The sequence below is a fragment of the Corylus avellana genome, chromosome 9 (genome assembly GCF_965113065.1).
Source record: "Corylus avellana chromosome 9, dhCorAvel1.hap1.2, whole genome shotgun sequence".
NCBI lineage: Eukaryota > Viridiplantae > Streptophyta > Magnoliopsida > Fagales > Betulaceae > Corylus > Corylus avellana.
The window spans coordinates 2509129-2652024 of NC_142498.1; the positions used below are offsets into that span (position 1 = coordinate 2509129).

At 35.4% G+C, this 142896-nt stretch overlaps 12 protein-coding genes, 1 non-coding gene and 7 pseudogenes across 29 annotated transcripts in view; 9 read left to right on the forward strand and 11 right to left on the reverse strand.

Moving 5' to 3' along the window:
* LOC132189227 (homeobox protein knotted-1-like 3) overlaps positions 1–1707 on the forward strand; it is a 6724-nt gene extending 5017 nt beyond the window's left edge. Inside the window, exons 5-6 of one of the 2 annotated variants that reach the window (XM_059603851.2) lie at positions 690–826; positions 904–1707. In XM_059603851.2, the coding sequence (XP_059459834.1) occupies positions 690–826; positions 904–940 (174 nt within the window). In that variant the 3' untranslated portion in view covers positions 941–1707. The remainder of the gene's footprint in view (positions 1–689; positions 827–903) is intronic. The other variant, XM_059603852.2, reaches the window with a different exon arrangement.
* Positions 1708–7068: 5361 nt separating this feature from the next.
* Positions 7069–13762, reverse strand: LOC132189228 (UPF0481 protein At3g47200-like). Of its 2 annotated transcripts, none has more exons than XM_088510522.1 (3): positions 13670–13762; positions 9813–11138; positions 7069–7529 (listed from the first exon to the last, which is right to left on the reverse strand). In XM_088510522.1, coding segments are annotated over exons 2-3 (1302 nt in total). In that variant the 5' UTR covers positions 11113–11138; positions 13670–13762; the 3' UTR covers positions 7069–7527. The 2 variants fall into 2 exon arrangements, with proteins under 2 accessions (XP_088366648.1, XP_088366647.1); XM_088510521.1 differs by having other exon boundaries at positions 7069–7526; positions 9815–12608.
* Positions 13763–14036: 274 nt separating this feature from the next.
* LOC132190621 (protein SIEVE ELEMENT OCCLUSION B-like) lies at positions 14037–16985 on the forward strand (annotated as a pseudogene). The gene is made up of 7 exons (XR_015909097.1): positions 14037–14327; positions 14534–14623; positions 14782–15112; positions 15393–15475; positions 15608–15738; positions 15897–16331; positions 16470–16985. The product of XR_015909097.1 is annotated as a protein SIEVE ELEMENT OCCLUSION B-like (transcript).
* Positions 16986–20362: 3377 nt separating this feature from the next.
* Positions 20363–24310, reverse strand: LOC132189578 (UPF0481 protein At3g47200-like; annotated as a pseudogene). Its single transcript, XR_015909150.1, has 2 exons — positions 24252–24310; positions 20363–21723 (listed from the first exon to the last, which is right to left on the reverse strand). The product of XR_015909150.1 is annotated as a UPF0481 protein At3g47200-like (transcript).
* Positions 24311–25371: 1061 nt separating this feature from the next.
* Positions 25372–27749, reverse strand: LOC148583578 (uncharacterized). Its single transcript, XM_088510448.1, has 4 exons — positions 27710–27749; positions 26356–26671; positions 25945–26211; positions 25372–25462 (listed from the first exon to the last, which is right to left on the reverse strand). The coding sequence occupies exons 1-4, from the start codon at positions 27747–27749 to the stop codon at positions 25372–25374; spliced, it is 714 nt and encodes a 237-aa protein (XP_088366574.1).
* A 3274-nt stretch (positions 27750–31023) lies between these two features.
* On the reverse strand, positions 31024–36172 carry LOC132189954 (uncharacterized). 2 transcript variants are annotated; one of them, XM_059604811.2, is made up of 8 exons: positions 35973–36172; positions 33678–33879; positions 33454–33543; positions 32868–33310; positions 32157–32245; positions 31992–32057; positions 31836–31900; positions 31024–31669 (listed from the first exon to the last, which is right to left on the reverse strand). In XM_059604811.2, exons 2-8 carry the CDS (start codon positions 33867–33869, stop codon positions 31235–31237), a joined length of 1380 nt encoding a protein of 459 aa, XP_059460794.1. In that variant the 5' UTR covers positions 33870–33879; positions 35973–36172; the 3' UTR covers positions 31024–31234. The 2 variants fall into 2 exon arrangements, with proteins under 2 accessions (XP_059460794.1, XP_059460795.1); XM_059604812.2 differs by having other exon boundaries at positions 33678–33888.
* A 319-nt stretch (positions 36173–36491) lies between these two features.
* Positions 36492–39357, forward strand: LOC132189579 (protein SIEVE ELEMENT OCCLUSION B-like; annotated as a pseudogene). The gene is made up of 7 exons (XR_015909137.1): positions 36492–36629; positions 36845–36937; positions 37133–37566; positions 37747–37841; positions 37962–38092; positions 38253–38692; positions 38827–39357. The product of XR_015909137.1 is annotated as a protein SIEVE ELEMENT OCCLUSION B-like (transcript).
* A 1185-nt stretch (positions 39358–40542) lies between these two features.
* Positions 40543–41043, reverse strand: LOC132189581 (uncharacterized). Its single transcript, XM_059604323.1, has one exon. It carries the CDS (start codon positions 41041–41043, stop codon positions 40543–40545), a length of 501 nt encoding a protein of 166 aa, XP_059460306.1.
* A 3017-nt stretch (positions 41044–44060) lies between these two features.
* Positions 44061–44799, reverse strand: LOC132190469 (uncharacterized). The gene has a single exon (XM_059605469.2). The coding sequence runs from the start codon at positions 44679–44681 to the stop codon at positions 44307–44309; it is 375 nt and encodes a 124-aa protein (XP_059461452.1). The 5' UTR covers positions 44682–44799; the 3' UTR covers positions 44061–44306.
* Positions 44800–49600: 4801 nt separating this feature from the next.
* LOC132189818 (protein FAR1-RELATED SEQUENCE 6) lies at positions 49601–53418 on the reverse strand. Of its 2 annotated transcripts, none has more exons than XM_059604619.2 (3): positions 53174–53418; positions 52253–52358; positions 49601–52119 (listed from the first exon to the last, which is right to left on the reverse strand). In XM_059604619.2, exons 2-3 carry the CDS (start codon positions 52356–52358, stop codon positions 49724–49726), a joined length of 2502 nt encoding a protein of 833 aa, XP_059460602.1. In that variant the 5' UTR covers positions 53174–53418; the 3' UTR covers positions 49601–49723. The 2 variants fall into 2 exon arrangements, with proteins under 2 accessions (XP_059460602.1, XP_059460601.1); XM_059604618.2 differs by having other exon boundaries at positions 49601–52128.
* Positions 53419–53508: 90 nt separating this feature from the next.
* LOC132189089 (neurochondrin family protein) lies at positions 53509–67270 on the forward strand. Of its 2 annotated transcripts, none has more exons than XM_059603597.1 (20): positions 53509–53657; positions 53744–53930; positions 55261–55423; positions 55897–56033; positions 57395–57498; positions 57647–57742; positions 59009–59102; positions 60185–60305; positions 60420–60619; positions 61511–61602; positions 61674–61729; positions 62922–63011; positions 63177–63276; positions 63487–63591; positions 63685–63757; positions 64721–64884; positions 65155–65209; positions 65606–65711; positions 65856–66338; positions 67181–67270. In XM_059603597.1, the coding sequence occupies exons 1-18, from the start codon at positions 53655–53657 to the stop codon at positions 65659–65661; spliced, it is 1896 nt and encodes a 631-aa protein (XP_059459580.1). In that variant the 5' UTR covers positions 53509–53654; the 3' UTR covers positions 65662–65711; positions 65856–66338; positions 67181–67270. The 2 variants fall into 2 exon arrangements, with proteins under 2 accessions (XP_059459580.1, XP_059459579.1); XM_059603596.1 differs by having other exon boundaries at positions 53510–53657; positions 65852–66338.
* A 70-nt stretch (positions 67271–67340) lies between these two features.
* Positions 67341–71899, forward strand: LOC132189090 (Hyp O-arabinosyltransferase-like protein). 2 transcript variants are annotated; one of them, XM_059603599.2, is made up of 8 exons: positions 67349–67960; positions 68632–68699; positions 68823–69024; positions 69112–69209; positions 69320–69389; positions 70008–70079; positions 70324–70437; positions 71500–71899. In XM_059603599.2, the coding sequence occupies exons 1-8, from the start codon at positions 67541–67543 to the stop codon at positions 71557–71559; spliced, it is 1104 nt and encodes a 367-aa protein (XP_059459582.1). In that variant the 5' UTR covers positions 67349–67540; the 3' UTR covers positions 71560–71899. The 2 variants fall into 2 exon arrangements, with proteins under 2 accessions (XP_059459583.1, XP_059459582.1); XM_059603600.2 differs by lacking the exon at positions 71500–71899 and having other exon boundaries at positions 67341–67960; positions 69973–70079; positions 70324–70440.
* A 1366-nt stretch (positions 71900–73265) lies between these two features.
* On the reverse strand, positions 73266–90772 carry LOC132188988 (uncharacterized). Of its 8 annotated transcripts, none has more exons than XM_059603445.1 (20): positions 90305–90772; positions 89235–89460; positions 88815–89150; positions 88634–88722; positions 88438–88536; positions 85375–86077; positions 84207–85247; positions 83980–84100; positions 80791–82607; positions 79111–79240; positions 78784–78904; positions 78606–78689; positions 77004–77471; positions 76471–76566; positions 75683–75847; positions 75385–75564; positions 75053–75166; positions 74763–74972; positions 74223–74267; positions 73266–73771 (listed from the first exon to the last, which is right to left on the reverse strand). In XM_059603445.1, the coding sequence occupies exons 1-20, from the start codon at positions 90389–90391 to the stop codon at positions 73637–73639; spliced, it is 6267 nt and encodes a 2088-aa protein (XP_059459428.1). In that variant the 5' UTR covers positions 90392–90772; the 3' UTR covers positions 73266–73636. The 8 variants fall into 8 exon arrangements, 7 of the variants coding, with proteins under 7 accessions (XP_059459428.1, XP_059459429.1, XP_088366488.1 ...); XM_059603446.1 differs by having other exon boundaries at positions 84207–84794; positions 84909–85247; positions 88815–89460; XM_088510362.1 differs by having other exon boundaries at positions 74790–74972; positions 84207–85244; positions 88815–89460.
* Positions 90773–93721: 2949 nt separating this feature from the next.
* Positions 93722–93825, reverse strand: LOC132191175 (small nucleolar RNA snoR109). The gene has a single exon (XR_009441205.1). It is a non-coding gene; the product is annotated as a small nucleolar RNA snoR109 (small nucleolar RNA).
* A 221-nt stretch (positions 93826–94046) lies between these two features.
* LOC132189724 (small ribosomal subunit protein uS17) lies at positions 94047–97923 on the reverse strand. Its single transcript, XM_059604502.1, has 6 exons — positions 97814–97923; positions 97666–97706; positions 97205–97305; positions 94671–94815; positions 94493–94582; positions 94047–94400 (listed from the first exon to the last, which is right to left on the reverse strand). Exons 1-6 carry the CDS (start codon positions 97823–97825, stop codon positions 94310–94312), a joined length of 480 nt encoding a protein of 159 aa, XP_059460485.1. The 5' UTR covers positions 97826–97923; the 3' UTR covers positions 94047–94309.
* A 2197-nt stretch (positions 97924–100120) lies between these two features.
* Positions 100121–101133, forward strand: LOC148583579 (F-box protein CPR1-like; annotated as a pseudogene).
* An 8100-nt stretch (positions 101134–109233) lies between these two features.
* Positions 109234–110871, forward strand: LOC132189582 (putative UPF0481 protein At3g02645 pseudogene; annotated as a pseudogene).
* A 6325-nt stretch (positions 110872–117196) lies between these two features.
* LOC132190161 (pre-mRNA-splicing factor cwf19) lies at positions 117197–122505 on the reverse strand. The gene is made up of 9 exons (XM_059605063.2): positions 122330–122505; positions 122124–122190; positions 121475–121678; positions 121202–121369; positions 120832–121110; positions 119843–119910; positions 119178–119535; positions 118559–118771; positions 117197–117759 (listed from the first exon to the last, which is right to left on the reverse strand). The coding sequence occupies exons 3-9, from the start codon at positions 121676–121678 to the stop codon at positions 117424–117426; spliced, it is 1626 nt and encodes a 541-aa protein (XP_059461046.2). The 5' UTR covers positions 122124–122190; positions 122330–122505; the 3' UTR covers positions 117197–117423.
* A 4342-nt stretch (positions 122506–126847) lies between these two features.
* Positions 126848–131107, forward strand: LOC148583580 (uncharacterized; annotated as a pseudogene).
* An 8290-nt stretch (positions 131108–139397) lies between these two features.
* On the forward strand, positions 139398–141029 carry LOC132189587 (putative UPF0481 protein At3g02645 pseudogene; annotated as a pseudogene).
* The last annotated feature ends 1867 nt before the right edge of the window (positions 141030–142896 follow it).

A 142896-nucleotide genomic window follows, 5' to 3' on the forward strand; every position in this document is an offset into this window, starting at 1 on the left:
AACCGTGTATCAGGTAATCCAAAAAAATTCTAAGTGTGGAATCAAACTTAGAATGTCCGAGTATACGGCTCATCCCAAGCCTGCCCTTTAACCATTAGGCTGCATCCCGACGGATAAAAGCCCGTACTTGCATGCCAAGCATAAACTAGAGCCACTAAGAATCCCCCACAATGTCTGGGGTTATACTCATGTCAAAGGCCACAAATTTTCTTTCCTACAAAAATTATTGTAAGGTTAACCCCAAGGGGTTGGCCCAAGTGGTGGAGGCCTTGGTCTTTAGGTATCATCCCTTCAAGGTCCAAGGTTCAACACTTCGTGAGTACAAACAATTCCTTGGGGTCATACCTTCTGGTAAAAAGCCAACGATTTAACCAGTTTCGTGTAGGAAAACTTTCGAGGGTGCGATGCACGAGACCGGAGTTTACTCTGCAGGGGTGAGTCCGAAGGGTTATGCTTTGGAGAGGTTTCCCGACATAAAAAAATAAAAATAAAATAAAATAAAATAAAAAATTATAAGGGTGCATACACATGCAGAAAAAAAACATTACCACGTACAAATTATACAGGCTGAAACTGCCTTTTTCAACAACCCTTCGGCGAGTCAGCTGCTTACAAGTTAATTTTAGTTATGTAAAACCAAATGCAGAAAACATTTCATTGATGAATACCTAAATTCTATGAACTTTCAGGAGGAAGACAAGGCAAGGTTGGTAAATGAGACTGGTTTGCAATTAAAGCAGATAAATAATTGGTTTATTAATCAGAGGAAGAGGAACTGGCACAGCAATCCTTCAACTTCTACAGTCTTGAAGAGCAAACGCAAAAGGTAGTCCAATTAAAGCCTGTCTGCTTGTTTGTTGAAATTTCTCATGAGCTTTGCACCAACCATAATTTGAAAAGAAGTAATGCAGGTGAAAATAGCCGTGATCGTTTCATGTAAATGGAAGAAATTCAAGAACAATTCCTGAAAAGATCTATGTACGTACTTCCTCTCAAGTAATCAATCCAACATACTACACAAAATTGTGACACCATAGGGATTCATGGTATGGCCATGGGCTCAAGTAAAATACCAGTATTCTGCTTCTTCAGAAAGAAAAAAAAAAGGCTGACATAGAGGATGAGGTTGGGATGATGAACCCAGTTTGTAACATTTCACAGATTGGTCAAAGGATTCAGACACCGGTGCATATGACACCGATCTCATTAGCAACTCCAGTATTTAGGAATTATAATACTGCAACTGAATTGGATGCATTGGCGGGATTATGATTTTTGTTTGCCTTCTTCATGCCTGTGAATAAGAAGAGTGAGGGGTTGTGGGTGTACAGTGTAATAATCTGTGCATGGTACCTTACAGTTATACTGTGATTATAGCTTTAATTTGAAAATTTTATTGTAGAGTTAAATTTGTAGCAAGTGTGGCATAATAGTGTTTACAGTCTGATTGTTGATGGACCTAATGCTTTTCCATGCAACTCATGCCATAGCTGGCAAAAAATATGATGTTTGTAGTGTATTTTCCTCCCTTTTTTTTTTTTTTTTTTTCCAATTGATATGTAGAAGTGACTTGATATATCAGTGCAGATGCAGTTGCTGGTACCATGCTCAGCACTCGAGTCAAATTGGGAAATGTTTTGAGTTAATATGTTTGATACAAGTCCAAATGGGTTAGATAGGCAATGATGATAATGGTATGTTGTAATCTGAACTGTTTTGATAGGTTCTTTATGAATCCAAATCATGCATTTTTGGGTATGTATTAGAACTCACTAATACGCATTTGCTAAAGTTGTAATTGTTCTGACAAACAAGTTCAAGGAAATCCATATTTGTTCTTTCTAGTGACCAAGTTAGAACCATGCCCCTGATTAAAGATGTATTTGAGCCGAGCTGAGTATTGGATATTTGGACCTAGCTCGGCTCAATCACAAGGGTGTTCAACCTCGGCTCGGACTCGAGTTGAGTTTTAAAGAGCCTTTCAAACTCGGCTCACCAAACTCCTTGCCAAGGTCAAACAAGTTGAGCCCTTACCGAGTATGTGATTGCCTTGGGTAGGTTTTTTTTTTTTTTTTTTTTGAAAAAATAAAAATTTCATAAAATTAAAATCAAAATCACAATTGAACAAAAATACACAATTTTATAATTGCAAATTATTCTACAATTTCTCAAGTGTTATTCAAAATAAACAAGAACGTAAGAGAAAAATACACTTTAACCCCCTTCCAATATATATATATATATTACAATTCCAAAAATTCTCCGGATCACTTTTTTTTTGGTTTGTCATAAAAGTGGATGACCCGTTTCCCTCGCCTTTTTAAAAGATAGTCTTAGAAACGGGATGTCTCCCTCAAGCATACAAAACACAGAAGCTCCATAACTTAGGGGTTTGAATGATTTTATCCACTACTAATTTAGTCGTCCATATATATATAATATGGCCTGAACAATGAATTTCATAAAACATTGAAAATAAATACAGTAAAAAAGTAACGATATAAAAAAGTTCAAATTAAATACTTGTCTATGTATTCCATCATCAAAATTAAGTGCGTAACTCTGAGGATTATATTGAAATTGCATCCTCCTTTTCTTGTAAATTCCATGCATACCAAAACACCCGCCGCTAAACTCCTTCTACTTCGGCCTCCACAATACCTCCGACTCTGACAACTGCTTCACCTTCCTCGTCATTTTATTCACCATCCAATTTTCTTCTTTCTCTCCACCTTGTTGCCGTTGCCGGAGTAGATTTCTTCCACGTGTGCCATCGTTATTCCGGCGCCATCTTAATTAAGCAAATACCCCGGAAACAGCCGCAAGATGAAGATGTGCTCTTCTAATTCAAAATTTTCAGTAAAGGAGAACAGTTTTTCATGTGGGGTGGCCATGGGAGAGACACAGAAAAAGAGGAGAAGATTGGGAGTACGTACATAATCCAATACGGTTGGAGAAGACGACAAGGGTTCAAGATTCATTATCTATGCTTACATTTGAAAGAGTTTTTTTGCATGGACGTCTTATTTGGTGCATGGATGGCCGGCCCAATTTGTTTTTGGACTTTTGCAGCTGCGCCTTTTCCTTATGCGGATCCTCTCCGGTCCATAATAGACTGGATTATGGACTGGAAAGTATCCAATTTGAAATTTCTTCTTAGATATTTTAGAGCCATAAATAGGACACCTATCCCACTACAAAAAAAAAAAAAAAAAAAATTCAGATTAAAAAATAATAATAATAAATTAATAAAAAAATAAGGGGTGGCTAACCACCCCATCTTGGCCATAGCGGGTGGCCAGACCACCCCATTTTAGCTTGGGGTGGCTCGCCGGCTAGGGGTGGCCGGACCACCCCCAAGGGTCATGGGGTGGTCCGGCCACCCCCTAAACCCAAACTAACAAAAAAAAAAAAAAAAAAAAAATCGATTGGCCCTTGGGGTGGCCAGACCACCCCCAAGGGACCGGTGGTTTGGGGTGGCCCAACCCCAACTGGGGTGGTCCGGTCACCCCCAATGGAGTAGCCAGCTGTCCCTTAATTTTTATAATTTTTTTTTAAAATATATAATATTTTATTTTATTTTTATTAATGGGACATATATCCTATTTATGACCTCAAGATCTTTAATTATTAATTGGATATTCTTTAGTTCAAAATAGATTGGAGAGGATCCTATTCCTTTTATGTGGCACCTTTCAATTGACGGTTAGAAGACAATTAAAGAGATCTATCCCAGGATTTTATGTTATTTTTCATGGATTTGGCTTAGGTACACTTTAAAAACTACCATGAATAGAGATTTCCGGCTGCCTCAAGCGTCAGACAATTTACCTTTTTTTTTTATTTTTATTTTTTTAAAAAAAAAAAGAAAAAAAAAGAAAAGAGATATTAAAGGGGAATTTAAATTTGAAATATTAACACCAAATTTAAAATTAAAGAAAAGAGATATTAAAGGGGAATTTAAATTTGAAATATTAGCACCAAATTTAAGGTATTAGCATAAAATTTGAGGCATTAGCATCAAATTTAGGAAGTTGAAATCCCTTTTGAGTGATGCCATCTCTAAAGGGTTAACCTACCACCCTTAAAAAAATAAGGGGTGGCTAACCACCCCATCTTGGCCATAGGGGGTGGCCAGACCACCCCATTTTAGCTTGGGGTGGCTCGCCGGCTAGGGGTGGCCGGACCACCCCCAAGGGTCATGGGGTGGTCCGGCCACCCCCTAAACCCAAACTAACAAAAAAAAAAAAAAAAAAAAAAAATCGATTGGCCCTTGGGGTGGCCAGACCACCCCCAAGGGACCGGTGGTTTGGGGTGGCCCAACCCCAACTGGGGTGGTCCGGTCACCCCCAATGGAGTAGCCAGCTGTCCCTAAATTTTTATAATTTTTTTTAAATATATAATATTTTATTTTATTTTTATTAATGGGACATATATCCTATTTATGACCTCAAGATCTTTAATTATTAATTGGATATTCTTTAGTTCAAAATAAATTGGAGAGGATCCTATTCCTTTTATGTGGCGCCTTTCAATTGACGGTTAGAAGACAATTAAAGAGATCTATCCCAGGATTTTATGTTATTTTTCATGGATTTGGCTTAGGTACACTTTAAAAACTACCATGAATAGAGATTTCCGGCTGCCTCAAGCGTCAGACAATTTACCCTTTTTTTTAAAAAAAAAAAGAAAAAAAAAGAAAAGAGATATTAAAGGGGAATTTAAATTTGAAATATTAAAGAAAAGAGATATTAAAGGAGAATTTAAATTTGAAATATTAAAGAAAAGAGATATTAAAGGGGAATTTAAATTTGAAATATTAGCACCAAATTTAAAATTACAGAAAAGAGATATTAAAGGGGAATTTAAATTTGAAATATTAGCACCAAATTTAAGGTATTAGCACCAAATTTGAGGCATTAGCATCAAATTTAAGAAGTTGAAATCTCTTTTGAGTGATGCCATCTCTAAAGGGTTAACCTACCACCCTTAAAAAAATAAGGGGTGGCTAACCACCCCATCTTGGCCATAGGGGGTGGCCAGACCACCCCATTTTAGCTTGGGGTGGCTCGCCGGCTAGGGGTGGCCGGACCACCCCCAAGGGTCATGGGGTGGTCCGGCCACCCCCTAAACCCAAACTAACAGGAAAAAAAAAAAAAAAAAAATCGATTGGCCCTTGGGGTGGCCAGACCACCCCCAAGGGACCGGTGGTTTGGGGTGGCCCAACCCCAACTGGGGTGGTCCGGTCACCCCCAATGGAGTAGCCAGCTGTCCCTAAATTTTTATAATTTTTTTTAAATATATAATATTTTATTTTATTTTTATTAATGGGACATATATCCTATTTATGACCTCAAGATCTTTAATTATTAATTGGATATTCTTTAGTTCAAAATAGATTGGAGAGGATCCTATTCCTTTTATGTGGCGCTTTTCAATTGACGGTTAGAAGACAATTAAAGAGATCTATCCCAGGATTTTATGTTATTTTTCATGGATTTGGCTTAGGTACACTTTAAAAACTACCATGAATAGAGATTTCCGGCTGCCTCAAGCGTCAGACAATTTACCCTTTTTTTTTTAAAAAAAAAAAGAAAAAAAAAGAAAAGAGATATTAAAGGGGAATTTAAATTTGAAATATTAGCACCAAATTTAAAATTAAAGAAAAGAGATATTAAAGGGGAATTTAAATTTGAAATATTAGCACCAAATTTAAGGTATTAGCACCAAATTTGAGGCATTAGCATCAAATTTAAGAAGTTGAAATCTCTTTTGAGTGATGCCATCTCTAAAGGGTTAACCTACCACCCTTAAAAAAATAAGGGGTGGCTAACCACCCCATCTTGGCCATAGGGGGTGGCCAGACCACCCCATTTTAGCTTGGGGTGGCTCGCCGGCTAGGGGTGGCTGAACCACCCCCAAGGGTCATGGGTTGGTCCGGCCACCCCCTAAACCCAAACTAACAGAAAAAAAAAAAAAAAAAATCGATTGGCCCTTGGGGTGGCCAGACCACCCCCAAGGGACCGGTGGTTTGGGGTGGCCCAACCCCAACTGGGGTGGTCCGGTCACCCCCAATAAAGTAGCCAGTTGTCCCTTAATTTTTATAATTTTTTTTAAATATATAATATTTTATTTTATTTTTATTAATGGGACATATATCCTATTTATGACCTCAAGATCTTTAATTATTAATTGGATATTCCTTAGTTCAAAATAGATTGGAGATGATCCTATTCCTTTTATGTGGCGCCTTTCAATTGACGGTTAGAAGACAATTAAAGAGATCTATCCCAGGATTTTATGTTATTTTTCATGGATTTGGCTTAGGTACACTTTAAAAACTACCATGAATAGAGATTTCCGGCTGCCTCAAGTGTCAGACAATTTACCCTTTTTTTTTAAAAAAAAAAAGAAAAAAAAGAAAAGAGATATTAAAGGGGAATTTAAATTTGAAATATTAAAGAAAAGAGATATTAAAGGAGAATTTAAATTTGAAATATTTAAGAAAAGAGATATTAAAGGGGAATTTAAATTTGAAATATTAGCACCAAATTTAAAATTAAAGAAAAGAGATATTAAAGGAAAATTTAAATTTGAAATATTAGCACCAAATTTAAGGTATTAACACCAAATTTGAGGCATTAGCATCAAATTTAGGAAGTTGAAATCCCTTTTGAGTGATGCCATCTCTAAAGGGTTAACCTACCACCCTTAAATTTTAGTTTTGAATTCAAAAACAAGTTTTGAGGCATTAAAAACTAAATATTAACTCATAGAAATTTAACTAATAATAATAAAAAAAATAACATTTTTTTTTTTAAATTTTTTTTTTTTTTTTTTTAATATATGTTTGAAACGCACGGCTGCCAAATTGCAGGACTCAACTACCATATATGTGATGTACTTTTTTTAATGGTTAAGATTTAACTTTATTATTTTTTATTTATTATATTTTTTAATGAAATTAAATCTAAATCGTTGAAAGTGTAAGCACCTAATTCAAATCCATGTTTCCTGACCTTTGTTGAGAGGATTCAACTTAAGTGCTAAAAAAACAACAGTACCTCATCTTTAAAAATAATTAACGGTCCATAACAACCATGAAACAATATCTTCAGAGAGGAGGAGGAGGCTACTGCTTCAACGGCGAGCACCACAGCCGAGGCTTCCCCGCGGTGATGTCCAGCACCGGGAGCTGTTTGGCGAAAGCAAAAATAACATCGCCCAAGTGACCAGAGAGCACAGAGGCAGCAAATATGAAGATTTCCGTAAGTTTGTTGCTTTCCCATTTTGGGTTCTCAAAAGAAATGGTTTTGACTTCTCCGATATGGTTTCGTTAATAACAATATTTCAAAAAGAAAACAAAATATATATATTACAACCTGCGGTCCAGCAAGCTTCAGTTATACTCTTCTTCGATCTGGTTTCGTCAAGTTCCATCAATTATCTGTCGCTCGGCTAAACAACTCCTGAATCTGTTTTAGTTCCCAACTCCTGGACTTGCTGTAGGCCCTCTTCCTCCTCCTCCTCTGGCACCCACCAAAACAATGAGATTCTTAGATCCAGCAATGACAACATAACTTTCATTTAACAAGATTAAACACAAAAAATCAAAAGAACAGTGTTAAATATATTGGATAATATATTAGAAGCGGAAGAAAGAGAGAGAAGAGAGAGAGAGAGCGAAAGCACACAATGGACTACATTGTATTGACTCTTCTAATAATAATGAATACAGAGGCCTCTATTTATAGAGAGGCAGGTAACCTAATAGATTAAGGAAATATAAACCTAATATAATAAAGAAAGGTAAACCTAGTAGAATAAGAAAAGGTAAACCTAGTAGACTAATAATACCTAAAGAAGTAAATAACAAGTAATATTCTTAACATCCCCCCTCAAACTCAATGTGTAAACTTGAGTTTGAATAAACGAAAAGGGAAAGAAAAAGGAATTCGTCGAAAAAGCTGCTTGTGCCGAAACAATTGTTGAAGTAATGCCATAAAAGTTGTTAGAGACCAGTAGATTATGCCTGAATTTGAGCAATGCATTTAAGCTGGAGCTTGGTTCACATGGTTGTAATTTTGACTTGAAAACCATATACTAGTAATGAAGTAGCTCGCCTGGTCGGCTGAGAAAAGTAGGTTCGGTTAAAAGGAACTTGTTTGGCCCGTAACCCTTGGACCGTCTCGCCTTGTCGGCTGAACGAAAGTCTGACCCATCTAACTAGTAGATCGTCTCGCCTGGTCAGCTGAGATAAGCAGGGCCGGTTGAAGAGGCTAATCATGCCTGAAACCCTTGGACCGTCTCGCCTTGTCGGCTGAACTAAAGTCTGACCCATCTAACTAGCAGACCGTCTTGCTTGGTCGGCTGAGCTAAGTAAGGAGAAAAATGGCCGGTTGAAGAGGCTAATCATGCCTGAAACCCTTGGACCGTTAAAAGGTCTGATAAAAAAAAAATTCTCACTAGTAATGGATCAATGGCCTAGGAGAAGCTGCAGTGACCGGTGATGGCGGCATTTGACAAGGCATAAGTGGGCCGGTTGAAAGGGGCTTCTTTGGCCCGAAAACCCATGGACCTGAGGAAAGGTGGTCTGACCTGAGAGTGCCTACCGCAAGAAGAATGAACCAGATTGAACTGCGCCAAAGAAAAGGCTATGGAACCGAATTGAACAAGCATGAACCAAGTTGAACCACATAAAACAAACGCCTGAATTTGGATAAGAATCTTGTTTTCTGCCATATAGAGATGCCAAAAGCAAAAATAGACCACAAATTTGAAATTAGGACGAAAAATTGAGTAGAAAACACCTGGTCAACTTTTCAGTGGTCAAAGTCAAAGGTCAATGGTCAACGATAGAAAAGTCAACCCTGTCAAGGTGTTGACGTGGAATAGACGCTGACGTGGCTGATGTATTGACATTGCAGTGGCTGATGACGTGGCAGGTAAGCTGATGTGGCACAAAGGGCTGACGTGGCACTCAGGGATGACGTGGCACTCGGGGGCTGACGTTGCACTTAGGGCTAAGGTGATCGTTGGAGCTTCTGGCGCGTGTGGACACGCGCGATTGAAGGCGGCACGTGGATCTCACGCGCAAATATATAAGTGGCGGTGAGAGCGCGTGGAACACTAGATCTAGATTTTGGTTGCAGTTCTAGAGTCACGGGGAGCAGATCTATCAATCAGTGGCCTGAGAGAAGCAATCGGACCACCGTGGCGGTCGGTGGAGGAATTGTCGAACCTTTGGGCGGCGCGTGAGTGCTCCAATGGGACTGCATAAGGCAGCTCTGTGACAGTTGGCTTTCGGGCTTTCAAGCGGTATAGTGATCCGCTGAAAACTTCGAGGAGAAGATGGAGAACCGTGAGGGATAGAGGGATGGATGAGCCGGATAACACTGGCGGCGCTGGAAAACGTCAAAGACGTTTATTGGAGGCCACAGAAAGGTGGCTCGGATACCATGTTAAATATATTGGATAATATATTAGAAGCGGAAGAAAGAAAGAGAGAGAAGAGAGAGAGAGAGCGAAAGCACACAATGGACTACATTGTATTGACTCTTCTAATAATAATGAATACAGAGGCCTCTATTTATAGAGAGGCAGGTAACCTAATAGATTAAGGAAATATAAACCTAATATAATAAGGAAAGGTAAACCTAGTAGAATAAGAAAAGGTAAACTTAGTAGACTAATAATACCTAAAGAAGTAAATAACAAGTAATATTCTTAACAAACAGAACAGGTCTATTTCCAGAGGAGTTTGAGACACGCATCTTAAGTTTCTAAAGAGAAGACATGAGTTTAAGTCTTACACTTTACTTGGAGGATAGAGCAAACAGCTTGTACGAAAGTGAGAATCAACAAGGTAACAGCAGCTGTGGTAGAAGCGACCAACCAAGGAGTGCGAAGATAATCCCGTCTCAAGGAAGCCAACCAACCATGTGAAGGGTCCTCGTAGAATTCTTTCAACTTGTTACAAATATCATAATAATTGGAGCTCATGGTTGAATATACAATACTTGTTCCTAGACTGTTGATGAAAGTTGCATCATTGTTACCTAGGCCATTAACCATGATCCCCTTTCGACCAAGTAACCCCACATCTTTTTCACTCTGGATAAGAAAATGTAACATGAGAAAATAATCAGTAACATATGAGTCATTTGGATAGTGACATTGCTCGAAAGCCATTAGGTTTCGAGCATAAAGCTCTGTGCAATTGTCCAACGTAAAGCGAGGGATTTTCAACACTCCCTTCTCATAGTGTAGGTCAAGTAAGCATTTGCTTGAGCGATTCACCTCGAACTTCAATCCTACCTCACTCAATTGGGTTGCACCGTACATATGCTCAACTATTTGAGATTTTCTTCTTGGTAGACTTTGGGGATGAGGTAGGTAAAATTTTCTAAGCAAATCAACAAAGTGCATTATTTTCGGCTCAAGATTGGGAGAAAAATTTTGAATGTTGTAAAATTCAAAGTAGCGAAAGGTAAGCTCAGTGAAGGAAGGTAAGTCTCGGCGAGATGCAGATGCAAGCTCAAATAATTTCTCAATAATAAAAAAAGGAAGTTGATTTTCAAGTAACATAAAGTCCAGCACCATCCTAGCAGCCAACCATGGCTTTAATACTTTCCTGTCATCACGTGTCCATGCTGATCCTCCCCGCCAATTTCTGACGAAAAGCTCAACAATGAAGCTTGCATCCATCAAGATCATTTTCAAAAAATCATACCTGCTAAGTGGAATAACCTCTGCATAACATTGACGGACACTTTCTTCAGAATCCTCTATAGTGCATACTAAATTCTCCAAGTTTATCTTGACCCGTTCCATGAATTCCTTGAGATATCGTACTTTGTACTTTTCCATGATTTGCAATTTTTGATTGCCATGGTGAAAAGGCCCTATTGAAATAACCTGAGGAGTGTAGGCTTCTTCATTTAACTTGCGAAGGGGATCTGGAACCTTATAGATACAACATTCAGGTGATGAGAGAGGCTTCAAGCTTTCTACCTCTTTTGTGATGTCATTTACTAAATTTGCACGTTGATATTCATCTTTTATTGAAGCATTTGCTATTTGTTGAATTTCCGCACTTACTGGTTCTCCCATCTATCAAGTTGCCTTCCTTAAATTTCCTAATGACAAAGACAAGAGTCACTAGTAATAAAAATATTGGATGGGTAGTTTCCCATTTCCCATGATTCAAGTGATGCTGTGGAAAAAGAGAAATATAATTTCATAGACATATCAAGAGCAAAATACGGAGCCATGCTCAACCACTATTCTATTCTTACTAATTACAAGGAGAAAACAATACAAAATAGTTTAATTTTAGACTCGATCGTTTCCCACATTATATTGCCAATATTCCAACAACTCCCATTCTTATTACTACCACATTCAACCCTTCTTTAGACACTTCTCAACACAAATGCAACTGCCAAGATAATCAAGCACACAAGTTACAATACTATACAACTTATGAGATACAAATTACAATATTTAATAGGCAACACATACCGATTAAGACCACTTTTCCAAGAAACTCTTAGGTTTCAAAGACTGCCACAATGACAATAGCTCTAATAGCAAGAAATTCGTTGTTGATATTGTGACAACCTAGAAAAATCGCTAGCCATATCTACACTATTACTCCAAAATGACTAGTTAATTTAAAGCTTCTTATAATCACTTACAAATCCTAGTTTTATCTAGTAAGAACCAATGAATGACTTAGAACCATGAGTGTCTTTATAATCCACCCACTTTATGTGGGTTATTCATCTTCTCAATGTGAGACTCGGTTATTATAATCTCTCACCTTAAATCCTTAACGTTCTTATCAGAGCCATGTCATGCAGTGGTTAGTACCACATGGCATTATTCGGTTGCTCTCATACTATTTGTAATAATCCAGAGAAAGCTAGCCACATTTACACCATCACTCTAAAAACACTAGTCAATTTGAAGCTTCATATAATCATTTATAGAACCTAGTTTCACTTGGTAAGAAACTATAACTTAGAACCCCATGAGTGCCTTTCTAATTTAACAAATTTATGTGAGCTATTTATCTTCCCAATATAAGATTGGAATGTTATAGATATGATATTATAGGGAGGTTATTTTTATCATAGATCCTTTCGACATTGAATTCTAAAACATTTACTCCTAATGATATTATATCATGAGCTCACGCGTATCACACTATCCCAACTCAAATGTAATTAGGACACAAAATTTACTGGTTGATTGACTATCACATATTAAAAAAAGCTTTTTGGTAAGTTGATTTTGTGAAAGCCTTTGCATGAAAAATAAAAATGTTAAATAAATAAAAAATTCTAAGAGGTATCTCAATCGGCTAGCTAGGGATCTTGCCTCATGTTGCAGAAGTTATCAGTTCAAATCTCTCATGCCCACTCCCCTTAGGGCCAATTACTTATAAAAAAAATAAAATAAAATAAAAAAGTTGGAAAAGTAATTTTACAAACTGACATATCAGTTAACTCAACAAATCATATGTGCCACACTATCTCATCCTTTCCCCGGTAACAGGTTGAGTTCATAGCTGCTTCAATTATCAACGATGGTGAGGGCTTTCCCTATTGAGAGACACCAAGTACATTATGCTAATTAAAAAACGTTAAGAAAAAAAATTCAGAAACTTATAATGGAGGGGGTCAAATTGAACAAATTATATTCTCGTTTATATGAAATATGTTAAAATTTTGGGAGACCTAGAATTCATTGAGAGGCTACCATAAACTTTAAAAAAAATGTGAGAGAGTCCAACCCAATCCAAAGTCTCAAAAATAAGAGCAAGAGAAGAAGAAGGTTATTGGGATGTTGCAACTAGTTTTAGTAGTTGAGTATAAGCCACTTGTATGGTAATGTAGTTACGTAATTCTAGAAGTCGCTCTTGTATCCCTCTTATATCACTTTATGAATAAGGTGATTTTTAAAATTACCATTAGATCAAAATTCAATAATGATCAATCACAAGCCCAATTGTGATTTTAGAGGCCACATCATTCTTAGAGTGACACTAGAGAAAAACATGAGTGACTTCTACCATTACTCAACGTAATTATGTTTTGGTTAGCAGGGTAGAGTGTTAGTGTAGGAGAAGTCAGGGGGGTCTTTTATCAAACAAGTTGTGTGCGATGCAACTCCTACCCAAAGTGGAGTTTTACTTCATCCAATTCAATCCCAGTTTTACAAATTCCATCGTGCAATCCCATTTCCAGACACAACTCAATCACAGTAACCAATCAAAATGATAAAATATGGGAGCTTTTGGGGACATATTTCAGCTCAGCACCCTCCGGTGATGTGCAATCACCTTATTGTGAATGTAACATGTTTAAATCTTAAAATAAATAAATAAAACCCTAATTGTAAAACAAAATGTAAGGCTGTCAATATATAGCTAGGAATAATTAAAAGAAGAAAAAAAAAGAAGAAGAGCCGAATCTACATCAAATTTTACTAAATTTCAGGTCATTCACCTAAAACAACAACTAGAATGAAAAGCGGCGACGTTTAAGTTAAATCACTGCAAGCATAAACAATAGAGAAGAAGTGTATAAAACAGCGCGAGAGAGAGATTATTGGACCTTTTAATATTGCATTATATTTGGTATAAAGGAGAGAAGGCTTTCACCTTTAGCTTCGAAGTTCTGTAAATGAAGTGTAGCTCACAATGGATAGCTGGCCCTCCGTCTCTCTCCCCCTTTCGTGTGGTTCTTACAAAAAAAAAAATTAATCCAAGAAAGAAGAAAAAACAATGAAAAAAACACGGGAGCAGGCGAAGACGTGTAGGAATGCGTAAACTAATTGTTCACCGCACCATTTGGTTTGATTTGACCTGCGCATTTCCTAGAGTAAAGACTTAAGAACGTTGACGCGCAGACGCCAAAAAAGAAAAAGAAAAGAAAAGAACGTTGACGCGTATTCATCTTGCTTTCCTTTTTTTTAAACCATGTTTGAGGCGGCTATATCGATTAAAGTCGCCGCACAACATACATAAAATATCTTCTCCGTTCTTCCACAAAACCTATAATCAAGAGTTTCTAATTAACCTCTCAAGATTTCCAATAGACAGTACAATGGCCAGCGATGAGATGCTGTCAATTACTGCACAGCAACCCAGTGAGGGTGATCAGCTGAACCTGTTTACGATGTACCACCACGAGATCATGGATCTAATATCTGCAACCCATATTGTTCCCCCTGACGAACATTTTAATGCCGAACCTCTTTTCGTCGTCGTTAAAAACATTCTTAGGCGTTCCACCCAGATTGTCGACAATGTTTTACTGGTATATATTTATGTTTCTACCATCATATATATTCTTAGAAAATTCTCTTTTTTTATTTTTCACTTTTTTTCTTCTACTCCAATTTTATCTTCTAGTCCGAATTAAATAAAGGGATAAAGTTATTGTTAGTTAGTGATGATAATTGATGGGATTAAGTCAGTCTTTGAGGTTTCTGTCACTGATTATTACTTATGACTTGCTTATAGGGCCGGGAACCCCTGGAGAACCTGGAGGAAAAGATGTCCCGAGCCAGCTTAGATCCGCTACTATGCACACTCAAGCAACTTTCCTCTGAGGTAATTACAAATAATAGCATTTTTAATTTTTACCCCAAAAAAAATCTTGCACAATTAATAGCTCTTCTTTAGGATTGAGATGAATGTGATCACTTTTTCTGTATAGTTATTAAATTAGCAATTTTTTTTTCTTCATAATAACAAATGTGTAATTTTAGATGACATGCAAGGCCCCAGGTGTGGAAACTGCACACAAAACAACGATATCAATACTTAACAAACTCTCAACCTATTCATGGGATGCTAAAGCAGTGTTGACACTTGCGGCTTTTGCTTTGGATTATGAGGATTCTTGGCTCTTGCCAAGCCCCACTCATTGCACCAACTTGTTGAGTCAGCGGAAATTGGTGAACTTAACAAAATTATCATTGACATGTTGGACATTATCAACTCCATTTTGTGTGCCTCGGACCTGCTGGTGGGTGTCTATTGGATTATCATTACTGTTGTAGCTTGCACAACTCAGATGTATTGTCTCAAAAGCAACAAGTAAGTTCTTGTCCTTGACATGTACTATAGATGCTGTAATCCTTTGTTTGTGTGGAAATCACTGCCATGTCACAATTATAAGACTTGTTGTAAGGCAGTTGCTTAATTATTGGCTAATTTATAGGTTTGGTATGGACACCGAGTGTCACAATAAAATATTTGATATTGTCTGGTGGGAATTTTAATTTGATGTGGACTCCGAGTGTTAAAATAAAATATTTGATAGATAATAATATTGTCATTTCAATCTAATGCAAATGACCATGGTTGCCTGATTCAGGGACAAGACACAGAAACTACTTCCATCGCCAAGAAAATCAGTGAAACCTACGCCAGGCAAAGGATGCGAAGAATGCGTCAAAGGCAATTAGGTTAGCCACAAGGCTGATTTCATTCATAATTAAGGAAACATGTCCATTAAATCTGTTGCGCACACAATATAATGGCTTTAAAAAATGGGCAACAACGCTGACCCTCGATGCTTGTTCACTGTAGTGAAAATAAAGGGAGACAGGAAACTAAAGGAACTTTTACAAACACCTGACGAAATCACAAAGGTTTTGAAGGCGTTGATTTTCGCCAAGGATGATATGCAGCCTCTTATTGACGGTTCTACCAGCGAAATGGTGAGCTCTACAAATGCATTAAGAATTATCCTTCACACTTTACACTTGCTGCAAACTGAATATTATGGTACTTTGTTTGAATTATATACAATAGACACATTAAGAATAATCTATTTAACAATTCGAATTGAATTTTCACAATTGTGTTACAAAAACAGGTTAGCATCGACGTGCTGAAAAAGAAAGGTGTTTTATTGCTTATTTCTGGCCTGGACATCTCCAGGGATGATATCTCTGTGTTGAAGTCAATTTATGATGGAATAAGAGAGAAGGGGTATAATTACAAAATTGTATGGATCCCTATTGTAGAGCAGTGGACTGATGACCTACAAAAGAAGTTTGATATGTTGCGGTCTAGAATGCCATGGTACATAGTGCAATACTTTTCACCACTAGCAGCCGCAAGCATCAAGTTCATTAAGGAGGAGTGGTACTTCAAGAATGAGCCTATTGTTGTGGTGATGAACCTACAAGGAGATGTAGTTAACGACAATGCATTCCCCCTGATTCGGGAAGGAGGAATGAGTACCTTCCTTGTGATCACTCGGGCTATCATGGCTAGTCTTCACACGCATCCACCTGGACCCTACGCAGTAAAGTCATTTTCACAACTCTAAATTAATATACATACCTATTGTGTGCACATATTCATTCCTGCTTGTAGTTTTTTTTAAAAAATCATAATGTCATTTTACATAAAATTTAAGGTTAGACATATCTTGTGCAATCAGATTGAAGAGTACACTTTCTTCTGTGGAGGCAAGGACAATAGATGGATCGAACAATTCTCCAAGCAAGTGAACGTTTTGGCTGAGGATCCAATCACAGAGAAAGCATACATTTTCATAGAGTTGTCTTGCCTTGGAAAAGGCCCCATACAACAGCGTTTTTGGAAACTTTGTGGCTATGAAACTCAGAAGAAGACTGTTGACCCTGTGAACGAGGAAATCCAAAAGTTATTGAATTCCTTCAAGCATGAAAATAGATGGGCTGTGTTGACTAAATGGTCTACAAGGGTAGTTAGTGATCATGGGCCAACAATTCTAAAGGTCTTGGAGGCGTTTGAAGAGTGGAAAGTGAATGTACCTGAGAAAGGCTTTGAAATTTGCTTCAAAGAGTACCATGACAAGTTTCTTCAAACTGGTCCCCTGCCATCGACATCATGATTGGTAGAAGGATCCCAAAGCATATATGGAATACCTTACTATCCTTGTATCATGAACATTAGCTTTAAATGCTGCTACAAATCCCCACCAAATAAAGGTCAATGATCTTTTTGAACTATTTTATGATAATATTTTATTTTGTTGAATTTAACGGTATTGATTATGCTACATTATTTAAATTTTTAAATAATGTGATAAATACTCATCCCATAGCATCTTGTAAACTATTAGATCTATGAAATAAAATCTTGATCATAAAATGACTAACGTCCATTAATTCAAATCAAGAGGATAACCTATACTAGCAATATTATAGTATTAGTAAGTTTGATTGTGTAATGCTACTAAAAGATATATTTATTATTTACTGCGTTGGTAATTTGATGCCAATTTTAAAGTATCTACATAATCGTTTATGATAATGCGTAAGTAACAGTCTAACACAACGTTCTCAAGAGATAGCTCAATCGGCTGGGACTACGCCTAATAAAGCGTGTTAGGCGTGACTTGCCACCCATCACACGTGGGCCCCCACTAGTTCTATACTCCTTTTGGGCTTAGGAGACTTTTGTCCAAGTTTGATTTGGACTCCTTAACCGGCTTGTAGTAGTAGAAGTTTGAAGACTTACATGCATCGACTTTGTGCATATATATATAAAGGCATGAAGCCTTGTGTTTTATGTGTGCTTAAAAGGAGTGCGGAGGTAGCAAGCCATACAAGTGCAAAACTCAAGCACCAGTGAATCACAAAAGGGAGGGTGTGCCAAAACGTGAGAGAGTGTGTGCAAGGGCAGCAAGCTACATTGTTTTCTTCTTGGGGGTGTTTTTGGAGGAGCCAAAAACAAGTGAATAGAAGAAAATGTGCTACAAAGTAAGAGAAGAAAATAGAGATCAGTCGCCATCTGTTGCAGCAAAAGAAGAGTTTGTATATCTATCTTTTGTATTCTATTTTGAGAATAATCTTTCTTGTGTGATAGTGAGATTTTGGTGTATTAGGGCTTTGAAATCTGAGTAATTTTCTCTCAACTACTTTTGTACTCCATTTTTTTATAGTGAATTTTCTTCAGGTCGTCTCCGCCGGTGGATGTAGGCTAGTTAATCCGAATCACTTAAATCTTCGTATCGTGTGTGATTGCTTATCTTTGTTATTCCGCATTTTTCTTAATTTTCGCATCTCACAGGTTTTGAGAAATATGATTAATTTCCTAACAAAGCAGAGGTCACTAGTTCGAATACCCCTTCTTCCTCTTGTGCGGACATGTCAAAAAAAGAAAAAAAGAAAAAAGAAAAAGTGTAACACAACCCAATTATATATAACCTCTCTGTTCTTCATAGTGGTACAATGTACATGATCTCAAATAATATGAAATCACAACATTTCAAAATAATAAGCCCCATCAAACAATAACACGTCACAAAAAGATAGTCCAACAAAAACGTCCAAACACGACAAGATTGTCCAATAAAAAGTTAAAACCCCCCAATCAAAATATGCGATTTTGATTGAAACATGCAATACTCTACTCGGCTACTACCCTAATTATTCGTAGCAACAAGGAAACATTATCACTATTTTTATGGAAGTTGGAAATACTTTTCAAATCCTATATAGGACTTCATGAATACTTTTGATGGTTGTTTTGACATTGCATGCATTCAAAACTTCCTTCCTTAATTAGTATGGTTTATGGGTACGGCCCGTGGAGGGTTATCGAAGGACAGTTTTTCTTCAAATTGATTAGAAAAAATTCTTTTAATATAGTATATTAAACCGTAAATTTAATGATTTTATAAACAGCAAATTTCATAAAACATTGAAAGCAATTAAATACAAGATGAAATTAAGAACCACTCCGTCCCAACTCGCCTTTATCCATCCCCGGTGGTGGTGGTGCTGCACATCAATGCGCCATGGCATCAGGATATGCATGACTATCAACTTCTCTATGTATTCCATCATGAAAATTAAGCGCGTAACTCTCCGGATCATACTGAAATTGCATCCTCCTTTTCTTCTTCATTCCATGCATACCAAAACACCCCTAAACTCCTTCCACTTTGGCCTCCCCAATACCTCTGACTCCGACAACTGCTTCACCTTCCTCGTCATTTTATTCACCAACCAATTTTCTTCTTTCTCCTCCACACGTTGTTGCCGTTGCCGGAGTATATATCTTCCACGTATGCCATCGTAATTTGGGCGCCATCTCAAGCAAATCCCCTGGAAACAGCCGCAAGACAAGACGAAGATGTGATCTTCTCAGCTTCATAATCTTCAAAGCACTCGAGTTCTTCTAAATCATAATTTTCACTAAAGGAGACCAATTTTTCATGTGGGGTGGCCATGGGAGAGACACAGAAAAAGAGAAGAAGATCGAGAGTACGTAGTGCTTTTATATATGAAGGATTATTATAGAGACATAATCCAATACGGTGAAGACGAGGGTTCAAGATTCATTATATATATACATTTGAAAGAGTTTTTTGTATGTACGTCATTTTGTTTTTGGACTTTTGCAGTGTGCCGTATGGCACCTTTCAATTGACGGTTAAAAGACAATTAAAAAGACCGTTGTCCCCAGGACATCTATTTCTTTTCATGGATTTGGGTTAGGTACACTTTGAAAAACTACCGTATATGTGATGTACTTTTTTTAATGGTTAAGATTTAACTTGATATTTTTTTCTTTTTTCATAAAAAAAATTGAAATTCAGAAATTAAATCTGAATTGTTGAAAAGTGTACAGCACCTAATTCAAATCCATTTTTTATTACCTTATTTGTTGAGAGGATTCAACTCACGTGCTTAAAAAAAACTACAGTACATCTGCACGAAGCAATATCTTCAGAGAGGAGGGGGCTGCCACTTCAACGGCCAGCAGCACAGCCGAGGCTTCCCTGCGGTGATGTCCAGAGAGCACAGAACCAGCAACAATGAAGATTTCCGTAAGTTTGTTGCATTCCCATTTTGGGTTCTCAAAAGAAATGGTTTTTACTTCTTCGATCTGGTTTCGTTCATTACAATATTTCACAAAGAAAACAAAAATTTCTACAACCAGCACGCTTCAGTTATGCTCTTCTTCGATCTGGTTTCGCCAAGTTCCATCAATTATCTGTCGCTTGGCTAAACAACTGCTGAACCTGTTTTAGTTCCCAGCTCCTCCTCCTCTGGCACCCAACAAAACAATGAGATTCTTGGATCCAGCAATGACAACTTAACTTTCATTTAACAAGATTAAACACAAAAAATCAAAAGAACAGAACAGGTCTATTTGCAAATTTGAGAATGTTCATAGGCCAGAAAGATTCCCTCCAAATCATTACGAGAAAGTGATAAGTCAAAAAGAGATGATCCATGGACTCAACCTCATAGGGGCAACAAGAATCCATTTCATGCTGAGAGGGGAAGAAGGGAGAAGATTCCATCCCACCTTCCAGAGGAGTTTGAGACACGCATCTTAAGTTTCTAAAGAGAAGACATGAGTTTAAGACTTACTTTGCTTGGATGATAGAGCAAACAGCTTGTATGAAAGTGAGAATCAACAAGGTAACAGCAGCTATGGTAGAAGGGACCAACCAAGGAGTGCGAAGATAATCCCGTCTCAAGGAAGCCAACCAACCATGTGAAGGGGCCTCGTAGAATTTTTTGAACTTGTTACAAAGATCACAATAATTGGAGCTCATAGTTGAATATACAATACTTGTTCCTAGACTGTTTATGAAAGTTGCATCATTGTTACCTAGGCCATTAACCATGATCCCCTTTCAACCAAGTAACTCCACATCTTTTTCACTCTGATAAGGAAATGTAACAGGAGAAAATAATCTGTAACATATGCGTCATTTGGATAGTGACATTGCTCAAAAGCCATTAGGTTTTGAGCATAAAGCTCTGTGCAATTGTCCAACGTAAAGCGTGGGATTTTCAACACTCCCTTCTCATAGTGTAGGTCAAGTAAGCATTTGCTTGAACGATTCACCTCGAACTTCAATCCTACCTCATTCAATTGGGTTGCACCGTACATATGCTCAACTATTTGAGATTTTCTTCTTGGTAGACTTTGGGGATGAGGTAGGTAAAATTTTCTAAGCAAATCAACAAAGTGCATTATTTTCGGCTCAAGATTGGGAGAAAAATGTTGAATGTTGTAAAATTCAAAGTAGCGAAAGGTAAGCTCAGTGAAGGAAGGTAAGTCTCAGCGAGATGCAAATGCAAGCTTAAATAATTTCTCAATAATAAAGAAAGGAAGTTGATTTTCAAGTAACATAAAGTCCAGCAGCATCCTAGCAGCCAACCATGGCTTTAATACTATCCTGTCATTAGGTGTCCATGCCGATCCTCCCCACCAATTTCTGACAAAAAGCTCAACAATGAAGCTTGCATCCATTAGGATCATTTTCAAAAAATCATACCTGCTAAGTGGAATAACCTCTGCATAACATTGACAGATACTTTCTTCAGAATCCTCTATAGTACATACTAAATTCTCCACGTTTATCTTGACCTGTTCTGTGAATTCCTTGAGATATCTTACTTTCTACTTTTCCATGATATGCAATTTTTCATCGCCATGGTGAAAAGGCCCTATTGAAATAACCTGAGGAGTGTAGGCATCTTCGTTCAACTTGCAAAGGGGATCTGGAACCTTATAGATACAACATTCAGGTGATGAGAGAGGCTTCAAGCTTTCTACCTCTTTTGTGATGTCATTTACCAAATTTGCACGTTGATATTCATCTTTTATTGAAGCATTTGCTATTTGTTGAATTTCCGCACTTACTGGTTCTCCCATCTATCAGGTTGCCTTCCTTAAATTTCCTAATGACAAAGACAAGAGTCACTAGTATTAAAAAAATTGGATGGGTAGTTTCCCATTTCCCATGATTCAAGTGATGATGTGGAAAAAGAGAATTAGAATTGCATAGATATATCAAGAGTAAAATAGGGAGCCATGCTCAACCAGTATTCTATTCCTATTAATTACAAGGAGAAAATAATACAAAATACTTTAATTTTAGACTCTCGTTTCCACATTATATAGCCAATATTCCAACAACTCCCATTCTTATTACTACCACATTCAACCCTTCTTTAGACACTTCCCAACACAAATGCAACTTCCAATATAATCAAGCACACAAGTTACAATGCTATACAACTTATTAGATACAAAGTACAATATTTAATAGGAAACACATACTGATTAAGACCACTTTTCCAAGAAACTCTTAGGTTTCAAAGACTACCACAATGACAATAGCTCTAATAGCAAGAAATTTAGTGTTGATATTGTAACGACCCAGGAAAATCGCCAGCCATATCTACGCTCTTACTCCAAAAAGACTAGTCAATTTGGAATATCTTATAATCACTTACAAAGCCTAATTTTACCTAGTAAGAACCAATGAATGACTTAGCATAAAAAATGCCTTGATAATCTACCTACTTTATATGGGTTATTCATCTTCCCAATGTGAGATTTGGTTGTTATAATCTCCCACCTTAAATCCCTAACATCCTTGTCAAGACCATGTCATGTAGTGTTTAGTACCACATGGCATTATTCGGTTGCTCTCATACCATTTGTAATAATCCAAAGAAAGCTAGCCACATTTGCGCCATCACTCCAAAAACACTAGTCAATTTGAAGCTTCGTATATATAATCATTTATAAAACCCAGTCTCACCTAGTAAGAAACCATAACTTAGAACCCCATGAGTGCCTTTATAATCTAACAAATTTATGTGGGCTATTCATCTTCCTAACATAAAATTGGAGTGTTATAGATATGATATTATAGGGAGGTTATTTTTAGCATAGATCCTTTCGACATTGAGTTCTAAAACATTTACTCCTAATGATATTATATCATGAGCTCACGCGTATCACACTATCCCAACTTAGATGTAGTTAGGACACAAAATTTATTGGTTGATTGACTATCACATATAAAAAAAGCTTTTTGGTAAGTTGATTTTGTGAAAGCCTTTGCATGAAAAATAAAAATGTTAAATAAATAAAAAACTCTAAGGGGTACCTCAATCGGCTAGCTAGGGATCTTGTCTCATGGTGCAGAAATTATAAGTTCAAATCTCCCATTTCCCACTCCCCTTAGGGCCAATTACTTATAAAAAAATAAAATAAAATAAAATAGTTGGAAAAGTAATTTTACAAACTGACATATCAGTTAACTCAACAAATCATATGTGCCACACTATCTCATCCTTTCTCTGGTAACAGGTTGAGTTCATAGCTGCTTCAATTATCAACGATGGTGAGGGCTTTTCCTATTGAGAGAGACCAAGTACATTAGGCTAATTAAAAAATGTTAAGAAAAACAATTGAGAAACTTATAATGGAGGGGGTCGAATTGAACAAATTATATTCTTGTTTATATGAAATATGTTAAAATTTTGGGAGACCTAGAATTTATTGAGAGGCTACCATAAACTTTAAAAAAAATGTGAGAGAGTCCAACCCAATCCAAAGTCTCAAAAATAAGAGCAAGAGAAGATTAAAGTTATTGGGATGTTGCAACTAGTGTTTGTCAGTAGTTGAGTATAAGCCACTTGTATGTTAACGTAGTTAAGTAATTCTAAAAATCACTCTTATGTCCCTCTTTTGTCACTCTATGGATAAGGTGGCTTTTAAAATCACCATTTGATCAAAATTAAATAATGATCAATCATAAGTTCAATGGTGATTTAAGAAGCCACATCATTTTTAGAGTGACATAAGAGACAAACAAGAGTAACTTTTTGAGTAGCATTACTCAAAGTAGTTATCTTTTTGCTAGCATGGTAGAGTGTTAGTGTAGGAGAAGTCAGGGAGGTCTTTTATCAAACAAGTTGTGTGCGGTGCCACTTCCAGCCGAAGTGGAGTTTTACTTCATCCAATTCAATCACAGTTTTACAAATTCCATCGCGCAATCCCATTTCCAGTCACAACCCAATCACAGTAACCAATAAAAATGACAAAATATGGGAGCTTTTGGGGACATATTTCAGTTCAGCAACCTCTGGTGAAGTGCAATCACCTTATTGTGAATGTAATATGTTTAAATCTTAAAATAAATAAAAAAATAAAACCCTAATTGTAAAACAAAATGTAAGGCTGTCAATATATGGCTAGGAATAATTAAAAGAAAAAATAAAGTCGAAATTTTACTAAATTTCAGGTCATTCACTTAAAACAACAACTAGAATGAAAAGCGGCGACGTTTAGGTTAAATCACTGCAAGCATAAACAATAGAGAAGAAAGTGTATAAAACAGCGCGAGAAAGAGAGAGATTATTGGACCTTTAACATTGCATTATAATTGGTATAAAGGAGAGAAGGCTTTCACCTTTAGCTTCTTCTATAAATGAAGTGTAGCTCACAATGGATAGCTCAGCTGGCTCTCCGTTTCTCTCCCCCTTTCGTGTGGTTCTTAGTTTGCATTTATTTATTTTAAAAGAGATGAGTTTGGTCATTTAAAGAATGATGATGAAAGAAAACATGCAGCAAGAAGAAAAAACAATGAAAAAAAGGGCGCAGGTGAAGACGTGTCAACTTTTTTAAAGAAATGCATAAACTAATTGATTTAATTTACGCATGCCCAACTTTAAAAAAATAAAATAAAAAATTACGCAAGGTCAACTTAAAAAAAAAATTACGCATGCCGTAATAAACAATTATTATTATTATTATTATTATTTTTCAGAACTCGAAAGGAGTACGAAGACTCACTTTTTTTTTTTTTTTTTTTTTAATTGATTAAGGAAAGGGTTACAGGAAAGGATCCTTTCCACTCCTGATCCAAAAGGAAGAAAGAGAGGACGATCCTAAAAACGAAAAAGGGGTGGGCTCCCCAACAATAGACCCAAAACAAACTAAAGCAGTGTGGAAATAAATACAAAACGTAAGAAATGGGACAAACAAGTGCCCCGGTCCTCTCAAGGGGCCGCGCAAGGCGGTTTCAGATGCAAAAGGGGCACAGATTAAGGCGAACCTATCTGAACCCCCACTTGTAACCAGCAACAACCACCAAAAGGAGGTTGAAGTGATAAAAGCACTGCTAGAGTCCGTACTAAGGACTGTTGTAAAGAGAGGAACCACCACAAATTCAGTTACAGAAGTCTCCACTAAAGAAATAAACCAATAAAAAGCTAGGAGACAGCAACCCACAAACCTCAAAAACAACAAAAAACGACAATACATAAAAGCAACAGGAAAACAACAACAAAAAGACCAGAAAACAGTAACAATGGCCGGGGAACGGAGAAAGGCGTGCACTGACAGGCGCGTGGCGCTGACGCGCCGGCGCGTGAGATCCACGCGCCAACGCGTGGTGGTCGGATCCGGCCGAAGGAGGTGGCGTTGGGAAGTTGAAAGGCCGAGAAACAAGGTGAGATGACGCGTGTTGGTGGAAAACTGACCGAAGAGGCTAGATCTAGTTTTTCTCAAAACTAGATCTAAAAACCCAATCAGTTTTGAGGAGGCGGGCGGCGCTGTACAGCGGTGAACGGAGGCTGATCGAAGAGGATGAAGGAGGCCGGAGCTCCTGGTCTGGTCGGACTGCACAACAACAAAAACAACAAAAGAAAACACCAAAAACAAGAAATATAGACAGAGAAGAGGGAGGAGAATGGAGAAAAACTCCATATCTCCTCCTCAGAAAAACCTCACTAAGGAGGTGGCTGCTCTCACCAGGGAGATGGAAGAAAAAAAAACGAAGGTTGAAAAAATTTCTAGAGAGAGGTTAGAGCCTCCCTCTCTGGAATTTTTGTACGAAGACTCACATTACAAGCCTAACAAAAAGGCTAAAAACAAAACCTCATAGAGGCCTAAAACAAGCAACCCAAAACGAGCTGCAGAACACCATACTTAGCAACAAAACCTACTGCAGCAAAATCTGCAGAAAACAACCAGTTGCTATAACAACAAACACTAACAACTCAGAAAAAAATGACTAAAAAATCAGAACTGTAAAAATTCCACTGCAGCAGCTTTCCTCAACAAAGCATATCTGCAGGCAGGTTCCATAAGGAACAAAGTACAGGATTTTCCCTGGTTTTAGGAAACTTCCTTCTCCGGTTCTCCCAGTTACTCTACTCCGAACTTCCCACAAGATCTTTACCAAAATCTGCTCCTCAGTTATCGGATGTCCTGCATGCTGAATCTCATTTCGAGTACACCAAATATGATACAGAGCAGACCCCAAAGCCAGACAACAAAGCAAGGACTTTAGAGTTTTGCAAACCCAATTGCTGCATCCCATCTGAACAATATCATCCCATATGAGAGGAGGATTATCTACTCTGCATCTAGCCATACAAAATCTCCAAATTCTATAACAGAAACTACACTCAAAGAATAAATGGTCACGGCTCTCCAAATGGTTTCTGCAAAACCAGCATTTTACAACTCCTTGGTATCCCCATTGCATCAATCTAACCCCTGTAACCAACCTGTCTTTCATGGCAAGCCACAAAATGAAGGCATGCTTAGGAATGGCAAGAGGGAACCAGACAATCTTCCACCACTCAATTTGGTCTTTTTTCTCCCTTAAAGCCTGCCAAGTCTCAGAGCTAACAAAAGCTCCTTTTCTAGATACAGTCCAGATAGGATGATCTCTAGGGCCAAAGCTAACTTCAGAAAGCTTGGATTGGATTTCCACCAAGGCATCAGACCTTGCAGGTCTCAAAAACCAGTCACCATTGCGAATAACAGTAGATAACTTTGCCTCCACACTGCTTTGAGTATCATAAACAGCTCTAACCCATACTTTTCCAATAAAATTCCATCAGAATGCCAAGAGTACATCCAAGATGAATATTTTCCCCATCTCCCACCTCAAACCTCAAGAATCCTTTGGCAATGTCCCTCTAAGAGTACACCATGAACAATTTCGAAGAATGCCAACACTCCAGAAACTCTTTTGTTTCAAAAAGTTATCTTTAATCCAAGACACCCAAAGAAAACTAGACCTAGCAAAAATACTCCAAATGTGCTTAAGCATAGAAGTTTTATTCCAAACTTCAAGTATTTTCAAACCCAAACCACCCTCCTTCTTTGGAAAGCAAACATCAGCCCAAGCCACTTGCCTTAGCAGCTTCAACATCCTTTCCATTCCATAAAAACCTATTGAATTTATGCTCAATCCAAAATGTGGTGGCGGGCCACCCCTTTTTATATATATATATATTTGTTTTTAATTTTTTATTATTTTATTATTTTATTTATTTTTAAAAGTAAAATAATAAAAAAAAAATTTAATGCACCACGTGGCGGGTTGATGGCCTTAGGATCTCTAAGTAGAGATCCTAGCCATCAACTGGATCCTCTCCAATCCATTTTGGACTGGAAATGATTTTTATCTCTCAAACTATCACCCAATTGATAATGTATCTCCAAACTTTCAATTTTGACAATGTTCTAGCTTTCAAACTGCTAAAACATTGTTAATGTCCTCTCAAGGCAAGCAAAAAGATAAAAATGCTCCTATAAATTTCTCAAAAAGACAAAAATACCCTTATAAATTTGAAAAACATTAAATTTTTTTTTAAAGAAAATTTTAATTTAAAAAATTGATTTTTTTATTTTATTTTATTTTTAAAAAAAAAACGATGACGGTGAAGACAAATTCGACGACGACGGTGAAGAAGAAGTGTGATGGCTTCGCCGTAGCGCTCTCATTACAAGTGTCTCTCCCATAAGCATCTACCTGTCTACTATCCATCTATCTATCTAATTTTTCTAGGGTTTGCAAACGATTTGATTTCTTTTCTTCATTTCCTTTAGGGGGGGTTTGGTTTTACCTACGAGAGTAGACGACAGTGGCGGCCAAGGGCAGACCAGCCATCCCGGAATTTATTTATTTTTAAAAAAATTTGTTCCAAAAAAAGATTTTTTTTTTTAAAACAAAAATTTTATTCTTTTAAAACAGAAATTTTTATTTAAAAAAATATAAAATGAAAATGTTCAATTTTTATAAAAAATCGAATTTTTTTTTAATTTTTTTTCTTATAAAAGAGAATTTTTTATTTTTAAATTTGGTCACTACTTGGATTTATTATTATTATTTTTTGTTTTGGTTTTTTTTTTTCTTCTAGAAGTTTTAGTATTTTTTGTTTTTATTTTACTAAGGGTAATTTCATCATTGGGGGAACATTGACAATTTTTGGTAGTTTGGGAGGACATTGTCATAACTGAAAGTTTTGGGGACATTGTCAATTATTTTGTAGTTTGAGGGGAGTATGTGAACTCTCCCCTAATACTTTATATGTTAGGCCCCACTTATTAAAATTTTAAGCGCACATATGAAGAAAAATATTTAAGTATTAATTAAGTGATTAAATTTATATATTCTTATAAACTTAAACTTTTAAAACAAGTAGTAATTTAACATTGAACCTGTCTCTTAATTGGCAGATATGTCATGGAAGACAAGGAGTTAATGGTGAAACTCATAAATTAGCAAGAGAAATTGTGCAACAAATTATAGACAAAATATGGAGCGCTGGCTCTCTCTCTCATTTCCTTCGTAAAAAATGAAATGTTGTAGGTTCCGGGTGTAGCTTGTTTGAAACTTAAAAAGAATATAAAAAAAAAAAAGCGTAGAAACGCTTTTAAGGGTTAAAAAAAGCCATATAATGACAAAAAATGACTTAAATACTCTATTTCTTAAACACAATCTCAAACATGCTCTTAATCATCCAAAATTATAAAATTTGTCTTCCATATATATCAATCAACTGATGCATCCTCTTTGAGAGCATCATCAACCGATAGATCAACTTAAGCCCATGTTAGGTTGATGTTATTAGCTGACAAAGTAGCAAAACTTGTCTACTCTTTGAGTATGCACTACAAAAAAAATAGGATTTTCTGACGTGGCTACAGTACATGTATTGTTGCCACGTCATTAATTTTCTGACGTTGGAATTTTACTACGTCAGAAATTTTTTTTTCTGACGTGTGAATAGTACCACGTCAGAATTTTCTGACGTGTTAGTTTTAACACGTCAGAAAATTCTGACGTGTTAAATACTCCAACGTCAGAAAATTGTTACAAATTTTAAAACATAAAAAAATATATATTTTCTGACGTTGCCACGTTTGCTGCGTCAGAATTTTTCTGACGTGGCGGTGTGCCACGTCAGAATTTTCTGACGTGGTGCACTACCACGTTAGAATTTTTCTGACGTGGCACACCGTCACGTCAGAAAATTATGATACAAGAATTAATTATTTATTGTATATATATAAATAAATAATTATATAATTTTTTTCTGAATTTTCTGACGTGGTGCTTTACCCGTCATAAAATATATTAATTAGATTTTAATCTTTTTATAAAAACTCCTGACGTGCCATGTGTGGTACGTCAGAAAATTCCTGACATGCCAGGTGACATGCTACACATGGCACGTCAGAAATTCCCTCAATACTGTTGCAAAAATATGGGCGGGATTTTAAAAGTTTTTCCTCTTCTTTTTTCCTTCAACTTTTTACTCTTTTTATTCTTTCCCCCATCATTTATTTCTCCCACTCTCTCTCCTCTCTCATTCTCCCTTTAATTAATTCTCCACACTCTAGATCTGCACGTTTTCTCACACACTCTCTCTCTCCTCTCTCAATCTCCTAGCCTGCTTCTCTGCACATGATTGCACGGCAGCTCCCTCTAGATCTAGAGGGAAACAATGAAAGCAGCAAATCGAAGAAGAAAGAAGAAGAAGAAGAAGAAAAAGAAGAGGAGAAGAGAAGCAGAAGACAAAAAAAAAGAAAAAAAGAGAAAGAAGAAGAGATCGATCTCTTCTAGAAGATAAGAAGATTTTTGGGTTTTTGAAGATTTGTTGAGTTTGGCATTTGGGTTTTTGGGTTTTCAGATTGATTTTTTGAAGATTTTTTGGGTTTGAATTTTTGAAAATGGAGATTGAAAAGAAGAGAGAGAGAGTGAGAAAATGGAGATCGAGCTGGCCGGAGAAAAGAAGAGAGAAAGAAAAAATTGAGAAAAGAAGCAAAAAAATTTTCGTTTCTCTGCACCTCTCCTGCAGAGAAACGAAAATCTCTGCACCGGCCACTTGAGTGGGGTGCAGAGAAATTCCTAAAAAAAAAAATAATTGAATTGAAAATTAATTTAAATTAATAAAGAAAAAATCTCTGATTAATTTAAATTAATAAAGATTAAATTAATTTAATCTCTAGACCACTCCTGCAAAAAAAATTTTAAAAAAGAAAAAAATTTATTTTCTGACATGGTACATTCACCACGTCAGAAAATTTTCTGACGTGGTGAATGTACCACGTCAGAAAATTTTCTGACGTGACATTTCTACCACGTCAGAAAATTTTCTGACGTGGCATCTCTACCACGTCAGCAATTTTTTCTAACGTGTGGTATATTAGAATGTCAGAAAATTCTGACGTTCTACCCTCTAACACGTCAGTAAAATTTTTTTGCTGAATCAACACGCGTCAGAAACGACACGTCAGAAAAATTTTCTGACGTGTCAGACACCAAGAAACGTCAAAAAATTTCCGTAAAAAAAAATTTGTTTTATTGTAGTGATGTCGTGCCTACGTAATTAAAAGGACCCAATTCAAAACTTGTGCAGCAGAATCAGCACCAACCATAGGGGGCTTCAAGCGTGTAGCTATGGAAAATGATGAGTTATTCATCCAGTATATATAAAATACCAAAAACAGCGTAGAATTATTTTTGAAAACAGTCAAACGACTCAAACAGACCAAATAGTTTTGAACAATAACGTCCAGTTTCCCTCTTTATAAATGTCCGTAACATGAGATAGCACATTGTAGAGCCTCAATGCAACACAGCAAAGAGGCTTATCAGTTTATTAACAAAACTGATCAAGCATCAATGGTGGACAAGTGGCTTCAACCGCTACATCACAAACTGGCCAAGTTTCACTTTCCATGGGTACACGAGTTGAAACTTTCATTCAGGATTCAAATAAATATGTCCACAATAACAGCTCTGGTGGCAGTTTTTCATATCATATCATGTTTTAGAAGGAGAAAGGAGATGAGCAGTTGGGGAGAGACTTTTGGACACTTTTATGTGTAACAACGGAGAAATTTTAGACGTTAGAAATAAATGAGTTGACCGTGGAACTCTGTTAAGCATTTAAAAAAAACATGTCTCTCACATGTAAGAGGACATGTCAATTATTAGACTATGTTTGAAAAAAATTATTTCAACTCAGTTTAGAGGAAATTTATATCTAAACTATAGTATATAGAGAGGAAAAAAAAAAGTTTATCCTGTAATTACATTCTTATTCGGTCCATTCAAAGATGAACTTCTGACTTTGCCATTGTTGGTTAGGATGTCGATGGCAGGAGACCACTTTGAAGAAACTTGTTATAGTACTCTTTGAAGCAAATTTCGAAGCCTCTCTCACGCACATTCACCTTCCACTCTTCAAAAGCCTCCAAGACCTTCATAATTGTCATCCCATGATCACTGACAACCCTTGTAGACCCTTTGGTCAACACAGCCCATCTACTCTCATTCTTGAAGGAAAGTAACAACTTTTGGATTTCTTGGTTCCCGAAGTCGAATATTTCAGTCTTCTTCCGAGTTTCAGTGTATTTCCAAAACTGTAGTTGTTTGCGGCTTTCTCCAACACAAGACAACTCTATGAAAATATATGCTTCCTTTGTGATCGGATCCTCAGCCACAACGTTTACTTTCTTGGAGAATTGTTCGATCCATTTGTTGTCCTTGCCTCCACAAAAGAAAGTGTACTCTTCGATCTGATTGTACAAAATATGTCTAACCTCAAATTTTATGTAAAGGCACATTATGAATTTTGCTTAAAACAACGTGCATGGATATGTGCAGAATATATGTGCAGAATATATATATATATATATATATATATATATATATATATATATATAGTTGTGAAAATGACTTTACCGCGTAGGGTCCACGTGGCTCTATGACCATCATATGGTTACGCATTCTCATTCGCTTCAGTTTCTCTGCAATGAACAATATCTTGGGTTAGCGTTGTGCCCATGCATTTTGAAGATATTATATTGCACGTGCAACAAATTCAATATGTAGGTTTACCATTTGGGCTTTGTTCTTGGGGTGCCCACCTCTTTTGTTGCCGATTAAATCTGTAACCCGCTTTTTCTTATTTGATTAGAAACAAACAAACAAACAAACAAATTCAATATATAGTATGCATGTTTCCTTAATTATGAATGAAATCGACATATGGCTAACCTATACCTAAACCGCTTAATTCTATTGTCACCATTAGCTTCTCGCAGGTGCCACTGATATTTTTTGCAAAGGGAAGTAGTTCCTGTGTCTTGTCCCTGAATCAAGCAACCATGGTCATTTGCATTAGATTAAAATAACAATTCTATCTATCAAATATTTTATTTTAACACAACGTGTTCATCTACAAAAAGTCTTATAATTGGTGACATGACAGTGATTTTTACACGAAGGATTTCAGCATATGTAGTACATGTTAAACTAATGATTAAGTGATTAAATTTACATCTTCTTATAAGCTTAAGTTTTTGGATAAATGATAATTTAACATGGTATCAGAGCTAAAGGTCTTGGAATCGAATTTTGACTCCGTCAATTCACCCCCAATTTAAATTAAATATTCCATGCTCAAACACGTGAAGGAGAGTATTAAACTAATGATTAAGTAATTAAATTTACGTCTTCCTATAAGCTTAAGCTTTTAAGATAAATGGTAATTTAACAGTACATTATACATGGAGCATTGCTAAAGACACTACAAATTTTAGTTACAACAATATTTTTTTTTCTAATCAAATAAGGGAATTGAAGAAGGGTTATATGTGATCGAACAACAACAAAATGGTGGACACCCCAACAATATCTTTATGTAGAAGAATTATAGTGAAATTTGTAATATCTCCCTCATTTTCCTAGTACGTGTCAAGGACAAAAACTTACTTGTCACTTTTGAGACAACACATTTGAGTTGTGCAAGCTACAACAGTAATGATAATCCAATAGACAAGCTCCGGGGCATGCAATATTGATGCTGCACGTCCCTCCTCTATATCATTATTAAATAGATTCTTCACCTCAAAGATGATCTCCATAATGGCCAACATGTCATTGATCATTTTGGTAAATTCATCAATCGTTTTCTTGTGTTTTTGAAGGTCCGAGAGCTTTAAGGTGGCCGGTTCATGTTTAGGGATCTCCACTGATTCAACGAGTTGGTTCGATGAATGAAGCTCGACAAGAGCCAAAAAGTACTCCTCGTAATCCAAAGCAAAAGCAGCAAGTGTCAGGATAGCTTTAGCATCCCATGAATAGCTTGAGAGTTTGTTAAGTATTGACATCGTTGTTTTGTGTACAATTTCTTCACCTAGAGCCTCGCATGCCATCTGAAATTGCACATTTATTACTATTATGAAAAAAAAAAATGCTAATGTAACTATATATACAATAAAAATGATCTGACATTGTTGAATGAATTATATTGAATATAATTATAAAATCTCACATTTTTCCTTTCCTTTGTAATTACCTCAGAGGAAAGTTGCTTGAGTGTGCATAATAGTGGATCGAAGCTGGCTCTAGACACCTTTTCTTCCAGGTTTTCCAGGGGTTCATTGCCCTATAGCAAGTCATAAGTAATCATCAGTGAAAGAAACCTCAAATACTAACTTAATCCCATCAATCGTCATCAATAACTAAACATAACTTTGAGAAAATCTTTTGAAGAATATGACAGTAGAAACATATATATACCTGTAAAACATTGTCGACAATCTGGGTGGAACGCCTGAGAATGTTTTTAACGACAATGAAAAGAGAGTCGACATCAATTTTTTCGTCAGCAGGAACAATATGGGTTGCAGAAATTAGATCCACGATCTCGTGGAGCTGATTACCCTCACTGGGTTGCTGTGCGGAAATTGGCAGAATCTCATCGCTGGCCATTGTATTGTCTCTGGGAAATCTTGAGTGGTTAATTAGAAACTCTAAAAGGTTTTGTGGAAGAACAGAGAAGCATTCAATGAATACAACAAAAGAAAAAACAAAGAAAAAAAAAGGGGAGCTGGTGAAGACGTATCAACGTTTTTAAAGGAATGAGTAAAGCTAATTGATTTAATTTACGCATTCTGTAATAAACGATTATTATTATTATTTATTTTATTTTGAACCATTCAACATTTTTGCTGGCAAGAGTTCTTAAAAAATAAATAAATGCAAACTAAGATCTAAGAACCACACCTGCTCCCCTCTTTTCCTTGCTTTATTCATTGACGTACCATTTCTACCGTTGTATTTTATTGACATTGTTTCACGCGGTTTTATTTGACCACGTTGATCTATATATCTTGGCTTTGCCTTAATAAAAAAAGTCTTGAAGATTTTTTGTAAACAAACTCTTCATTGACAATATTTTTGGAAAAAAAAAAAAATTCTCGAATTTCCTGCCCTTCATATGATTTTTACTTAAAAAAAAACCAGCCACGCGTGTTCTCTTAGACTTCTTCTCTTTGCTGGGGATGAGGAATGGTCATATTGCTGTGCTTGAGATTGTTCTAGTCTTTGGAATTCCTAACAGCGTTGAATGCTTCTCTAGCTGTTCTTCCATAAACCTATAAGAGTTTCTAACCTCCCAAGCATTCCAATCGATAATACTATGGCCAGCGATAGGATGCTGCCAATCAGGGACGGATCTAAAAGCTATGTTTGGGAAGAGCCAGGCCCGGCACTGTAGCTGGAACGGCACTGTTCCAGCTACAGTGCCAACTGACACGTGACAGCAAAAGTTGATTTTTTATCTTTTTTTTTTTTTTTTTTTTTAAATCAAAAAATTAAAAAAAAAAAAAAAAAAAAAAAAGGGGGTGGGGAACGCTGGGGTGGTTCCAGCCACCCGGTTCCAGCCACCCCTTGGCCAAAATGGGGTGGCCGGACCACCCCATTTTTGGCCAAGGGGGTGGCTGGAGCCACCCCTGGCCGATCTGGGGGTGGTCGAACCACCCCCGTGGCCACGGGGGTGGTTCGACCACCCCCAGATCGGCCAGGGGTGGCTCCAGCCACCCCCTTGGCCAAAAATGGGGTGGTCCGGCCACCCCATTTTGGCCAAGGGGTGGCTGGAACCACCCCAGCGTTCCCCACCCCCATTTTTTTTTTTTTTTTAATATTTTGATTTAAAAAAATAAAAAATAAAAAATCAATTTCTACTGCCACGTGTAAGTTGGCACTGTAGCTGGAACAGTGCCGTTTCAGCTACAGTGCCGGGCCTGGCTCTTCTCAAACATAGCTAAAAAGTCCACTGGCTTGCGGTGGGCTAAGGCATAAATTATTATTTTTTAATTGAAATGAAAAATATATTAAAATAGTTAAGTAATAGCGAAAGCATAAATGAAAAATACATTAAAATAGTTAAGTAAGATTTTCAGATTTCGGTACTTTAAGATATTACGTCCGTATGTATAAGCTCTTCGAATTTCATCTCGTTGATTAATCGCAATCCAATCAAAGACTAACAGCATCAAGTAAACTAAAAAAAAAAAAAAAAAAAGTAAAATAGGAAAATTTAAAAATGTAAAATAGTAAAATAGTTGGGACCTTGGAACGTGCAACTTGAATGTCTCTTTTTCACAAACCCATACAATTACAAATAGAATTTTACTTGAAAAATGATCGTTCAACCTTTAAAATTGCCAAAAAAGAAGAGAAAAGAAACAAAAACCAATCAGTGAATCAAAGAAAAACCCATTCCCAACGGCAACAAGCATAACCCTTTTGTCTCTCTCAACCCTCATTCACATCATTTAACCGCATTCAAAATTCAAATCCACTGAAATTCAAGAAACCCAAGAAGAGAAAACAGAAAGAACAGTGAGAGAGCAGAGACAGAGCATAGCGCAAGAAGTGCCAAGAGGCAAGAGGCAAGAAGCGCTGGCTGCAGATACTGCCTAAATCCAGCTCTTGTGGGTAGTGAACAGACTACAATGGTGATTGGTGAATACAATTTTTGGGAGAAGTAAAGCAAGCATAAAAATTGAAGATAGGGTTTTGAAAACTTACAAGCTACTGCCGCGGCTGCCGCCTGCCGGTGCCGGAGATCAAGACTTCAAGTTCAAGTGAAGTTCTTTCAACTTCTTTGAGACTACAGAGGATACTGAAAGATCAAGGTTTGCAGTAGCGATTTCCAAGTTTTTGTTTTCTTCTGAATTTTTTTTTTTTTTTTTTTCATTCTACTGCAAAGTCTGCAATATCGGGATTTTCCATCTGCAATCGACAACTCTTGTGTGTGTTTGAATGGGTTTATGGGTATAAGCCTAAAAAAAAATCAACGGCCAAAAAATTGATTGGGCAGGGCCAAAAATATATTGGATTGGGCCAAAAAATTATATTGGGACAGGGCCAATGGGCCTAAATTAGTTTTTTTTTTTTTTTTTTTAACTTGCTAAAATTTTTTTCTTGCAAAATTGGGGGAGGGCCCTGGCCTACACCGGCCCTCCCCTTCCTCCGTCTCTGCTGCCAATTACAGCGCAGCAATCCGGTGAGGGTGATCAACGGAACGACCCGAACCCGTTTACCATGAAGTACGACGAGTTCATGGGTCTAATTTCTGCAACCCATATTGTTCCAGCTGACGAAAAATTTGATGCCGACTCTCTTTTCGTTGTTGTTAAAAACATCCTTAGGCGTTCCACCCAGATTGTCGACAATGTGTTACTGGTATATATATATATATATATATATATGTGTGTGTGTGTTTCTATCATCATATTCTTCAGAAGATTCTCTTTCCTTCTTTTTTGTAACTTTTTTCTTCTAGACTATCCTTTTATCTTCTAGTCCGAAGGTGTGGATATAATATTAGGAGTGAACAAATTGTCATTCTGCATACCAAATTTATTTATATACTTATAATTACTTCTTATTTACTATAGGGCCAGGAACACCCGGAGAACATGGAGGAAAAAGTGTCCAGATCAGTCAGCTTCGATCCACTATTATGCACACTCAATCAACTTTCCTATGAGGTAATTATTATAAAGAATAGCATTTTTTTCACCCAAAAAAATCTCGTACAATTAATAGCTCATCTTTTTTTTTTTTTCCCAGCTAGATGTGTGTGGCATGAATTAGGATTGAGATGAATGTGATCATTTTTACAGTATTGTTCATTAGCATTTTGTTCATAATAATAATAATAATAAATTAATGTGTAATTTCAGATGGCATGCAAGGCTCCAAGTGTGGAAATTGCACACAAAACAACAATGTCAATACTTAACAAATTAACTCAAGCTATTCATGGGATTCTAAAGCAGTGTTGACGCTTGCGGCTTTTGCTTTGAATTACGAGGATTTCTTGACTCATGCCCAGCTTCAATGCTCATCACACCAACTTGTCGAATCAGCGGAGATCTCAAAGCATGTGCCTGCCATCTTATTAAAATACTCAGGCCTTAAAAAATACGGAAAAATGATTGGTGAACTTAATAAACTTATCAATGACGTGTTGGACGTCATCGAGTCCATCTTAGAGCTGAAAATGCTATCTAATAATGATAAAAGGGATGAGATGAACCCATGGAAAGTCTACTGGATTATCATTACGTACTATTGCAGCTTGCACAACTCAGATGCTTTGTCTCAAGAGCGATGAGTAAGTTCTTGTCCTTGACATGTTACAATTATAAGACTTGTTGTTGTAGTGTAATTGCTTAATTATTGGCTAATTCATAGGTTCGGTGTTTAGACACTGAGTGTCAAAATAAAATATTTGATAGATAATATTGTCATTTAATTTTAATCTAATGCAAATCACCATGGTTGCCTGATTTAGGGACAAGACACAAGAACTACTTCCCTTCGGCAAGAAAATCAGTGACGCCCGCGACATGCTAAGGCCGCAAATAATGGTTCGCAATTTACAAATAGGTTAGCCATAAGGCCGATTTCATTCATAAGGAAACATGTCCATTAAATCTCTTGCCCACGCAATATAATGGCCTTAAAAAATGGGCAACAACGCTGACCCTCGATGCTTGTTCACTATAGCGGAAATGAGGGAAGCAAGGAAACTAAAGGAACTTTTACAAACACCTGACGAAATCACTGAGGTTTTGAAGGTGCTGATTTTCGCCAATGATGACATGCAGCCTCTTATTGACGGTTCTACCAACAAAATGGTTAGCTCTACAAATGCATTAAGAGTAATTCTTCTCATTTTACACTTGCTACAAACTGAATATTATGGTACTTCGTTTGAATTATATATATACAATAGACATATTAAGAATAATCTATTTAACGGTTTGAATTGATTTTTCACAATTGTATTAAATACAGGTTAGCATCGACGTGCTGAAAAAGAAGAATGTTTTATTGCTCATTACGAGCCTGAACATCTCCAGTGATGATATCTCGATTTTGAAGTCAATTTATAATGGAATATTAAGAAAGGATGGGTATGAATCTGATACATATAAAATTGTATGGATCCCAATTGTGGAGCAATGGACTGATGGCCTACAAAAGAAGTTTGAGATGTTGCGGTCTAGAATACCATGGTACACAGTGCAATACTTTTCACCACTAGCTGGCATCAAGTTCATTAAGGAGGAGTGGCACTTCGAGAATGAGCCTACTGTCGTGATGATGAACCTACAAGGAGATGTGTATAACGAAAATGCAATATTCCACCTGATTCGGGAGCGAGGAATGAGTGCCTTCCCTTTCACTGGGTTTGTCTTTCTTTCATTTGTCATGCATCCACCTGGACCCTATGCAGACTCATTTTCACAACTCTAAATTAATATACATAAATATCTTGTACATGTGCACATATTCATGCATGCAGTTTTAAGCAAAATTCATAATGTGTTTACATAAAATTTAATATTAGACATATCTTCTGAAATTAGATCGAAGAGTACACTTTCTTCTGTGGAAGCGAGGACAACAGGTGGATTGAACAATTCTCCAAGAAAGTAAACGTTGTGGCGGAGGATCCAATCACAAAGGAAGCATACATTTCCATAGAGGTGTCTTGCCTTGGAAAAAGCCATAAACAGCAACATTTTTGGAAACACAATAAGACCCAGAAGAAGACCGAATCTCACTCTAGGAACCAAGAAATCCAACAATTATTGTGTTCCTTCAAGAATAAGAGTAGATGGGCTGTGTTGACCAAATGGTCTACAAGGGTAGTTAGTGATCAAGGGACAACAATTTTGAAAGTCCTGTAAGCGTTTGAGAGGTTTCGAAATTTGCTTCAAAGAGTACCATGACAAGTTTCATCAAATTGGTCCCCTACCTTCGACATCATGATTGGTGGAAGGATCCCAAAGCATATGGAATGACGTCTGACTATCCTTGTATCATGAACATCAGCTTTAAATGATGCTACATTGAGTGTGCTATTAAATTTTATGGGACATATTCCAACCAAATAAAGGACAAATAGGTTATTTTATGGTCAATATTTTATCTTATTGAATCTAATAGTATTGATTGATGATAATATATTATTTAAATTTTTTAAATAATGTGATAATATAACATCTTGTAAACCATTAGATCTATGAAATAAAACATTTAAATGCTGGTACATTGAGTGTGCTATTAAATAAGGGACAGACCCCTGCCAAATAAAGGACAATGATCCTCATGGGCTATTTTATGGTTAATCTTTTATTTTGTTGAATCTAACAATATTGATCGATGGTGCTATATTATTTAAATTATTTAAATATTGTGATAATATATTTATAATGTGACATCTTATAAACCATTAGATTTATGAAATAAAATATATATTAACCGTAAAATAACTCAAGAGGATAACCAGTGTCACCGATATTAGTATTAGTAAGTTTGATTATGTAATGCCACTAAAGGGTATATATATTTATTACGTTGGTAATTTGATGCCAATTTTAAAGTATCTACATAATCGTTTATGATTATGCGTAAGTAATACAAGTATACAACCGAATTATATATAACCTCTCTCTTCTTCATAGTAGGACAATGTACATTATCTCAATATGAAATCACAACATTTCAAAATAATAAGCCCCATCATACAAGAACACGTCACGAAAAGGTAGTCCAACAAGAACTTCCAAACACAACAAGAGTCCAATAAAAACCCCCAATCAAAATATGCTTGGGTAACAATTCAGAATACATTATCAAATTACAACACTTTTACTTACTTGCAACTTGAATCTAGGCCAATAAAGGCCATATAATACTTTTTAAAACGCATAACACTTTTCAAATGTGAATCCTACCAAAAAAAAAATAAAAAATGAAACACTTTTTACATTATATATATCACATCAAAACATTTTTTCAAACTAAAATCAAAAACACACTTTTCAAAACCATTATCAAACATACTTGTTAGACATGAAAAGGACTTCATGAATACTATTGATGGTTGTTTTGACATGGCCGGTATGCAATCAAAACTTCCTTCCTTATAGTATGGTTTATGGGTACAGCCGGGGAGGGTTATCCAATGACAGAGTTTTGCTTCAAATTGATTAGAGAAAAATTCTTCTAATACAGTATATTTTATAAACAGCGGATTTCATAAAACATTGAAAAAGTATTTTAATACAAGATGAAATTAAGAACCACCACGTCTCAACTCGCCATTATCCATCCCCGGTGGTGGTGGTGCTGCACATCGATGCGCCATGGCATCATGATACGCATGACTTTCAACTTCATTATGTATTCCATCATCAAAATTAAGCGCGTAACTCTCCGGATCATACTGAAATTGCATCCTCTCTTTCTTCTTCATTCCATGCATACCAAAACACCCCCTAAACTCCTTCCACTTCGGCCTCCCCAATACCTCCGACTCCGACAACTGCTTCACCTTCCTCGTCATTTTATTCACCAACCAATTTTCTTCTTTCTCCTCCCCACGTTGTTGCCGTTGCCGGAGTAGATATCTTCCACGTATGCCATCGTTATTTGGGCGCCATCTCAAGCAAATCCCCTGGAAACAGCGGCAAGACGAAGATGTGCTCTTCTCAGCTTCATAATCTTCAAAGTACTCGAGTTCTTCTAAATCATAATTTTCACTAAAGGAGACCAGTTTTTCACGTGGGGTGGCCATGGGAGAGAGAGAGAAAAATATGAGAGATCGAGAGTAGTGCTTTATATATAAAGGATTATTCATTAGAGACATAATCCAATACGGAGAAGATCTTCTGTCCTCAAAACCTTCGTTGTTTTGAGTCCAAGTTCACTTCATGCCCATAGCCAGCTCACAATCCACTTGGTGCATGCCACTTGTGTCATTTTTCGTGACCCTATTTGTTTAGAAATCCTAGTAGATTTAACATTAGGAATCATAATGCATTTTTAGCGGATTAATTGTGTATCTCTAAAGATTACGACTCTTATAATTTAATATTGTAAATCCGAGCTAGTTACCTTAGGAAATATTATTTGATTATGATTCTTATTTATTATTTATTGTAAATCTTAGTTTCCTTAGGAGAGGATTATTTTTTGAGGATTATTTTTTTCCTATGCCCATCTCAATAGGCTTACATACATTCCTTGATACTAGTGAATAGAAGACAATCTTGCCTATTACGTTAAATTGATCTTGTGATTCTTGAATCTTGTGTCTTATTCTAGCTTCTTTATTTTATCTTGTTGCTTTGTATGGATATTTTTCTTGTGTGCATGCGAATCTAACGCTATTTCTATGCAAAGTTCCCAGTATTTTATTACTCCCTCCTAATAGAGAACGTGTTTTATTTTTTGGGTTGTTTATAGATTTAATTAAACCTATACTAATTTGTCGGATAGCTAAGAGGGGATGTGGTGGGTATTCTTTATTTGTATTTATTGGGTTATTTGATTATGGGCTTGAGCTCCGAGAGATTGGGGCCTTGGCCCATGACTTATATATTAGCAAACGTATTTATTTTAAGAACATGTAATTTTTTCAAGTATTTTTAAAATAAGGTAAAGTCTACTCAATCTCCTCAAACTACTACCCCAATGATAATTTACCCCAAACTATTAATTACGATAATTTACCCTACAAACTACCAAAACAATGACAATGTACCCATTAATGCTAGCAAAATGACGAAATTACCCCTATAAAATTTTCAATAAAACAAAAATACCCTTAAAATTTTGAAAAAATAAAATAAAATTTAGGATTTTTATTTTTATTTTAGTAAGGCTAATTTCGTCATTTTAAAAAAAATTGGGGGTACATTGTCATTGTTTTGGTAGTTTGGGGGTAAATTGTCGTAATTAATAATTTGAAGGGTAGAGTGTCATTGATGTAGTAATTTGAGGGGGTTAAATGGACTTTACCCTTTAAAATACTTGTAAGAATTACGTACTTTGTTTATTATATATTTTTTTTAACAATAAATCTTTCATATTTCATTCAAAATAAGATCTAGAGCATAACAACTCTAACATCTCAGAACATAACGCTCTTACATAACATAATCGAAAGCTATATTAATACAATGTCATAGATACAATCAGTAAAATCTCACAATCAAAAACTATATATGATAACAGCCTCGCTAGCCCATGCATAACTTCTCTTATGACAGTAGTAATTTTATTTTATCGGTTGTGAGAGATAACACCTCACACCAAAACTATCACTGTTCAGCTCAAAGGCCAAGAGCAAAAGCGAAAATACATAAACAAAAACAAAAAACCGTAAAATACATCACTCCTAGTGGTGACATAGAAACTGGATTGGCGATCGATGTTGTCAGATTGGCGCGTGGGATTGTGGAGGAGTGGATCTGACAGACTGAAGTTGTACCAGTGACGACGTCACTAGCACGCCAGCGCGTGGGCGGCAAATTGATGCGTGAAGGTCGGTGGGATGGTAGTGGACGTGAAAGAGAAAAGAGAAAAAACAAGGAGAGGGAGAAGAAAGAAGGAGGTAGTAGAGGAGAAGGGGAGAGACTCCCTCATCAGCAGCAATAGGTTTCACAATTTACTTCTCAAGAATTACATATTTTAAAGACAAATGTTTGTTTAACTTATCGGATTATAGAAATTAATGTATATAATATGATAATTTTTCTCGAGTAAAACACATTCTTTTTTTATTAAAATACATCCTAATGCATTAAGACAAGGACGATATTGCCCCTGAGCTTTGAGGGGATAGAAGTCCCCCAAAATTTTTAAAATATTTCTTAATTTTATGTCTTTTTTATTTTTTATGAGTTTAGCCTTTTGAAATTAATTTTTTTACACTTAAAATTTTTTATTTTTTAGTTACCTCTCCTTAGGGCGCTGCAAAATAACTGCTTACTGCTTGCCGGCTGAGTACCGACTAAGAATCGATTGACACATACTTTATCAAAGTAGAATAATATTTTCTAACCAAACCGACTTTATCGATTAACTTTTTCATTTTTTTGCTTACTGACATTACGGATTGTCACCATATTCATGTCGGTAACAGAAAATAAAGTTGGTGGAATAAGCCATTAAAAATTTTGACTTTACCAACTATAACGGTGCGAAATGAGAAAATTTATTTTTCGTGAATTATCCAACTCTCAGCCCCGCCTCTCTCACACCTCAAATTCCAATTCCACCCCGCATTAAGAAGAGAGAGCCTCTACTCGTGACGACTCTTCGCCACCTCTCCTAGGCTCCAACATTTTCCTCGTGACGCTCCTATCTTCGGGTTAAAGTAAAAATAAATATTTTCAGGTCAAAGAAACGCTTCAACTTGGACTTTGTTGACTCTTTTTTTTTTTGGGCAAAAACTTGTTTCGGCGGCGGCCAATCACGAGGGTATAAGCGCACACAGGAATTTTAAGTTTTGTACAAAAGTGCTTGTACAGAGAATTTTTTTAAAGTTTTTTAGCGAAAGAAATTTCTCAATAACCCAATTAAAAAAAATAAAAAATTCACTCTTCTTTTTCGTGTTGATTACTTATAATTTTGAGCCAAAAACCCTTCCACCATAATCAACAAATAGAAATATTTCACAGTTTTGCTACTTGGACTACTAGCAATTCATATATTAAATCTATACGAAATCTATGTGCCCGTGCAACTCTTAAGTAATCCGCTCTTTCTCATATTTATTGTTTTAATTGCTAACAATTCTGCTAATCTAAATCCAAAATGTACTTTTCATGGAGTGGGGAATGGCACCTTCCGAGAAAGACACATTTTTAGACTGACAGTGCATGTCCAGAAAAACGCCTAAATTAACAGTAGCAAAATTGAATTCATAATAAATTAATTTGAAACTTACAAAATACATACACTACATAGTTCCCGACAAGACAAAATCAATGTCAGGCACTCTTGTCTCTGTACATACAAACAAACAACATGACCCAAAACGGCAAATCGTTCTCAGCTAAACGCAACGATCTCCCTCCTCGACGCCGCCAGCCTAGCGGAGAAGTCGAGCGGGAACTCGTCGACCCGCGTGTCGTCCTCGAAATTGAGCGCGTAGCTTAACGGGTCGTAGCTGAAGTCCGCCAAGTGCGAGCGGTGGTGCCTGCTGCGGGCCCTGCCGATCCGCGAGATCAGGTTCTTGCATCGGTCACCAATCTCGGGCAGGTCCTGTGCCGTCGATTTGATCCACGCGTAGGGCGAGCGCGGGGTCCGCGGCTTGTCCTGATCGGCCTCCGGAGGCTCGACGTGGTGGACGGAGGAGGAGAAACACCAGAGCTTGAGCTTGTGCCTCGGCGACGGCGTGGAAGATTGCTGGCATTCGCTATACATTGCTGGTACTCGACTACTACTCGAAGAAGAGGAACGGTTATCCAAAGCGAAAGAGGGATTGAGCGGGCGATGAGGGTGGTATTGGTATTTGCTGGTGGTTGCCTGGTTCGGAATTGGGAATGGGGGGTCATATATAGTAAATAGGAGTGATGTGGGGCCCTGGGGGAGAGTGAAATGGAAAAAGACGGATGAGGACGAGTAAAGCTGAGCTGGAAATAAGGGAAGAAACCGTGGGACGTGCGCGGTGCCGGTTTTTGTGTTGTATCCGCGTCAGACTCTGCGCATTGGCTACGAGTGTCAGTAACGGCATAAGCGGTATGGAGTTGTGGGACTGTTTAGGTAATTCATCCAACCTGGAAAAAGACAAATTTCTACCGTCTATAAAAACCGTTGGAGTATTTTTTTTTTTTAAGGGAAAGTTTTCCTCAAAAAATAACATGTATCACTTTTGATGTGATAATCACATATTTTTTAAGAGTCTTGTTATGCCGCTGCCTTTTTAGCGTCCGACATATATTAAAAAAAAAAAAAAAAAAATTTTGTCATTCTTTTTTGTTAGTTAAATTCCTATGAGTTAATATTTAATTTTTAATGCCTTAAAACTTATTTTTTATTCAAAATTAAAATCTAGAAGTGGAAGGTTAACCTTTGAGGGATTGTATCACCTAAAAAGGATTCGATCATCCTAAATTTGGTGTTAATACCTCAAATTTAGTACTAATACTTCAAATTTGAATTTCCCTTATAATATCTCTCTTCTTCAATTTTATTTTATTTTTTTTTTAAAAAAACAAAATATCTGACGCATTTAAAAAAAAAAAAAAAATTGGCCACATCAGACTTTCGCAGATGCTGGGATGACCCCAAGCTGCCGAAAATCTCTACTCGTTTTTTAAATAGCATGTGAAAATCATTGTTTTTAAATAAAATTACTTCTAACTCTGTCCTTACAATTAAAAAAAAAGCATGTGATTCTCACATGAAAATGACTCATGTCATTTTTATAAAATAAATTTGAAGAATTTTTTCCAACCCAATTTAGAGGAAAATTCTGTCATTTTTTGAGCGCACGAAAAACACATTTCGTTTAATAGTTTTATTAAAAATTTTGTGATCCAGATCCTCACCTATTAATTAAAAAATCACGTCTTTTTACTTTACGTACTAATTAATGAATAAGTAATTTTACACGTATGACTTTATCCTCATTTTATCTTCAATGAATATGTGACTTTTTAAATTATAATTGTATCAAAATTTAATATTGAATCATCTTAAAGTTAATTGTGGTTTTAAAACCACATCATTTTGATACATAAAAGTCTTATTTATAGTATTACTAGCTAAGAAATACATGACAATTTTATAAATTGAGTTGGAAAAAAATTTAATTTATTGCAAATTACCTGATATTGTCTCATCAATCATAATTAAATTTAATTATTTAGTTTTTATTTTTATTTTTTAATGTAATAAGTACCTTGTGGACTTATAAATTGATGCGGCAATCGACGCAACACTATTACGTCAATCACAATCAATTTAATAATTTAGTAGTTGATATGATAAGTATCACATGAATTGTTGTGTCATTTGACGAAGAAACTTGCATTTAAAAGTTGTAATATTCATAGTAAGTGATTCACCAGTGGAATTTAATAATTATTAAAATCTATACATACGTGTGTGTTTTATTGCATTGAAAACGATTTAAAATTTCTTTAGAAGGATAAATATTAATTACGCATAATAAATCAGATTTAAGATCTTATCGTTATATGATGATTTTTATTAATTTCAAAATGTCACTTGAATGTCTTTTTTAACTGTATCTCTTCCATGACATTATTAACCGATAAAGCTAACTCAATTGTTAGCTAATACTACGTAATTGTATCGCTCCTAATTAAGAGTATATTATTATCCACAAGATTTGGATCCAGACTCCGGTGATATTTGGAGAGCAAATTTTGAAAAAAAGAAAAAAGAAAAAGAAAAAGGGAAGTGTATCATTTAAAACCAACAATTCATATCACGACCAAAAAAATAAAAACTAAAGATGATAACCTTTTTATGGATGTTTGTTAGGGTGGTTCGGCCATTTTTAAAGGATGGTCTAGGAGTGACGTGACCACCCCGATGAGAATCAAGGGTGGTTTCAGCCACCCCCGATTCTCAGGATGGTTTAGCCAGCTCATTAAGCATTCAAAAGCTATTTCTTCTTTGTATTTTTTTTTTTTTTTGCATGTTGTCATAATCTATACTATCCTTTTAGAATGAACGACCACAAAAAAAATTGTACCGCACCCAATATTGAATGAACGATCCACAAAAAATGTAATGCACCAAGCGCAATACCTTGAAATATTTTACCAAATTCAAATCCAAATCCATATCCATATCCACAAACCTCAAAATTAAAAGACGAAAACATCATTTAGTAAAAAAAAAAAAAAAACTGCATATTTCATGATGTGAATTTGAAAGTGTATGTTTCCTAGCATGGACTTTTCACTCCCATTTCAGAGAGTACTTGGGATTGGGATTGAGAGTGCATATAGCAACTTTTCTTTTCTTTTTGGGGGGGTTCCATTTTTAACTGTTTCTAAGTAAACTTCTTTGGTAATTAACATTAATTAATTTGTTAATTTGTTTGATACATGCCCTCTAGTTCTGTCTTGAGTGTTTTCCCACCATTCCACGCTTGTAGACAACGAAGGAGGGTGGGCCTTTTTCTGGTGTCGGTGAGATAGAGCGTTAATTTGTGATGCATGAACATGCATATGGGCGAGTGCTCCATCGGAGCCTTCGATGCAGGTTTAACCTCCGATGTATTTTTGGGGTTTGAGATCACTGCTACGTGGACTCCAATGATTGGACCAAAGCGTTTTCCACCCAAATAATTACTCCTGTTGTCTCCTGTTGAGATTAATTAGTGTTGAAATGTAGTGCCTTTTAGCAACAACTGCCGTCAAAGGTTGTCTCTTTGCTTAGAACATGTGATCCAAGGCAAAGAGGCAGCATGTCATTAGAAGAATTGTTCCATGTACGTTTAGATCCAGTGTATTTGTAATGACTAGTTTATCAACGGCATGATTCCAATCCTCATATATATATATATATATATATATATATATATATATATATATATAAAATTAATTAGCCCTTAAACCTTGATTGAAACGCCGCTGATTTCTAACTCTCTATATGTTTAAATGACAAAATTGTCTTCCAATTTCATTTATTAAATTGATATGTGTTCAAAAGACGTGATTTTTAGACACATTTTTAAAAATTCATGTGACGCGTGACAATTAAAACGCACTTACATGTGTTTTGAACACATGTTAATTTAATAAAAAAATAAAAAAATAAAAAGGGATTTAGAAAGTTTTAACAAAATTTAACCAAAAATCATAACAGAAGGAGATAGTTGAAAGTTCAATACCCTTAATTGAGAGTTTTTAAACTTTGAGAATAATGACAAAACGAGTGAAAATGCATGGGAAGTTCTGTTAAGTTTTCACTTTGTTTTCATTGGGTTTTTTTAATTTTGTTTATAGCATTATATGTTACTAGGATATAGCGAAGTTTTATATCTTTATGCTGTAATGTTGGATTTTGGAGAGCTGCTACAGCCTACTTGTGTTGTTGTTGGACTTGCATTTTGTCATGTAATTATCTTGCTGTGGACTTTTTTGCTGAATGTGATTATCTAGCTGTTTGCAGCGATGCTAATGTTCCGATGATTATCATGCTATTTGTAGGGAGAAGTTGCTCCCATGCCCTCCATTATACTTGTTTTGAAGCCAAAAATACAGTGGATTGCATATAAGGCCCTCCATTATAATTGTTTTGATGCCAAAAATATAGTGGATTGCATATAAGGGACATTTTACTAGGGATTACTTATATGATGGTAGAAATTTGATACTTTTTTTAAAAAGAAACTTAAATCTTTATTTCAATTTTCCATTGAAACCTTGGAAAAAACTAAGTTGACAAAAAGATTTCTCCTCGGCTCCCATTATTTATATTTGGTAAAACCATAGATAAATATTATAAAAAATGCTAAGTGTTCTCATAATTTTGGGTAGATATTATTTTTAAAAAACTAAGTAAGAAAAATAATAGCAACTTTATTTTTTGCTTTTTTAGAAAATAATATCTACCCAAGACCAATACGACACCATAAATACACCAAGAGAGCACTTAGCAATTAGCATTCTCCAAATATTATGAATATGAAATAGTTGTAATGTTTTTTGGATCAAAAGATTGATAAACACTAGAACCCCCATCCAAATTGCACATTCATCAACTCTCAACGCTTTTATTTGTCAGCATATGAATTATTTACATTACAAGATCTCGTCATATGACCCTTTTAAACTTTGTTCCCCTATTTTGTTTAAGAGAAAAAGAAATAAAAAAAAGAGCTCTTCACATGAAACACTTTGCATTGCGATAACTCTGTTTTAATATGAATTGCATCTTCAATATATATATATATATATATATTGAAGATGCAATATATTGAAGATGCAATTCATATTAAAACAGAGTTATCGCAATGCAAAGTGTTTCATGTGAAGAGCTCTTTTTTTTTATTTCTTTTTCTCTTAAACAAAATAGGGGAACAAAGTTTAAAAGGGTCATATGACGAGATCTTGTAATGTTATATATATATATATATATATATATATATATAAACCTTCTCTTGCCAACAACAGACTAGTCACCTTCCAAAGCATTACCTAGGAGATTTTTGTATTTGCACTGGATTAAGTAAAATGGATTGCAATCCCCACTCTAAAATAGAACTAATCTAAAGAAAAACATTACTTAAAAATCTCTATCAAACCTAAAAAATTAATGCCATAATATGCATGAAGCAAAAATATTAGAGGACTCATACCTAAAAAACAATATAAGAGAAAATAAAATTAATTTTCCACATAATCCCTGGAAACTGAAGGGTGCAAAATATCATAAAAAGATAGTACATAAGCCAAAGATGGTAGAACAACATTTCTTCAATTTCAACCCAATTTTCTAGAATCCACATTATCGATAGTAGATGCACTTGGGATTGATTGGGAAGGTGGAATTTGTTCACTGCTTGGTCCACTTAATTTCTTAGTTAACATATAAACATGATTTTTCACTATCATGTAATTGTCCACGGTTGTTGCTCCAATTGATGCTAACACAAACATGTCTTTGCATAGGTCAAAATAACGTTCTGCGCTAGGGTTGCCACTCAAAGGATCATGACTACTTTTGATAAATTTATATTTTCGCTTCAAGTCCTTCCTCCACCGGTTGAGAAAATATTTTTCTGGTAGCACTGTAACATCAAGTGTGGTCAATACAGATATGGCATGTCTGCACAAAATTCCTCTTGATTGAAACCAGCAACAACTGCAACTCACTTCACATGAAGGTTCATTATAGTAAACATTAAAACATACTTTTTTCGTGTACGCATCATTAATTTCTACTCGTTCGGTCACTTGATAAGTACTAATTCCACCTTCACTTTTTAGAAGAGAGCCACTACAATATAGCACTTCCCTAATCTCCTCCTGAACTTCTTTGAACTTTGTACTGGTGTAAAGTTGTTGAAATTGCTTTTCAAAATAAAACCTGCTTACACATGGAATCGTGTCATTAAAAGAATTGAAATCAGCAACATTTTCATTCTCAATCATCTTACGCAAAGCGTTATCATATTGATCCACAAATTCCTTCAATGTTGTTAACGAGTGCACATAACCATCAAAAAATGTATTCATACTTTCACTCTGTTGTGTAGTAGTCATGTTGGCCCAAAATACATCTTTCAAATATGCTGGTACCCAAAATGTCCGCTCACTATATAAGCCACACAACCATGCATTATTCTCGAGATTATAACACTTGAGTAGACTTTGCCAACTTGCATCAAACTCATCACATGTTCGAGAATCATACACACAACTTCGTAGGGCACTCTTAATGGCATGGTATTGTGAATGTGATCCAAATTTTTCAGGAAGTTTTTTCAATATGTTCCATAAACAAAATCGATGTCGGGCATTCGGGAAAACCATATTGATTGCACTTTTCATAGCCCTATCTTGATCTGTTATAATTGCATTTGGCGATCGGCCGTTCATGCATTTCAACCAAGTCTCAAACAACCATACAAATGTCTTTGTATCCTTACTTGATATTAATGCCGCCCCAAAAAGTATTGATTGTCCATGATGATTCACTCCCACAAAAAAAACAAATGGCATTTTGTACTTGTTAGTCAAATAGGTTGTGTCAAATGTAACAACATCCCAAAAATCTTCATACAATGCTCTACTTCGTGCATCAGTCCAAAACACATTTTTCAACCTACATTCATTATCTGAATCCATCTCAAAGTAGAAACCATCATTTAATTCTTGCATTCTACTAAAATAGTCACGAAGTGCTTCAACACCTCCTATGCCAAGGTGTAGATGTCTTGACTTGGCAATAAAATTACGACAATCTTTTTCTCCCAATGCAAGATTCTCGTACCCTCCAGCTTTATCATTTATCTCAGGCTTTCTCTTCGCAATAGAATCCAAATTCTTACAGCAATGAAAAGATCTCGCTTCGCCTGGGCTTAAACCATGATTATGGTCAGTACATACACTAGTCACATACCACTTTGTATCAATTAACTTTGCATTAAAACTGGCCTTACACCCTGTTCTGATTGTTTGACTAGGCTTACAAAAACTATTATTTGAGTTGGATTTCCTGCTGCCTTGACGAGCACATCCTAGACTTAGGTAATGTGCATACCCATCTTCATCAATTCTTTTCTTCTTTTGTACCACCCAAAAACCCTCTTTCTTCGCATAACTCCTATAGTATAAATTAAGTTCATCTATAGAGCTAAATGTCATTCCTTTCTTAGGTTCCTCAACATTTTCAACTTCATCTATGAGCTTCAACACGGACTTGCAATTGTCTGCATTATCTTCTGATTCTAAAGCAGCTACAGTTTCATTTCCAGAGCATCGAAAAGATCTTGCTTTGCCTGGGCTTAAACCATGATTATGGTCAGTACATACACTAGTCACATACCACTTTGTATCAATTAACTTTGCATTAAAACTGGCCTTGCACCCCGTTCTGATTGTTTGACTAGGCTTACAAAAACTATTATTTGAGTTGGATTTTCTGCTGCCTTGACGAGCACATCCTAGACTAAGGTAATGTGCATACCCATCTTCATCAATTCTTTTCTTCTTTTGTACCACCCAAAAACCCTCTTTCTTCGCATAACGCCTATAGTATAAATTAAGTTCATCTATAGAGCTAAATGTCATTCCTTTCTTAGGTTCCTCAACATTTTCAACTTCATCTATGAGCTTCAGCACTGACTTGCAATTGTTTGCATTATCTTTTGACTCTAAAGCAGCTACAATTTCATTTCCAACAATATCAAAAAGAATAAAACAAAATTTAGAGGAAGCACCTATGAATAATAACATTGGCTAAGATATGCTACAAGAATTAAATGAATATCAAAAGGCCAAACATACCATTTTGGGGGTCCATTTCGAAGGGCATAACATCATCAATTTGTTGCTCTGGCAACGAAGAATCATCTTCGAATTGTGAAATCAAGGCCGATTGTGACAAGTCCATCTAAGAGTTGTTCCACACAAAAAAAAAAATCTCATAAGCTGATAGGAATCATGGTGACATTAATCATTTAATTAATGTTTTAACCCTCGTATGGGTGTTGCAAATTTTTCTAAGAATATGTGAATCCTCTTTCGTTTTTTTTTTTTTTTTTTTATAAGTTCTAGTGCAACAATATCAAAATACATGTCACTAAAACAAATATAAAGCAATAACAATATGAAAAGAATATAATAGTAAAAAGCCATATCTCCCATACAGCTCAGAAAGTGAGGCTCAAAAGAGTAAACTTTCTTATTTTCTGGTTCCGTTTGGCAATGTACTTAGCCAAAGTCTCAATTTTTTTTTTAAAAAAATTCAACTCCCCAACATTCTTACTTTTTATATTACATCAACCATTTTTTACTACTATTCAAATAAAAACTCACTACAAAACAAAAAATTTTCACTTTTTCATACAAAAAAATTCAAAACTTCTATATACTCTATATCATATCGATCACTCCCAAACCAAAAATCATGTCAAGTTCATTTCCAAACGGAGTTGTCTAAAGCAAATGATGCATGGACACATATATCTCTAAATGTTTTTGTCATTGCTGCAATACTCTGGACAGCTATATCTAAAACAAAAACGGTTTTCATTTTCAAAAAACAAAACAGCATTGCCCGAAAGATTTTTTAAAACCTCAATAGCTTTTAAAACCTCGATCAAAGACATATAAAATTGTATTTTTAGAAGCAAGAAAAAAAAAAGTGTATCGTGTCTCTAAAGATCACCATATGTAAACTGAGAGAGAGAGAGAGAGAGAGAAAACCTGTGCGTGTCGGTAACTCGTCGTCACCGGCGCTCGGTGGTGGGATGCCGTCGGTGGGGGAGAGGAAAGATGGATTTTGACAGTGGGTTGGGGATTTTGAAATTTGGGGATTTTAACGGTGGGTAGCTATTTGCCGGAGGGGTGGGTGGCTCGTCGTCAGAGGTAGTCGGCGTTCGTGATCGCCGGTGGCCGGCCGTCGGTGAGGGGAGAGGGATTAGGAAAGAGAGAGGGAGAGGTTTTGGGCGTGTGAAATTGTAGGAGGAGAGAGGGAGAGAACGGAAGGGAGTTTTATAGCCTTAAATTTTTAAATTTTTTTTAAGGTCCGGACGTGGCACATAGGCCACGTCGGACTGGCCCAGCGCCCACCGCATAGACGAACTCGAGTCTTCTGGAACAAAGGAAGGAAAACAAAAACCCTCCAAAATTCTCCGTTAACCTTCACTCTCTTCGGAAACTCGCATTCAGCTCCTAATCAGCTTCCATGGTGAGCATATCTCTCTCCACCTCCCCCTCTCTCTCTCTCTCTCTCTCTCTCTCTCTATTTAATTTGTCTCTATGCTCCATTCATAGGATTCTCAGCAGGAACATTCTCCGTCTCTCGAAGACTGCTTGAAGCTCTTGCAAGGCGAGAGAGATGAGCAACGCCTTGCTGGTCTCCTTCTGGTCACAAAATTTTGCAAAGGAGACGACCACGCTTCACTCCGTAGGGTCTACGACGCCGTTGGAGTTCGCTTCCTGGATCGGCTCCTTAGAACCGGTAATATCTGTATCTCCTGTTTGGTTTCCGAGAAGCGAAATGCTGGAAAGTAAAAAATGTTAGAAAAATAAATATGTGGGAATTTCGGCAATACAGAAAGCAAAACAAAAAATCTGTATGGGAGATTGTTGAACTCTGAACAGTTGGGAAAATATGAATCTGTCTCTTAAATAAATAATTTCTTCTACTTATGTAATAAGTTTTGCAAAGGTAATATAGCAATTTTATCCTCAGGATACAGTACTGCCTGAATTATAGTGTGCAGCTTGCAAACTCTGAACACTATTCTGAATCAGAAAAAATTGCGTAATAGCAGAGAAGAAGTGATGAAAGGATAAATTATGTAAATCAAATTTTTAAAGGCAGACTTTTATAGAATCATAAGAGCACTTTATTATTGTTGAAATAGCAGTTTATGATTGTTAAATTATAACTGTTGAAAAAGCAATTAATGACAATTGAAATAGCAGTTAATGACCGTTAAAATATGACTGTTTACAAAACAAGTATTTATATATATATATAAAAAAAAGTCTCTCAGAATAGCAGTTGTTCACATCAGAAAATGCACATGAAAATAATAAGCTTGTGGCTCATATGATGATGCGTACGTGTGAATTGCAAAGTGCGTCTAAAGCCGTCAATGTGACTTGCGCGTGGCCGGTACCACGCACTGGGTAACACTACTAGCATGTATCTACCCAAAAGCCATTCTAGAATAAGAAAAAAAGAATCCCTTATAAGCACAAAAAATTCTTATAGCTTTTTAATGTGGAGAAAAGTGTAAGACACAAATGGAGGGAAACTTGAAAATTTTCAAGTTAGAGGGAAACTTTAATTTTCATGAAATAATTTCAACAAAAAAGAAAAGGGAATTTAAGAAATTTCATTTATTTTGTGAATTAGGAAAATTGAGCAGTTTTACTAGGTTTGCAGCTTATATTGATTTCTTAATGATCTTTATTTTGTTATTTAAGTGCAAAGAAAATGATGAAAATCAATTGAAATTACAAGTCTTGAATAATTCGCTTCAAGATGTTCTATTGATTTTATATGTGTTCCCTCTTTGCTCAAGCAAAACAATGGAAGTTTAAGGGGGAAAGGGCCAAAAGATTGTATGCTTGGAATCTTTCCTTCCAAGTTGGAAAATGCTACTCAACTGAATCCAAAAGGCTTTGGTGGAATTGGTTGAGTGAAGCTCGCTCTCTTTTGGTTTAGAATTATGAAAAACGCAAGATTCAAGAAATTTAATCCATTTTATTTTCTTGTCTACTACAACCAAATGTTGAAACTCTAATACTGCAGTCGTGTGTGTATGTGTGTGGTTAAGGGATGGGACAAGGAACCATTAGTAGCAGTGGGGCTGATAATCGTGATGAATACTTGAAGCTATCTGTTACGGTTCTTGCTGCCTTCTGTCGTGTTCCTGAAATTGCTTCTTTAGAAGACATGTCTATGAAGATTCCGCTGATATTGGAAATAATGTCGAAGAAGTAAGGTCTCATCCTTATTATTATTATTATTATTTGATCTATTTTTGAATTGAAAGAAGAAAGCGCTAGAACATGTTATCTGCAACTTTAGCCCTTGTTTTTTCTCTCTTTATTTATAACTTGAAACATAACTACAAATTTTTATGTTATTCTGAAAGATGTAGTGTCCTATCACTTGAGTGAAAATCGTAGTGCACATTGTTTTGACTGGCTTGTTAGGTTCATTAGCTTATCAAAACTTTAGTGCTTGTCTGCTGCTTGGCTTAGAGATTTCTGATTTTTTATTTATTCTTATTTTTTTTAAATCAGTAATTATCTTACTCTTCTGATCGTGCATTATTTTCCAAGAGATTTAGGTTCTATTTTAAATTGTAAAAGGTGCCTATTTTGTTTGGTCAGGAATTGAGTTTTTGATAGTACTGTTCATGCTGAGTTGATTGTTGATTTGTGGACTTTTCCCCCCTCTTGTTCAGTTCAGGCTCCTCTGTGCTTGAAGAATGCTATGAATTTCTGTACCTAGTATCAACTGCTTCTGAAGATGGAGTTGCGAAATTGTATGGATCTGGAGTCATGAAAGTGCTAGCTTCTCAAATATCTAGTTTTCCAGATGGTAATTATTATTGTTCTTGTCTTAACCGAGTCTTACTGATGACTGTGTAGGAATCCTGTTTATGATGTATTCTCCTATACTGGAGCCTTTTAGTATGCATATTGCTTTGCTGCATATTTAAAGGGGGGAAACAGTGAAATCTGAGTACATAGAGACTACTATCTTTTAGAGTGGATTATGATTAGTACCTTTTACAGTGTCTATGAGTCCTCCTGTAATTTTTTGTCAGGTAGAACATGTATTACATGGGTGAGATTATGGTAGCGTTGGTGTGCTTAAGGTAAAAAGTGCCAGAAGCAGTGCACTTCTTAACTCTAGAGCGAAGCGCATGTAACCAATAAAGCGCAAAAAGCATATTTTTGTGAAGTGTCAGGAGCTAAAAAGTGTTTTTTCTCATTTTTCTTATTAAGGAAATATAGTTAATTTAAGATGACCGTTAAATCTAAAACCAGTTAAAATCTATTGTTGAATATTAAACTAATTGAAGTCTAGTATTGATTAATTATATGCTGCAGCCATGGAAAAAAGATCAAGTTTCTGTGTGTAAAGTAATTCTCAGTTTTGGCAATTTGAAACTTTTTATGTGTGGGATTCATGTGTAACATCAGATTGAGACACAGTTTTATATGGTTTTGAATGTCAAGTTATTAGGAGTATTGGTTTAAATCAGTTCTTAGGTCGAGTCTGTATTTCATATGTTATGGTCAGTGTTGTTAAGAATGTGTGCCTAAAGCGCTAAGAACCCGAATACATGCACTTCTGAACCTAAAAGTGAAGAGCATGCAATTAGGCATACTCAAAGCGTGTAAATCATACGCCTTTTATGAAGCACGAGATGCTACATATTTTAGTTTTTGATTTTTTTATTGAAATAATGGTTGGATCTAAAACTATCAATAATTTCTGGATAATTATTTGGGTAAATCGAACAAAAAATGATGTGACACTTGAAAAAAAGGTATCTGAAAACAAAAAGTAGATGCTGTTTAAACATAAATGATATGGTATTTTTTTTTAATTATTTATTAATTGAGCAATTTAGTTGTATGGAATAAATTGTGGTAAAAAAATATTGTACTTATCATTATTTAACAATTCAGTAATATGGTATTATGATTACCACTAAAGATCTTGCACGATAATATGCCTATCTAGTAGATCCAAAGAACCAAAATGACTTGTTATGTGTTTCAAAAATGTGCATTTACTTCAATCAGGCACACTGTGCCTTTAAATTTCTGCTCAGACTCTATGAGGCCGTTGCTCTTGAGTGAGCATGATGCATTTAACAATACTGGATTATGGATTTGTGGTCTTAAATTTTAGTTTTCACAGAAGTCGTGATACAAATCGTTTTGCAGATTCTCATATGATGGAAGTAGCTACAAAACTTGTGCTGTTAATTCTAAGTAAGCTGTCTTTGGATGTCATTACCAATGACTATTTATTCGAGCTCTCAGTGATTGTAAGTTTATATTTTTGATAGCTGTTTACCTTTTTTCAAAGTTCATTTCATGTTTCTGTTATCTATTTTGTGGGCTACTAAATTTCTATAAACTTGGTTTATGTGATTTACTTTTATGATGGCAAACAATTGTCTTTTTTTTTTTTAGGCGGCGACAATGGCAAGACCATTTGCCATGTTGCAAAAGGCCCTAAAATTTGAAGTGCTCCACCTACTCTCCACCATGCTCTCCTCAAAAAATTCGGTATGCAGTCATCTTTAAAGTGTTATTTTAAGATATACTAGCTTTAATGATACTAGGTTTGTTATTATCATTCGTAGTTACACCAATTAAAGCTCTGCCAGTTCACATTAAACTGTAGGGCTTTTTATTTATTGGTTGGGTGACTGCACTTGTAACTCTTGACTATATCTAACTTGTTTCTTAGGGGATATAAAATTGATATGTATTGAGACATTTTAGATTTGAGTTGTTGCTTGAGCTTTTAACTTTTGGGCATTTACTTGATTCAATCCATTATATAGTTTTATTTTTTAATTTGGTAAGTTAGACACACACTTAATGGAATCTAGAACCCACGACTATCCTGGATCTTGTTCTTCTAGGGGAGAAAAAGCTATTTGAGCTAGAGCTCATTGGTTTTAATTTATGATATACTTGTTCCCATGCCGATCCCCATCAAGAACAACGTGAGGCACTTTGAAGTGCCATTAACACTTTGATTCTTGAGCAAGTTCAGGAATATTGTGGGAAGGGGAATGGGCGGCCAGCAAAACCTCCAATTTTGTGATTTAACTTTGGATAATTACAAAAGAAGCATGTTATTGTGATGAATTGATATTGATGATCATCTTATTCGTCATTGTGAGGTTGCGAGAGAATTATGGAGCTTGTTTTTTTAGTTGTTTGGGGTTGCATGAGTTATGCCTTGAAGGGTGAGAGATTTATTGGTTAGTTGGAGGGGACAATTGGGAAACCATAATGTTTTTGAACTGTACAAGTTGGGTCCTTTATGTTTAATGTGGTGTATTTAGAGAGAAAGGAATGCGAGGAGCTTTGAAGATCGTGAGATGGCGATGTTAGAGTTGAAGAACATGTTCCAATCCCTTTATACATGGATAGTAACATTTATTAGATTGCCTATTTCTAATTTCTCTGAGTTTTTGGTGTTTTATTCTTCTTTTTCTATACTTTTGGAGTTTTCCTGTATATAACTTATGTACTAGGGTTGTGTCCCTATGTGTTTTTAATGATTTGACTAACTTATCAAAAAAAAAAAAAAAAAACTATGTCAGTTTATTCAAGCATGGGGAATTTGTTAGCCTGCATCTAGTTCTGACATTTGGAACTACATCAGAATCCTTATCTAATCTGTACTTAGATCATGGAGTTGCAAGAATCATGTTTATAATCCTTGTATCATGATCTTTTTGTCTTTGTGCTATCATGTAGATGCTTCTTATCTAACTGACGTAGAATCTGATTGTGATCTTTTCTTTGTACTTTCAGGCACCACTTTATGATGCTCTTCGTGCACTGCCAAATGGCAGTTGGTCAGATTATATGCGTGATGGTATTGCAGCTATCTTACATAGTCGTGTTGGTATGTTAAACTATTTTTCTTTCATTCCATTTACAATTTTGCTTCTTTTCTTTTTTTTTTTCCCCTTTTTTTTTTTCACAAGTTAAGATTGTGAGGATATGCTTTTTACTTTTTCCTCCCACTATTGATCAAATCTGTTCTTTAAAGTGTCTTGTATTTTTATCATTTGAGGGCCAAAAAGTGTCTCTTTGTTTCTTAAAGCATCTCTCTCGATGCTGCATTTGAAAGGGTATTTGGCTGAAGAATGCACCAAGAGCACCTCAAGTGGGCTCTAACTTAGTGCCTTGCCCCGGTTGTTTATGTTCTTGTTTTTCTTGATTTTTTCTTGATTCCAATTTTTCAATGTTGACTGGACATCAATTTCTGGATTCTGAAGGGAGAAGTTACTCATAGTCTTGAGAACTATGGAAGCCATAATTAAAAGATCATAAATAGACGTGTTCTGATCATATTTAAATTGACTATTGGGTTTGTAGAAGCGTATCAAAGTGTGTAACGGTGAACATAGGTGCTTTTATTCGAGAACACTTCTGCTGCACTTAGTATTTGTTAATCCATGTGGCTCCAAATCTGGAATTAGGAAATAAGGTGAATTTATTGGAAGAGTTTACTCAGCTGTCAAATTCTGCTGTATGAGTGTCTTTAAGCATCACCTGTTATTTACTCTGAATGAATGTTATTTTAAAGAGTATTTGTAAGAATATGGTACCTGAATCTTCAAGGATGTTAAGATGGAATTACATAAGTGTTGATTTACTTTGTTTGATCCTCTTTCTTTTGCTATTGGTGTCAAAGAGGTGCAAAAAGTTGGTTGGATGAGTTCTCTTGAACTTTTTGTGTTTTCTCTAGTTTGACAAGGTTGGTGCCCTTTGAGTTGTGATGTTTGTTCTGTGTACATCGCATGTTCCCCATTTTTCATTGCAATAAAGTTGATAATTTTGAGAAGGAAAAAGATAAATAAGCATATCGTTGCCGCAACATATATATCTTCTTTCCAATAAGTTTTTTTATTTTGTAGAACGTACAATTTTTAATCTTCTGTTGAAGCTTATTTATGTTTATTTTTGTTCACTCTTGTGCAGCACCTGCTGAAAGGCTTGATGCCCTTATGTTGGCTGAGACTATGGTATCCATACATGGGGAGCAGTGGTTGATTGGTCGAATAAACTTGCCTGATAAAGAAGATTCCATTCCAGTTGACAGGTAAGCTATGCATGCAAAGGCTATGGTTTTTAAAGGCATCCATATCAGCCAGGTGATTCATTTTCATGCCCGCCCTCCCCCTATTTTTCTTTTTTCACCTCATTCTTTTGTCAGGTTTCTATTGCTTGTCCTACAGCAATCGAGGGTTGAAGTTGCTGTTTTGCTGAATGAGCTTGCCTATTTGAAATATGAAGCATCTAAGAATTGTTCATCTACTGCTGAGCCAGTTCTTTCAAAGCAAAGAAACGTGTCTATTGCCTTTTCCTTGATGGAGAAGATCATTAAATTAATATCAGATGCTGCTGGAAATGAAGGTATGTAAGAAAATTCTAGAGTAGCTAGCATGTGATCCAATCTTTTTCTATTCAGTTGAAGCTTTATGAATACTCAATGTACTTGGAATTCACTTGAGTGAGGTGCTCACAATAACTTTTTGGCAGTTTACATTCCCGTCACTGATGCTTTTTACATTTCACCTTGCAAAATGTCAATTTATATCATATGCTATCACATTTTACTGATGTCCTTAAAATTTGGCTATGTTTCTATTTAGTTGACAAATTTTATCTTTTCATTATTAGTGTGGTAATGAGCACTATTTTATGGGACAAAAAATGCCTCAGGTCAAATGTACTTGTATGATCTTGAGAACTTCCATGCAGTGTGTGTGCATCTATGTGTGTGTTAGGATAAGTGGTGGTACACTGGTCTGATAGTTGTGTCCATTTAAACCATATGCCTAGTGCAAGCTCCCTTAACTATGGTTTTTATTGTAGGTTTGTGGCTTGGCCAACCTTTTGGCTACTTAGTAAAGCAACCCTTAGGCCAGTTAGGTTTATAGCTTGGCCAACTTGGACTACATCATGGGGAGCATCTATAAGTGCTTTAGGCCACTTCATGATGCATTATTTCTTTTTTTGATAAGGAATTGGCTCCAGGAGGGGAAATAAGATATTCAAACTAGTGACCTCCTCCTCATAAAGCGTGGTTTCCATTCGATTGAGTTACCCTGGGGTTAATTCATGACGCATTGTTCATTCTATATAATTTTCTTGTCTAGTTATTTGTTCCCTCTTTCTAGATTTGGTGGTTTCTACAGCTCGTTGCTTTCACATTATTTGAGTTGTATGGGAGCCTATACTGTCATACTCTATTTTGCTGTTTTTTCTAGGTGATCTCAATCATCTTTGTGGAATCATTCACAGGGGATCTTATAGATGAAAGCACTTTCACAAATGTGATCAGGGCACTCAATGAGACAATTAGTGTTGTTCTAGAGTATTTACAAGATGCAAAGGTAAGGTGGTGATTTGATAGCATTAAGATTTAATGTGCTGCCTCTGTAACTTCACTGTTGTGATTATACAGGAACATGGACAAAGGAAAGGAGATGATCTTCTTGCTTCAGTGCGGATTATTGGGAGGTCTGGTCAAATTCCATTTCATCCACATCAATTTCTTTTGGCTTTACAATGAATCAAGAGTGTACTGTTATTTTTCCTTCCCTTTCACTTTCTAAATTCAAAATCAATCATGCGTTGAATTTTTTCTCCATAATCTCCCAGGAATAAAATGTCTAGCTTAGTCGACCTTTTTCTGGTAGGAGAGTCTCAATTGATTGGAACAGTTTGCAATGTCATACATCTTCCTTTTCTATGTTCTTTTTTTTTTTTTTGTTCGTTTCCTTTTCTACATTTTAATTGGTTACTTTGAGGACTATGTTGCTCAGCCTCGGGCATGGGTATCCAATGCAGATACATATCTGGGAGTCTGACTCCCTTGGTGCCTGAAGCTTAGGTTACGGCCAAAAAATTGGGTGCAATACATGTACTGCAATACAAATAGTAGTTCATATGCACTAGATAATCGAATAAAAAAAGAAATATCAACTATAAACTAGTAGGTAATATGATTATGATGCTGAAAGTTAAAACAAGATAATAGTTCATATGTACTAGATAATCAAATAAAAAAAGAAATATCTACTATAAACTAGTAGGTAATATGATTATGATGCTGAAAGTTAAAACAAGATAATAGTTCATATGCACTAGATAATCGAATAAAAAATGAAATATCTACTATAAACTAGTAGGTAATATGATTATGATGCTGAAAGTTAAAACAAGATAATTACTCAAAAATAATTGTTGTAACGTTGCTAATTTACACTATCACCTCCTTGGATTGATAAACCACTTGTTTGATTTGAATACAAGCATCTGAAATCTTATCAAAGAAGACCTATGACCATAAAGAAATAGATGTGTATTTGGAGAAAATGTGGAAGATTTCATTCTCTTTCTTTTAGAGAGATCCTCCCTCTAGCCAAAGGCTGGGCTCATATTCCATGCCCTGTGTCATGTCTTGTTGAGATGGGTACGCTGGCAAAATTGCATTCTCTTGAAAATATAGTTTGGGGAATTAAAAATAAGCGACATACTTATCCATTTAAGTACATATTTTCCAGCTTCCTTCCTACTGAAATATCAATTGACCGTATTCATATGCACTAGTTCAAGAACCAAGGACTGGGCTGAATTTACAGATCTTTCTCTAAATTATGATTTAATTAAAAAAGATTCTCCAATAAGCTGATATATGCCTTTGAATCAGCTATCTTGCAGAAACACCCTTTGCATGCAAAGAGAAGGTCAGAGAACTATTAGAGTATATGCTTTCAGTCGAAGGTGAAGATGAACAAAGGTTTAAACGCTTTCAAAACATAATTGTTTGATGGACTGATGATGGTTTCTTTTGCTTTGTTTTTTGTCTTTTTCTTTGTGCGTGCCAGGTTTGGGGGATGGGGGACGGGGTATTGTTTTTTATGCTTGGAGAATGACTTTTGCTCAAATTATTTCTGAACTGCAGCCCTTTCTACTCCATATGTTTTTTGCTTCCAATGTTGTGTCAAATAACGATGGAGATTGAAGGATGCAAAGCTTTGGCTTCTTCCGGAGGGCATAAAGCTGTAAGTCAGCATAACTTTAATTTACTTTCTGATGCCATAATATTATAGGATTGCAACGTGAGGATGGTCACTAGTGGATCACGATCCTAAAAGTCAAAAATTTACGAAAATTGAAAAATTTAAGTTACTTTTTACATGTACACATGCATTGTCTGTTGCGATGTACTAAAGTGCTTTATTAGTTTTTTAGCCTATTGATTTTCTTTGCAGGTTATGGAATGCCTCATAAAACTGATTGGGCCAAATAATTGTATAGTTGAGAACGACAGTTGTGTCTTCTTGGCATGTGATACAGTTATGAATCTCCTATTAAAGGTGCTGTTGACATCATAGTCTCACAATCTCGCAATGTGTTTTATAGTATTGTTATGCAAAACATCAACTCATTATGCTTCTTTTCGTCAATAGAAAGAGCAAGTACGGTTGTTGTTGGATGAATCAACTTTCGTTCATCTTTTGAAAGCGTTGGCATATTGGACAGGTACCCTCAACTCTGTATAATTCTCATCTATAAATTTTCGTTAGCAATGGGAACAATATTGTGCGAAATACTTTTGTATTTTCAGTGAAAGAACAGACTTTTTTCCCTACTTCAGCATGGTTGTGTTACACGCTGTTTTAATTATTTCCAATGTTTTTGCTACCTTTGTATGTATCATAGTGCGCAAATTGATCGTAAGGTGATCATGACTCCTGAAAAGTAACTGGTGCTAGATATAGTTTTATGGTTTATGGACGGAAAACTCATTATATCTTAGGAAAATTATAATTTTGAGAGCTATCAGAACAGGGTAGTAGAACACTTGATAACATTGTTTTTCATTTGGAAGGAAAGTTGGGGAGCTAGAACTCATGCTAAAAATTGGTAAAGGAAGGACGTAACAAAAGGACTGATTGTGGCTCTCCCCATTTGGGTTTATAATTCGTAAAATTTTGCACTCCAACATGAACTTCCCTGCAGATCTGTATTCATTAACATTTTGTCTAAATTTATGTTCATATACATTTTTGTTGGCATCATCACTCCACTTGAAACAAACTCCAAATTCTAACCTCTTTCCAATCTCAACTAGAAACTGGTTTGGAGCCTATACTTAAATTCAGGGTGAAGAATTCAGAAGCATTGTGAAAATGAATGAAATATGACAGAAAGCTTCAATAAAAGGAAACATAAATGACTTCCAATCTTATAAACTGGAAACATGGGGTACTATCACTAATTTAGGGATACATATTTCAGAGTACTACGCTGTTGTGGTCCCACATGTGTTGCAAAGTTAACAATATGCTGTGTGAGATACCTTGAACTTGTGTCTCTAATTCTTGCACATGCTCTTTCTGCTACTGTTCAAAGCCTGAACCTCCAATTTCATTCTATACCCTTTGGAAAGAAATCTTGCAATTATTTATGCATCTTAGTTAAAATTCCTGCACTTGGTTTCAGAGGGTACTGAAGACCCATCAGTTCTTATGATGGCTTCGAGCATTTGTGCGTTGATATTGGATTTTACATCAGAGGAGGCTCTTCTTAATCATCCACACTTTGATGATAGCTCTCTTAATAGTCTGTCTAGGCTCATTGCGAGAAGTTTGGCTTCATGTGGACAGGTAAACATAATGTCTAGTTCTCATGCTTAAGATGTGGAGATAAACATAAGGCCTCAACAAATGGCCAGAATTTTGATTTGGGACATGTGCTGCACAAAAAATGGGATTGGGAGCCTGCATTTAATTGGTTTTAGTAGAATACTGTAGCATTCTTTTCTGTTGAAAATATTGTAAATATTTGGTGCTCAAGTAGCGAAGAAATTGTCCCTAATTTTTCACGGTTCATCGTTGTTTACTTATTAATTTGCCCCTTCATTCATCTAATTGCAGGAGATGTCTGATGATGCAAAAGCAGAAGCAGATCTTCTTGAGATTGTTAATGCAGGTTTGTATTTTTATGACTTGAAATTTTGAGTGTATCTCTTAGCTCAGACCGCTCCACTCAGTCCACCAAACTGGGTTCCTCCAACCCAATCTATAACAATGTCATAAGTTTTTCAGCATGCGAAAAACATGCATTTTTAAGAGCATGTGAGAAATACATACTTTTTAAATAAATTTTTTCCAACTTTGTTCATGTCATTAAAAAAACATGTGCTTTTTACATACTCAACGACAACCAAGTTTGGAAGAAAACTCTGTCCCAAAGAAAAATGAAATTCCAGACCTGTCCATTCAGAATTTGTGGATTTCTACTCTATTGACCCATCTTGAAACTTTCATCTATTTATTTTAAGATATTTAAGTGGTTTTGGGGTTTTTTATGCTCATCACTTTGCAGGATACTCTCGATGGGCTCTTAGGTTTCCCCATATAAGAGCGGCTGTCGAGAGATAAACTGGTCCTGCTTCTCGTGTGAAACTTTATTTTGTTGCCAACTGCTTGAGGTAACTTGGCTATACTTTCAAAGCTCTTTGGAGGTTCTGAGTTTATGAATTATAATTATACCTACTCTATAATAGATGGAAGATTTTTTTGAATGGGTTACTTGTTTGCTGCTTGACTTTCTCTTTTGTGAATTAATCAGATAGATAGAGGAAATCAGGAGAGAGAGGGACCATCCTTGTTTTTCTACCCAGTGGCTCTAGCATAGCTCCCACTATTTTGTAGTGCAGTTATTTCTTCAGTCCCACCTTAATGTGGTCATCATCATCTGTAGGCTTGTATCCCCTTGCTTTTGCAAGTTGTATGTATATGGTTTGTTAACTTTCCAAGTTTTATGTAAGTGGTTTTTTTTTTTTTTTTTGGTGGGTGCAGAGTTTATTTGACTAGGAAAAAAAGAAAGAAAAAATTTCCTTGAGGACGCTGAAGATCAGTGAATTTTTTTTTAACTAAAACATGATTTGACTTCTTCTGGTTTTAATAGAAGGCATTCAGTTTCTAATCAACGTGATGCGATCTTACCGATCTTATTTCTAATTTTCTATTGACCATATAGATCCAATGGGAGAGGTCAACCTTTGCGTAGAACAAGAAGTTTTAGATCCAACTTACACGGATAAAGAGAGCTTAATGTAAGTTTTATTTTAAAATGGGTTGGAGGAATTTTTTCTTTTTTGGACATGGTTTATTATATTTATGTATTCATGCATGTGAAAATTACATGTTCTATTAAAAATGCATGGGAGAATTAAAAATATGCTAAAAAATTACATGCATTTTAGACACGTGTGTATGGTTGGATACATATCAGTTTTATTAGGTTTGCATGTAAAAATTGCATGCTGTATGTACGTGAGAATTAAAAAAAATGCTAAAACATTACATGCATTTGAGACGTATGGTTGGATACAAATCAGTTTTTTATTTGACACACACACACGCAAATTAAAAATTAAAAAAATTAAAAGCCTTGGGTTTCAAAATTCCGAAATTAGCTTGATTTACCCATTGACGTCTTTTATTGCAAAAACTAGTATTGCTTCTTAGTAACACGGCGATTACTCGTTTTTGTGTTTTCTTTTTTCTTTTTGTAATTGTATCTTAAAGATACGTGGAATGGAAAAATGTAAAATAAAATAGCATTTGTGTTAGAGTATATATATACTTTTAATATTTGGAATAGTCATTCTCATGGCCTATAAGAAAATAGACTTTTTTTTTTCTTTTTCTTGATACGTTCACACAAGAGAAGGGGGAGGGAGAATTAGAACTAATAACCACCGCTTCATGAGGTGTTATCTACAACCGATTAAGCTAACCTTTGAATATAATGGACATTTTAAGCCTATTTCATTTCACATATCTTTTTTCATTCTTACCAAAGATTATTATTTTTTCTAATGAAAAAACGTAACCTAATAGTTTTCTTTTTCTTATTTATTTGTCTTTCTGGATTCTTTCGGATTTTTTGCAGATTCATTTAGGGCCGTAACTCGCCCAATGGGCGAAGCCCAAGAATCGTTGGATCGTACACGTAATTATCTGTAATTCGAGAGAGAGAGGCTGAGAGAGAATGATTGAGAGAGAAAACTTAAAAAGAAAATAAAAAACGCAGAGGGAGAGAGAGACAAGAGGGGAGAGGAAAATGGAGTGAGTCAGCGAGTATCTCCAACAACTCTACTGCTAAGGACGAGTCGACGACTTTTTTTTGCACACGCCACCTTCATCTTCCCTTCCCTTCCCTGCATTTCTGTACAGAGAATATATACAGTAAAATCAGTTGCGCAAGAGGAGTGGAGCTACGGAGTGAGTGAATTAGATTAGAGAGAGAAAAATGGGGTGTGGGAACACGTTCTTCACACTACTCGTAACCTTCTCGGTGGCTCTGATTACATACAACATAATCATCTCAGCCAATGCCCCTCTCAAGCAAGAGCTCCCGGGCCCATCACGATCTTCTTCTTCGTTGAGGATCTCTGTCGACCCCGTAATCAAGATGCCGGTAGACAGATCGGGAAGAGGCAGTGGGCCCAGGTCGAAGAAGAGGTTGTTCCACACGGCGGTCACGGCCTCGGACTCCGTCTACAATACTTGGCAGTGCAGGGTGATGTACTACTGGTTCAAGAAAATGAAGGACGGACCCAACTCCGACATGGGTGGGTTCACCAGGATCTTGCACTCCGGGAAACCTGACAAGCACATGGATGAGATCCCCACCTTTGTTGCCCAGCCTCTCCCTGCTGGATTGGACCAGGTTTGTTTTGCTTTTACAAGTGTCTTTCTCGGAGATATCTAGTTAATTGGGTTTTGTGTTGTGAGGGGTTTTAGTTTTGAGGTAGATATTCATGGGTGCTTGGAAGGTTGTTGAATTTTGTTGGGAAATGCGAGTGGTCTTTACCCTGGAAAGCTAGAGGGCCCTATTTGGTTGCCGAAGAAAGTAGGAAATGGAAAGTTTCCATTCTTTAGGATTTAGAAATGCGACTGCGAGACATGGTTACAAAGAGCAGAAGTCTTTTAAATATTGGAAAATAATTGTAGATGCATAAAATTTACCTTTAAAACGACTGAATGAATGGGATTGCGGGTTGTTTTATTCTTAATCCAAAACATTAGAGGTACTTTTAGGCATGTTTACCAAAACTTGAGAACCACATCTTGTCCATAAGGGAGATTATAGAATTTGCTGCGTTGTTGTGTCTGACCTTTCAAGTTTTTTGGCCTATCAGTACCAAGTCATCTGTCCATCAGCCATTCTCTCACCGATTATTTGGTATACTAATGTATAGGAGTTCTCCATAGATGTGAATGAACTTGAAAATGAGGATTTACGACTTATTTTTTTCTTTTTCTTTCACCTCTATTCTTGTTGATTGCTACAAAAACTTACCTTCTGTTTGCTGCGTATCTCTTATCTCACAATCTCAGGGGTATATAGTCCTCAACAGACCATGGGCATTTGTGCAATGGCTTGAACAAGCAGACATCAAAGAAGAGTACGGGACTCATAACAACTTAGTTTTAGTATTTGATGAGTTGATATTTCCTTCTCTTTTCTGTTCTTTTTTCTTTTGAAGAAGATGTTACCTAATGTACACTATTTCATATGATTTATCTAGCTACATCCTGATGTCGGAGCCAGATCATATTATTGTCAAGCCCATCCCAAACTTATCAAAAGATGGGTTTGGAGCTGCATTTCCTTTCTTCTATATTGAACCTAAGAAGTATGAGTCGGTGCTGAGGAAGTATTTTCCTGAGGACAAAGGACCAATAACTAACATCGACCCAATAGGGAATTCTCCTGTCATAGTTGGGAAGGTATGTATTGTGAATTGGCTTAATGAAAGTAATGGTAGTCTATTATGGTTTCTTTGGTCTTTCTTGATTTTTATGAAACATTAATAGGAAGCTCTGAAGAAGATTGCTCCCACTTGGATGAATGTTTCCTTGGCAATGAAGAAGGATCCAGAAACAGATAAGGCTTTTGGTTGGGTGCTTGAAATGTAAGCTTTCTCTAACCAACTGGATATTTTGTTGGTCTTTAAGTACATCATTGATGTATCTTCCTTTAAATATAGGTTACTTATCAAAAAAAATCTTCCTTTAAATATAGGTATGCCTATGCTGTTGCATCTGCTTCGCATGGCGTTGGTAACATCTTGTACAAGGACTTCATGATTCAGGTATGATGAGATTATCATTCCTTTTATTGACCTTATAATGTAGAATATATTAATTATGGAAAGTTAATGGCTAATTCTAGGACCAGAACATTATAGGAAAGTTCATGTAGAGTACACTAATTTTACTAGGTGCACATACTCTGTTTATCTCAAAAGATTCACGAATCTACTAGTAGTTTACTGCAGTTTTCTATTTCAAAAACATTCACAATTATTCAAAAATGGCAACATTTTCTCCTTTGTTTCCTTTTTGACTTTCAATCCTTTTTCCCAAAATTAATCATCTTGAACTTTTCTGAGATAATTGCTGAATTTTCTATTTTATTCCAAATTCTGTTTGATTCCTGCTGCCTATATGGTTATCTAATCCTGAACCTTCGACTCTGGTGAGAATTAAAGTAATTATTCTTTATTTTAGTGTACTTCAATCTTGTGGATACAAGCTTTGGCGTGGCATCTTCTGCCATTTCTTAATGTTGGGCATCTGGCTTTGTAATAGTAAAATATAGGGTAATTAAAGATCCAATAGAAAAAAGATTGCTATACTAATATTTTCTTTATATTTATTCTGCCACTGTTTAAGTTACTATCAGTTCCCTGTTTTCTGACGTATATCAGCCCCCATGGGATACGGAAATTGGCACGAAGCTCATAATTCATTACACTTATGGATGTGATTATAATATGAAGGTAGTTTTTTTGTTTTTCTTCTCTTTTTTTTTTTTTTTTTTTTTTTTTGAGTTATGTTTCTTTAGTGAGAGGAATACTTCAGGACTTCTTCTCTGGTTTTTTTTTAGGCAGAGAAAAGTGTTTTTCAGCTTTGGATTTATTGCCAATTAACCTGTTTCCACCTTGTGAGAAAAGAGCAGATAAATCTGTTTTACTTGTGTATTATTTGGCTTATGTTGTCTGCTTTGCATGCTCTGATATTCAGGGGGAATTAACCTATGGAAAGATAGGGGAATGGAGGTTTGACAAAAGATCTTATGATAATGTCGTACCACCAAGAAACCTTCCACTGCCTCCAGCTGGTGTTCCAGAAAGTGTGGTATGTTTTATCTCACCATTCAATTCCCAGGGTTATTTTATTTATTCATCTTCCTTAGAAAACACTTCTGCCTAGAGTTTTGGACATAGAACTTATAGTTACAAAGCTGCCTGCTTCATTTGGTTTGACCGATATTTGAGTACAAGGGGCATTTTTCCGGGAGCACATTTATATAAAATGTAGTGCTCAACTTAAAATTTATCCAGACATACGCTACCCCTTTACCGACTGAGCTACACCCTGGGGCAATAATTAAACCACATTAACAGAGAAGCTATTGTTATAATCACAATTTATCATAGTAATGTGTCACCCCTTTTTTACTTTTTCTCTTATGTGGCCAGAAAGGTCTAAACACAACGACCAAGTTGATTATCTTAATATCATATTATATGGAGAAATGATTCATCACTTAGGTTTCTCTTTTTTCTTTTTTCTTTTTTTCTTTTTTTTCCTATTTAATATGGGAAATAGTTACAAGGGATCAAAGAACCAGGAGAGGGTGAGCTCTCCAACAACAAACTCAAACAAAAGAGACAATGCTGAAAAAAAAAAAAAAAAAAAAAAAAAAAATGGGTCCATTTATGATCCCAAAGGGACCATAAACAACCCAGTCCTTCGCTACTAAGGTTTCGCATTTACATTGTAAATCATCTAACAATTTGCTTTAGTTCAAATGGTGCCTTCTCCCTTTGTAGTAAGGAGGAGGGCAAGGTAATGGGTTCAGGTCCCATCGGGCGTAACTTACCAAAAAAACAAAAAAAATACTTGACTCGGGGGCATAAAGGTTGTTGTCCCTTTTTATTTTTGGACATAGTCATAGTAATGATATTATAACAAAGTTAGGTACTTCCGAGATGCTATTTTGTTGGTCTCATTCACTCCTTCAATTTACTTTTGGGAGGGATCAATGGTAGTAGTCCATCTCTCACATACATCCCCCAAAAAACATGACGGTGGTAGGAGAAATTCAAGTAATGATATTGTTTTATGAGGTTTCCGCATTTCCTTGAAGTTTTTGTTTTGGCCATTGATCTCCATGAGCAAGTTTATGCATTGCAGGTTACCCTGGTGAAAATGGTGAATGAAGCTACAGGAAACATTCCGAATTGGGGGTCGTAGAGGAGGAGGTTTCCCAGGTTTCGCAATGTTTCTATAGACATGGGCTGTCTTTTGGTTGAGGAAGGTATGGGTGCTTGGTATTCGTAGAGATGCCATCATATGTGAAAACGCTTGTGGACTTGTATGTCTCTTTCCTAAAATTGGATCGCAATCACGTTCCCCTAATATGGTTGGGAAGTCCAAAAATTTGCTGATGTACAATGTTACGTATAGATCAATGCAGTTGTACCAAAGTCTTGTAGTTGTATCTTGTATTTGTATCACTGATAATGCGAATAAGTTAAAGAGTTCACTTTTGAAGAATGGATGAGCTAAATGTGGAATAAATTAGTGACGTTCACTTGTGCCTTACAACGATTATATGTAGATTTTATTTTTAAATTCTTGCCCATTATTTTAGATCATTTTATTGCATGATCAGCTGTTAAATCTTTTTTCTTTTTTTCTTTTTTTCTTTTTTTCCATAAAAAGTGCATTTGAAATTTGTTTTTCATAAGAAGGGCTTCACCACCATTTACATTTGATATTTGGTATTCGGGATAACTTCACTTATCTTTCTTGATGTTTAAGCACTTTTGTTATCATACTCTTTTAAGTTTAGAAAGTTGTAATGTTGGATTGTCATGTTTCAAAACTTCGAAATGTGATCCTTACCGTTAGAATTTAGGCATAAACAGTGGAATGTCCCATATACTCTTGTAAAACCAATAAAAATACAAATCTAACATTCATTAAAAAATTAAAAAAATTAAAAACCAGACCCACGGCCTAACTCAACCTTTTTTTTTCTTTTTCCTCTTTTTTTTTCAACAAAGAAAGAATTTGCAAATTTTTGAAATCCTCCATTAAAATTTAACAAAAAATCTTAGTAGTGCAATAACATTGCAAAATTTTGAAACTTTAAAAATAGACATTTCAACTTTTAAAACTGTTAAGGACATAATTATTACTTACCAAAAAAAAAAAAAAAAAAAAACTGTAAAAAGGACAAAAATTGCAAAAATGCCTAAATATCATTGATAAGTAAAGTTAACCTTTATATTTCATGCAAAATAATTTCATACCGGCTAATGTCACTATTTATTAAAGCCCTTAAAAGCAAATGCAATGATGAGAACTCCTGATTTGCATGCGACAAATGGACATCTTCACCATTTTCTATTCAACAAAATTATCAAGGATGAATGCTAATTTCTCTGCCATATATATAATGATGTGTATAGAATCATTTAGAAATCTCCTTCGTGTCATATAATAATCAATAATGTGACATCCTATACATCAACTTTAAAAAGATATTATCCATTTCAAATAAAGTGAAAAAGGATCCTATTCCGTAGTACATTCCCTTTCCTGTCCCCCATTGCTATAATTTATGGAAATATTTTGACAGAAGAACCAAATTAATGCAAGATACAGTTGAAGGGTAACCGACAGTAGGGGCAGCAGATACCTAGTACTAGTAGGTCGCACACACATTCCAACTACACTTTTATGATCTCATCAAGGGTGAAGACAAAAATTTGGCGGGTCAAAATGACCCAGCACAGAAACGGAGATGCATTTCCTGAACACGTACTTTCTGCATTTTTGCCATTTTCTTTGTGATTCTCTAAATGACTTCCTCATGGCGACAAAAACAATGTGAACAAGGAATTCAAAGTAGCCAGTTAAAACAACAGCATTGGTAGGTATCAGGTATGGGCTTTTTTTTGTATATCCTTCTGTGAAGTATTTATTTAAGCACATACATTTTCTTAATGTGAATAAAGGAACTTAATACAAATGATAGAGATATAATGAGCATTGGCATTCTGTGAATTGCATTGAAAATGACTGCACGAACACACATGAACACCAAAGAGAAAAGCAAATTGACTAGGACATCTACCATCAGATTCCCTGAAGATCGGATAGCTTCCACTTGTAATTGCGTATATTTACTGGCCACAATCAAATTTCAGGACTACAACCTAATCCTATTTCATGCCAGCAGAGGCCAAAAGTTGACAACCCATGTGAATGGTTTTTCAAAAAATGACATTTCTTTTTACAAGGAATTGGATTTTATAGAATCTCAGTTCAAATAGCGCCTGCAATTTTTTGAATTGCAAAAACATGGAATCTTCTTACCTTCATCCTCATGGTTAAAATGGTAGTCATAAGTGATCTCTTCACCAGGAAATATATCTCTTTCTGCAAAAAAGACAACCTGCAAACGAGAAAACATTAAGAATCCAGAGTGATTTGTTTAAATGGATAAATTTAGAAATATATCTCTTTCTGTGGGACTTCAATTATGAAGTGTAAATTTGTTTAACTGGATAAATTTGGCCATAATCAAATTAATTGGAGGGGGGCAACTATTTTTTAGAATGCAATTGGTGCTATCCAAGGATACAAGATTTTAGTGACCTCCAATTAATATGAGCAGGTAATGGAGCTCGAAACAAGTCCAACACAATAAAAAGAATGTCAAAAGTAGTGTTGTCTTTCCCGCATGGTTTAGAGTCCTGTTAACCATGGTGTCAAACTATACCTGTGAACTAGTATAAGGCGACTAAAAAAACCCTGTCACTCTTCCTTCCACACCATAGCTACAGAAAATGAACTATAGTAGCCATGGAGAAAATAATGAAGGTTAACACTGAAATCCAACTTACCTTCTTTTCGGTCCTCACAGAAATCACTTTGGCGACACAATTGGGCTGCTCACAAAAATTCAAAATCAAGTAAGAAGAATGAGCAGAAGAACAGAATGGTTAGGAAACACCCCAAAAATAACTTCTTTGCACAAGTTCATGAAAGCCAGTTTATCAAAGAAAAACCTTTTTCTATCAAAAATATTTCAGGAAAGGCAGAAAACCTTGACATACAATCATCTGACTAAACTTACCAAAAAAAAAAAAAAAACATATGACTATATAGATCCAAATTCTATAATCCTTCTTATTCTTTATATTGAAACACAATTGCTTTGGGTCAAAATTTACTAATTTTTTGAGATTTCTTGATAGTAGTACCTAACAAGTGGGTTTCTTCATTCAGTTATCTTATTTTGCTACTGTTGACCGCCTAACAAGCAGCTGGAACCCAATACGACCAGCCAAGACTAGTCTATGACTAATTCAACAAAAGTAAAAATTTAAAAATCCATGTCAGATATATGATAGAAATTTTAACATGTCCTAAAGCAATTTCACCTTGAACTGTAGAAGTGAGACCATTACCAGGCATGAATGATTCACGAAACGAGCAATCCCGCCTTTGCGGGTAGCATCAATGATGTGCTCTTTATCTATCCTGAAGAAGTAGCAAGCACTTTTGTACTGAAGTTTTCTCCCGGACTGATATTCATTTTCCCTTTTATCAGCCACGCGTAGACCCACGATCTCACCAACGTACTCAACAACCTATAGACACATGAAAATATATCATAGTTCCATCCATGCAAATTTGTGGTTCTACATCCTAAGGGACAAAAAGATCAAACCATTTCACCACGGGAAATGAACCGAGATGTGTAGAGACCAAGCGCATGTATGCCAGACTTGTACACGACCAAGTGTTTCCAACCTTTCGCTTGTTTGTAACGAGCATATTCCTTCTGCGCCAAAATAGGAAAAGCTATAGTGAGATAGCCACATGGGTAAAACATAATATAATCATCTGCCAAAACTCTGCGACTCAAAAAGCTTAAATTTCAATTAGCAAATTGCAATAAAAATAGAAAGAGACAATATGAAAGGGAATATATACACAACTAGACAAAACTAATTCTATATACCAACATAATGGAGTAGTACTTAAGTAACTTGAATGTACCCGACAATCATACTCAATATCTGATATTGTCAGCTTTGGGAGCCCTGGTGTGCATGGCTTCTGCCCATTAATGTGAATCCAAGCATTTAACTGCTCCTGAGGAACAAGGCACCCGCCCTTGCCTTTTGACTTACCATAAAGATCACATTGGTGGTCATCCTGCTTGCGACCCTTGTAACCCTACAACAGGATGAAAAAACAAAATTGAAAATATAAGCCTTAGTCCTCTGAGAGAAGATTGCATACCCCCAACCCCAACAACCATCTAAAAGAAAGCCCCAATGAATTGACACAATACCTCTGTCCTAGCACAGGTTAACTCCTTTTCTCCCTGACAACCTATCTCACTGTTAATGGGATCACAGTAAGACTCAGAAGTGGCATATGTGGCATGAACAACACATCTTCCATAAAAACCAACATTTTCATTAGCAACACCTTCAATCTCACTTTGTAACAGACCCTGCATAATATGCATAAAAAGTGAATGGGGAAAAAGTGGAGAACCAGTGACAATCATTTTTCTTGATAAATGGGAAATTATTTTTTTTTTTGGGGGGGGGGGAGAATGGGAAATAAATTATTCTGCATAAACTTGACATTAACTAAAAAGTGAAAGAAGTTCAGAAAAAGCACCAGGAAACATACTAACAAAATAAAAGAGTAAAACATGTAAGCGAAATTCACAAAAATGGCAGGTCAAGACATGCTAATAGATGCCATATTGAATAGGCAAGCTACCTCATTCCTCAGAAAGCACACTATAAATCAGTCACTTGTAGCATGTCAGGAAAAAGCTTTTCCAGGTTATCACAGCTAAATTATTCAATTAATATACATCTATTCAGAATGCATGACTATATAACTGATGAAACCATTAAGCCACTTCTAATACAAATATCCCACAAAAAATAGAGACAAGTCAACTCAGCAAAGTCCTATGCCACCTATGGGAAAATGTCGAGAAGATGTGGAAGGAACCATTGGATTAAAAGCATTACGTACATGTCCACCTAATATATGAAATTAAGAAACCCCATACGCAACATGAATGTGAAGTTTAAACTATTAAAGAAGAGTACAAACCTTTTGATGAGCACACCATGGATGAAATTGAATATGACAACCCACAACCCTGCACTCTATGCATGAACCACCTGGCCGATTGCACATAGAGCAAACCTGGAAAAACAAATAATAACATATAGAGCACCACTAAAACATTCTGACCACGTAACAAGGAAAAAGTTGTTGAAAAATAAATTGAAGTGACAGAAACATAAATGTGTATTGCATTGAGTTAGAACTCTTTATTTCTAATTATTTTATAAAGACTCTTAAGTACAACTAAAATAATTTATCTCAACAACATAGTCAAGTATAAATACAGTCAAGATGCTGGGTTTTACATACGAAATTTACCATTTCTGTATCATGAGATACAGAAAATGCACATGATTAGAGCTTAAAGCAATTTCCACATGTGCATGAAAATTCACCGACCATAAAAATAAAGTTATCTTGACAACTATTTCGAAATCCATGTTAGCCTCTTAAATATGGACTAGCATAAGCTACCATACTCTTTCCAAAAAGTGTTCTTAAGCTTAATTGCTCACCACATTAGCTCTGGGATGTGAAGCACCGGACACATCAAAAGCAGTCATGGTGTCAACATTTGGGCACCGTGTTCTAGGAGTCCAAAGCCCACAAACCATATGAACCCACTGCTTAACTGTTGAATCAAGCACTCCTGCTGTAATGCTATTATGTGCTTTTAAATTACCAACACAACAAAGGGAGTCCTTCCTAAAATCCAACTGTTTTTCCACATCCATTTTCCTCACTGCTATAGCTGACGACTTGATATTTACAGGTTGTACAAGACGAAATGAATTCCCTTCAAGTACAGAGCCTGAGGAATGCAACACACTTGGTTCCTTGTGTAAAGATTCAGCAGAAGAAATCATCTTCTTGTGTCTGCAATCTGTTTCAACATTCCAAGCTTTCAAGATGCCTTTCACAACTGTGCGACTTCGCAGGGCCCGTGTCATGGCCCCACCACCATAACCACATAGTACACAAACCTGGGTGACAATAAATCAAAACAACAAAGGCATTAGAGAACCACAAAATACATACATGGAAGAGCAAAGCAAATTCACATAGCAGTTAGGTTGCCCATCTTTAGTTGGTGTCAACAATATGCAAACTACATACAAAAGCAAACAGTTTACTGATTTCCGTATTATTCATGACCAAACTATCCAAGAGATCCTTACCCTCAGGTCACTAGATTGTTGAGTAATTCAGTAGCCAAGTTCTCATAATTGACTAACATAGCAAGAGAAAGTGGAAAGAAGTCTGGGAAACATAGACAAACAACAGGGTTACGATTCTTTGAGGCTCCTATAGAACAGTTTGCGCATGAAAAAAATTATTGAGATTACAAAGCCCAGTCTTATCTCCACTGAGCATCAGTAACCTATGCGTGGATTCTTACCACATTTGGATGGGTGATAATCAGCCAGCAAGGGGATAGCGGTTCGAGTAACCATCATAGAAGGTGGCAGTTGTGGGTTTGTAGAACATGCATATAGATATTAAGATTAAATTCAAGTATTCAACTTATAAGTGCATGACACAGGAATTGATCATTGGATTTCCAATTCAACAACAATCCTATAAAAGAAAATACGTGGATTTTGGATTCCATTTTTGGAATGATTTTTGAAAAAAATAACGCTACGGAATAAAATTCTACAATAATCCCATAAATTAAAAATAAAAAATAAATAAATAAATAAAAAAGAAACATGGATTTTGGATACACTTTTGGAAGGAGTTTTAAAAGAAATACTGCTACTGAATACAACTTAAATATAATCACTGAGACTAAAATTTCCATTATGAAGGATATACGCTGGATGCACAGTTGTGTGTGGCCACAATGTGGCAGTGTCTACCATATAGGTCAACAGTTGACCACTCTGTTGCAGCATTAATCATGGCAGGAAAGAACCTCAGATAGCAAATAATACTTGCATACATATTAATAAGCAAGAGCGAGTAAGTGCGTGTGGTGTGTTGGTGCGTGTGTGTGTGTGTGTGAGAGAGAGAGAGAGAGAGAGAGAGAGAGCACAAAAAAAAAGCTACTAGTGAAGGGGGTTGACAAGTTGAGTTAGATAACAAATTGTAGTGTCAATATTCATGTTTCTTACAATATCTTTTGAATTTGTCCTGCATGGTCTGCAATACCAATGGCCTTTGGGTATTTTGGAAACACCATAGCAAGCCTGATGCACCTGCTTAACATGCATGACGCATCAATAATAACTGAACCATTGCTAGAAGGACCAAGAAGAAACTCAAATTGACATGTTCTGAATGGATACATACTCGAATTAAACATCGACCACACTCCAATAAACAATTAATATCATCTTGGTTTGACCTTCCACAAACACAGCAGAATGCATCTGAGTTTGAAATGGACAGGCACCCATGCTCTTGAATAGATCTGTACCAGAATCCATTAAGACCAAACCAATATCCATCAAATAATAACTATACCATGCCAGATCTATAAATGCAGCTCATATAAGTAAACTATCCCAAATTATAAACTGCATCCAAAATCACAATCTATGTTAGCTTCTAATTTCTGATACATTACGAGTACATATAACACAATTTTGTTCAAATAAAGGTCAATTTCCTGCTTACTTGTTAGAACAAACTTTGCGTAAATCATGGTTGCTATCTTCAGCATTCTTCAAAATTTTCCGCACCTTCATTTCTGGTATGCAATCTGGAATCTTCGTAAGGGGAATACTGTTGGAACAAGATTTCTTTCCTGATGATGAACAAATATCAATGCTGTAAACAGATAAAGCCCATAGCAAGAGGCCCAGAAAATAGAAGATCAATATAAAAAGATTGATATGGCAATGGGAATATACTTGTCAAAAAAAAAAATGGCATGCGCATATATAACTTGACAAGGAAGCCGTTTTTTAGCTAGTAAAAAGAGCAATTGTTCATCAACCAACTAGTGATACAGCTTGGCCAACCCTCTTAGAAGTGTTAGCATCAGTAACAGGAAGTGCAGCGGTAGTAAGGCATATTCACCATAAGGCATTAACAGCAGCTTCCATAAATCTCATTCCCTTCCCTACATGTAGGGAAAGCTCATAAAAAATCACCCAAAACACTCCCTTTGTGTTCCCTAAACCAAGGGGACACCAACGGAAGCAAAAGTGCTACCCTAAATCTAGAGTAGCACTTTTGTTTCCCTTAATATTATTTTAATATGAAAGGATTTCTCTTTCCTCCCTATCCATAGTATTTAATTTAAAGAATTTAAATGGTATAGGGAAAGGATAAGGGAAGCAATTGTAGAGTTTATTTGAAAATGAAAGCAAAAAGTAGTTTGGTTCCCCATATTTAAGGAAAATTTAAGAGAAGTTGTTGCTAGTGCTGTAATGGGTGAAGGCAATGCACACTGCTAATATGTCAGGTAACTAAACAGTCACAGGTACACCACTTGATTTTTTTTTTTTTTATAAGTAATGTTTATATATCAAAAGCGCAGAGGGGCGCAACCCTAGTACACAGGGAGTATACAAGGGAAACGACTAGCTAGAAGAAGAGAAAAGAACAAAAAAATCAAGATAGTTAATAACTATAGGAGCGAGCCAAGCAGCTGTCCAAGTGTAAAGCGTATTGAAAAAGAAGGCCGTGAGTTCCTCCAATGATCTCTCTGAATCCTCAAAGCATCTTTCGTTCCTTTCTAACCAAAGGCACCACATAATGCATAGAGGGACCATTTTCCAGACAACAACACACCTAGAGCGACCTCCCGCCCACCAACAAGCAAACAAGCCCGCCACCTTGCTAGGTACGCCACTTGATTTTTAAAGTTGTCATGATCAATATCTAGAGTAATTAAAAAAAAGGGGACCTATTTTCAGGTCCCGAGATTTTCAACTCAAGAAAATTAGTGATAGGTTCTTTGGCTCTCTTAAAGTTCTGATTCAGGAAATCAAATCTAAATGTATGAAAATAATGATAGTTGAGAGGAATAAATCAGAAGGAATCAGGAGGGTGAAAAGAAATAAAAGACTTCCTTAATCCACTTTCCTTGCGGAGAGAAAAACGAAAGGGAGGGGTGAGGACTTCAAGTAATCCATCATTCCATAAGCACTATGTAAACACATACGATATTTGCTATCTACTTTAAAAGGTACATGTAGGAAAAGCAACTGTCAGTTTCATAACAACCAACCCAGGAGTCAATTAGGCAAAAATACTAGACTACAAACCGAATATTTCTATTATATCCGGCAGAACATGGTGATTGAGAAAAATACAATAAAAGAAAAAAGTAAACATATCTAGGTTTACCTTTAATTGTCAGCTCATAAATGCTGCGCTTGCGAATTTCCTTACACTTGAGCTTCAACTGAGCAGGAATATTGCCGTCTAGAATACTACGATCTTTCTCACTTTTATCATCTCTCTCTTTCTCCAAAACAGACAACTTTTTAGCAAATTGCTTATCACTGCACCATGCCTTGTATGTTTCTTCCATAGAAGAGTCACGATTCATTTTATCACAAATTGTAACATCACAACTTCCATTGTCTTCTTCATTCTTCAAACCAGTCAATTTAGCACAGGCTAAATCAATTAAAGTAGAGTTTGTCTTTTTCAAATCCCTCATTGAAGTCAGTCTAGGTTTGCAACTTTTGGGGAGAGTGCATCTGCTGGCAGTTTTAAGAATCCTGCTGAGAGGAACAATTTTTGCTGGCTTTGACACATCTTTTCCACAAGATATTTCACCATATTTCCCACATACTACAGGTCTTGCCTTCAAATAACACACATTAACTTGTGGACTAGAAGATGTCCTTATACAACCTACTGAATTGTCAGTTTTTTCAGCATCTTCATGAGTCGGTTCTTGTATCTGGAATTCCCTGAAGGCATCAGAAGCAAAATCTCTTCTCAACTTCTTTCTTCCTGAAACTTCAGGGTTTCTACCAAAGTCAGTATCATAATTTAGGTCTGTCTGATAATCACCTTCCCTCACTCCTCTTTTACGAGAAGATGTTTTGGCTGAAGACAATCTACTTTTAGAACTAAGTTGAATAAGACAAGCGCCAGAAGTATGGCATGTCCCCTGGCCATCTTTGGATGAGCAGGTGGGCAACTCAGCAGTGGAAACACATTTGGGATTTTCATTAGGTAGTAGAGAAGGTCCCGCAGAGACAAATGATGTGCTCAGCATCTTCAATTTTATTGCCTTCTTTCTCTTCCCTATTTTCAAGCCACTCTCAGTTTTTTGTGATGTATTACTTTTTCCACAAATGGCAAGCCCAGTATGGATTTGATGCCCACTATGGATTTGATTTCGGCTTTTCTTCCATGTCAAGGAATCTATGAGCTTAAGCTCGTCAAGAAGACTACGAGATTCATTATTTACAATATGGGAAGATCCTGCTTTTCTCAATTTAATATTACAAGAAGAGCCAAGGAACTCGGCACTTCTTTCACTTCCAAGTGCATCATCCGATGACCAGCATTTATCAATGCCTGATCCTTCATCAACTATATGGTTGCTTACATCTCCAGTATCCCCAGCATCAACCGTAGAAAAGTCTATATTGTTAACCTCACTGGATACCTGAGTAATAGCAGGGGCAGAACATCCCGAAGAAACATTTGAATTTTCTTGGTCTTTCAAGGAGTCGGCTATCTGCATTGCTCCATTGAAGTACTTAGTAGAAGCATCTACACGTTGACAGCCATCAAGCTCTCTTCGATCAAACACATTAGCCAATCGGGCTACAACTGTAGCATCACAAACCGCTTTCACCTTGGTTGGCACGTCTCTCCACTGAGAAGTATGACAGACAATGTTCTTATCATGTTTCCCATTCAACTTTCCACTTTCATCTAAGGCAATACTCGTATCCATTACCAGAAAAGGATCTTTAACAAATCTGGAAGTCAAGATCATTGAGGCTTCACCACTGCCAGTTCCCATCTGTTCCTTGAAAGCATTGAGAGAGCTTCCAACTTTTGGATCAACATTTCTTCCCAAGTAATTTGTACGGGCTTCACAGCTGCACTTGCCCGGATAGTATGTATATGGAACTCTCTGACAGCATATTTCATGCTCACTTGGTCTGCTTACACTGTTATCACTTCTGCCAAATCTGAAACATAAAATACCAGAACAAAACATTAGTGGCAACAGACCTCAGACAAACATATAACAGGGATAAAGTCAGTAGAAGAAATCACAAATAGGCAGCGAGTTCATAAGCTTAATAGAGCACAATTGATATGGATTAAAAGGCATACCATAGAGCCTCAACATTTCAGATATAATTGTTTGTCCATATAAAAACAGAATGAGAATTGCCTCAGGGAATATAGTCAGTCTGCTAATGTGAACCAATATATATATATATATATAGCCAGGTAAAGGGTTAATCCTGCCAAGTGTTTACTTATTATTACTAGAGAATAACAAGGCCCCAGAAAAAAAGTTAGTCTGCCCCCCCCCCCCCCCCCCCCTCTCTTCCTGGGACATATACAATTCAGTAATGTACAAACAAATAAATATCTACTTAAATGTACACAAGTATCGCATGACAAAGTCTTGCCACCAGCAAGTCCTTGATCAATTCATAAAGATCGACTCCCTCACAGACAAATTTTAACACTTATATATGTACATTTAATATAAATACTTTGAATCAATTCATAGAGTCTGACATAAGAGAGCAAACCACTAATAAAATGATCGCAAATCTTGTTAGAAGACAAGCTGATCCAAAAGCCCAAGGACAATTATAAGGACAGTGCTTCCTTCCACTAATTCTTTTGACAATAAGAATAAAATATTTCCCAAATAAAAGAAACAAATATTGGAGAACGTTCTAATTGGCGTGCAATGGCCATGCCTACTGATCACTTGCCACATCTCATTTATGATAATTCAGTTCAAAACTGCTCATCATAGCCACTATTAGCATTTCATAAGTTTCATTTCTTTCACTGCAAATTATTAACCACTGCTCTTCCAATTCTTTTTTGACATCTGTCATTTCTGCATTGCCAGAAACCACAACAATATCATTAACTTATTCTCCACATATCAACTCAACTTAAATTCTAGACTTTGATTACTTGGGTTAGTTGTTTAAAATGAATTTTTGCCATTCAGCGACTATATTCTATCCTAATGCATTTATTAATTTTTTATTTTCTTCTCTTGACCAAAAATTGTGTGGCCCTCTAGTGACAAATACTAAATAAAGCATAAGGTTATCAATACCCGCACAAAAACAAAAACAAAAACAAACAAAAAAAACCCATAAACTCAAGGAAAAACAAGAGAAAGATGAAACAAACACCACCATACAAGAAAAGGGTAACAAGAATATCATGTTTTAAGAAGAATAGGGTGAAAAATGATAAAATTGAGACCTACAACTAGTGGATCAATGTCCAAGGGAATCCATGTAAAGCAAAGTAAAAAGATTTTGCGTTACATTTGACTCAATAATATTCCAAACTAACCTTAATGGGGGCTGCTCATTTTGAATAGGATCATCAGAAAGTTCAGACAGCAGACTAATTCCTTCCGGATGAAATGGAATTCCAGGTGTAAATGTTGAGATGTTGCAACAGTCGTACAGACCTAGATAAACAAAATATTAGTATGACTCTTTTATAACAAGAGGAATACTAGGATTCCTGCTTCACCGAACTTTTTACATTTACCAGGAAAAAAAAAATGCACTTGCCTGTCACAGAAGGCAATTTTTTAATAGCATCACTTCCCCTGAAAGTAGGAGCAGATTGGAGCAAATTCATGGTGGCTTCAGAAACTTCTTGTTTACCGGTAAAATCAGGTCCATGCCTTTGCTCTAGAGAAGTTGAAGGGTCAACAATAGAATGCTGTACATTAGAAGAGTTACCGTATTTACCTCGCTCTTGGTTTATTATAGAAGATAATGCATGTTGTTGCTTCGATAACTCCATTATTTGCCGCAATGCAAGCAATCTCAGATTCTCATCAAGCAAATAAGGACTTACACTAGTGCCCTCCTGTTTCAACAAAGCTCGAGTAGTATCCGGAGTAGACGTTGAAGTTACCAAAGGAAAGCCCATTGAGACTCCTTGCAATGGCAAATTTGATCTAAGAACATGATCACATTGTCCACTACTTCCAAGACAAGGATCCTTCTCAACATAGCTAAATAAGTTTCTGGCATCAGATGCATCTGATGGTACACTAGACAACTGATGTAAATGACGGCTCTTATCATTCACAGCTGACTCACTGCTTCCACCTAAAACTGAATAAGGCACCTGCTTATGATTTCCAAATCCTGTATCAGTTGCAACATAGGAAGCATCAGCAACGCATCCCACCCCCTTACCCTTGTCTGCAAGTCTAAGGGAATTCAACTCAGAAATATTCAATTGCCTCTCTAAACAATTACCACCATTCCAGCAGACAGTCAATGGATCACACTCAACACCATGAGATGAACGATGTAGTGTATTGTGCATCATATGCTCGCTGCCATTTACCATATTAACTTTAGCTTTAGAGTGTACATTGTCAGCTGGATTATTAAAGTCAGTAAGTGGCGAAACTACAGAACTCTTGGCCACATTGCTTTTGAAATTCTCTAGTCTAGCAGCATCTATAGCATGACTGATTCCAAATGCATGGTTCCCAAGGTTCAACTGGCTTGGTTCTCTTTCTATGCTCGAATTAAAGGGGTCAGCAGCACAGTGATGATATTGCTTATAATCCTCTTCCCTGTAGCTGGCTGCTGCAACAAAAATTCCATAAGTAACCATTATATGGTTGCTCAGTGAAAATGGAGAAAATTGGTGGAATAAGAAAATAACATATATTCCATGGACGATGAGCTAAGTAAAAATATTTTTCCAACAAACCATTATGAATCATCTGCCTTGGGAAGCATGACTTCGGTGGATTTCCAAGTTTGTCAAATAGCTGTGGTCCTATGACGGGTAGAATTGAGTTTCCTGAAGTCCGACTAGGCTGATATGGCTGCCCAAGTCTCAACTCAATGTTTGAAGAAGTAGCATCCCTGCCCACAATCACACTATCTTTTTCATTTTTTGTTTTGCTAACATCAGAATCTTTACTAGGGTCTTTTACATTCTGCAAAGTAGAGAAGGAGGTGGATGGATTTCCATTCTTCATGATACCATCAATGTAAGCAGAAATGGACTGACAACCATTGTCCACTCCTGTACCAACAAACTTTTGCGTTGTTGAGCACCTAGATATAGGGCACTCCATCATCTGGTTATCCACTGCAGCATGCAAATTTCTCCATGAAGTGCCAACAGAGCTCTTGAGAAGAAAGTTGTCAACATCCTGAAAATTCCTCTGTTTTTCATTTTGCAAAGCATCAATAAGCAACTTCTGGTCTGTATGAGGGTTCTTTGGAAAGTGAACATGGTCTAAAGGCTGTCTAGACCTTACTAGACCTCCAGTTGAACCAACCCGATGAGACGCGTCAGAGCTTTTGCACAAGTTGGGATTAGCCGCTCTAGATTTGACAAAGCCGGCAGTCACTGATAATCCTTCAGGCCAGTCCCACTCACTCTGATCTTCCGGAACCCTAATCTAAAGCATTATAAAAACATCACCATCCAGTGTTCTCGTTGCTTCAAACACATGCAAATAAGAATACAACACTCAATTCCAAAGATAAGGGAAAAACAAGCTGTTAAAATATATATCCGACTATTTATAGCAATAAATACTTCAGTCCAACTACATCATCCTAGTAAAAGGCCAGCTTGCATGTCCACCATCCAGTTCAAGCAAAGTTTAACTTCGATTATAGTTATCTATCCAACTAATAACACCAACCTATATTATAACGCTAGGCTTTCTTGTGAGAAGCTCAACATTTGCTTAGCCATCTTAATGAGAAAATAGGACATCAAACTCTTCCTCAACGGGCTTCTAGCTAGAGGCAACTCACAACTCTTTTTCTTTCCTTTTTGGAAACATGCCATCGTTCTTACCATCAGAAGCTATCACATCATATCAGCTATCACATCATATCAAGGCAAACTGCACCATCATTTACAAAATTCACACTTTAGGCAAACACATGGGAGTATGTAGGCAATGTTCAAGGTTTTGGACAGCCGGGTGCTAAGAAAATATTAGACAAAATGATATGTGCACATATTTCATGCTACCTGTTCAGCATGAAAAATTAAATCAGTAGCACTTGACGGATAAGAAATTAGATGCCAAGATACTAAAATGATTAAAGTTAATACCAACAATGAGCAAAGATGTTATCACTTTCTAGAATGCAGCAGATTTTAGTTGGACAAGCAAAAGCAGGAGTTTCTATTTTAAGATCATGCAGAAAACAGCAGCCAGAAAAAGAGAATATATGCCACAAGAAACAAACAGGAATTCAGGACAGCATTATTCATGTCCATATTTATCTAAAAATACACCCATGCATACTGTAATGCCTTAAACAAACTACATTACTGATTTTCACAAAGCAAATTTTTTTCACACCACAATCTACCTTGTGGTGGCATTAAATAGTTCATGCTTAGTCTCAGTAAACACCCCAGCACACTGGAAGCATTTAGAGTATAAGCACAAGCACACAACATATAATTTCATGGGACCATCCCAACCTTTATAAATCAAACGAAAGTATACAAAGGAAGTCCAAGGCCTTTTACACCAGATAACCACTTGGTCCCTTGATCATAAACCGCCATACCCAAGGCTTACAAGAATTGCACATAACATAGACTACACAATGGTTATATATAATTTTTTTAAAAGTAATAGCCAGTCTTATTAAAAACGTAGGGCACCCCTAAGTACACAGAGAGTATACAAAAAGATCACCTAACTACAAAAAGAAAAACGAGCAAGGAAATCATCATAACTAATCGACAACGGAGACAAATGTGCTACAGTCCAAAGATACAACGTATGAAAACAATAGGATAAGATGTCCTCCAATGACTTCTCTAAATCCTCAAAGCACATATTGTTCCTTTCCTGCCATAAACACCAAAAAAAACACGTAGGCACCATCTTCCAAACCACCGCACTCCTCCGCCTCCCAGAAGACCACCAACATGCTAGCAAATCAACTACCCATCTAGGCATCACCCAAGCCATCCCAAAGCGACTAAAGATGGCAAACCACAGAGCACAAGCAACCTCACAATGAAGAAGGAGATAATCCACCGTAGCCATAACACAATGGTTATATGGCATGAGAAATTGTTCACAATATGTAGATTAACTTTTATGCATATGCACAATCTAAGAATATTTACATGCATATATTTTTATGAATTTCACATCACATTAAAATTTACTAGCTTTGCAAGCAACCCTTAATTACGCCTTTGGTGGGCAGATTATCCTTTGGGGCAGTAGAAGCCTTAGTTAAGTTAGTTAAGGAGCTTGTTGGTTATCTTTGTGTTTTGGATTAGACCACTCTTGCTTTCAATTATGGTAGGGCTGCACTCGATTCTTGAGTCTGTTTGTATTTGAGTTTCTTTTGTTTGGACGTGTTGCGCCCAAGTTGACGCTGTTCTGGAGTTTGTTGCATCTGGAATCTCTTGTTTATTTGCAGTCGTTATGACTTTAGATATGTTATGCATTGGAAATTAACATAGATTTGTGGTCTTTCTTATTTGATGGTTTTCTAGCCGTTTGGAGAAACATTTAGATGCTCTGAACATCAAGAACTAAAATGTTTGTCAATGAATTCAGTTTGGATCATGTGAATATTGGGTTACGCTTTGTATTAACACGTCAGTCATGTATGCAAATCTAGATTACGGGTTTGGGTTGTGACACATACAACACACCCATGCTCACACACACACATTCAAGTCTTCCAACATGTACATCTTACCCACATGCGCACACTTGCCTGTACATGAAAAGAAGCAAAACTAGAGTGTTTTAACACATCTTACCCTAAATTTCTGAAAGTACAGCTTACGCCACTGAGCAATGGTCTCTCCACTGTCCATATGAACAACATCCCCAGGGTTAACATCACATAATCCTGAATGCTGCAAAGTCATAGCAATGAAACCTTTTAGTAAGCACGAAAACATACCAAATTGATGCAGACGTGCTTCCTGATAAGGAGATCAAAGCACAAGTTACCTCACAAAATTTAGAGACAGACATGTGGAAGCAATGGCACAAGCAAACAATACCAAGAAGTCCCGTATTGCTGAGAAGCAGATACCCAGCTTTTCAAATAAAAATAAATAATACGATATCAGGATGTAATAGCAAACATTGTGAATCACTTAACATATTACAGAAATCAACATGCACTCACTTGTATCCAAGCAAAACACTCGCGGGCATCCACTCATGAAAGTAGATGACTGCTTAGATATGGAAGAGTTTGCTTCTAAAGGCATTTTCTGTGAGCTTTGAACATTCATGCTGTTGGGCTTTACAGCGCTTGTACTATGCCATCCCCCACTCAAATAAGGACCCTTCACTTTCTCACTACCAGGAACTATGTGACTGATAACTGCCTTAGCCAAGTCCGATCCCTGAAGATCATGCAAAACAGAATTGCCACTACAATTGGAACTCAACACTGCCCTGGATGAAACAACTGGACAAAAATCTGCCCCATTTCGAGGATTTTGGTTGCCTAGATTTTCTGATAGTAGACCACTGGATGTCAGTGGAATATCACTTCCAAAGGCATTTGCAGTGACACTGGTACCATTAGAAGGAAGCTTACCACAGGAACCAGATGCTTTTGGATATGATAATTCCTGAAAATCACACTGCAATAGCGATGGTGGCCCCGAAAGGAGAGCCAGAAACGAATTCCCTAGATCTGCACAGCCAGACCTATGGATACTAAAATTCAAACTGTTGGAGCAAAAGGGATCTTCCATCCTTCCAAGCATCATTGATCTTAAATCTGATCCAACATGCGGATAAGAATGGAATCCTGTGTTCATCTGAATATATATTTTGTAAAACAGGAAACAAATTAATTAAAACTTTTCAATCATGATTACAAGTATGAAATTGTAAACAGAACATGTGTATCTGCACATTCTAAATCGCATAAAACTATATCATTAGAGGAAGACTAATCATAGCTTCCCAACTTTCACATTAAGGCATTCCCCATTTTGTCAAAACTATGGAAGGGAGTATCTTCCCTGGTTCCTTGATTCCATAAAATCACTTAAAATTAGCAACCTCACCAGAAATATTTACTAAAAATCATATAAGATTCAAAAGCTAAGATATTTCGTGCAGAAATCTGAAGGTTTTGTTGCTCAACAGTAGTACGTGCCTAATTTAAAAAATAAAAGGTATGGCCTTAAACAACATCCATGCACACACCGTTGCACAATGATATGGTTATACCACTGTCAATGCTCAAAATCGATGCCATTAGGCCAATTTCACACACACATATAAATGTTCTATATAATATATCTAGATTAGATGTCTCTCTGTGTGCGCGCTCGTAAGTAAAAATGCAAGAAACATCAAGACAGAAAACACACTGCAGATGATAAAAGCCGAATGCTACCCCACTCCTCTTAAAGCCATAGCCAATATCTAAAACTACAAGACACCCATTAATACCGAAATACCCAACTCTAAATGTTATTAACTATCAATCACTAACGTTACTCTCAAAACTATCATTTCCACCAGCACATTGTATCAAAAGCAACAAATGCGCAAACCATTACCTCTCCAATATCACATAAAGTACATGCAAGCGATTGTCAATGGCTTCAACACTAGACAAAAAGAAAGGCAAAACAGAACCGTAAAACTTACCTGATCCCGAGGCTCAAGCGGCGACGACGACGGAGCCATAGAAGGCGTCGACGATGAACCACATTTGATCTGCCACGAATTTTCCATCTCTCTGAGCTCTCAGAACCCTATCCTTCCTCCATGAAAGCCGCCAAAAACCTCAAAACAAACAGTCTCCGGGATCAATCACAGAAATGTCCTTCCACAGCTATGTATACAACAGGCAGAGGAGATCAGAGCGGAGTGTGAACTAGTAAAGAAACCCTAAATTTCCACAGAGAAAGAGCGAGAGAGTGAAAGAGTTGCAGAGAAGTCAGAGAGGGAGAGTGATGAGAGCATCTGATTGATGGTGTGGTATTTCGAGGCGGGGCTGAGCGGACACTGACATTGGAAAAACGCGGACCGTCGATTCGTTGATCTCGCGATGATGATCGACCCGGGGCCGTTGATCGTGAATACAGCTGGAGTGTGCAAGAGAAGAGAGACTGAAGAGAGTGTAGATTTGTTGGTGGTCAGGAACTGCAGCGTCACAAGGCGGGTAGGATAGGAGTGGAGAGGGGTCCAGACTAGAGCACCGAGTACAAGCCTGACACGTGTGAAGCAGTGGTTGGGTGGGTCAATAGTAATAGAGAAGCGGTGGGGGCCACCAAGAGGTCGTGTTTGGATAGTGCTAGCATATGCCTTAACGGAAGTACAATCATTTATCTCCCGTGTTTGGGGAAAAAGAATTCTTGTTCTGGATCGTGATTTTGTTTCCCCAATCTTAACTTACCAAAATCCCTTCTGTACTTTCCCAATCTACATCGTGTAACTGTTCCATTCACAAGATCAAATTTTCCTACCAAATCTCTTAGCCAAGTATTACCCGTTTTATAAATATGATAAATAACTTTGTAATAAGTTTATAATAAAAGTCATAATGCTCTAAGCAAGTGTCACATTCAATGGGGCTAAAAAAGTAAAGGTAGGGTACAAATGCTAATGGATGGAAGAATTAGAAGAGACAGATTAAGCACAATTATTTTCCCAATTGTGAATGAGAATCCAATTGTCAAAGATGTTGGAGAGAACAATTAAAAGAAAAGGTGGGGGGAAAGAGAAGCTCCATTAGCTAGAAAGGGGACCCAGGGGAGGGGGCAGTGTGCATCCAACCCATAGAGATAAAGGTGTCTGATACACTCCTCCTTTTTCACATGGGGGTACCACTTGGTCTTGGTTTCTTCACCAAAAAATGCCCTAAAAGAGGCTTTGGATGTAGTATCGAAAAAAGTATTTCCTTTTTCTTCTGATAGATGTTGTCTGTCTGACTGTCTGTGTGTCTTTTGAGATTGTGCTAATAGTTGTAATTTTAACCAAAACTGAAGTTCGTATCAAACCGAATCATTTGATTTATTCTTGCTACATGTGTTGCCCACTGGTGTGGGTTCTACAAACAATGAAATTATTGAATATCATTGTTAACTTAGCAAAAAGCAACTTGCGGAGGAGGAGGTGCTTTGTAGATAATTCTTACTCTTCACTCACATTATGTTTTGTATGCAGAGAATAACTATTTCATTAAAATAATTATTAGGAATTAAATAGAATAACCTTGTTGTTAGAATATATATGATAAAGATCTAATAATTAGAATATCCATTCTTATGGCCCACAATTTAAGGAATAGTCATTCCTCATGGGCCATGACAATGACAACTCTAATGCTATTTTATTTCATATTCTTTCATTTTCCATAAAAATTATTCATTTCTTGATGAAATAATCATTGTTTGTACCAAATGTATCCTTAGTATTTCCTTAACCAACGAAAACCCAACAAGTAATGTTATATATTACACCCGTGAGCTCCTCATCACCCCCATACTAGCCTACGTGACAAAGTCCTCCAATCAAAAAAATAATTTCCATATATCAAATACTATAGATAATCAAGACACAAGCTTTGAAAAGTGGAGGTAATGAAACACTACTCTAAATTTAAGAAAGACTGCTACATTGGGTTCATTTGATAAACCATTTTATTTTAGTTTTGGTTCGAAACTGTAACAAAAATTTATTGATATGAAAAAAAATAAAAAATAGTACGAATTTTTTTTTTTTGAAAAGTAAAAAAGTAAGAATATTTTATATGAAAAAATTAAAAAAAAATAATAATTTTGTAGTAATTTTTTAATTGAAATAATAATTAAAAATGATTGATGTGATATAAAAAATAATAGAGTAAGAGAATGTTGAAAAAATGAAAAAAAAAATGAGATTTTTGTGCCTTTGCCAAACCTTTTACCAAACGGTGCCAAAGTAGCCATATGCAGTACGTAGACACCCTATGGACTTGAGCAAGCACCAACAAAATCTCGCATACTATGTTGTTTTTTGTTTTTTTGGAAAATTACAGTTTACCCTCTCAAAGTTAATAGTATTTTTCAATTCGAACATCAAAGTTTCAATTTTTGCAATTCACCCCCCCAAAGTTTCAAATTTTTGCAATTTGACTAATTATATCCAAAACTTCTCATATTGCCCCTAATTTTTTATTTTTTTTTTAAATTCAAGGTGGCTGTAGCCACCCATTTGCCCATCTGGCCATTTTTGCACCCCCAAATTTTATTTTATAAAAAAAAAAAAAAAAAAAATCAGGGGCAATACGAAAATTTTGGGATAATATTAGTCGAATTGAAAAAAAAAAATTGAAACTTTGTGAAGATGCATTGCAAAAATTAAATCTCTGATATTTGAATTGAAAAACGCTATCAACTTTGAGGGGATAAACTATAATTTTTCATTTTTTTTTAGTCAAAAACCCTTGGGCAAGCACAAGATGCTGCCTCAGCTATTGCTTTTGTGAAAGCAAGAACACTCAAAAGGGTACACCACAATCAATTCCCACTAGTTTTCTTCCAAACTCGTCACGAAAACCAATCGACACTAATGATGTTGGTAGAAGTATGACTCTGTAACACAACCCTAATTTTCCATACAATTAAAAATACTGATGGATTTTTTTTTTTCTTGACCTCTAGTATCGTAAACGGGGATGAAAAGTAATAATAGAAAGGCATCGGAGATGAAAAGGTTGAGTCTCAGTTGTCCGTCCTGGCCGGCGGCTAGGGAAAAACAATTCATCCGCCTATGAATGGATACAGTCAGCGGCATCCATCACACTAGATGGCGGACAATTAGCAAAATCCGCCCTCCACTAAAGGCGGATGCGGACTAGCTTAACACCGTTTCAACAAACCCTCCCCCAAACCACGTCATGCAACTGTTCAAAAAAATGGTCAAAAAATGCCAAACAGGCTAACTTCAATTGGGTGGTGGTTACTTTTTTTCTATAAGCATTAATACAATCAACAAAAAGAATATAAGAAGTTCGGTAGGCTAACTTCATTTGGGTGGTGGTTACTTTTTCTCTATAAGCATTAATACAATCAACAAAAAGAATATAAGAAGTTCAGTAAGCATATTAGTCGACAGAGATCGGAAAGATCTCACGACAACCGGCCAGTAAACTTATCTCCAATGTTAGATTTGGCTACAAGTCGCTATGGCAAATCAAGATCAAGGGTACTGATCGAAGATGACTCCCTTCCCTTGGTACATGTAGCCTCACCCAATAAATGAATGGGTTAGAACAAGAATCTAATGAGAGAAATGAGAGCGACAGAGGTATTTGGGTGGGGTTACTTGGAAAATTAATAGTATGAAGTGTGAATAAATCCTGGGAAAGGCAAACGTGGGCATTTAAAACTTTTGCACAATGACATGAAAACTAATTAACCAAATTACATTCACTCACACGGTTCTTGGGCAAACATAACCACATCATAGAAACAATTTCAAAAGGAACCCATAAAGAAAGGATTGGCCTAGCAAAATTCACGAACTCCAGTTGAAAATGAACATAAACAGGTCATACAAAGATTTAATATTTTAAGGAAAAATAAAAAGGACAAAAAAGTCTCGTCTGGAAGGAGTAGCTCAATCTAACTCGTTCTCGTTCAAATGTAGAAAACTTAACACTGAAACTCATATTCCAGTAAATGCCTTCTTACCACCGCCAGAAGACCCAGCTGGAATCACCTTCAAAACGTTAAACCTCACCGTTTTTGACAAAGGCCTGAAACAGATGACAAAGATTATACATATTAGGAGTGGCGCCACAAAACATATTACAAAACTTATAACAGTATATTAAATTTAGAATTTAACCTGCACTGGCCAATGATAACATAGTCTCCCTCTTTCACACGGAAGCATGGGGATATGTGTGCTGGTATGTTCGAATGTCTCTTTTCATATCTAAGAGTTAACATAAAAAAAATTAATTTTCTCATGAAACAAAATACAATGGAGAACTAAATTAATATCATAGGTGAATGGTTCTTACCTTTGGTATTTCTTAACAAAATGAAGGTAATTGCGGCGAACAATGATGGTCCTTACCATCTTGGCGCTGTGACAAGTACCAGAAATGATACGACCCCTGATGGAAACATTTCCAGTGAATGGGCATTTCTTATCAATATATGTCCCTGCAAACACAATATCAGAATAACTTCAAGAACACAAAACTAGCCACACAAAAAATATGGAAAATCCACTCCAATTCTACAAATCACCCACCAAACTAAGACTTTGTTTATGATTATGTTTGAGAAATAGAGTTTATAAGTTAAAAAACACTTTGTGGAAAAAGCTTTATTTTTAAGCTTTTACCAAAAGTACGTTTTGGCTATTTTTAGGTTTTTTGTACCTTTAAAAGCGCTTTTAATTTTTTTGCCAAATGAGTACTTTTTTTTTCAAAGGGCTTTTTGGGTGTTAATCACACTTTTAGGCTTCTCAAACACAATCCCAAACAAGCCCTAAATGTGTCAAGCGTCACTAAATCAAACTAATTCAGGGAACAAATCTAGGAATGATACATGGGGACAGAGTACCGGACTCCCGGTTATAAACTGATAATAACTTAAAATCCCACACACATGCAGTTACAAGGACTTGAACATAGCCCATGATATACTGTTTGACTAGAAAACCTTACAACAACTAGTGCAGTATGTCATTCAAATCGACTTCCCATTTTTCCCCCAACCCCTTTTTATTTGCTCAAAACAATTCACAAGATACAGTTACCAAAAGTATACATTTTATAACTGAAAGAAAAACCATAGCATCAAATCATCATATTCTAAATATCTTGAGCAACAAAAGTATTACATTGCAGGTAAGGAAAATTCAACCACATGGACTAAGAAATATTTTGGGTATATGCCACACAAACATGATTTATAACAACCTCAGCTGAATTACCAAAAGAATCAGAGTTACAAAGCCAAACTGATTATGTGCCATGGAAATCAAAAAAGGGGAAGCATATCAATCAGAGTCAAACAAAAATCCAGCTGATAGTTGAATTTACAAAACATCCAAGTTTTAATACCAAACTGGGTATGTAAGAGCATTCCCAGCAAACTCCCTATAATGAAGTCTATTCCCTATATGTAGGGAATATGCCTAAAAAATCACAAAAAATCACCCACCGCAGACTCCCTATACGCTTCCTCAAACCATCAACTGCTACAGTGGAACCCAATTTGTAGCGATCCAGATGCTTATTAAATTGAAAAAAAAAAAAAAAAAAAAAAAACTCTCTCCTCTCAAATCTTTTCACGCATGTTTTTCTCTCGCACCTCACCAAACGGCTGACACAGAAACAACCTTGCAACCAAAAACAACCCTGCAAACTCAGATTTTCAATACTTCAATCGCTTTCTTAACCATTCCTGGCCGAGGTAAACCACCTCATTAAATACGCGCTCAGCTAAACCCGAATGCATAACAACACTGGCTTCTAGCAAAGCGAGCTCCAATTTGGGAACCCTCGAGTGGAATTTCTTTAAGATTCTATATACCTTTTCGACATCGGTGGCAAACTCATCATGGCTCTGTTTGTGGGTCTGATCGTCTGGGTGATTTTGAAGGTGAACTAGCCTAAACCCAGTTCTTGCAGCGTCTGATAGATGATTGCAGTTGCTCTGGCCAGTGGGTCTTCTACGGGTTGGATTGAATTGTGGTGGGGTTTGGGGAAGACCCATTTGAGAGTAAGGAATGGGATTGGGGAATTTCATGGTGTGTGGAGTGTGATGCCGCGTGAAGGAGGTTGAAGGGCTGATTTGATTTGGAGGAAAGGAGGAAGTGAGGGTGCTTATTGAAGAAAGTCATGGTTTTTTAAGATAATCTCTGCATTGTCGTTTGTGGGTCTGCAACTACAGCTCAGCTTGAAGACGAAGACATGAGAGAGAGAGAAGAAGAAAAGAGTTTCAAGAAAGAACAAAAAAAAAAACTAAAAATTAAAAAGTATAAAATATTATTTTAATGATATAGGGAATGACTAAAGGAAACTATTGGGGGGGAGGGGGGGTGTATTTTGACATAAGGAAGCAAGAAGTAGTTTAGATTCTTAAATGTAGGGAAAATGACGAGGAAGCTACTGGGAATGCTCTAACATGGAAGTCACAAAAAAAAGGGAGTGCTAAAAATATGTAAGGAGCTGAAGCTAAAAATTATCACTTGCTTTTCACAAAGTTCATTAAGCGTAAACTACCACAACAATAAAGAACTTCCCCTGTAATTGCACTCGCCAGCAACTACTCAACATTGCAAACACATAATTAAAAGATAAATGCAATAGTACATTCATTACATAACAACAATATTATTGAAACCAGCCAAGACAACCCAACAAAAATTAGACATCGATCACACAAACTAAACATATTGGATACTAAAATCTTCGACATCAACACCACCACCAACAAGCCTATTTATCAGGAAAACAACACAACAAAGCTAAAATACGACATGCCAACAACATCAACATCACATTAATCACGACAAAAACAAATCACGCCAAGTTAATACCATCAATAGCCTCTCTGGGAGTCTTGAACCCCAACCCGACGCTCTTCCAGAACCTGTTCCCTCCTTTTCCTGGCCTCTTCCCTTTCCCCGACTTCTTCGAGCTGCACAATGCAATTTTTTATCAAAATCTTTCTTACGATACCAGCATATCAAACTTTCACTATAAACAAAATTTTTTAAAAAAAAAAAAAATAATAAAAAAAATTAAAAAAGAAAAAACAAACAAACAAACAAACAAACAAACAAATTAATATTAACAGACTAAATCAGCCCCCAACAAGATTGCCAAGAAAATTTACTTTTTCGTTTACAAAACCTTCAAAAACCCCAATGACGATTCTTGATAATCTAACTAATAGCAATGAAATACTTAATTTCATTAATTTTCTTATCCTTCGTTTTCCGAGCAAACAAAAGGCTCACGGATATAGGACTACTCGAAAGGAAATTTGAATTCTTACCAGAGGAACACCTTGGGCTGCTTCAAGAATGCCTTCTCCGTCTGCAATGTACATAAACGACGATCTCAGAAGCTTAACAAAACAGCATAGTGAATCAGAATATATTCTCTACGAGAACGAGAGAGAGAAATAGGAGAGAGATCTGAACCTGTTCCGCCATGATTAGAGTTTGTGAAGAGTGATAGAAGCCGACGACGCGAAGGAGGCGATGACCAAAAACCCTAACTCGGACAAAGCGAGTATGGAAGCTTATAAGGTGAACCCTAGCTGTGTGAATTACCTAATTACCCTCTGTCTAAGTGGGTACTATAAAGGGAGGCTAAAAATTTTATTTAAGTTTTAGAATTGAGAGTCCTGGGATGTGGTGTAAAATTTTTTATTTTACAGTATATAATAAAAAATTTGACATATTATGTCAAAAAAACTAAATATAATAGAAATAAAAATATTGAATTCAAAAATCAATTCCATTAATTTTTCTATTCATTCTAATTCAACGTCCATCACCAAACTCTCTACCTACCTTCAAGTAAAAATAGCAATTTTGACACAACTCACGAACTCGACACGAATACAACATAAAGTTACAGAGTTTGGTTCATAAACGGGTCAACCCATTTATGACCCCCCTTTTTTTTTGTCAGACGAGTCAACCCGCTTGACCCGTAGGTGACCTGTTTGACCCATTTATGAAATAATAATTCTAATAATGAAGAAGAAACCTAAACCTAAACCCGTGGCATTTGTTTCATTTTTCTATGTTACTTTGTTTTTACTAGCTCTCTTTCACTATTTTTTTCTTAATATGGTTTCACCTTACAATTATTGGTAAGTGATTTGGTGTTATGGGTTGAATTCCAAGAGATGATATAGTTGCTATTTGCTATTTATTAAACCTATTATAGACAATTCCCAAGCATTTACCATATAGAATTTATAGTTTGAAATTTGCTATTTACTATGATGGAGTTGAACATTTGCTAATCTTTGTAGAATGCTTTTATTAAATGCCAATTTACTAATCTAATAGACAATTAAACCTATTATGTTTTTATCACATTGTGAATATTTTTATTAAATGCCAATTATCAACATTTTTCCTTTCAAACGGGCCCTGGTGAGTCGTGTCAACCCAATACTACCTGTAGCAAAACTGGTTATATTAAACTTGTTGGGTCGAGTCAGGCCAACCCGACATGACCCATTATTTTAAACGCGTCAAACGGGTTATGTCGAGTTACTCAGTAATTTACTATGTTGTGCCCGGGTTTTGATATTTGACTCGTTTGTCTAAATGGATTGGAGGTTGGATTTGGGTTGACCTGCCAAAACCAATCAAGATGGTAGCTTCTGTGGTTTTGTCGATGGGTATTTCATCAATAAAAGAAAAATTATTTGGCTTGAATGATTATATTATTTTTTGGTATTTTAAACATAGGTGTCTTCTTCATATTTGAAGCTGCAAAACACCAAATTTACACCACGACCAGGTTAAAGTTATGAGAAATTATTTAAAGAAAAATATTTGTATGTGTGTTTTTTCTATTAAAAAAAAAAAAACAAAAGAAAAGAAAAGATTTGTGTTATTGGCTTTTGACGACTAATTTTCTATGCAGGAGTTCTACTAATGTCTCCAAAAGGGAGAAATGTAAAAAAAAAATATATATATATATATATATATATATATATATATATATATATATATTGACGAAGTCATTTAGAGAATTGTTACATATCCCAAATTTTATTTCAAAAAATTAGTTTTCAAATAATGTGTCACAATTTTATAACATTTATTATTTTGAAAAATGTATCATCAACTCAGGGGATGGTTAGTGACACATTATTTAGAAACCAACTTTTATAACAAAAATTTGAAATATTCTCAATTATCTATGGCATCTGATGGGTTTTTCCAGGTGGAAATCCTAAACTCTAACACTTTTTTTTTTTTGTTTGGCAAAATCATTTGTGTTTCTGGGAAGGCCCCTTGCGTTGATTTTTCCATGGGTTTGAGTCTTCCAGAGGGAGGGATAATGCTTGTTTTTTTTTTTTTTTTTTTTTTTTTTTTTTTATTATTATTATTATTATTATTATTATTATTTTTACAAACATGTATTAATTTTGTTTTTTTATTTGAAAAACTTCGCTTTAACTGCTAAATTAAATGTTGTTTACTTACTAAACTCACATTGTCATCTACGTTCTACATAGATCGAACACATGGGCAATAGAGGACAAATAACGTAAGTGATCGATAGGCCAGAGCTTGGAGGGTAATTGGGATGCATAGCTTTGACTTCAGTAGACTGCACACTCACACTAACGGCAAAGACAGCGATTTCCCAATTTATCTACACATTTCTTGAGTTCGAAATTTGAAATCTCACTGGCTACGCGTTCGAAATTACCCACCCATCTTTGATCTTCGCTGCCACCACATTAAACTTCGTCCATGTCGAGTTTACCGCCGGAGATAATCACTCAGATACTTCTCCGACTACCCGTGAAGCCTCTTATAGTACATTTTCAGTGCGTTTCGAAGCCATGGCAAGCAGTAATCAACGATCGAGTTTTCATCGACATGCATCTCGAGCTCTCCCTCGCGACCAACAGAGAATGAAGCCTCATCAAAAGGGAGTGGCTCGTGAATCTGCTGTTGGATTTCTTTCGGGTGTGCTTCAACGACGTCGAATTGGACAAAGACCTCGAGAAGATTCCCCAACCACTGAGCGACTCAAAAGCATACACCCAAATTTTGGACTCTTGCAACGGACTGGTTTGCATCCACAACGATGAGAGAGAGATTGCTATTTGGAACCCATTAATCAGAAGGTACAAAAAGTTGCCCATTGAACCAATAGAAAACCCTTTTGGTTTCGCCGACGATGAGGTTGGGTTGACCTATTTGGCCTTCGGTTACGACCCGATTAACAACGACTACAAGGTGATGAGGGCTGTGGCGTTCCGTGAAAGGCCAATGATCTTTGAAGTCAAGTTATTTAGTCTGAGAGTGCATTCTTGCAAGAGGGTTGATGAGGAATGGCCTAACGAGTGCAGTCCTTATAAGGGCTCTGCGTCCTTAAACGGTGCTTTCCATTGGTTGGTTGCTCTGAGTTAGTCTCCGACGAATCTTCTTGCTTTCGATCTGGCCACCGAGAAGTTCCAGGAGTATCTTGAAAGGATGTATATGTGTTTGTGTGAATGTCTAGCTTGAAAAAAGTGTCTTGGCTTTTTGAGTACTATAAGCCTTTGTTGTTCTCGAGGGATGGCAAGAAGGTCTTGCTACAGCAGGATTTTTCGGATCTCTTTTGGTATGACATAGAGAAGAAAAGGGGCAAGAATGTTAAGATTCGTCGTATGCCTTATTCGTTTCAGACAACCACTTGTGTGGGAACCCTTGTTCTTCTCGACGGTGATAGATTGATTGAGCCAACGCAGAAGAAGAGGAGCAAGAGGAAGAGGTAAAATTTTAACTGATTTGAGTGGAATTTTTTGTTTGATTATTTCTCTTTCTGTCTCAACATTATGGACTCAGTTTCTAGGCGGCGTTGGTCTTTGTTTGTGGCAGGAAGGAACAATAATTCTTAATCTAGCGGAGGGCCTCTTAATCTGTTGGTGGAAGTGATTATTGAGGAACAAGCTGTTTGATATTTAGATTGTAATCCCAAGGAAACTGCTTTTTGGTATTACCCATTTTCTAGGGAATTTTGATGTCATGTATAGAATTTCCATTTCCCTGCTGGGATGCTCCAGACCTACTAAACTAGTTTATGTTATGTGTTAACTAAATGTTTTGTGAAGGAAAAGAATTCCATGCTGTGTATTCCGATTAAATTTTGTCTATTTTCTGTATGCAACATCTAACGTGGATCCCTTGGCATTAGCTTTGATTCATATAATACACCTACTTGATCCATCCATCTATTACGACTACTCCCCTATTACCAATGGGGAGACTCGAAGACGGTTCAACCAATTCAAGTAGGTGTATGGGGTGGTGCATATTGCAAACGGCTAGTAGTTTGGATGGTTTTTTTTTTTTTTATATATTTTTTCCTAATTTTTAGTAAATCAAAGTGTTCAACGAAATTACGCAAAGAACAAAAAGAGGGACACCCACATTGATCAGATTTAAGCACACTTCAAATAATACAATAATCCAAATATGAGACCCAGTTCAGAATTTATGACAAGAAATGGGACGAGAATGTTGCCCACAGAGTTGGAGATGAGCAAAGCGAGCAACATTTATGTTTTGGCTTCTTCAATCAGAGTCCGAGGGGATCCCGATCCAAAGCTTAAACGTTTGTGGGTCAGTTTGGCTACCGAGAGAACTATATTCCAGTTGTGGAGTAGAATAGCCCTACACCCATCAAAGATTTCTTTGCTCAGAATCCGATTGACTCTCTATAATTAAAGGAAACATGGAAAAAATGTAAAAAAACCCCACAAATTATCAGCCATTTGCAATATAGTCCCTCAATGTTCAAAGGGTATTAAAGTAGCCCTCAAACTATCAAAATGTATAAAAAATGCCACTTATTTTTATATATTCCTATAATACCCCTATTCTTTTAACAAATAAAATAATTGTAAAAAAAAAACCAATGGGCGAAAAAATACAAAAAAAAAAAAAAGTTTTTTGGAATAAATAAATAATTAGTCACTATAGTTAGCATAAATTACAAATTGCTTCATGTCGTATTAAAGTAAATGGTTAAATACTATTCTAGTACATGGGGTTTGAATCAAAATCAAATAGCCATCTGGGTTTTTAAAAATATCGCAAATGATACATGTGGTAAGTCAATAAACCCACTTGCTACCTCTATTAAGATTTCGTTAAGTTTTTTAACGGAATGCCACATCACCCTTACACGTGGGCGTCACGTGGCGTGGTACTTGGGTTTTGGGTGCCACGTCATAGTTTATTTAAAACAAAAACAAAAAACCAAAAAAACATATATATATATATTTTTTTTTTAAAAAAAAAACCTTTTTAAATAAAATATGTTTTTTTTTGGTTTTTTTTTTTTTTAAAAAAATAAAATATGATGTGGCACCCAAAAACTCAGGTAACACGCCATGTGGCACCCACGTGTAAGGATGACATGGCATTCCTTTAAAAAACTTAACAGAATCTTGACAGAGATACCAAGTGTGTTTATTTACTTACCACATGTACCATTTGCGATATTTTTGAAAACTCAGGCGGCTATTTGATTTTGGTGCAAACCACATGTACTGAAATAGTATTTAACCCTAAAGTAAAATCAATTTGGTAGTTGATGGGCTACTTTAGTAACTTTTTTCTTGGAATATCTCAAGAATTGTACCTTTAATTTTACTTTAATATGACATGAAGTAATTTGTAATTTAGGCAAACTACAATGAGTAATTATTTATTCCAAAAAACATATATATATATATATATATATATATATATATATATATATATATATATATTTTGTTTTTATTCGCCTATTGGTTTTCTTGTATTTTTTCAAAAAAATTGTTTGGTTTTTTTTTTTACAATTATTTTATTATTTTATTTGTTAAAAGAATAGGGGTGTTATAGGAATATAAAAAAAAATGTCTTTTTGATACATTTTGGTAGTTTGGGTAGCTACTTTAGTACCTTTTAAACATTGGTGGCTATATTGCAAACAACTGATAGTTTGATGAGCTTTTTTTATATTTTTCCCAAACTTAAAGTATTTTTGGGCATGTTTAGTTTGAGGAATACGCTACGATTGTTTTTATGAAATAATTATTATTTTTTGTTTGATTGTACATCATTCTTAATAATAGCTATTATCATGAGAAGAACTATTCCCCTATAAAGATGAATAATAGATTTTGTTAAAAGTGTGTTTTGACAATTTTTAAGCTTTTTTAACCCTTAAAAGTGCTTTTAATTTTTTTACCAAACAAATACTTTTTTCTTCAAATAGACTTTTTGAATATTAAAAACACTTTTAGACCCTTAAAACGTAATATCAAACAAGCTCTAAGTGAGCTTTTATTTCTAACTCTAAATTTAGCTCAAGTCTTGTTTAATATTCATGAGCATCATGTAGCAAGGTTTAATTAATAGCCCATTGAATATATTTTTAAATAGTGTTAAAAACTATATTTGTATTCAATAAATATTTTGCAATGATCATATATGTGACACTCCCGAGCATCTATTGGATTTTTTTTTATTTATAAAAAGATTAATCTAATGATTGGTTGGGAATACCACATAAGTATTGTGAGATATTTGTAGGATAAAAAAGTGATATCTAGCCTTTCTCTATTTTTTTTTATTTTTTTATTTTTTTTGTGGCAATAAACTCTGAATACTTGAGTTGTTTGTATTCACCGGTGAATCCGGTATTTTTTTATTTTTTTATTTTAAAAAAAATTAACTGAAACACTAGTATGTTTTTAATATTAATTTTATACGGTGTAATGATTGTTTTGGGGTATTTGTTAGGTCCCTATTGCCTCCTTTTGTAAGTTTATTTTCTTCTAATAGAATGATTATCTGGCTTAGAGGAAATCAAAAATAATAATAATAATAATAATAAGGTGATCCGGAAATTCGAAACCACAGCAACAATTTGGGTGGAGGAGCACACACCTAAATGGTTGATCCATTGGCTTCTTTAGGTCCCTCTTTCTTAAATGGAGTTTGCAATACTTTTAAGCTCTATTGACATGTTATTTTTATTTTTATTTTATTTTTATTTTTTCTAATTGAATAAGAAAAAGATCACAGAGAATTTTTTTCATTTTTTATCTGAATGGAAGAGTGCCTATTGTAATTTATGATTCATAGCTAATGCAAGCCGAAAAATATTAACAACATTTAATTTGATTCACATAGAAAAATGGATAAATTTAATTGTAATTTTAAGTATGGATGAAAAAACGGTTACGATTAGCGGTTATTAGTTAAAACCACTAACTGTAACCGTTTAGGCAGTTAGTTAAATCTACTAGGCCAGTTAGTAGAACCGTTGGTTAGTAACTCTACTAGCCTTTTAAAACAAAAAATTACTAACCGCCCGTTAGCGGTTAACAGGCTGTTATTCAACCACCCCTAACGTGAATTGGAGGTGTCAGGCCACCCCAAATTCATCGGGGGTGGTGCAACCACCCTAGCTAGGTTCTATAGTGGGTGGCCAGCCACCCTTATGGTTAACAGTTATTTATTTATTAATTTATTTTTAGGGTTTAGGGCTTTAGGGGTATATATATATATATATATATATATATATATATATTTGAAAAATTGTCTATTCCTTAAGAAATAGCTATTCCCATTTTTTTTTTTTTAAGAGGAATATGTATTCCTCTTCGTAAGTGAATAGTTATTCACACGAGTCTATTCCTAGGAATAAGTTCTTACCAAACAAAAAAATTGTTATTCCATAGAAATAGTCAATTTATTCTATAGGTCTACTTCGCAAACCAAACGAGGTCTAAGTCACTATAGTAGTGTGTTACTAATAGTAACATATAAACTAATTAAGTCTATTATTTTTAACTATTGGCTTTTTAATTGCATTCTCATCCGTTTGATTGTCTATTCTCTCTCCATATTATTTAAGTATTATTTTCTTATTGTTTCTCTATTTTTAAATACTAATACATTAATGCATAAAATAATAAAGAAATTCAGATGTGGGTGAGAGAGAAAAAAAAAAAAAAAAAGAGCATAAAATGCTTGTGCATTAATGATACAAAGTAGTTCAAATGCAAAATGCATTTTGTTTAGAGAATCAAATGAACACCTTTTTTAAGCTTTTGATTAGTTATTTTACATCCAAACATAAGCCACTGCGAGTGCTATTAGCAAGTGAAGCTGTAATTTGAAAAGCATAAATCTATTAATGTCACCAGCCAAATCAAAAAGTTCATCCTTTAAGCAAGACTAGAGCTTTAATTAGCAGTTAGTTATAGTGAAGATGTATTTTTGTCTTTTCACTTTTTGAAGGGACAAAAATACTCATTCACTATAACGATATTAATCATATTATTTCGTTCATTTGAAATAGAGAGAATCCTAATTCTACAAAGGCATAAACTGCTATTCCTCAAAAGACATATATTCAAGTTCCAAGATGACAAACCCTTTCGTCTTGTATGCAACAACATATTCAAATATGGTAAAACGGCCACGTAAACAAACACAACACATTCACATGCTTTAAGAACTTAATCAAACATCAAAATATATAAGGAAAGAACCATTCTTTTACTTTTAGAACAACCCCTTTTTATTAGGTTAAGCTTAATTTTAAGCTGTTAGAATATTAATTTAAATAATTAAATCCACGATAATTTAACATATATGTTGGTGTTACTTCTCAGCTGCTCAAAACATCTGGGACAATTACTGTATAAACAGACATTCTCTCCCGATTTTTATTCCCTATGTTGGTGTCATCTGACGTCAATGGTCAGATGGCGAAATTCAGTCACGTTTGTATAATTAATCCATAGATTTTGACGCCTATAATATGAGTAAGTCCACGGCATGGGTTGTGGTCAGTAGGTTGGGGTGAATTAGGTAGGGAGGGAGAAAAAAGGACTGTCTTTCCTATTTGGTAAACGATTTTGGTTTAATACTATTAATCACTTCTTCTTCTTTTTTTTTTTTTTTTTTCTTTTTTTTTTTTTAATTTTTAATTTTATAATTTTTTATTACTTTTTATATCACATAAATTACTTTTTATTACTATTCAAATAAAAAAATCATTACACCATCAAGGATGTTAGTTCAATAGTTCAAAAAAGCTTTCAAATGGTCAAAGCGTGAGTTCGAATTTTTGCAATTAAGAATTCATACATATGCGTAATTAGTATTAGGCACCTTGGATTCTCATTGATGCCCTGTGGAGCTGGGTCATTACACCATCAAGGATGTTAGTTCAATAGTTCAAAAAAGCTTTCAAATGGTCAAAGCGTGAGTTCGAATTTTTGCAATTAAGAATTCATACATATGCGTAATTAGTATTAGGCACCTTGGATTCTCATTGATGCCCTGTGGAGCTGGGTCAGACTATGGCTCAGTATGGTCTCCCTGACCTACCATTTTTTGCTCATAAAATAAAAAAATCACTACAAAACAATTTTTTTTTTTTTTTTCATACCAAATATTTTTACTTTTTCACTTTTTAAAAAAACATTCTTACTTTTTTTTTTTTTTTTTTTTCAAATCAATTAATTTTTGCTATAGTATTCAACCAAAACCCTTTAACAAAAACAATTTTGATCGAAATTTGGGGGAAAAGGCCGTAAATCAAAATTCAACACGTAACCACAGTTGCGTGCCTCTTTCCACTCCCTCTAGGCTCTAGCCCCACGTGGGTCACACATAGGAGTGGACCGTTTATTACTCTTAGCCAATGGCCAAGGCCAACTCCCTTCTATTTTGAGAAAGAGACAGCAAGTACTAAGGTCGTGTCTGGCTCAAATTGTCAATTATTAACCAAATCGATAAGATTGACTCATTTAGTTAAATCAATTAAATCTTGAGAGCCCCTACATGTATGTAACATTTGAATAAATATGATGATTCAACACGGCTTGCATCAAACGTTTTAATAAACATGTTGCGTTGGATTGACCTCATCCATAAATATAACATGCTTACTAAATAGGAAGTACTGGATTGACCTTACCTGCATAACTAACTTAATAAATAAGTGGTGTTGAGTTAACCTAAATATAACCTTTTTTTACCCTCTTTTGACCTAAATATGAATTTAAATGCAAAAAAAATAAAAATTATATGAATTTATGAATTTTAAAAATAATTGTTATATATAAAATTAATTTCAGCCTCTTAGAGTTTTGTTTTTCAATTGTAAAAAAAAAAAAAAAAAAACCTAATTTAATTTAGAAGGGTTATGTGGGTTACTCATCAATTAAGCGAGTTGACATGAGATTTTGAGATTTGAATGGATAAATTTAAGTGCAGCCCTTTTTTAAAAAAAATATTTATTCTCATTTTTATATTATATTTTTTTATTAAAAAATATTATTTCTTGCTTTTTTGAATGCAAAATTATTGGTTAACTTTTTATATTTTAGTTTGTTCTAACATCTCATTTTTAATTGTTAATATAGCTAATCCACTTAATCTTTCGTGTGACATTATGGATTTATCAATTTTGATTTTGAAAAACTTTTTTATACGGAAGCAAATCTAGCAAGTATTGTCAATAAAATTTTGTAAGCGATAAATGTGTTTAGAAAAGAATATATTGTTTTTATATGATTTAATTCATCAATTATAATACTTTATTTTATTTGTAAAAAATAAAATATTTTGTGTATGCTTTGTGTACGATAATTAAGACCTCAATTGCTTTTTTAATGGAAGAGGGTTTTTTACTATTATTACTACTAGTAAAAAAATCTGTTCAAACACGCATGTATTTTTTACTAAATAAGGCAAATCTGTTCAAACACGCCAACCTAAACCTATTATCCTTTTCTACTTTGACTTTTACGTCAGCGAAAAATTTACTCCACGAAGAAAACATGCAGTCATGCACAAACACAACCACATGGTTTTTCTCGCCTAGTACTCCTATATGCTTCGAAATGTCACTTTATTGACTTAAAGCAATTTCCAGGAAAAAATAGTATCATAGAGTTAAAGTTATAGAAAAAAAAGAATATAGTGGAAAATACTATAATTTCCTTACAAATATACACAGGGCGGCTTAATGTATTTGGGGTCTTAATCGAAATTTTGAAGTTAGACCTTATTTTTTTTAATATTTAAATATTAATTAAATAATATTATTATATTTTTATAATATTATTATTATTTTCATTTTCATTGTTGTTTCAGGACTTTTAAGTTTAACTTTTAACTAGTTGCCCAAAAAAATTGATGTGACATATTTGTTTTTTTAGGTTAATTGGTCTTATTTTACAATGGGCTTATTATATTGTAGCCTTCTTTTAGAAGCCTTAAATTTTTATGGAAAAAATTTTTGGGCCTTATTTAAAAAAAAATTAAGCCTCAAGTTAAAATAAAAGTAAAATTTTTTTTTAGGTTTTATTAATTTTTTTTTAAACCTTACTAACTGGGGTTAGGTGACCGCCTCAGTGGCCTAGCCATTGAGCCGGATCCTAAATATACACTAAAAAAATGTCGGTGTCCCTGGGACAGGAATTACCCCAACTACTACTGCGACCAAAAAAGAAGATAGAAAATTACAAATTTACAATTCCAGTTGTGGGAGTGTGGGAACATGGTTTTTGACAATTACGTGGCGTGAAAGTTGCTATATATTTGACCAAATTAACCAATAGTTGCTTGCCAGATCGTTGCAATCAAGGAAAGGAAAGAAAAACAAGTTACATGTGTAAAATCTGATACAATCACTAAACAGTCTAAACAAAGTTTTCCTTATCCTCAAGGTGTTTTAAGTAAGTCCAACCTTTATAAAAGGGTGTCCAAACACACTAAACAGAGAAGAACGAGAAACACAAGTCTCTCTCTGGCAAACACATTTCTCTTTCGTCTCTCTCTCTCTCTCCCTAAAGATCTCAATGTCTTCTGACATAGAAGCCATGGAAGTGGAACCAACAAAACTTAGCTTTGACCAAGAATGGGTTATACAGATAAGTCGAGCCCTAGAAGAAGACCTACAAGACAACGATGATGAAGACCTTCCGGTGAGCATCTTCAACGTACCCAAAACCCTAATATCTCTCAAACCAGATGCATACATTCCACAGCTAATAGCCCTTGGCCCATACCATCACCAGCGGCCTGAACTTTTCGAGATGGAGCACTACAAGCTCACTTCAGCTAAAAGAGTTCAAAAGAATCTCCAGCAAATCCAATTCTGCCACTTGGTCAACCATATTTCCCAAAGTGATAGCATTCTCCGCGCTTGCTACCACCGCTTCTTGGAGTTCGACCAGGAAACACTCGCGTGGATATTCGCCATCGATACTTCCTTCTTGTTGGAGTATCTCCAAACCTACTCTGCTGAATGGGAAGGCTCGGTTATGCGAATCTCTTCTAAGATGGCACATTTGATCGACTATGCAAGGAGGAAAACCGCACACCACGCTATCCTTAGGGATGTTATTAAGCTGGAAAACCAAGTCCCTCTCTTTTTGCTCAGAGAAGTTTATAGTTTTTATCCGCGTGAAGATCATGACGAATCATTAGCTACCATGCTAATGGGTTTTTGCAAAGGTCTATCCCCCATCAAGTACATTAATTACCAACATTTTAGAGAAGAATGCTTCGAGAGAGCCCATTTGCTACAACTTCTCTACCACATGGTTGCACCAAAGCTCCAACTTGTACTTGACTGTGAGCAGGAGGAGCCGAAAGCGGAGGAAGAAATTGGTTGGTTTAGAAAAGCCATGAAATCATTCTTGACTACACTGATTTATATTAACTTGGCCCCGCTCCGCCTTCTCAGTAAAATGTGCAAGTCGAAGGCAGCCACGATTTTAGTTACTCTGCCATTTACAATCATCTCGTGTCTTTTTAATCTCAAAAACAAAGGTGCTATAAGCAATCTCATGTCATCGGCTGGAAGCGTGGCCGAAGAGGTGGAAAGTGCATCTCATGAGATGGAAGTCGAATTAAGTCCTTTGGTCGAAGAGATTGCAATCCCAAGCGTGACACAGCTTCATAAAATTGGTGTCAAATTTTGTCCTGTAAAGGGTGGCTTGGAATCCATAAATTTCAACAAGTCTTGTGGTAATTTTTACCTTCCCGTTATTCATTTGGATGATAACTCGGAAGTTGTGCTGAGGAACCTCGTGGCCTATGAGGCATGTATTGCACCGGAGATGATGATTTTTACACGTTACACGGAATTGATGAATGGAATAATTGATGGCGAGGAGGATGTGAGGATTCTTCGAGAGGCAGGGATCATCTTGAACCGCCTCAAAAGCGATGGAGAAGTCGCAACGCTTTGGAATGGCATGACGAAGTCTGTGAGGGCAACGAAAGTTCCAATTCTGGACAAGGCCATTGAAGGTGCAAATGCTTATTACTCGGAGAGTTGGAAGGTGAGGATGAACGTGACGATGAAGAAGTACGTCTTTGCTTCATGGCCATGTCTTTCATTTTTAGCAGCGAACATTCTGATATTGATGTATACTCTGCAGGCTGCTTGCTCCATATACAATTGCTCCAAATGGATGGCAGCTCTATGAATGTTTTCTCTTTCAGTTGTTCTTTAGTGTCTAGGATTTTGTATTTGATTGATGGCATGCTGAGTAGTATAAAATTTTCAATTCTTATTGCTTGAATTCTTTAATAAGCTAGAATTCTTTGTGTTGTTGTATTCTATATGGTATATATGAAAGTCTTAATTGAATGATTTCTACTTTGTATTATATCAATCAATTCATTTTTTTTACTCTTAAAATTCTGTCAAACACAAATAAATGCTATATATATATATATATATATATATATATATATACACTCTCACTCCTACCCTCATAGCATTTTTTTTTTCATTAATAATACAAGTAGAACGATTAAGAGCTCGTTTGGAAGTGCGATTTCAATAAGTGAGATTTTAAAAATTATGTTTTTAAAAATTGCGTTTTTTAAATTGCATAGACGTTTGGTAAAACATGTTAATAAGTATTTTTTTTTTTTTTTTTTATCAATTGAGTGTTTTGATAACAGTAGCATATAATTGCGGTTTCATGACCAAATAGGTAAATATTGCGCTAAATATTATTTAAAACAAAATCGTGATTTTTGTTTAAATTCACACTTTTTTAAATAAGCACTCTCTATTCAACTTATAGAAATCATGGATTTTTTCACGATTTTAAAATTTGTGTTTTTAAAATCACAATCTCAAACACTCTAAAATTGCGATTTGGTTTAAAAACACATATTATTATTATTTTTAAAACGCACTCCCAAACAGACCCTAATTCTACAAGTACAAAATTCAACTTTTACACTAAAATTACCATTTTGAAGTGAATTACAATTAAATTTTAATTTATTGATGATCTTGAAAATCACGTTAAGGAAAGATTTCTCAAGCACAATAACAGTCTATACAATTTGAACGGATCGGAACTTAAAAGTTTAGAAGAGCATATTTGATTTTGTTTTGTTTTATTTTGTTTTTTTTTTACATGTCCGCACAAAAAAAAGAGGGAGATTTGAATCAGTGACCTACACTTTATTAGGCATATCTTAATCGATTGAACTACCTATTATTTTTTTATCTTAAAATCACACGTAAAGTAAAATTATAAGGCAAGGCCCGTACAACTTTCAGATTGTTCACACCTTAGCTACCAAGGTACGATTATGAATACTCTTAAAAGTTAAAACCCAGTTTTGACTAAAATTTCTCAACTTGGACTTCAACTCCACCACCGTACGATTCTGATTAATTTGAAAATATGACCCATTGTAGTGACGGCTGACAAGATGAATGGTTCGGCAATAATTTAGGGTACTGTTATTTTGGGCAAAGCCTTTTTTTTTTTTTTTTTCCTTTTTTCTCCAAAAAAAAAAAAAAAAAAACTAAAACTCATTTCATCTTTATGTCACATTAATCAATTATAATTATTATTATTATTATTATTATTATTTAAACAAAACAATAATAAGAAAAAGCTTTCCCAAATAAACCCTTGTTTTTTTAGTTTAAAAATGAAAATAGTTTTAATGTTTTGTGTTTGGAATTTATGCTTTTGCTTTTTGGCTAAAAAGCAAAAAACTTGGATAAAAAGTGTTGCCAAATTTTGAAGAGCGTTTTGTGTTGTAGATTATTTGATAATATTTTTATTTTGAAAATATAGGAAAAAAATAACGAAATGTTAAATACTTTTGTTACCAAAAATTTCTAACAACGAAAAAAATTCATTTCCTCACCATAAATCGTGGTTAATAAGTTTTATACATTGGTCGCAACAAAGCCATAGCTTAATTATGTAAGCTATGGCTTCAACTTTATGTTATAGATTTTCTACTTCTCTCTTCTTCTTTTTTTTTTTTAAATTTTTTCTAAGCAAATATGGAAATAGTACAATAAATCAAAAACCTGAAAAAGAGGTGGGCTCTTCAACAACAAACCTAAAATAAAAAAAACAATACAAAAAAAAAGAGGAAATACACAGGATCATTGGATCGTACAATGGCATTAGCCTATTGTTCTGATACAATGAAGAAATTCATAACTAAAAAAAAGAAGAAGATAAAAGTGGAAATAATAAAATAGAGACAAAATATTTTACGTGGTTCGGTCAATGACCTACATCCACAAGATAAAGTCCCAAAGGACTACGTTATACTCTTACTCTTTAATTGATATTACAATATAAATTAATGCTCATATTTATAGGAGAATTGAAATAGATAAGTATGGTAAACAAATCTGATTGATTTGATTACCATCAAACCTGATTATAACCCGATCATTTCAATGTAAAAAATATATTCTCTAACAAGCAGTACAAGAGCATCTCCAGCAGCATTAGGTATTTTACCTAGTGAAAAAGTACAACTCTTTACTTTAGCTATTGTTTTTTCACTACACACTCCAACAGATTCTCTATTCCATTCTCTACTTGCTTTAAAATATTATTATTCATTCATTTTTTATTATTTTATTGTCAACACTTAACTAAAGAGAAAAACAAATACATATATAGAAATCATTCATAAAAACAAAAATAAACACATATGAGGAACATTCATCTCATATGCAAGTACTAATTTCATATGAAAAAAAAATATAAATATAGGCATATTACGGTTAGATAATAACCCAATACAGTAGGGACACATGAACATTAAAAAAAGAAGAAGCTTTGATCTGTACAAAGACATAACCAAAAAAAAAAAAAAAGCTTTGATATATACAAATGAAATGGAGGAATGAGGATCCTCTGTACTCAACAAACATAACGAAAAAAAAAAAAATGATAACTTGACAAAGAGTCAAAGACAACCTGTACCCACGAAAGAAAAAAAATTGTACGGAGGAGCTAAGATCGTTCTAGTTAGACAATAGACAGTTTAAAATTTATTTAAACAAATAAATTCCATATAAACTCGAACGCTTAGAAGACGTGCAAAAATTGGTAAACCCTAAATCTGCTGAGAATCACAATCATAAGACCATCGTTTGAACGAAAGTAGAGGCTAGGCTGCAAATCCGTTCAAACACGCCAACCTATGATTCTTCTTATGATCTACACGAACAAATTAAACCAACGACACAAAATGATCATTTATTCAATCTTGTTGGGCCACAGAATAAAAAATCGTAGTGATCAAAGATTAACGTTAATTAAGCCACTAATTATGGAAAAAAAAATATACCACGATGAAAACATGGACAAAGACAACCACGTTTTTTTTTGTTTTTTTTCTATGTATGTGTAGAGTTCACTTTCTTCACGGTTGAGCAATCTCGAAAGTGTATGGGAAAAATAGAGAAAAAAAGCAATCGGGAAGCTATAGTAATTATATAGTGCATGCTTATATTAAGAAAAATATTTTAACTACTTCAATTTTTATTATAAAAATGATGAACTTGTTAGCATGTTGTAAAAGAATTGTAGGTACATATAAGAGCATTTCTTGCAATATTATGCATTTAATTAGCTAATAAAAAGCATAATTTTATTTATTTATTTTTGTAAATTAAAATATTGTTGGGGATATTTTCTGTCTTTGGGCCTAGACAAACTTGGGCCAATAATTAGCCCCAAAGTATACAGGCCAGATATAAGGGGACAGAGAAACAAGGCATTAAGCCCAAATGGTATTCGGTGCGCCCGGAAGACACGCCCGGAACCAATATCCCCAACGCCCGAGTATGCCCGTCCGCATAATGGATATCGGCCAAGACAGATTCAACAGCTGGAAAGGAATCTGACAAGAGAATAGAGGGAACCATCAAGGAAATATTAATTATATTGCACCAGCCTAAAAGCACGCGTGTAAGAAGTCCCCCCACTTATTCTCGCCCTTTATTCCATTTACCCCCTAGGCTTATTTTATTAATCCTAGATTTAGTCATATAAACCATTAAATAAATAAAGTGAGTGGACAAGGAGCTGGAAATGATACAACCGGGCTGGGCATAGTGAAGAAACCTATAAAAAGGAGAAAGAAGAAGGAAGAAGGGACACCCAAAAAACAAGAAGGCAACCAATAGAGAGAAAAGAAAGAAAGGAAGAGAAAGAGCTTATGTTGTGATCTTGTCAATATTTTGATCCAATAAGTTGATAACTAATTATATCAAATATTAATAAAGTATATAATGACTCTAATTAAGATGTGAATTCTTTTTCACGCATACCCTACAGGGGCCCTTTTTCACTTTGATCAATATCGTAAATCTCTTAACAGATTAAGGTTACATTCATGTCCTAGGTATAACACAGAATCTGTAAATATTCATGACTTTGAATATTTACAGATTCAGTTCAATTTAGGTGAGGAGAGAAAGATAAGTATCGAACTTGTGAAATGACCAACATTAGCTAAATGCCAACACCTCTATCTACTTCCTAAATAGATGTACAATACCTAGGAAAAACGGATTGGAAATTCCTTTCTAGCTTGCAATTGAACTCAATGGCTAAGAGTATCCTCAATAAGCTCTCTAAAATCTACTTTTACCCAAAATTTCAATCAAGCTCTGTATTACCCTCTCCATTTTAGGGCTTGTCAAACCTCTCCCCACATTTAGAGAACAAAATATTTTTATGTTTTTATATTTGTATTAATCCTTTTTCTACTCTATTTTTATGTTTTTATATTTGCCCTCACACACTCTCTCTCTCCCTCACTTTTATGGGTTTGTAGCTTTGTGGGATGCTTTTGAGAATAAAAAATGAATGAAGACTGAATAAATTTATATTTAAATAGAATAGAGTAAAATTTAAAGAGTTTATTATTTTGTACTTTTGTTTAGCACCTAGTTAAATTAGAAAAAAAAATGAGTTAAAGAATAGAGAGTTCATTGAGAATGCTCTAATGCCCTCAGGTGTTTATACAGCTTTTCCCTTCAAATTAACATTCTTGTCAAATGGCAATTTCTTAAATTTAATATGCTTGCACAAATCTGTGTATGTCACTGAACATATGTTCTCCACAAAATCATTGACGAGAGAGAGACTTGTTTTCTTCATATGTAATCTTGATTAGAGAGAAGAGTAGAAAAGCTGTATAATGAGGAATGCTATCTTACTTCAAGTTTATTGACTTCTTCATGCTTTCCTTTCATATGAAGCTGGCTTGTGATTAATGCTCCCGTGATGAAATAGATTCTGACTCAACAAAACTACTTAGTTTTGTTGAGTCAGAAACTATTTCATCACGAGCCAATAGGTAGTGCCGCCCATATCTCTCAAAATTCCTCTCAATCTCTCTCTGTTGTGCGAAGAGGCAGGGAGCGTTGCGATTAATGCTCCTTCGTGATGAAACAGATTCTGACTCAATTTTGTTGAGTCAGAATCTGTTTCATCACGAATGAGCCAATCTAGTGAAGGTAGTGCCGCCCATATCTCTCAAAATTCCTCTCAATCTCTCTCTGTGTTGTGCGAAGAGGCAGGGAGCAACGGTCCCTGCTTTTATAGAAAGAGGGGATGTCCCCCTCTCTTTGACACGGGCCAGCCTGCTCTCTCTCTCTCCACTCGCACCTTCCTCACACCTTCAACGTGAAGGTGTGGCAGGCAGCATGCTGTGCAGTAGCTTGGCTTCACGTGAAAGCCAAGCTTGGCCAAGTTTCCTCCTCTTAGAAATCCCCTTCCCCAAAAGCCCCTATTCTAATCCTATATTTTACAAAATTGCCATTCTTGAACTATTAAACCACAAAAGGCCCATTATCCACAATAACAACTTCTTGTCTTTCGTTTTCCTTACTATAGATCTCTTACGGTTTAAGGTGTTAAAGTTAATATGCAGATCTTTGTGTTAATTTTAGAGTTGCTTTAAGAGAAGTTTTGTGTTTGAAAAAAATGTTATGGATAAGATTAGGGTTAGATAGGTTTAATAGTTGAGTTGTAATTCTATTCCAACTCATTAGGATTGGAGTTTTTAAATTAGTATTAGTTTATTGAAATTAAGATTAGGATTAGGATTAACTAATAATTATGAGTTCTTATTGATTTAGGTGTCATTGTAATTCTATTTAAAAACCTATTTGGTTGTTAATGAGATACTATTGAGAAATGATATAGATGTATGTTTCTGTAGTTTGTCTCCGGCACTAATTGGAGTTCACTATCAATACAATTTCCATTTTATTTCTATTTATCCATCTATTTCCATTTTATCAGTTGAATGAATCCATCAAACAAAACACAATTTTCTAATGTTTTATTCCATGGCGAGAGGGTTATAACAATGCTTGATTATTAAACAATACAAATTAAACTCGCATAAAGCTCAAGCTCAAAGTGGGTACAATTTCAAGGCAGCTTCATCTGATTATTACAACGTGACTTTATGCATGCCCTTTTTACAACTCTTAAAATTACAGTAGTCAGTGAAATATATATATATATGCTTGAATCTAAAATATCAAAATTTGTCACTATATATAATAAGATTAAAATTCAGGTTAAATTACACTGCAAAGGCAGAATTATAAGACTAGAGCCTAGAGTCAGGGCTATTTACATGTCGGTCACCACAGCAATAAGATGTCGCGGCCCCGATCGAGTCAATGGGACAGGCAAATCACAAGTCGCAGATAATATTCAACTGGCTTAACTGTGAAGCTGTTTTGTCCAATCAAAAGGTTCCCAGTCTTTGACAAAGCTTTTAACTGCTTCCCTTCGAAGCTCACCGGAATCATACCTTTGGCTACGGTGCATTTCTTCCTCCGGCAATTTAAGCAGGCCTCTTATCACATTAAGGCCGAAGCTGCTTTTGAACTGTGTTTCATCATCAATAACATGCAGAAATCCCTTGGAAATACCAAACTCAACGTGAAAATAAGGAAAGTTTTTGGGGATTGCACCACGCAACCCCCCCTTTTCACTTGTATCAATAAGCTTCTTTGCATTATGTTGGCTCCACCAACTTGTAGCTTCATCAATTTCCTGAAACAAACTTACTTTTAGAAATTTATAAAACAATTCAAAATCAGACTCATGGGCAAAGAGATACTACATACGTCACACATACAAGCTGCGTGCATTCAAACATACACATTTCATCAATACTTGGTCTAGAATTATGTTTCTCTTTTCTTTTCTCAAGCCACTTGGATTGACAAAAACAGGTATTAATATACTTAACCAAAATGTTAAAATATCAATGGGACAAATAATGAAGATTAGAAAAGAAAACAAGTGTCAAGGAGTTACATACAACACTAAATAACAAAACTTTCCAAAAAGATGAGTACCCACATAATTCTTCTTATTACATTGAACATGTTGAAGTTACTGATTCAAATTTCTCCCTCCCTTCGGACAAAATTCACTCATCAAGAGTAAAACAACAAGCTGAGTTCCTCAGGTTCTTTATGTTTTATGTAAACTCTAGTTTCAGTATGAATTCTCAAAAAGCTAATTAATAATTAGACAAATATACAAAATTCAACCAAGTTACTCCAAAGAATTTTCTGAAGTAATAGCATTGTTAAGCAATACACTTGCTCCACCTTTACTGCCCTGCTAAAAGGTAGCCGATATTTTTCCTAAGCTATTTTTAAATATCTCCTCGGCTTTCAAAGCATAAAAATTTGCACATCTTTGGGGGTGGAGAGAGAGAGAAAGTGAGAACAGCACATCCCTTGAATTCATGCAAACAACTCGAAAGGCACTGGCTCAAGAAATGACAAGCAAGCAAATTTTCAATGCTGCATTCATAAGAAAATTAAAATAAAGACGATACCTGTTTAAAGTATAAAGGAGCCTCTTCGGCGATTTCTCGGGGCAAAGGAATACACTCAATCAAACAATGGCAGCGTTGTTGTGCCAACCCCATCACTGTCTCAAGAAACACTACATCCTTCTCTTGCTTATCAAACATCAAAATAAGGCATTTCTTGAAATTGCGAATTTCTTCCCACACGTTGTCGTCAACAGTTCTCGTGGCCGATTCATGCTGCAGGCAAATAGACATGCTTTAGGGGGAAAAATATTTAAATAGAGGAAATAGATTAAATTAACAAGCAAAGAAGAGGTTTATCCATGTCCCCAAGAAACTAAGTCATTCTATCATGTTTCATATTTCATGAAACTTCAACAGAGATTCACCTCACTTTCAAGCGGCTTGAACAACAGTATCACATCTCATGATAGAAGCATCCCTAGGTTCTCAAATTACAAAAACTGACATCACTAACATTATTCACTATTTCTTTCGTAAAAGACCTCAATATCGTTGTCAACTATAAATACAATCCAATTCAGAAGTTGAGAGTGAACCTAGTTTAGTTAACTTTATAACTTCATTACTCATAACTAAGAAGATATGTAACATCTAGGACAAGGAACCAAATTAAGCTCACCTGCAGCGGTACAATGCAGCAATGACCAGGCACCACAGGCTGCCTATGTGGCAACGTCAAGTATGTGAAATTTGCTATCGACACAATAAGATGTTTTGGCCCCTTGGGATTCTCAAAGCAAAAAACACAGCGCTCTTGTTGAGTTAAGAGATGGGACATTTTCTTCTTAACCTTCTGCTCATTACCTCCGGCCTTCTGCTGAGCTTTCCTTGTAGGACCATCTTCAAAATCATACTCATGATCATCTGCTTGACCATACGGGGTAAATTGTTTGTTCTGCACTATCTTTCGAGCTAGATGCATATCACCATCATCCACATCCTTCTTTTGTCGAACAGATCTGTCCTTCATAATATATCTGGGGTAAAAAAGGAATGGTATATCAATAGAACATTAACATCACCAAACGTGCTACAGGAATAAGAAAGATATTAAAATGGCAAGCTACAAGAGATAAACAACACAATAATAAATAAATAATAATTTTTTTTTTTTAAAAAAAAAAAACCATTTCAAAGACTCCAATAGAAAAGGAAAAGAATCCATCCACCCACCAGTTCCATACATAAAATACTTGTTTTCTTATAGTTAATGAACTTTGAGGACTAAAAAAAACAAAGACCCCCCAAAAAATATTTTTAAAAAATCACAAGATGCATAATTACCTGCTTGAGCTTCCCTTTTTCTGTTGTCTACCAGCACCCTGCTTTACCCTAATCTTCTCTGCTTCTTGCTAATAAACAATAAGAAAAACAAGATAACTGCAATTAATCACAGAAGTAAAAACTCATGCTCTTAATAAATGGTTTTTGTTGGAGATTGTAGTAAAAAATTAGTAGATAAAATACAAAAAGTCGTATTTTGAGCAGCTAAAATGACTATCATTGTTGGAGATGCTCAAACTTTCGTATAATTACTTAGAAAACTCAGTTTTATTTAATAAGTAACGTGAAACTTGACACTTATATAAGTAACTATTCACTCTATAAAGTATAATGACTCTAATTAAGATGTGAATTCTTTTTCACGCATACCCTACAGGAGCCCTTTTTACTTTGGTCAGTAAATCTCTTAACAGATGAAGGTCACATTCATTTTCTAGGTATAACACAGAATTAATGGGAAAAAAAAATATATCCATTCATGACTTTGAATATTAACAGATTCAGTTCAATTTAGGTTAGGAGAGGAAGATAAGTATTGAACTTGTGAGATGACCAACATTCCAACACCTCTGTCTACTTCCTAAATAGATGTACACTACCTAGGAAAGGGATCGGAAATTCCTTTCTAGCTTGCAATTAAACTCAATGGCTAAGAGCGTCCTCAATGAGCTCTCTAAAATCTACTTTTGTTTAGCACCTAGTTAAACTAAAATGAGTTTTTTAGCCAAATTTTAGCTAAAGAATAGAGAGTTCATTGAGAATGCTCTAATGCCCTTGGGTGTTAATACAGCTTTTCCCTCCAAATTAACATTCTTGTCAATGACAATTTCTTAAATTTAATGCTTGCATTTAGTTTCTCTCACAAATCTGTGTATGTCACTATACATATGTTCTCCACAAAATCATTGGTGAGAGAGAGACTTGATTTCTTCATATGTAATCTTGAGAAAAAGAGTAGAAAAGCTGTATAATGAGGAATGCTATCTTACTTGAAGTTTATTGGCTTCTTCATGCTTTCCTTTCACACGAAGCTGAAGAGCTTTAGCTGCCAACTGGTTTGCACTAGATAGGCTCGGTGAAACAGATTCACCAGGATCATTGTTCTGCCGCTGAAAAACTTCCCGCATAAAGCTTCCATCGTTGTAAAACTTATTTAAACTAGATACTGCAGCCGAGATAAGGCCAGCATCCTTAGACCGTTTTCCCCACGATAAAGATACATCATGATACTGAAAAGATACATCCTTCAAGTAGTGCGCATCATTCTTCTGAGAAACACAAATATGTAACATGTAAGCAAATGGAAGTGACAAGCATCAAAAACAAAAATCAGTAATGCACAAGAGAATGGCAAGGTACCTTTTTTACATCCATCTGACTTTCTTTTCCTGAACCTGTTGACCGTTCCTCAGTTAGCCCTCTCTTTCTATCTTTTATTGCATGTAGATGAGCATGAGAAGGAGCAGCTCTACGAGATGCTAGAGACACAGTCAGTTGACCAAGAGAACCCCACCGTTCTTCAACAACCTGCCCAATTTCACTATTTACAAAACAACAGCCAAAAGAAAAGAGAGAGAGAGAGAGAGAGATTGCACAGAAACTTGCTAATATTTTAAAGTTAATGCAGCATACCTCGTCAAGCTTTCCCCCTTCTCGATCTGCTTGTTCTCGTGCACGCTTCAACGCTTTGAGTCTCCAGCTGGCACCTCCATCTCCGACAACTGAAGAAGACAAAAGTCGGTCCCTGGTGGCTGTGCTCCCATCAGTCTCTTCTAGATAACCACTGCCGTCATCCTTCAAATATGGATTCAATTCCCTGGGATTTGCTTTCTTCATCTGGTTAATAAAATAAAATAAAAAACCAATAATGTAGCCATATCAAACAAGGTAGACAATCAGCAAAGGAGGCACATGTTTCAGGCAAACAGAATGCGCATGTACACGCCAACATTTGGAACAGAAGCACCAGAACTGTGACATATTGTACCCCTATATGACTAAATTCCATACACGAATTCATTGAAAAAAAAAAAAAAATACACAAGTAAAGCTATTAAGAATGCCAAAAGAACTTATACACAAAATGGTCAGGGCATCGCAACCAAAATATAAGAACTAACAGTATGTTTGGGAGTTTAAAGGAAGAGGAGAGGAAAGGATAAGACTTAAGAGAGTCTTAACATATTGTTAGTTCTTAAATTAAAATAAGACATGCATATATATATATAAAGAGAAAACCTAATCAAAACTAATTAAGAAAACCTAAATCAAAGTTCTTTACCTGAGGTCGATGGCTAAGACAGAGAGAGAGAGGTTGATTCGGTTGGAAGCCGGAATTCGGAATTGAACTGAAATAATTGAAATAAACTTGTTAGAAACAAAGACTAAGACGCAGAGAGCGACAGAGAGAGCGAGAGCGAGAAAGAGAGACAGAGCGAGAAAGAGAGAGAGAGAGAGAGCGAAAGAGAGAGAATGAAAGATATAAACCTGGTGATCGGAGCTCCGGTGGACGCTAAGCACGGCTGAGTGGGAGCGGGTGCGGCGGGAGGTACCGTACCGGCGCAGGAAAAGTGAAGAAGCGGCTAGGTTTTTGGACTTTGGCGGAAGTTTGGAGGCTGCGTGCGATGAGAGTGAGTTGTGACTTCTGAGGGAGGCGTGAGATGAGAGAGTACTGAGGATCCGAGAGGAAGGAGTTGGCGGCTCGTTTATTTATAAGGTTTAGAGTCGGCGCGCGCGTGCCTTTAAAACCCACTTCTTGGGTTTAAATCCAAAGGTTATCCATCCTTTTAAGCTTTTAAACTTGTATTGCTGTGGTAATTTACTTACAAATTGAAATTTCTTGTAGATAATATTAAATCACAAGAATTTTGTTGCTGATGCATGTTAGCACAAGAATTTCCTTCTAAACCCTATTATTTTTATTTTATTTTTTAAGTCTTTAAGCACAATTCGATTTATTTATTTAATTTTATTGAGGGTAAGTATAAATAAATAAAGAAATAAAAATTAAGTTATTCACAATTTTTAATTAGGTCCTTTTGTAATATTTTTGCTATATCAAATTTGTTGGGAATAAATTCACATTATAAGCCCACCAAAATTTGGGTCCAATGACCAAGAATAAGCCCATAATAATATTAATTAAATAAGCAGTGACTATTTAATTAATTAATAGATAATATATTCCGATTGGGACTATATTAGAATAAATGAGCAGGAGAATAAGAGCCCAATTCCAACTCAAGCTCCTGAAATCCCAATCTAAGTCTATCTCAACTTTTCAAGAAATATATCTCAACAGAATAGTTATTCAAACTTCTCTCTACATAATAGCTATTCATTTTGGGATTAACATTTTATTTGAATTTTCATTCAGCAACTTTTAACTTATTACATTTATTGATAAAATCCGCCAGAGATTTCATGTCTTGGGGATGGTGAACTGATTTCATTTTTCCATTCTCTGGTTTTGTTCCTCATGTGATATCTGAAATTGCAGCCGTTTATTGTATGTTCTAGCCTCGATGTAAGTTAAGTTATGGGGACTAACCAAAGTTTGACTAAGAGACGATTATGGATGAGAAATAGAGTTTTTAAGTCAAAATGTGTTTTTTTTGGCAAAATTCTTTTAATTTTTTAAAGCTTTTAGTAAAGAGGAATGTTAGGCTTACAAACAAATTTTACAGAAAAACTTTTACAATCTAATATGGCACAACATGATTAGACTTTTCAAAATTTGAACTTATCTTATATCCAATCATGTTGTGCCACACCAGTTTGTAAATGTTTTTCTGTAAAATTTGTTTGTAAGCCTATCATTCTTACGTTTTGGCATTTTTGAGCTTCACTACAAAAAAATAGATGTTTTTTGACGTGGCAAACAATAACTTATGTTTGCCGCGTCAAAAACTTTTGACGTGTCTAAGCAGACACGTCAAAAAAAATATTGTTGACGTGTTTTATTTTAACACGTCAAAAAGTTTTGACGTGTTAAACTAACACGTCAAAAGTTTTTGACGTGTCAATTCCACACGTCAAAAACTTTTTTTAATAAAAAAAAAATGTAACATTAATTTTGATATAAACAAATATGCATTAAAAAACAATTAATGTTAATTGGCATAAAAAATTAATTTTTATTGTCATTAGTATAAATTATAGTTTATTATCATTAGTATAAATTATAATTTTTATTGTGATATATATATATCACATGCATGCCAATTAATATATAAATATATGCATGCATAAGATAATATATATATTTATTATAAGTTTTTGACGTGCCACACATGGCACGTCAAACGTGTCATGCATGGCACGTCAAAATGTTTTGACGTGTCATGCTTGACACGTCAAAAAAATATTAATTTTATATATATATATATATATATATATATATCAAAACTAATTTTAATTTTGATATAAAAAAATATGTATTAAAAAACAATTAATGTTAATTGGCATAAAAAATTAATTTTGATTGGATAGGAAAATTATAGTTTATCATATTAGTATAAATTACTTGGTATATATATATATCATGCATGCATAAAGTGATCAGTCTAGTAATATTAATATGATAGCTAGTCATATTAATTTTGTAAAAATATATAAAATATACTTGATACATTTATTTTATAAGACCCGCAAACCTCATATGAACTTGACAAACACAACATATGTGATCGGTTAGTTGATACATCTAATTATCTATACATCTAGAATATTAATTTATTTATTCTCTAATTAATTTTAATTGGATAGAGTAATATATGATTAATAAAATTTATAATAATTTAAATAAGATTATATATATATATATATATATATATATATAAATTATAAGTTTTTGACGTGCCACACATGGCACGTCAAAAATATAATATATTTATAATATATTATAAATTCATTATATTATATAATTAAAAATATAATAATTTATCATATTATTTTTGTTTTATTATAATTATATATGAAATTATATATATATTAAATCAGAAATATACATATATAAATAAAATATATTTTTTATTAGTCTTTTGACGTGCCATGCATGGCACATCAAAAGGCTAATAAAAGTTATTATTTTAAATTCTTTTAATTATATATATCACACATATAAACGATATTATATATATATATATATATTAAATCAGAAATATACATATATAAATAAAATATATTTTTTATTAGTCTTTTGACGTGCCATGCAAAGGCTAATAAAAGTTATTATTTTAAATTCTTTTAATTATATATATCACACATATAAACGATATTATATATATATATATATATATATATATAGAGATAGAGTTTTTGACGTGCTGGGTTTTGGCACGTCAGAAATTTCTGACGTGCCAAAACCCAGCACGTCAAAAATTATTACTGTTTCAATTTTTTTTTTTTTTTTTTTTTTTTTTTTTTTTTTTTTTTTTAAATCTGGTTTATTTTTGACGTGTAACTTTTAGCACGTCAAAATTTTTTGACGTGCTAAATGTTAGCACGTCACTAAAAAAAAAGCGGGATTTTTAACTTTTTTCCCTCTTTTTCCTATCTTCTTTTCCTCTTTTTTTTCCTTTATAATTCTTTTATATATTTGGTCATTTTTCTCTCATTTCCAGACTCAACTCTCTCTCTCTCTCTCTCTCTCTCCTCTCTCAATCTCCCTAGCTTCTCTCTGCAGCCGGCCAGCTCCCTCTAGAGGGAAGAAGAAAAAGAAGAAAAATAAAAGGAGAAGAGAAGTAGATCTGCAAAAAAAAAAAAAAAAAAAAGGAAAAGAGAAGAAGAAGAATAGAAGATAAGAAGATTTTTTGGGTTTGGGTTTTTGATTTTTCAGGTTAATTTTGGTTTTTGATTTTTGAAGATTTTTTGGTTTTGAGTTTTTGAAAATGAAGGAAAGAAGAGAGAGTAAGAAAATGGAGAAAAGAAGAGAGGGAGAGAGCTGGGGGGGGGGGGGGCAGTAACGAAAATGGAAAATGGAGAAAAGAAGAAAGAAGAGAGAGAGTAAGAAAATGGAGAAAAGAAGAGAGGGAGAGAGCTGGGGGGGGGGGGGTAGTAACGAAAATGGAAAATGGAGAAAAGAAGAAAGAAGAGAGAGAGTAAGAAAATGGAGAAAAGAAGAGAGGGAGAGAGCTGGGGGGGGGGGGGGGGGGGGGTGGAGTAACCAAAATGGAGAAAAGAGAAAAGAAGAGAGGAGAGAGCTGGGGGGAGAGAGCTGACCATATAATTTTAATTGAAAAATAATTTAAATTAATAAATTTTTTAATTAAAAAAAAAAATTTAATTAAAATATTTTTTTAATGGCCAAAATTTTTGACGTGGCAAAATTGACACGTCAAAAATGTTTTTGACGTGGCAACACTACCACGTCAAAAATATTTTTTTTGACGTGTTACTCCCGACACGTCAAAAGTTTTTGATGTGTCACTGTAAACACGTCAAAAATCTGGAATTTTTGACACCCACCCTTTTGACCGTTGATAAACGTCAAAAACTACACGTCAAAAGAGGTTTTTGACGTGTCAATACCATTGACACGTCAAAAACTCCTGGTCAAAAATTATCACCATTTTTGTAGTGCTTGTTGGACCCTTAAAAGTGATTTTTTTTATTTTTTATTTTTATTTTTTTAAACAGGTACTTTTTTCTTCAAACAAATTTTTTGAGTATTAAATATACTTTTAAGCCCCTTAAACGCCCATCCGAACATACCCTAAGTTAAAGTATAGTTGCTTGCCAAAATGTCGGAATATTAAAGTAAAGGGAAAAACAAAAACGTTGCATGCACGCATCTGTATAATCCTAGAATCAAAAACTAACTTCCTCCTCTTATATACCTTCAAATTGTTGGTATTCTTTAAAGTCAAAGCCATCTCGGAGTGGGAAGGATCCAACCCTTTCCTCGTAAAAAGGGAAAATCATTATAAAAGTACTATACGTACACATTCATTCAGCAAAAGAAGGAAGAAAAAGATTTAGTCTCTCCCTAAATCGCAGGATATCATGTCTTCTGATCAGTTAAAAGCCCTGGAACCACCAAAATCTAGTTATGACCAAGAACGGGTCATACAGATAAGTCGAGCCCTAGAAGATGGCCTAGAAGACAACGATGAAGAAGGCTTTCCCGTGAGCATCTTCAGCGTACCCAAAACCCTAATATCTCTCAAACTAGCCGCATACATTCCACAGCTCGTAGCCCTTGGCTCATACCATCACTGGCAGCTTGAACTCTTCGAGATGGAGCACTACAAGCTCACTTAAGCGAAGAGAGTGCAAAAGAAGTGGCTCCAACATATCAAATTCAAGGCAATAGCACTGTCTGCGGATGCTACGTACCAACGCTTCTTGGAATTCGATCAGGAAATACTCGCGCAGATATTCGCCATCGATACTTCCTTCTTGTTGGAGTATCTCCAAACCTACTCTGCTGAAAAGGAAGGCTCGCTTATGCGAATCTCTTCTAAGATGGCACATTTGATCGACTATACACGGAGGAAGTAATGGCACATTTCACTCTGCCTTCCAAACTACCAAAATGTATCAAAAAGGCCCCTTATTGTTTTATATTTCTATAATACCCTTATTCTTTTAACAGATAACATAATAAAATAATTGTAAAATAAAACCAAAAAATTAGTGAAAAATACAAAAAAAAACAATGGGGGAATAAATACATAAAAAAAGAAAAAGAAAAAGGTTTTTGGAATAAATAAATAATTAGTCACTATAGTTGGCCTAAATTACAAATTGCTTCATGTCATATTAAAGTAAAATCAATGAGCGAATAAAAACAATTTTTTAACTGAATTTGACTTCAGGGACTAAATTGTTTTTTTTTTTGAATATCTCAAGAACCGTACATTTGATTTTACTTTAATACGACATGAATAGTCACTGTAGTTGGCCTAAATTATTTATTTATTCAAAAAAAAGAATTTTTTTTTTTTTTTTTTTGTATTTATTCGCCCCATTGGTTTTTTTGTATTTTTAAAAAACTTGTTTGTTTTTTTTTTTACAATTATTTTATTATTTTATTTGTTAAAAGAATATGGGTATTATAGGAATATAAAAAAATAAATGACCTTTTTGATACATTTTGGCAATTTGGAGGGCTACTTTAGTACCTTTTGAACATTGAGGGGCTATATTACAAACGGTTGGTAGTTTAAGGGACTAATTTATATTTTTCCCTTACCAATGTTTTAGAGAAGAATGCTTCGAGAGAGCCCATTTGCTACAACTTCTCTATCACATGGTTGCACCAAAGCCTTAACTTGTACATGATTGCAGTGAGAGCACAAGCCTAAAGAGGGCGAAGAGATTGGCTGGTTTAGAAAAGCCTTGAAATCATTCTTGACAACACTACTTTATATTATTAAGTTGGCCCTGCTAGTTCCGCCTTCTCAGCAAAATTTACTAGTCAAAAGCAATGAAGTTTTTGGCTACACTACCATTTACAATCCTCTTGTACATTTTGCTTGGAAACAAGGATGATATAAATGTTAGGAAATTGATAATAAATTGTTAACTAATTTTCCATCAGCCATTTACGCGGAAGACAAGTTTGGAAAGAAAACATACGAAAACACACACCAATCACACATGTACAAAAAGAGTTTACGTGGTTTGGCCCAAAACCTGGCCTATATCTACCAACAAAAGGGTTCCACTATGAGCAAATTCTTACAACTCACAGTACATGCCCATACCACCCAATTACACTTTGCCCTAGAGAAAAGCCTCACACACTCCTCTCAATACAATAAGTGATAGTTGAGTTAAATGACAAAAACGCTCACTCTCTTGCACATCCCCTCCCAAGCTCTATTCTCTCAAATTGAAGAAGCTCTTCTTTTGGGATCTCTTCTTTCTTGTACACAAACACAAAGGCATCATTCCTTTATATAGGAAAACCATTGTGTGCCTAGAAGGTTCTAGAATGTTCCTCCAACATCAAGAAGATTCTTTCTTCTTAGAAGGTTCCAGAATGTTCCACCAACATCAAGAAGACTCTTTCTTCTTAGTGAAGGAAACCATTGTGGATCTTTGTAGAACACAAAAGAGAGTTCCGAAAGATTCTGCCTACTAGATTCAAGGCATACCTCAACAATATCCCACTTGACTTGAATCCCATCAAGTCATAATCTCCCCCGGATGCCTCCTCCACCTGAGACCTTAGGTCCGTATCTTGACCGATGCCCATCCCTACACCTTGGGATGTCGTACAAAAACACTGTCTACACCAACAGTAATAATTCTACAAGAATTATCATGCTCCACCATAAAGAGCACATGGACTTAGAATTAAACCATTTTAAGAATTTTCATTTTCGGCACATGTCGAAAAAATCTTGCTGAAAAATATGGTGCAACTTCCATGTTTGGTTCTCCTGGAAGTTCTTCAGCCATCGACATCCTTTTCCACCACATACCCGACATCAAAGACCAAACCAATGTCCCGTATGCAAATGTGGACCCGCTAATGCAACACATCTATTATCTTGACATTTTAGCGATGATGCCAAAAGATGTACATGCCCTTATCAAAGAGCATCATCAGTATTAACGTTTTTGGAGCAATCTTCTGAACCTGCTCCTTTTTAACCTGTCAATACTGTCTCAAAATACAGCCAATAAAGTTCCTAGGAAAGACTAGAGGGGTCACAACGGTCCCACTTAAAACCCAGTTTCAGACAACTGTTGGTTGATAGAACTTTCCTTCTCATATTTTGAATAGTACCCGCGTACAGTACCTTTGATCAGCACATGTATCTAGTACTTTTTATCAGCACCCATACCTAGTACTTTTTATCAGCACCCGTACCAGTACTTCTGAACAGTATTTTGTGAATAGTGCCCTGTGAATAGTACTTCATGAACACTACCTCCGCCCATGAACAATGCTCCGTACTCCGTCCTTGAACAGTACCCCACACTCCGTCCGTGAACAGTGCTCCGTACTCTGTCCTTGAACAGTACCCCCGCACTCCGTCGAACCTTTCAATCCCAAACTTCAAGGACTGCATTTCTTCTTATCAAGTAGAAATCCGCAACCTTGCTCTGATACCAATTGTTAGGAAATTGATAATAAATTGTCAACCAATTTCCCACCAGCCCTTTATGCGAAAGACAAGTTTGGAAAGAAAACATATGAGAACACACACCAATCACACATGTACACAAAGGATTTACGTGGTTCGGCCCAAAACCTGGCCTACATCCACCAACGTACAAGAGAGGTCCACTATGAGCAAATTCTTACAACTCACAGTAAATGCCCATACCACCCAAATACACTTTGCCCTAGAGAAAAGCCTCACACACTCCTCTCAATACAATAAGTGATAGTTGAGTTAAAGGACAAAAACGCTCACTCTCTTGCACATCCCCTCCCAAGTTCTCTTCTCTCACATTGAAGAAGCTCTTCTTTTGGGATCTCTTCTTTCTTGTACACAAACACAAAGGCATCATTCCTTTATATAGGAAAACCATTGTGTGCCTAGAAGGTTCTGGAATGTTCCACCAACATCAAGAATACTCTTTCTTCTTAGTGAAGGAAACCATTGTGGATCTTTGTAGAACACAAGAGAGAGTTTTGGAAGATTTTGTCTACTAGATTCAAGGCATACCTCAACAATAAACAGTCTCATATCTTCGACAGGAGATGTGGCCGAAGAGGCAGAAAGTGCATCTCAGAAGACGGAAGACGAATTAAGTGCTTTGGTCGAAGAGATTGCAATCCGAAGCATGACACAGCTAATTCATAAAATTGGTGTCAATCTTTGTCCAACAAAGGGTAGCTTGGAATCCAAAAATTTTGACAAGTCTTGTGGTAATTTTTACCTTCCCGTTATTGATTTGGATGATAACTCGAAAGCTATGCTGAGGAACCTCATGGCCTACGAGGCATGTATTGCACCGGAGATGATGATTTTTACACATTACACGGAATTGATGAACGGAATAATTGATGATGATGAGGATGTGAGGATTCTTCGAGATTCAAGAATCATCTTGAATCGCCTCAAAAGCGATGGAGATGTGGCAACGCTATGGAATGGCATGACGAAGTCTGTGCGGGCAACGAAAGTTCCAGTTCTCGACAAGGCCATTGAAGGTGCAAATACTTATTACTCAGAGAGTTGGAAGGTCAGGATAAACGTGACAATGAAGAAGTATGTCTTTGCTTCTTGGCCATGTCTTACGTTTTTAGCAGCAAACATTATGATATTAATTGCTGTACGTCTAGGATTTTGTATTTGATTGACCGCATGCTGAGCAGTATAAAATTTTCAATTCTTTAATAAGCTAGAATTCTTTGTCTTGTTGTATTCTATATGGTATATATGGAAGTCTTAATTGAATGATTTTGTTTCTCTTTCCTCCTTAATTACTAGCTAGATCTTTGGTTTGGTGTTTGATTTTTAATATATGTGAGATTCACTTGGCCCGCGGTTTGGGTTTCATTAGGCCAGAGCCTTCAGCCTTGATCGGGCAAGGCAGCGAGCATGTTTGCCCAACAATTGCATAAAAAGTGCATTTATTAGAGCATCTCCTGCAATGGTCGTTAGTTTAGCTATTCAAAATCAACTTTTTTTAGTTTAGCTACTACATTTTCACAATGAACTCCAGCAGACTATCTATTTTACTATCTACTTTATTTAAATATTGTTTTTTAATCTATTTTTTATTATTTTTCCCACCCCTCCCCTTGATTCATTTCTTAGCCCAAATCCCCTTTCCCCTCTCTCACTCTCGCTCACCACCATAGAACCAGGATTGCAAAGATTATCCACTCAGAATTTGCACCAAAAAATCCAACTCCAAGAACACCCCAAACCTTGAAAATCGTAAAATATTATTAACAGCTGCTACAGTAAATTTTCAAATATGAAAGTTCACTGTAGCATATATAGGGAGATCTTGTATTTTACAAGGTTTGCTGGAGCACAAAAATAGGTAGATTTAACTAAAAAGTTAATTTAAAAGCTCTGGTGAAGATGCTCGTAGGACATAGAGAATAGCCACCCCATTCTTGTTCTAATGATATATTTTTTATTTTTTTTTAAACTGTCATATTTTCAAAATTTCTCTTTTCCTAATAGTCGTATTTTCAAAATTTATGATTCTCACCATTATCAATTGATAAGTCATTTGTATATCTCTAGACAACATAATGAAAAAAAAAAAAGAAAAAAAAAAATGAGAAGAGTAAACAGTGCGGTAATTTTATGTGTTTGGGGAGAGTATCCAAGAAAAAGAAAGAGAGAGAAGAGGAAATGAGAAATGAAAAAAAATAAAAATAAAAAAATTGGGAGAAGAGAGATTTATTATTATTATTATTATTATTATTATTTTTCATTTTGGAGTGAACAATACTAAGGGTGCAAAGGCGGTTACGGTTAGCGGTTAGTGGCAATAACCGCTAACATAACCGTCTTAGCGGTTAGTAGATTTCACTAACCGCCTAGCGGTTAGCGGTTAACGGTTAACCGCCGGTTAGCAGTTAGCGAAATAGATAACCGTCTGCTAACCGTTTTTTTAAAATTGAGCTTTTTGGGCTTTTTTTTACCCTCATTTTTTTTTCTTGTATTTTTAATATCTTCTTTGCCCCAATTGCTATAAAAAGAGTCCATATTGAAAAATAAAAAATATTTGACCCAAAATTTACATTTACTTGTACTTTAAAGAAATTTTCTTAAATATTAAATCATAACCGGTTAACTTTTTTTTTTGTATGTTGTGTTGAATTTTTTTTTTTTTTAAAAAAAAATTCAACACAACATACAAAAAAAAAGTTCAGAATTCAGACAACTGTCACAACATATAATAAAAAATATATAAAAAAAATTCAACACAAAGCATATAAAATAAGTTCAAATAAAACATTAAATGATACAAATAAAACATTAAAACTTCATCAATCTTCTCATTTGGTCCTCTAGCAAATCCTGTGGACATCAAAAGAGGAAAAGTTATAATATTAAACATAACAATATTAAGGCACAAGCATGTACACATATCAAAACGTGCTTAATATAATTGTATTGTAATTAAAATACTATGACAATTCAAAAAATAATAACCTTGGTTACTAACAAACCTCTAGGCAAAAGATGAAGCAGCACTTGAACTTGAAGGTTGAGTCACATCTATAAATAAATAATTAGAATAAATTAATAAATAATGAAAACTAAATGAAGTTGCAAATAACTAATTTATAAACATTTACCTTGCTCATCAAATTCTACCAAAAACTCCTCCAACTCGGCATCGCTCAGGTGGTTCTTTATCCAGTCGTGTGTGCAAATCAAGGCTTCAGCGGTAAGTGGAGACAATGAACCCCTAAAGCAATCCAATACACGTCCACTGGTGCTAAATGCGGATTCAGAAGCAACAGTGAAAATATGAATGGCAAATACATCACGAGCTATCTCTACGAGGATAGGGTATTTGGACGCATTAACCTTCCACCAACCTAAAATATCAAAATCTTTTATTGTTTTTTCACACTCATCCAATGAATACTGATCAAACTCCGACTTACATGCCAAATCATCCTCTTCCTCAACGTGTTGGGAAAACATCTTCCTAAATTGGTAGTCGCTATCTTCCAAGACATCACAACCAACATTCAATTCCTAAAGTATCTAATAATGCTTTAATTAAATTGTAGACTTGTAGTTATAAGTAATATATTGTTTAATTCAATTGAATCAATTGTGATTATCATTGTACATGAATCATATGATTAACTTGTAGACTTATGACTTATGAGTTATGTCATATTATATATGTATTATTTATTATTATATAATCATATGATTTAATTATCAAGTCATCATGTGATATAATCAATTAATCATATCAATTATAGTGATAATATATAAATTACTAAAATTATAATGATAATACATTAATACTTAAATTGTGTTTATAAGTAACACATTGGTCATTGTTTAATTCAATGTCAATTACTTAATTTGATATTATACGAATCATATCATCATTGTACATTAATAATATGATTCACTTGAAGTCTTGAATAAAGTATTTGAATTGTCATTGAATCATATGATTAAGTATTGATATTATACATTTATATTATTTATATGCATATGTAGACTTATATAGACTTATAACATATATAGACTTATAAGTTTATAACATACATTGGAAATAAGTCTCTAGATATTTAATTGTTGTATTAGTATGAATTGATATACTTATGAGTTATGTCATATTATATATGTATAATTTGTTATTATATAATCAAATGATTTAATAATCAATCTCATGTGATATAATCATATAAATTATAGTGATAATATATTAATACTCAAATTGTGATTTAATTATTTTTTTAAAAAATTGTGATTTAATGATCAAGTGATTATGTTATATGTATAAATATTTTTATAATTATAATTATAAAAATATATTATATAAAAAGGCGGTTAGCGGTTAGCGGTTAATACGGTTAAGCGGTTAGAGCGGTTAGCGGGCGGTTTTTAACCGCCTGCCTTAGCACCCCTAAACAATACTAGTTACTAGTTACTAGTGGGGAGCAATGTTTATGCTCCTCAAACTTTTCCTCATAATAAGGAGCCGGATGACGAGTCAAAAATATGCATTTTTTTCATTTTAACTCTCCAAAGTAAAAATATTCTTACAATTAGGAGTCTTTAATGCAGCACGGATCAAGAGCAAAAGAACAATAAACTATTGACATCTCAGTAGAAGCGTGGAATCCCACCACAAAAAAAGAGTAATCACAACTCTTAAAGAACAAAACATCTTATTTTCAATATCATAACTGGTTTTCATAAATAGACTCCAGAAAACCTTAACCCTAAATTGATAAACTTTTGGGTCAAGCCCATTATTGTATACAGATTTTTAGACCATAAATTAAAGAGAATAATTTCTATAAGGTCTTAGTACAAATTAAGAACTTTATGCCCTCTAATAAGAGATTAACACATCATCTTAGAACAAGAAAAACAAATGAAATCAAAACACCCGATCATACCTTTCCCCATTTTTTCACTCATATACGAAAAATCCCTCCCCCTTCTATCACTCATATGCGAAAGGGGCTGCTCGGGCAAGATCATACAACCAATTGATTATTGTCATTTAGCCAAATTAGTTCAAATTTTACATATGAGTGATAGAAGGGGGAGGGTTTTTTCGTAGATGAGTGATAGAGGGGAAAGATATGATGTTTTGTTTTTTTTTGGTTTTTCTTCAGGCTGACATGTCAACATCTTAATGGAGGGCACAAAATGCTTAGTTTGTGTCAAGAGCTTATAAAAATTATTCTCTAAATTAAATATTAATAAAGATTACAAAATAACACCAACTCTTAAAATATAAATTAAATACTAATAAATTTAATGCCCGGTTCTTTCCCTTTCTTTTTTTTTTTTTTTATATTTTTTTTTATATTTTTTTTTATTTTTTTATTTTTTGCATCAGTATTACTACGAGGTCCTAAACCCTTCCGTTAGCTCTCTTGAGACTCTTATAGGCAACCATTTTCATAGCTTTCCATTAATGAAAGGTGGCTTCTGATCAAAAGTACGTAGTCTCATGCAGTAGTAATTAATTAATAGTGTTAATTATAACTAATTGTTTCTTCATTTCTAAAATCAACAATTTCCACGTGGAGATCGATCTATATACTAAAAAGTACGTATATACGTTGGGGATCGAAGTTTCAGTCAAATCTGGGTTCCTAAGTTGGCCTGAAAGTCGGTTAGGATGTTTCTCATTTATTCGTGGTTCATACCTCAGCCACCAAGGTACGATTATGACTACTATTGTCTTCAAGGGGTAGCTTAATCGGTTGGGGACCACGCCTTATAAAGCGGAGGTCATTAGTTCGAATCCCCCTTCACCTCTTGTGTGGACATGTCAAAAAAATAAAAATAAAAAAAAAAGATTATGACTACTATTCAAGTTAAAACCCCGATTTGACTAAAATTTCTCAACTTGGACTTCAAGCCACACTACGATCATGATTAATTTGAAAATATGACCCATTAATGTGACAGCTGACAAAATGCATGGAGCTGGTGTCTTTTGGGCAAAGCAAACTCATTTCATCTTTATATCATATTAATCTATTATTATTATTATTATTATTATTATTATTAAAAAAAAAAGCTTTCCCAGAGAAACCCTTTTTCTTAGTCTAAAAGTGAAAATATATAGTTTTAATGTTTTGTGTTTGGAGTTTATGCTTTTGCTTTTTTTGCTAAAAAGCAAAATACTTGGATGAAAAGGGTTGCCAAAATTTTGAAGAGTGTTTTGTGTCGTGGATTATTTGTTAATATTTTTATTTTGAAAATATAAAAAAAGAATTAACAAAATGTTAAATTCTTTTATTACCAAAAATTTCTCTAACAACAATAAAATCGTGGTTAATAAGTTTTATCCCGTTGGTTGCAACAAAGCCATAGCTTAATTATGTAAGCTATGGCTTCAACTTTATGTTATAGATTTCTTTTTTTTCTTTCTTTCTTTTCTTTTATAAGCAAATAAGGAAATGGTACTATGAATCAAAAAACCAAAAATGATTGGGCTCCTCAACAACAAACCTAAAACAAAAAATAAATGCAGAAAATACAAACAAATATAATGGGACAAAAAATGGCTCGATCCTTTGGATCTTGGTTAACAGGCCAAGAAATGGCACCAACAAAGTAGTGTTTGAAGCAAGCCAAAGATTTTCTACTTCTCTTACATAGTCATGAAAAGCGCTCTTTTTATTTTGTGTACTTGTTTGTAACACACAAGTTAACAGTCGTGCAATGTAGTCCATGTAGCGTTCATTTTTCTTGCGAAGAAAATACTTCAAGAAAACAAGGGTAAATTGTGGAGTCAACATTCAAATTTATAATGCTAAAATATACGAAAAATATTTGATATCAACCTAATTATGAAATATATGAATCAGATATGTATATTCTAACATCCCCCTTGTTTTTCTTAAGAGTAAAGAATAATGTTAGAAGGAGGATTAGAGTTTTTCTTGTGTTATTCTAAATGTGACGTGACTTTCAAAATTACCATTGAATTTGAAATGAACATTATTAAATTTTAATCTATTAATAATTTTAAAAATCATGTCACATTTAGAAGGATATAAGGAAGACTCTAGTCGTCCTTCTAACATTACTCATTCTAAATGTCGGTGCCGACCCCCCACTTTGTTGTGTCACCCAAGCGCGCGGTTACATGTTGATGTTAATCGAATGGTGTCTCTAATCTCCATGGCTCCATGCCCATTTGTTGACTCGACCAATCTTTTGTTTGTTGCTTTAAAAGAAAAGAAAAAGAAAAAAAGAAAAAAACTTTAAATATGTTGTTTACCTTCTACTTTTTTCATAATAATTTACATTCTGTTCGATAAATTTTAGTTAAACATTTTTTTTAAAAAAAAATAATAATAAAGATCTTCACTATGACATTATAAGCCAATTTAACTATTATTATTTTTAAAATACAGTCAACTCATTCTTATGATCACTATGAAACTAATAATTGGGCTATATATGATCTTATCAGGCGACCAATGTTGCACACATTTCACGCTTATTGCATGCCACCAAATTCCCTATAAGAAGCGTAGATAAGCATCTCTAGCAATTTTTCTAGTCAAATTACTAGTAATTTAAGCCGCATATGTTAGATCATTCTAATTAAAGAATTCAAAATTTATTTAAACAGATAAACTCGATCGCTTAGTAGATGTGCAAAAATTGGTAAACAGTAAATCTGCTGAGAATCACAATCACAAGGCCATAGACTGATCACTGATGCAAGATCAATATCGTTTGAACGAAAGTAGAGGCCGAAATGCGTTCAAACACGCCAACCTATGATCCTTCTTACGGTCTACGCGAACAAACCAATGAGACAAAATGATCATTTATCCAATATTCTTGCTGGGCCACAGAATAAAAAATCGTAGTGAAAGATTAACGTTAATTAAGCCATTAATTAGGGAAAAATACCACTATGATGAAAAGATGGACATAGACAACCACGTTTTTTTTTCTTTTCTTAATTTTTTTCTATGTCTGCGTAGAGTTCACTTTCTTCACGGTTGAGCTATCTCGAAGGTGTATTGGAAAAAAAAGGAGAAGAAAAAAAACAATAGGAAAACCAGGGGCGGACCTGGATTTATATTATGGGGGGACAAACTTACCTAAATATATGACCACATAGATGCATATAGCATCTCTCTATATGTGTATTTGTGTATGTTTATCTAAAATAAATATAGATAAGTCTTAAATTTAATTTCATAGTAAATTGTAAGTTATTATTGCATACAAAAGTTATGTTTTAAAATAAACTAAAAAGATCTATAGGATTAAAAAAAAGGTACATTTAATGTGAACTTTTTCTCTTAACGGGATTACTTGGAGCTCTCATAAATACTAGAGTCAAGCCAAAATAATGTTGCGGAAGTCACTAATTAAATGGGGGCATTTTCAATTTTTTAAAGCTGAAAGAGTGGACAAAACTAAAAGAAAATTTTAAAAGGGGGCATAAAAATATAATTTTGGAGGGACAAAACAAAAAGAAATTTTTTAAAAGGGGCAAAAATATAATTTTGTGGGGATAAATTTATAAAAAATTATATTTTAATAACATTTTCAAAATGTTTGAGGGGACTGAAGGGGGTAAAGCTATAGTAATTATATAGTACTTATAATTACTTCAATTTTTACTATAAAAATAATGGACTTGTTAGCATGTTGTAAAAGAATTATAGTTACATATATAAGCATTTCTAGTAATGTTGTGACGTCTCATATAGTTTGAATATGAAGATGAAGATGTGCTTATATATGTATGTTCACACTCTTTATAACAACAACATATTTTAAAATTGTGATGCTTATGATCTCATCAAAACTCTACAGCAACTAAGCGAGCTTACACTAGAGTCGTACCAAGATAAGTGATCTTTTGAAAGTTTAGTTCAAAGAGCTAAAAGTGGAACAATAATTACCCCTAACGCGACAAAATTAATAATTCAGAGTAACCATGGAACATGCATTCAATATGTTTTGTTACGTGGCGTAAGTGAAACCTCATAGTACGTACGTTCTTCAGAATTTAAGAGTAATCCTCTGCAAAACAATCATACGCAAGTTGAACGCTAGCTAGTTGACCAAATTAGCCAATAGTTGATTTGCTTGCCAGCTGATCGTTGAAATCAAAACATGTTACACGTGTAAAGTTTTCATATCCTCTTAAATTCTCAGCTTGCGAATGATGGTCTTTAGAAACCAAAACAATCACAAAAAAACAAAAAAAAAAAAACAAAAACAGAAGCAAAGTTTTCATATCCTCACAGTGTTAATATTACTCTTTTAAGTAAACTAATTAAAGATTTAAAGTAACCCATTTTAATTAAGTCCAACCCCATTATAAAAGAGTGCCTCGACGTGGTCTTTAGAAGAAGCACTTCAGAAGAAGAACAAAAAACTCACTGTTCTCTTTCGCTTCTCTATCTCACCCTAAAGAGACCATGTCATCCGAGTTAAAAGCCATGGAACCAGCAAAGTCTAGTTATGACCAAGAATGGGTCATTCAGATAAGTCGAGCCCTAGAAGAAGACCTACAAGACATTAACGCTGAAGTGAGCATCTTCAGTGTACCCAAAACCCTAGTATCTCTCAAACCAGATGCATACACTCCACAGCTTATAGCCCTTGGCCCATACCATCACCAGCGGCCTGAACTCTTCGAGATGGAGCACCACAAACTCACTTCAGCTAAAAGAGTGCAAAAGAATCTCCAACAAATCAAATTCTGCCACATGGTCAACTATATTGCCCAAAGTGATAGCACTGTCCGCTCTTGCTACCATAGGTTCTTGGAGTTCGACCAGGAAACACTCGCATGGATATTCGCCATAGATGCTTCCTTCTTGTTGGAGTATCTCCAAACCTACTCTCCCGAAACGGAAGAAGGCTCGCTTATGCGAATCTCTTCTAAGATGGCACATTTGATCGACTATACAAGGAGGAAAACCGCACACCACGCGATCCTCAGAGATGTTATTAAGCTGGAAAACCAAATCCCTCTCTTTTTACTCAGAGAAGTCCACAGTTTTTATCCGGGTGAAAATCATGACGAAGTATTTGCCACCATGCTGATGGGTTTTTGCAAAGATCTATCGCCCATCAAGTACATTAATTTCCAATGTTTTAGAGAAGATTGCTTCTGGAGAGCCCATTTGCTACAACTTCTCTACCATATGGTTGCGCCAAAGCTTCAACTTGTACCTGATTGCAGTGAGCAGGAGAAGCCTAAAGAAGACGAAGAGATTGGCTGGTTTAGAAAAGCCTTGAAATCATTCTTGACAGCAGTATTTTACATTAACTTGGTGCTGCTCCGCCTTCTCAGGAAAATTTACAAGTCAAAAGCAGTCACGTTTTTAGCTACACTGCCATTTAAAATCATATTCTCCTATGTTTTTCATCTTAGAAACAAAGGTGATATAAACAATTTCATATCATCGGCAGGAAGCGTGGCCGAAGAGGTGGAAAGCACATCTCATGAGATGGAAGTCGAATTAAGTCCTTTGGTCGAAGAGATTGCAATCCCAAGTGTGACACAGCTTCATAAAATTGGTGTCAAATTTTGTCCAGCAAAGGGTGGCTTGGAATCCATAAATTTTGACAAGTCTTCTTGTCAATTTTACCTTCCCGTTATTCATTTGGATGATAACTCGGAAATTGTGCTGAGGAACCTCGTGGCCTATGAGGCATGTATTGCACCGGAGATGATGGTTTTTACACGTTACACGGAATTGATGAACGGAATAATTGACGATGAGGAGGATGTGAGGATTCTTCGAGAGGCAGGGATCATCTTGAACCGCCTCAAAAGCGATGGAGAAGTGGCAACGCTATGGAATGGCATGACGAAGTCTGTCCGGGAAACAAAAGTTCCAATTCTGGACAAGGCCATTGAAGGTGCAAATACTTATTACTCCGAGAGTTGGAAGGTCAGGATGAATGGGACGATGAAGAAGTATGTCTTTGCTTCATGGCCATGTCTTACGTTTTTAGCAGCGAACATTCTGATATTGATGTCTACTTTGCAGGCTGCTTGCTCGGTGTACAATTGCTCCAAATGGATGGAGGCTCCATGAACGTTTTCTCTTTTTGTTGTTGTTAAGTGTCTAAGATTTTGTATTTGATTGACGGCATGCTGAGCAATCAATATATATATATATATATATGGTATGGAAGTTCTTAAGTTTATCATTTTCATTTTCTTACAGGCCAGATCTTTGGTTTGGTGTGTGATTTTTGTTTCTCTAAATTTCTATTATTTTTAGCCACGAATTATATATGGTCATCCCAATATAGTGTTAAGAGTACATCATGGAGTTCAAGAATTATAGTCACAGTATAAGACTATTATTGACTTACAGTTGAAGAATATCGCTAAGTCACACTTGAAGACTATCACTATAGTTACTGGTAAATAGTTAAAGATTATCACCAAGCTAACCTAGTTAGAGTAGAAGTCTGTTTATATTCAACATGATTCTCCTATAAATAGGAGCATGTTATATTGTAAATATTACTCAAAGAAATAAGAGCTTAATGCAGCATTAGGGCTTGATCTTGTGGATGTAAGTCATAGACTGAACCACATATATCTCTATCTCACTATCTTATTATTTCCGCATTTCCGCATTATTTATTCCGTATTATTATTTCTTACATGGTATCAGAGCTTTTTCGGCTAACACCAAAGTGGTCTTGCGAATTTTTTATTTTCTTCTATTTTGTTTTCTTGTTCTTTATTGTCAATATTTTTGCAGATCTCTTTACATAGATCTTGCACTATATATGGCTAGATTAAAAAAAAAAAAAAAAAAATCAATAGTGGTTCTGGCAACTTTTGCCGCCTTCGGTGACCAATTCCACCTAGCCTTCACGGCTAATCCAACAGCAGATCACCATCACACCGCCTCCTGTCACGGACAATGTTGGGTTCCGGCACTCACTACCCGGTTTGATCTCTCTTCCGCCGTCCCCGCCTCAGATCCAGTGCTCGGCATCGCCTTCCATCGCAAGTGGCAATCCACTATTCAGGAAGCGCTGCTCAGTTGTGCCGTTCACCGCCAATCTTCGCTGCCTATCAGCCACAGATCCACGAAGTACAGCGGCGCAACCACCTTAGCCATCCTCTCCGGCGTCAACTTCTCCACCGTCTTCGTCTCCCTCAGATTTCGTCTCAGATCCGGCGCCTTCTCCACGGTTGTCAAGGCCCAGCATCGGCGTAGCAACGTTTTCCTCTATCTCGGACTTCAAACGGTGTGTTTTCCGGTGTCCTATGAGGCTTGGAGGTATGCTGTACCTGGTAAGAGGCCAGGAGCAGCGTGTGCTGGAAATTTGGGTAAGAAATTGAAGAAAAAGGAGTATGTTTGGCTACAGGTGTGAGTTATCCTTATTTGAGTGCAAAGCTATTCCAATTCTAGTTTAGAAATATGGTATCCTAGTTTAGTTGCTATACCTGGAGCAGTTTGGTTACAGGATTAAGGTTATCCTTATCCCAGTTCATGTAATCCGAGATTAGGATACTTTTTTCAACAATTAAAAAAACAAAAACAAAAACAAAAAAAATCAAAGAGGTAGGTCGGCCCAAGTGGCGGAAAAAAAAAAAAAAATCAAAAACAAAAGAGGCTAGGTTGCCCATCAAGAGAGGCCAAGTTGCCTGTCCATTGGCCCATAGTTGGCCAATTTTTTCTCGGCTCTGTGGTATTGTTTAAAGCATAGGCCCAATTCAGCCCGCAGTTGGCACATACTCACCATAGTAGCCGATGCCGGCCATAGTTGCCTATGTTCAAGTTCAAGAGCAACCGATGTTTCAAATCCGGTGCCATCAACTCCACTCAACTACCTCGGCCGCCACCAACTCCACTCAACTACCTCGGTCGCCACCAACTCCAACGAGTTTGCGGTCACCATCTTGGCCTACGTTGCCAACCAAAGAACAAACTCAAG

Coding starts and splice junctions, on each gene's coding strand:
- LOC132189228 (XM_088510521.1), bottom strand. CDS start 11,112: ATGGGAGAACCAGTAAGTGCGGAAATTCAACAAATAGCAAATGCTTCA. Junction 7,527..9,814: donor TGCTCTATCCTCCAAGTAAA/GTGTAAGACTTA, acceptor GGGTGCCAGAGG/AGGAGGAGGAAGAGGGCCTA.
- LOC148583578 (XM_088510448.1), bottom strand. CDS start 27,749: ATGGCTGGTCTGCCCTTGGCCGCCACTGTCGTCTACTCTC. Junction 26,212..26,355: donor TGGCTTGCCATGAAAGACAG/GTTGGTTACAGG, acceptor TTGTATGGCTAG/ATGCAGAGTAGATAATCCTC. Junction 25,463..25,944: donor CTAAAACCAGGGAAAATCCT/GTACTTTGTTCC, acceptor GTTGTTGTGCAG/TCCGACCAGACCAGGAGCTC.
- LOC132189954 (XM_059604811.2), bottom strand. CDS start 33,869: ATGGCCAGCGATGAGATTCTGCCAATTTCCGCACAGCAACCCAGTGAG. Junction 33,544..33,677: donor TTGTCGACAATGTTTTACAG/GTATATATATGT, acceptor GACTTGCTATAG/GGCAATGAACCCCTGGAAAA. Junction 32,246..32,867: donor TGTTGTCTCAAAAGTGACAA/GTAAGTTTTTGT, acceptor TGCTTGATTCAG/GGACAAGACACAGGAACTAC.
- LOC132189581 (XM_059604323.1), bottom strand. CDS start 41,043: ATGGCCACCCCACGTGAAAAACTGGTCTCCTTTAGTGAAAATTATGAT.
- LOC132190469 (XM_059605469.2), bottom strand. CDS start 44,681: ATGTATAGCGAATGCCAGCAATCTTCCACGCCGTCGCCGAGGCACAAG.
- LOC132189818 (XM_059604618.2), bottom strand. CDS start 52,358: ATGGACTTGTCACAATCGGCCTTGATTTCACAATTCGAAGATGATTCT. Junction 52,129..52,252: donor CGAAATGGACCCCCAAAATG/GTATGTTTGGCC, acceptor ATGAAATTGTAG/CTGCTTTAGAGTCAAAAGAT.
- LOC132189089 (XM_059603597.1), top strand. Junction 53,931..55,260: donor GGATCGGCTCCTTAGAACCG/GTAATATCTGTA, acceptor TGTGTGGTTAAG/GGATGGGACAAGGAACCATT. Junction 61,603..61,673: donor AGTATTTACAAGATGCAAAG/GTAAGGTGGTGA, acceptor GTGATTATACAG/GAACATGGACAAAGGAAAGG.
- LOC132189090 (XM_059603599.2), top strand. CDS start 67,541: ATGGGGTGTGGGAACACGTTCTTCACACTACTCGTAACCTTCTCGGTG. Junction 70,080..70,323: donor GATGTGATTATAATATGAAG/GTAGTTTTTTTG, acceptor TCTGATATTCAG/GGGGAATTAACCTATGGAAA. Junction 70,438..71,499: donor CTGGTGTTCCAGAAAGTGTG/GTATGTTTTATC, acceptor TATGCATTGCAG/GTTACCCTGGTGAAAATGGT.
- LOC132188988 (XM_059603441.1), bottom strand. CDS start 90,391: ATGGAAAATTCGTGGCAGATCAAATGTGGTTCATCGTCGACGCCTTCT. Junction 86,078..88,437: donor TGTACTTTCAGAAATTTAGG/GTAAGATGTGTT, acceptor ATAATGCTTTAG/ATTAGGGTTCCGGAAGATCA. Junction 75,565..75,682: donor TAACCTGTGCTAGGACAGAG/GTATTGTGTCAA, acceptor ATCCTGTTGTAG/GGTTACAAGGGTCGCAAGCA.
- LOC132189724 (XM_059604502.1), bottom strand. Junction 94,816..97,204: donor TCCCAGAGAGGCTATTGATG/GTATTAACTTGG, acceptor TTGTGTTTGCAG/GGACATATATTGATAAGAAA. Junction 94,583..94,670: donor TTTGTTAAGAAATACCAAAG/GTAAGAACCATT, acceptor GTTAACTCTTAG/ATATGAAAAGAGACATTCGA.
- LOC132190161 (XM_059605063.2), bottom strand. CDS start 121,678: ATGAAGAAAGCAAATCCCAGGGAATTGAATCCATATTTGAAGGATGAC. Junction 121,370..121,474: donor AAGGGGGAAAGCTTGACGAG/GTATGCTGCATT, acceptor GAAATTGGGCAG/GTTGTTGAAGAACGGTGGGG. Junction 119,911..120,831: donor AAGAAGCCAATAAACTTCAA/GTAAGATAGCAT, acceptor ATTGTTTATTAG/CAAGAAGCAGAGAAGATTAG.